The sequence below is a fragment of the Alosa alosa genome, chromosome 10 (assembly GCF_017589495.1).
Source record: "Alosa alosa isolate M-15738 ecotype Scorff River chromosome 10, AALO_Geno_1.1, whole genome shotgun sequence".
NCBI lineage: Eukaryota > Metazoa > Chordata > Actinopteri > Clupeiformes > Clupeidae > Alosa > Alosa alosa.
In genome coordinates, this window is record NC_063198.1 from 353229 (window position 1) to 497407 (window position 144179).

Genomic DNA, 144179 nt, shown 5'->3' on the forward strand with positions numbered 1-144179 from the left:
TCAGTTAATAAATTATATTGGAGTAAAAAACAAAGTACTAATACATAACATTCAGTACATCAATAACAACATTGTAGTTCATTTTGACAAGCTAAATGTCAAAATATCTGTCAAACATCTGATAAACAGTCATCTTGAGCTATTTCCTTCAACTTAAATTATAACGCCAGACAAACGATGTAAATGTCTATGTTAATAGAACAGTTTTGGAAATAAAAACTACCCTTGCATCGCACTGCAATAGTTATACTTTGTTCCCTGAAGTTGGTAGTAGGCATATAAGCAACGGCAGCAGCGGACTGATAATACCTAGGATTCTACTAGGTATTATGGTGGGTTTTCAGGATGTGATCATGGGTTTCATAAGGGTTTATACGATTGCATGGGTTTTCATGTTTTAGAAGAATGTAGTCATGAGTGTCATAAGTCTTAATGCCACTGCATTTGCTGTGAGCAGTGTGAGGTCATTGTATCTTGTGTAGGCCAGACCAAGGAGTGGGGTGAGTGGAAAAGTACTGGGGGTACCAGGATGAGAGGATCTCCTCCTTACATGGTTAAGGGAGAGGGGGCATTATCAAGCTGGTGAGGACTGGACAGGACTGGGATGAGGAGGCCACTGTGCCTTATGAGTTAGGGCCGGTCTAGCTAGGAAGAGAAGATAAGGCGGCCTTATTTCACCAAACTGGAAGGAAACAAGAAAACGTAGGGTTACACTATTTTACTAGCCTGACGAGCCAGACCCACATTAAAATGTAGGGTCTGGGGTCAGGGTTGTGCAGGAGGACCCAAATGCAAGACTCCACCAGGCAGAATTACAGACAAAAACAATTTAATTCTTAACACAAACTTTCAAAGACTTACTTTACATACACCCAGGACTTGGGCTAGACAAGGTGAAACAGAGAGACAATCCAACAAGGAACAGAGAAACAGGAGGGTAGAAATACACATACCAATTAACAGAAAGGCAGAGGACTGGACGAAACCAACGAGACAATAACAGGGAACAGGTGAGGAGGCAGAAATGGAGGGAAAACTAACAAGACAGGAAGCACAGACCAAATAAGGAGATGGGGCGGAGACAAAGACAGGTGACAGGCAGGTAACACAAAGTAGGGTTGAGCGAATGAAGCCACACGAGGCTTTGGAAGGTTCTTCCTGATTGTATCGTAAGTGTTTCGAAGTGTCAAAGCATCGAATACAAAACAGTGACATCTGGTGATTAGCAGACATAACGGCGGCTCTTATTAGCGATTAAACAATCACAGACGAAGCCACATGCCGACCAAATGGCCCTTCTCTGACACTGGTTAAACAGAGCGGAGAGACAACGTGTTCTGTTCCCTTGTGAGTAAAAACTATTAGGCCTACAGTCATTGGAATAAACATTATAGTTTTGATATGCTTCTGATGATTCGAATTGAAAATGTAATGTGCTTGGTTTTAAATAATGCTATGTTTCCGTGAAAATCTCAAAATGGCCTTGGGAGGGTGGTAGCATGTTCGTATACCGCGCGCGCGACCGGGGTTCAAATCCCACCATGTTCATAATTGCCATGCGTTAGCATTATTTGATATTGCATGCTTCTCTATAGTGGTTGTGTTTAACACTTCATTTGATGTTTTGCAAAATAACGTAGGCTAATTGCTGCAGATGACCACAGCAGTGTCAGATAACAGAAAACATATAAAGGGCATTGTGAACAGTGGGGGTTGTGAAAACATGGGGCATTGTGTACAGTGGGGATTGTGAAGTGCTTGTGTAGGGCTACAATTTTAGAAGGGTGCTTGTGCAACAAAACATATGTGTTGACTCCGCAATTGCTCAAAGTGTCGACACTTTAAAGGTTTATCGAACCCGTAACGCTTTAGGGGTTTGATACAAGCACCGGTGCCCCTGTGTCAAATGTCCCATTTAAACTTTTCAGTGACGTCCGTAGCTTCGTTCGTCATCAGTCACGTGACCTTACAACTTTTATACGCGTTCCGATACATTGTGCCAAAGCAGATTGCTTCGCTGAAGTGATACGAGCTTCGGTGCCTCGGTGACTTCCCATCCCTAACACAAAGCACATGGGGAACAGGCAAAAACAAACACAGGACAATACACAAAATGGCCACCAGGGTAATAGGACAGCGCTGAGTCCCATGCGTTTTCCCACTAGCGGAGCTAGTTGACACTAGTCGTGTCACACTGTTGGCCAACAGCAACATCCATCTTCTTTGTTTTCAAGTAGCAGGGAATTCAAGCCAAACCGTTGCAAACCGTTCAATCATTATGTTAAGCCCGCCTAATGACTCTATACACGATTTGATTGGCCTGATAGAAGTTTAATTTTTCGAGCTCACAAGCCAACGGAGAGTTGCTAGACTAGCCCTGGAAGCAAATGTAATTTGCTGACGCTAGGGTGCGTCTAGATTTCTAGGCTACTATTTTACATATGTTACCTATGCATTACATAGATTTGCATATAGTTTTATGCATGATGGGAAGATGGTTTCCACCAATGTAAGCGACCCTGCTTGGTACTGATTGGTGAAGGGTGTTGATGCAGATGGCGTGAGAGGGCTGAGGAGTATAAAATATAGTGTATAGCCCTCTGTAGGGGAGACATTGTCAGGGGCCCCAGCTGATGACATCTCCTCCCTATTGCTTTGATGGTTGGTCTGAACTTTGGTTGGGCTGTACTATCATTGCAATACGGTGAATACGGTCTTCGGAAAATCTTCTATCTACATTATCTCCCTCGGACGCCTTGTTCCAGAGTGCTAAATCACTAAATAGTCAAGTGGTATTTGTTAATTGGTCAATTGGATTTGGAAGTGGCCATTTTCTAGCCTGGAAAATCCAGACGTTGGTAATCTAGAAAGATTAAGGGTCTGGCCACGAACAATGTAATGGCCCAACTCGAGGGGCGGCACCAAGCATGCATTTGAAAATCTGACTGCACGCAATTGGATAACACTAGACCAATGTTTACTCTGAATGATTCCGGACTTCGACACAATTGGATAACACTATGACCAATGTTGCAGCGCTGTCGTCATCAGTTTAGCTCGCCTCTGGCCCGCATATATCAGATACGCCAATTCCATTGGTTCCAAGGGGTAAAAGTAACGTGCATCATTGCTCATTCCATTGTGCTCTCGCGAGAACTCTAGATTTTCAGAGTAAACATTTTCCACGACAGTATCCTGATTGGAGTGCACTTCTCTGTTTACTTTTTGGTGCAGTACTACTAACCGCTGCTAAGAAACTAGTCCCTCAAAATGTTATGCAATCATTGAAATGCAAGGATAGAATAATGTTAGAAATAAAACTATCAACACAGACATTTACATTGACAGTCTGCCGTTATAATTTATTTGTCTGCCGTTATATGTATGTATTTGCCTGGGTGTACTGTGGAGTGGGTAAGACTGTTTTTAGTGGCAGGCTGCGAAGTCTGCAATTAGACGGACTGGATAAATCGTGTTGAAAACGGTCTCCACTGATAAATATCACAAATGCTAACTTGGAAATGAGGTCCTATGTCCAAAATCCTGAACCACCCCTTTAAAAATGTGTTGTTGCCTATAGCAATGCTATAGTAAATCAGCTTTTGCAAGCCAGTGCTACAAGATGATAGCTCACCTCCACCTTGGCAGATAACGCAAAGATCTGCGCATATGCCAGGTTCCTCTTTAAGTGCTGTCTCATCCATTGCAGTGAAATGGAAAATAATGAATCAAGACAGTACTGAGCACAACTAAATACTGATATTCATCCCAGGGGAAAATATTGCTTCTTACAACAGTCTCATCTTTCAGAAACAAAATTTAGAAAATGAACTGCTATCCTAATAAATTGTGTCCTTTAATGTGCTTTGTAAGAAATTATAAGGTGGCTTGTAACTCATACAATTAAATCCCATTTTTTAAGAGATTGACAAATTTGTATTTAATTATATTATTGATATCTACCATCAAAATCTTCCAAAATATTTAGATATTATTTTTTGCCCACCCCTAACTTCAACTGAACAGATAACGACATGCCACATTACTAACATCAAAACTGGAAGACAATGCTAGTCTTCAGGGTCACAGAAATTGCCAGGAGAAAGTGGACAACACCTTGAAAATAGCAAGGGCCACAGTTAGCAGTCATACTGTACTAACTCACAACAGCACAGAAAGCTATAATTTACAGTTGGAAGTAGCACTGCGTGTACTGTGGAAAGGACTGCATGGGCAATATTGAAAGAGATATTGGTCAGGTCATGACTATGCTAGTGGAAGTATTTCACTGTTATGTAAATGCTAAGCACATTTGCCTACAGTAATTGCAATCAGATTCTTTATTATTATATACAAAAGAGGGGTATTAAACTCATTGTGCTGTAGATTGGTACTCCCCATGTCAAAAACAACCAAGTCTATGTTGTGCAACAAAAAAAAATCACTATATTACAGTAATTGAATTGAACATGGCATGTTGATTAGCATGTCTCTCCACCATCTATAACCTTGTATGTCAGGGGATGAAACTGCTAACCTTTAACCCCATGGCCCTGAGTCCCTAAGTTCATCTAACTTGTATAGACAATAAATGTACTAGAGTTAATGAAGATCCATCAGTCTGCTTTGGAGATATGAACCAAATACTGCATGTGAGTTATTTGTGTGACCCCTTGTAACCTTGACCTTTGACCTCAAGACCTAAATTGTCTTGCCAGCTCTTTGACAACGTATAGTGGGTAAGTAGACCAAGTTTGATGAATATCTTTCAATTGGCTTAAGAGATATCAGCTGAACAAACAAACAAAACAAACAAACAAAGTTTGAAGAGAAAATGTTCACTATTTTTTAACAGCATACTTTACCGGGACGACTGAAAAGGAGGATGAATGAAACATTCCCGTTTTCTTCGAGTGCAACAACGATAGACAGACATCATTTGGACAAAACATAGAACATCCCAGCTAACAATTTTTGGTTATTAGAACGTTATTAGAACGTTTTTTCTTGGTAATGGGAACGTTGCTTGAAAGTTGTGAATGTTGTCCTATGGTTTGCCAGGAAAGTTTTTCTGATGGAAATACTACGTTTTTTTTTTGGTTACTTGTTTTGGTTAGCAAAACGTTCTCCTAACGTTTTTCTAACATTCATTTTATGATAACCAAGGGGCAACCTTTAGAGAATGTTACTATTTAGTTGCAGTAATGTTCCCCATACCATGTAAATAACAAACCTCGGGGCAACCTTCAGAGAACGTTACCATTTGGTTGTAGTAACGTTCCCCTAACCACTGAAATGAAATAACCTAGGGGCAACCTTTAAAGAACGTTACTATTTGGTTGCAGTAACATTCCCCTAACCATGTGGATTAAAAAACCTTGAGAAAACCTTAAGACAATGTTACATTTAGGTTGTGAAAACGTTATTGGAACGTTAAAATAACCATCACAGTAGGCTATGCCAAAAAATCTGTTTTTTGATTTATAATAAACATACAAACTCGGGTATCAAATTGTTTTGATTTATTAGATGAGTCCTTGAATGGAAAATGCATTTCTTTATTATGCACTGTATGCACAAACTTTTATTTCATTCCTCAGTTGCATTCAGTCCTCCACTGCGGTCCTCTTTCTGCCGATCTGCAAGATAAATAAAAACAGACCTTATACTTCCATTGTGCCCCCAGAAAGTGCAACCCCCCTGCTGCAGCTAACACCACAAATACAATTAAATTATGTGGAGAACAATGGGTGCAAAATATCAAACAAACAAATAAATTGTATGTAAAAACAATGTGAATAACATTTTTGTCATCTTTTCCTAACAGTGGCCTAACAGCAGCTAATTTAAATATTAGCTTTTTTTTTATCTCAACGTTAAACTCACTTATTTATCTTACAGTTAATGTGTTCTAGGCAATGTAAGGCACAGTAAGTCCATCAAGACATTCCAGCACAGTCTGGTCTCGTGTGCTTGCACTACTCCACTTGTACACTTGCACACTTTGCACACTTTGCAACTTGTTGTTGCTGTCCTGTTGTCCTGAAAACACAACACACTTCTGCTGCTCTTACATAACTTGCACCACTAGGGCTTTGACTCCGAACTTCGTTATTCGAATATAATTCGATTATTTTAAAAATGAAAGATATTCGAACGAATTTTAGGGATCTCTTAATATTCAAACCTGTAGCCTATGGAAATATTTTTTTGTAAATGTATTTGGTTGTAGCCTAAACGTTGTTTTCAATTCAGATTCCGAGGTTTTTTCACGCCTTCTGAAGTGAAATCGCGAGCTCATTAGCAAGGCTATTATTGGCCATCTGGGCTCCTGTAGGTTAGCATCCTGGCTGGTTCGCGCTTAGTGAGCTCAGCTCCCACATAGACATTTTTATTTTAAACTTAACCTTCCTCTTATTTTAATCACCTTAGTTATCAATCAAAGCAAACAGGGAAAAGAAATGGCAACACAATCATTAAAAACACTCAAATAAATAAATGTGCAGATAAGTCTGAATGAAAAGCAGCACTGGTTGAAGCCTGGAAATATTGTAAACAAAGTAACGTTAGCTTAATTTGCTAGTTTATCATAGTCTATGGTTAGACTGTTCAGTTTCCCCGTGTGTGTTTAAGTTTCAATTGAATACTTTTTTCTCCTTGGGACAGGCCCGTTTGAGTCTTGGAAAATACTTTTCCATTTGCATTGGGATTGAGATGATTAGAATTTAGCAGTCAATTTGAATGCAGTAGTTTTTAACAAATTCGTGCAGCGTGCTAATGATGCTAACCGGATTTAATAGCAATTCAGCCAGTCGTCTTGCACGATTAAAGTTTGGATTACATGTGCATGCTGAGGAGGGATGCGCCTGTTGAGAGGGAGAGAGAGAGAGAGAGTGCACGGGGCAAGGAGAGTCTGTGTTGAGGTAACGTTAGGCCTACTTCTACCGCCTACTCTGGTAGAGTTTGACATACTACAATGCAAGATATATTTAGCCTATTTTATTTATGGACAACATAAGGCAGCAGGTGTGTGTTGCTTTTAATTATGAATGTTCTATCGAACGTATTTTTTATTGATATCGATTACATGTGCGATACATATCGCTATCGTTTTATTGCCCAGCCCTATGCTCAATAATAACAATTTTGACACACGCATAAATACTCAGCCTTTCGTGCACGTAGTCTATTGACATTGACTGATACACTGCCCTCTGGTGGACAGAACAAATAGAACTTAAGTTTGATACCAATATCGGTCTTACTGAAGACTTGGTTAAAATATTATTAATACATATTCGAATATATTCGAATTTTAATATTAATAAACAAACGAACTTCGAATATGATTTTTGGGCAAAAGTCAAAGCCCTATGCACCACTATGCCACTTGCTTACTTAGGTCAAACAGAACTACCTCAGCCATTTATTGGCCTGACTTTGCACTACTATATTGACTGTCTATGCACAATTGCACAATTTCAACCCAATTTTGCTGCTCTTATTTACTTTTTATTGTTTACTTGAATGTTATGTTTGTCTGTGGACTTAATTGGTAAAATTATGTCTTGTCTCCACCGTGGGATAGTGAGAAACGTAATTTCGATGTCTTTGTATCTCTTGGCATGTGAAGAAATTGACAATAAAGAAGACTTTGACTTTGACTTTGTGTAGGTATAGCAGGCCCAAAAGGGTTGTTTTTGTCTTCATCACATATACTCACAAATCTTTATTGGAATGAGTTGTGACATTCCCGATGTAGGAGTGGATAGAAAGAGACTGCCATGTTATCTTCCTTGCATTATCCTACTTGGTGTTGGCATATTGTTGTCAAGGGTCTCATTTGAACCTAAACAAAATGACCAATGTACACATACACACAATAAGCATTGTTACCAAACAGCAGGTTGCAGATAACGATTTTATTAGGGGAAATCCGGTGTTAAATGGGTTTTACATATGTTAAGTATGACAATAAGCTAGAGTCATGGACGAGGGGTGACCCTATCCAGACCAGAAGCATTCCAAACTATTCTTCCATAGTTAACCGTCTCTGCTCGATAAGTCTATCAACGGAGGGAGGACTGTGCGCGCAAGCATTCAAAAAGGGCAGTGTGTCGCGCATGGGAAAAGAAGCTGGTTCAAACCATGAATTGTAGTAGTTTTTTTTTTAATGCTCACGCGCAGTCCTCCTTCCGTCAACAACACGAGATTCACGTTTGTCGATAGACTTATCGAGTCTTAAATAGCACTAATAGTCTTATGGAAGAATTGGTAAAAATTGGCTAAGTTTGAATGCTTCGGGTCTGGATAAGGTCACCCCTCGTCCATGACTCCAGCTTATGGTCTTACTTAACTAAAACCCATTTAACACTGGATTTCCCCTTTAAATTGTTACTGAGAATACATGTGATGTTTACCTGGGCCATAGTTCGGTCAGTAGCTTGATGCTCATGATGGGGATGGTAATGAGATAGTGGTGTTGCTGCTGCTGCTGGTAGAGGGATCATTTGACATGTGCAATACCCGTGTGTAGAAGAACCAGACCCGTGTGTAGAAGATCCAGACCGTTTGTTGAAAAATAAAACAAAAGTTTACTAGAAATAATACTTCAGGCAGGTGACATGCATACAGATGTATCGTTAACCGATACATCATGTAATATGGTACCGGGCTTCTTGTAATATGTAACAGTACACAATGGCACACAGTCACACTATATACTGTATCACTGCCATAAAGCACTTTATAATGTTGTACACATTACACAACAAACATTACAATTAATATACACACAAGGAGTAAAATAGTCTGAGCTCTAATTTAAATGCAAAGTGCAAAATCAGTCTGTGGTCAGTCTAGTTGTCCTTCATGAACTAAAAGCATCATGTGATGAGGCAGCTTTTAACTAAACACTGTTGTTTGTGCTTAGGACATTTCTCATGGTATTAAATCTGCAAATAGATTTACCATATTAACCAAACTTTAGGCTGTGTCTAGCATTTAATTTAGGGCTATACCAAAGGTATTCTAGATTGTGAGAGAAACAGAGAGACATGATGATGTTGTAGGTGGCATGTTATAGCCTATTTATAAGTATGTTATGGCATGTGGCAGGTGGCATGTTATAGCCTATTTATATATAAGTATAAGTATATATACTCTTTTGATCCCGTGAGGGAAATTTGGTCTCTGCATTTATCCCAATCTGTGAATTAGTGAAACACACTCAGCACACAGTGAGGTGAAGCACACACTAATCCCGGCGCAGTGAGCTGCCTGCAACAACAGCGGCGCTTGGGGAGCAGTGAGGGGTTAGGTGCCCTTCAGCCTTGCCTACTGGTCGGGGTTCGAACCGGCAACCGGCTGCCCCAATTTGTACTTGTACTAATGTATTTGTACATGATGTAGCCTACACAGGTAACCAAACAGAAATAACAGCATAATTGACATCATCATCATCATCAACTGTTTTTTATTCAGAGAGAAATTGACTGAGCATCAAGCTCCTTTACAGCAATGCCCTGAGTTACAAAACAACAACAATAATCAAAACAACAAAACAAGAACAATAAAAAGATACAAAAAGGCAAATAATAATAATATTAATAATAATAACAATAACAAAAAAAAAAAATAATAATAATAAACAGAAAAAGAAGGGGAATGTATAAATAATAATAATAATGATATAAAAGGTCTAAATATCAGTCAAAGCAAGAACATTGTGCAACAGCCATATCATCAATCATACCCTTGAATTGGTCTAGTGACACAAACCTATCTAATTTCAATAACTCTTGCAATTTGTTCCATTTATTAGATGCAAAAAATGTAAAAGCTAATTTACCAAATTCAGATTTAATTTGAGGAGTTTGAAGATATATAAACCCCTGTGAGCGTGTATTGTGGCAGATTGATTTTATGTTCAGAAGAGAAGTTAGGTAAAAAGGTAACTTTCCCAGTAATGCCTTATAAACAAAAAGGAGGCAGTGCCTTTCCCTCCTATCATAGAGGGAAGGCCATCCTACATTTTGGTATAATTTACAGTGATGAATTTTAAACCTATCTCGTTATAAAACGTAGTGAACTGTGTTAAACTGCATCAAGTGATTTCAAAGTGGAAGGGGCTGCATGCACAATGTCACCATAGTCTAGGACTGACATTATAGTTGCTTGAATAATGGTCATTCTGCTTTCTAAAGAGAAGCAAGACTAATCCTGTAAAGTGCACCTAATTTAATTTTTACCCTTTTTGTGAGATCAAGCAGATGTGTTCTAAATGATAGTTTGTTATCTAGCCAAATGCCCAGATATTTGTATTGAGAAACTTCCTCAATTTGTTCCCCATTTAGGGAACAAATGTTATAGGCATCAAGGTCACACTTTCTCGATCTAGTAAAGATCATATATTTTGTTTTTGCTTCATTTAGAACCAGTTTAGATCTTTCAAGGATTTCTGCACACAATCAAATGCACATTGAAGATATGGCACTGCTTGCTCTACAGATGGTGCATAGGCATAAAGGATTGTGTCATCTGCATAGAAATGCAATTTTCTATTGAAGCACAGATGTCATTGATATACAATGTAAACAACAGTGGTCCCAAAATTGAGCCCTGTGGAACACCATTTTTTAGTCTCAATGGCTCTGAGGTTGATCCTGTCACTTCTACCCACTGTGTTCTATTAGAGAGGTAGTTTTTAAACCATTTAAAGGAAACTTCATCTAGACCAAAAGAGGTTAGTTTTTCAAGAAATAACCTGTGATTAACAGTGTCAAAAGCCTTTGACAAGTCAATAAACAAAGCTGCACAATGTTTCTTACTGTCAACAGTATAAGTATAAGTATAAGTATATATACTCTTTTGATCCCGTGAGGGAAATTTGGTCTCTGCATTTATCCCAATCTGTGAATTAGTGAAACACACAGCACACAGTGTACACACAGTGAGGTGAAGCACACACTAATCCCGGCGCAGTGAGCTGCCTGCAACAACAGCGGCGCTTGGGGAGCAGTGAGGGGTTAGGTGCCCTTCAGCCTTGCCTACTGGTCGGGGTTCGAACCGGCAACCGGCTGCCCCAATTTGTACTTGTACTAATGTATTTGTACATGATGTAGCCTACACAGGTAACCAAACAGAAATAACAGCATAATTGACATCATCATCATCATCAACTGTTTTTTATTCAGAGAGAAATTGACTGAGCATCAAGCTCCTTTACAGCAATGCCCTGAGTTACAAAACAACAACAATAATCAAAACAACAAAACAAGAACAATAAAAGATACAAAAGGCAAATAATAATAATATTAATAATAATAACAATAACAAAAAAATAAAAATAATAATAATAAACAGAAAAGAAGGGGAATGTATAAATAATAATAATAATGATATAAAAGGTCTAAATATCAGTCAAAGCAAGAACATTGTGCAACAGCCATATCATCAATCATACCCTTGAATTGGTCTAGTGACACAAACCTATCTAATTTCAATAACTCTTGCAATTTGTTCCATTTATTAGATGCAAAAAATGTAAAAGCTAATTTACCAAATTCAGATTTAATTTGAGGAGTTTGAAGATATATAAACCCCTGTGAGCGTGTATTGTGGCAGATTGATTTTATGTTCAGAAGAGAAGTTAGGTAAAAAGGTAACTTTCCCAGTAATGCCTTTATAAACAAAAGGAGGCAGTGCCTTTCCCTCCTATCATAGAGGGAAGGCCATCCTACATTTTGGTATAATTTACAGTGATGAATTTTAAACCTATCTCGTTATAAAACGTAGTGAACTGTGTTAAACTGCATCAAGTGATTTCAAAGTGGAAGGGGCTGCATGCACAATGTCACCATAGTCTAGGACTGACATTATAGTTGCTTGAATAATGGTCATTCTGCTTTCTAAAGAGAAGCAAGACTAATCCTGTAAAGTGCACCTAATTTAATTTTTACCCTTTTTGTGAGATCAAGCAGATGTGTTCTAAATGATAGTTTGTTATCTAGCCAAATGCCCAGATATTTGTATTGAGAACTTCCTCAATTTGTTCCCCATTTAGGGGAACAAATGTTATAGGCATCAAGGTCACACTTTCTCGATCTAGTAAAGATCATATATTTTGTTTTTGCTTCATTTAGAACCAGTTTAGATCTTTCAAGGATTTCTGCACACAATCAAATGCACATTGAAGATATGGCACTGCTTGCTCTACAGATGGTGCATAGGCATAAAGGATTGTGTCATCTGCATAGAAATGCAATTTTCTATTGAAGCACAGATGTCATTGATATACAATGTAAACAATAGTGGTCCCAAAATTGAGCCTAGTGGAACACCACTTTTTAGTCTTAATGCCTCTGAGGTTATTCCTGTCACATCTACACACTGTATTCTATCAGAGAGGTAGTTTTAAACCATTTAAAGGAAACTTCATCTAGACCAAAAGAGGTTAGTTTTTCAAGTCAATAAACAAAGCTGCACAATGTTTCTTACTGTCAACAGTATAAGTATAAGTATAAGTATATATACTCTTTTGATCCCGTGAGGGAAATTTGGTCTCTGCATTTATCCCAATCCGTGAATTAGTGAAACACACACAGCACACAGTGTACACACAGTGAGGTGAAGCACACACTAATCCCGGCGCAGTGAGCTGCCTGCATCAACAGCGGCGCTCGGGGAGCAGTGAGGGGTTAGGTGCCTTGCTCAAGGGCACTTCAGCCGTGCCTATTGGTCGGGGTTCGAACCAGCAACCCTCTGGTTACAGGGCCGAAGTGCTAACCAGTAGGCCACGGCTGCCCCAAAGTCACCATCCCAGTCACTGTTCTTGTCACTCTCTTCGTTCCTGTCTCTCCTCCTGCCTGTGTGTCGTCTGTGTCTCCTGTGTTGTCTGTGTCTCCTGTGTCGTCTGTGTCTGAGTCTTCTGTGTTGCCTGTGTCCGAGTCTTCTGTGTTGCCTGTGTCCGAGTCTTCTGTGTTGCCTGTGTCCGAGTCTTCTGTGTTGCCTGTGTCCAAGTCTGTCTCTGTCTGTAAGTTCCCCATGTCTGTCTTGTGCGATTCTCCTGCCCTGCCCAAGCAGTCTGCCCCATGGTCCCCGTCTGTAGTTTGATTTCGCGTGTCAATTCAAAGACCTGTTATTTCCATTTTTGGATTAGACTAGCCAGTCTCTATGCTGTTTTTTATGGACAGCAAGCATCTGCTTTGTCCGTTTTTTTAAATAACATTCAGGGCTCTACAGTGCGCCCATTTCACTCGCATTACGCGAAGTAAAAATGATGCCGCGGCGAAAGTGCAAAAAAATTTAGGGCGACTGGTGCTAATGACTTCTAACCATGTCAATGTTTGTCTACAAAATACACCGCAACATCGAGAAACATTACTGGTGCAAACCATAGAATCACGTCGCGAATGCAGCATAAAAACCTCCCATCACCTCCCTACACCTCCCATCAACGTTAGCAGTTTCGCGTTGTGACTCGCTAGTAGTCGCTTCTATCAAATCCAAGAGCGCGCAGAAAAAGCGGAAAGTTAGACTAGCTAGCCAAGATGCAAAGATTGAAGAAATTAGTTCTTCTATCCACCGAATTAATTGGATATAGGAGGAACAGGATGAGATTCTGAGAATGCAGTGAGAGAAGGAAAGGTAACCTAACATGCCTTTTAGCCCAGTTGACGTATTGGCTGCAATTTGCAAAATATAGCTGTAGCGAACCGGCACAAAAGTAGTGTCACGGTCGGGTCTAGAACCCGGGCTGCCGGAGTGGCAAACTGACTTTTAACCCACTAGGCCACTGAGACTAATGACTCAAGTGCAGAGCAGACAAAGTAAGATTAACTGAGTTTATTTCAGGTTTTAGACACAAAAGCTCAGAAGATCCGAAAAAGTCAAAAACAGTCCAAAAAGTTAAATCCAAAACTTCAATCCAAGGCGTAATCCAGAAAATCAAGAGCCAAGAGCCAAGCCAGGGTTCAGATAACAGAGTTCAGTCCGAGGAAGGAAAGGCAAACAAATCCAATAGGGGAATCCAAAGGAGATACCGTAAACAGTCCGGGTCAACACAGAGGTAAAGAATCCACAGGGCAAAAACGTCCACAAATTTCCACAAAGGCTTAGAGCTTGAGACACACAGGGTAAATCACGAAGACTTAGCAAAGACACAGACAAAGAGCAGGGTTTAAATACACTGACACAATGAGGAAATGAGACATGTGACCAGAGACAATGAGGAACAGGTTAATTGGATAACAAGAGGATTGGGTAACAAGTGACTAGCTAGGGACAGAACAGAAGTTTTTGGCGACATCTAGTGGCCAAAATAGTTAATGCGTGACAGGACCCCCCTCTCTAAGAACGTCTCCTGACGTTCCCTGGACAATCAGGATGTTGGAGATGAAAGTTCTTTTTGAGATCTTTGTCCAGGACATCTCGTGCTGGGACCCAGGAGCGCTCTTCTGGTCCATAGCCCTCCCAGTCCACCAGGTACTGGATCCCGCCACGAACCCAAAGCGGAGTCCAGCAACCGCTTAATAGTGTAAGTGAGCTGACCATCAATGATCCGAGGCGGGGTGGGGCCTTGGGGACAGGGGCAAAGGGGGAAAACAGGACTGGGCGTAACTGGGACACATGGAAAGTGGGATTGATCTTCAGGGACCGGGGCAACTGGAGACGGTAGGTGACTGGGTTAACTCTGTGGGTAACCTTGAAGGGACCGATAAAACGAGGGGCCAGTTTGCGGGATTCCACCCGCAACGGGATGTCTTTATAGGACAGCCAAACCTGCTGTCCAGGTCGGAACTGCAGTGCAGGCCTCCGACGGCGATTGGCCTGACGCTGGTTCCTCTTGGATGTCTGCTGCAGTGACCGTCGAGCTCGCCGCCAGGTCCTCTTGCAACGCCGGACGAAGTGCAAGACAGAGGGAACACTGACCTCCCCCTCTTGTTCAGGGAACAGTGGCGGCTGATACCCAAACTGGGTTTGAAAAGGCGACATCCCTGTGGCTGAAGACTGGAGGGTATTATGAGCGTATTCTGCCCACAACAGTTGAGAGCTCCAGGAAGTGGGGTTGTCGGACACCAGACTTCTCAAAGTAGTCTCCAGCTGCTGGTTGACCCGTTCAGTCTGGCCATTAGACTGAGGATGATACCCAGATGAGAGGCTGGCTGTGGCTCCAATCAGCTTACAAAAGGCCCGCCACACACAGGAGGAGAACTGGGGGCCCCTGTCCGAGACGATGTCCTGGGGGAGGCCAAAAACTCGAAAAACATGGAGAAAAACAAGCTTAGCAGTCTCAAATGCTGTAGGCAGCTTGGGCAAAGGTATGAAACGGCAGGCTTTAGAAAATCTATCAACAATAACCAGAATAACACTGTTACCTTCAGAAACTGGTAAGCCGGTGACAAAGTCCATGGACAGATGAGACCAAGGGCGATGAGGGATGGGGAGGGGATGCAGAAGACCTTGTGGACGTTGATGTTGGTTCTTACTCTGGACGCACACAAAGCAGCTGGCCACAAAGGCCTTGATGTCTTTTAACATATCAGGCCACCAGAAACGTCTCTGGAGAAACTCACAGGTCCTCTGGGACCCAGGATGGGCAGTGAGGTGGGATGAATGGCCCCATTGAAGAACCTGGGACCTTACAATCCGGGGCACATACAGCAGTCCTCTTGGACCAGTTCCAGGATCTGGGTGTTTCAGAAGTGCCTTCTTCACAATTGCCTCAATTCCCCAGCGGATAGGTGCCACTATTCGTTTAGCAGCAATTATGGTTCTCGCCTCATCATCTTCCCGACTTGAGGGAAGGAATTGCCTAGAGAGTGCATCTGGCTTCTTGTTCTTGGTTCCAGGGCGGTATGAGAGCGTGAAATCAAAACGAGTGAAGAACAGTGCCCACCGGGCTTGACGGGGGTTCAGGCGTTTGGCTTGTTGGAGGTATTCCAGGTTCTTGTGGTCAGTCCATACCAAGAATGGATGCTGGGCCCCCTCCAGCCAGTGTCTCCATTCTTCTAGGGCACGCTTAACTGCCAATAGCTCTCTATCTCCAACATCATACCTGGTCTCGGTATTAGTCAAACGGTGGGACATGAAAGCACAAGGATGCAGCTTTCCATCCGATGAGCGTTGAGACAGGACAGCACCTATCCCGACATCTGATGCGTCCACCTCAACAATGAATGGCAATGTTGGATCGGGCAGCGTCAGAATGGGGGCAGAGGAAAAGCTTTGCTTCAGCTTCTTGAATGCCTTATCCGCCTCCTGAGTCCAAACGAAGGGCACATTACTTTTCTTACTCAGCCTGGTAATGGGAGCAGCCACAGAACTGAAATTTCTGACAAATTTGCGATAGAAATTTGCAAACCCCAGAAATATTTGGATCTCCTTGACAGACCTAGGAGTAGCCCAGTTACTCACTGCTCGTGTCTTCTTAGAATCCATTTCAACACTGCCTTCCCTGATGATGAACCCGAGGAAGGAGACCTCAGTGGTGTGGAATTCACACTTCTCTGGTTTAACAAAGAGAGAATTCTTGAGCAACCTCTGGAGAACCTGACGCACATGATGGTGATGCTCGTGTAGGGACTTCGAGAATATTAAAATATCATCCAGGTACACAAACACAAATTGGTTAATCATGTCCCTGAGAACATCATTGATTAGGGCCTGGAAGACTGCAGGGGCGTTGGTTAGCCCAAAGGGCATCACTTGATACTCATAATGACCAGATGGGGTGTTAAACGCAGTCTTCCATTCGTCTCCTTGGCGGATTCTGACAAGATGATACGCGTTGCGGAGATCCAGTTTTGAGAAGATGGTGGCTCCCTGAAGTAGGTCAAAAGCAGTAGACATCAGAGGCAGAGGGTAGCGATTACGAACGGTGATCTTGTTGAGACCCCGGTAGTCAATACATGGGCGTAAACCTCCATCTTTTTTACCCACAAAGAAGAACCCTGCCCCTGCTGGAGAAGTAGAGGGACGAATAAAACCAGAGGCCAGGGCATCCTTGATGTAGTCATCCATTGCCTTACGCTCAGGTAATGAAAGAGAGAAGATACGGCTGCGTGGAGGAGCGGTGCCAGGCAGGAGTTCAATGGCGCAGTCATAAGGCCTATGGAGTGGAAGAGTAGATGCTCTTTTCTTGCTGAACACCTCCTTCAAGTCCAGATACTCAGCGGGACATGGGATAACTCGGAGGGATCTATAGACTCTGGCTGAAAGGAAGGGCTTGCAAAGAGGCATGTAGCGTGACACGTAGGGACCCCATTCAAGGATAACACCTCGACTCCAATCTATGTGAGGATTGTGGGGGTTTAACCAAGGGAAACCTAATACCACTGGGAATTCAGGGAGCTTATTAGATGCAACGCTATCTCTTCTTGGTGATTCTCAATCATGAGAAACACAGAGGATGTAACAGAAGTCACCACCCCTGGACCAAGAGGGTGGCCATCTAAGGCGGTGACAGAGAGAGGGACATCAAGAGGGACTTGAGGAACGTTGAGTCTGTTAACAAGGCTGGCATCAATAAAGTTTCCAGCAGCCCCAGAATCTACCAAGGCATGGCAAGAGTACACTTCTTCTGCCCAAGAGATTTTGATGGGAAGGTAGACACCAGCACCGGGTAATTCGGGAGAAAAGGTGGCTCCCGTCACAGCCCTCCCTCTGCTGGACGGGACAGGTCTTTTCCCAAGAGATCTGGGCAGGAAGCTCTGAAGTGACCAGGCTTGCCACAGTAAATGCAGCATCTCTCCCTTCTGCGCCGATCCTTCTCAGCCTGAGACAAGCGAGCACGTCCAATTTGCATAGGCTCAGGATCATCTGTGGGGATTGCAGACTGTTGCCAGAGAGGAGGTGGCCCCTCGGATGTAACTGGATAACTGGTACGGTTCGGTTACGCCCCGAGCCGATTGTCTAAACGCATTATGTGGGCAATCAGGGACTCAAGGTTGTTGGGACAGTCAATTGACGCCAGGCCATCTTTCAAAGCTTCAGATAGCCCATTCATAAAAGCTGACACAAGTGCTGGCTCATTCCAGCCACTGACAGCTGCTAGGGTTCGAAAAGTGATGGCATAATCAGCTACACTGTTCCTCCCTTGACGGAGATTTAAGAGTTGTCTTGCAGACCCCTGACCTGTGGCAGATTGATCAAAAACACGCAGCATGCCATCAGAGAATGTTTTGAAATTCGAGCACTCAGGGCCTTGTTTCTGCCAGATGGCTGTAGCCCAGGCACAGGCCTTATCAGTCAGGAGAGTAACCACATAAGCAATTTTAGCCCTATCCGTAGGATACATAGAAGGTTGCAATTCAAAAGTCAATTGGCACTGGGTCAGGAACCCCCGGCATTGGCCCAGAGCACCGTCATACCTCCGAGGTGTAGGAAGCCGAGGTTCAGAACCCGGAGGTGGACCTGGAGCAGGAGCAGGTGGGGGAACCAGAGGTTGTGGACCAGCAGGTGGAGCAGTAGGAGGAGCTGATGGTTGTAGTGGAGTCAAGCTCTGAACTGTTTCATAGAGTTGCCTTAGATTTTGGTCATGGCGACTTAAAACATTATGTTGATTTGCCAATGCTTGCCCATGAGTGTCCATTGTTGCACCAAAGCTATTCAAGGCAGCCATTATTTTTTCAAACTCAGTGGGAACAACGTTAAGGGAACTTGATGCTTCTGCTGAGTCAGTCATGGCTAAGTCTTCTGTCACGGTCGGGTCTAGAACCCGGGCTGCCGGAGTGGCAAACTGACTTTTAACCCACTAGGCCACTGAGACTAATGACTCAAGTGCAGAGCAGACAAAGTAAGATTAACTGAGTTTATTTCAGGTTTTAGACACAAAAGCTCAGAAGATCCGAAAAAGTCAAAAACAGTCCAAAAAGTTAAATCCAAAACCTCAATCCAAGGCGTAATCCAGAAAATCAAAGTCCAAGAGCCAAGCCAGGGTTCAGATAACAGAGTTCAGTCCGAGGAAGGAAAGGCAAACAAATCCAATAGGGGAATCCAAAGGAGATACCGTAAACAGTCCGGGTCAACACAGAGGTAAAGAATCCACAGGGCAAAAACGTCCACAAATTTCCACAAAGGCTTAGAGCTTGAGACACACAGGGTAATCACGAAGACTTAGCAAAGACACAGACAAAGAGCAGGGTTTAAATACACTGACACAATGAGGAAATGAGACATGTGACCAGAGACAATGAGGAACAGGTTAATTGGATAACAAGAGGATTGGGTAACAAGTGACTAGCTAGGGACAGAACAGAAGTTTTTGGCGACATCTAGTGGCCAAAATAGTTAATGCGTGACAAGTAGCCTCCCGTAATACTCCCACTTTATTCAAAGGTAGAACGCTACTGACAACTCCAGGCTTCTACGCATGTATGTTTGTTTACACCGAATACAAGCTGAAGTGCAAAACGAAAGTAGGCCTAACGTTTGCCTACTGCCCCCATCAATGCAGATATTTCAAATAAAAACTAAAAGTATAAAACATACATCCTTGATTAGCCTATGTTGGGTTTTGTGGAAGAGAAAATGGACTTAGTAGTAGTAGTCTATTAGGCAGTATGCAGTCAGATAGGTCACCATGGGCATATTTGGATTAGCTATAGATGGATTCACAAATAAATAAATTAGCCTACATTTGGCAGGATACTTGATATAGGGCCTACAGACTAAATGCAAATATGGCAATGCATTATATTATTTTACATTAACAAAATGTAGGAAAATAGAACAGACTGAAAATAAAGTAGGCGCTGATCTTTAAAATCCTGTTTCCTGTAGCCTAAATGTTGTCAGTCATTCTTAATATCATAATTGGTGCACTGGCATGTTTAACTGTTAGCTGCAGTATAATGTTAGATTATGTGTAAGTTAAGTACAGAACTGACTGTGCTCCCAAATTTTTGTCTGTGCTCCTAAATTTTTTAACTTGGGCGCACAAGTGCTCCTGAATTTTTTTTTTAGTGTAGAGCCCTGCTTCCAGTAACTATATGCATGTGACAATAAACTTCCTTGTATCCTTGTATCCTTAAGTTCAAAACAAAGAAAGGCCCAGCAGAGAGAGTAATAGAGGAAGTGTTGCAGTTTGCATATCAAAAATATATATAAAACTAGCAGCCCTGTTTTACACACTTTTTATTAGTGTTTTATATATTCTGTGGAAGAAAGGAAGAGTCAGGCACACTCAATTGTATACAATTCCATGTAGGTTACTGTTTCTATTTAGATTCTGTTCACCTTAAAGGAGAATTCCGGTATGATATTGACCTAAAGTGTGTTGAAACATGATACCGAGTGTGAACGTATGTCTTATAGCCCATCTCAGCTTGTCCCCTGCACTCTAAAATCTGCACACATAATCCACACATGACTGTATATCTATTCAATATAAACTGTATATGTGAAATGATCATTCTTTTTCTATTTATGTCCTCCAGTGTGTATATTATTTATCCTTGACATAATACATACACTACTCTTTTTAACTATTTATTTTAATTTTCAATTTTAACAGTTTTTCTATTGTTTTTAAATTTTTCTATCATTTTTCGTTTTTATTTGCTGGACCTCTCTTCCTGGCTGTTGTAACAAGTAAATTTCCCCGGTGTGGCATTAAATTATGTCTTATCTGGAGATTTTATGCTGCTGACATCAGCATTTGTTGAACCCCCAAAACAACTTCTCCAGCACACTTTTTCTAAAGCTCCCTGTAACAAAAGACCCTCCTGAAAATCAGCTCCTGTCAAGAGCAGTTATGTTAGATATTATGGCTATTCATGTAATTATCTTTATATGATAGTCTTGCCATTTTTCAATTTTGAAACAAAGAAAATGACAAAAACATACTATTTTCACTGAGAACAAATCTATGTGGGAGTAGCACTGAGCTGGGTTCCTCTGAAAAATTACACCTTTTGTTCTGGAAGATGAAAAAACACATTAATCCACCACACTCCACTTATGTGCTTGTGTGTATCAGTTAATATAAATATTCTTGCACAGTACCTCTGTAGTTATGTGAGTGTGTTGTGAAAAGGAAGGTGATCTGATACATGTTGATATTTTTGCTTTCATGAAAAATATTTATTTTAAACCAGAGTGAAATATGACAAATTGTATCAAGTTTGTCTAGGCATCCACTGTTTCTATTGAAAGACAAAAAGTCAAATATACTATCACCCTTAAGACCTCATTTGTAGAGCAACCATTAGAATGATTTAGGTGTATTTAGTCAAAAAATCAAAGTCTTGTGAAATGGAATTTGGTTGACACAACAGTTTTGCTGTTACATATCACTGTATCTATGGATGTTATGGTAGTCTGGCTAATACTCTACTCTGTATCAGAACTTTGACCTGTACATATGTGCCCAACAGGCGAGCCTCCAGCTTGCTGACCAATCACCGCAAGCATCCAGCAAGGGACACGTCATTCACACATGCTGGCGCAATTATTGTATCATCTTTTATGTGGGTCAAAGCTCAACTGCCCGCTCAGACCCCCTTCAATTCACTGAGTCAATGTACTATCAAGTATTTTCATTCTCTAAAGAACAGGGTGCTCAGTAGAATGATTAACTGCATCATCTACGTAGTTTCTCACAGCTTAATTATTTACATTTGTATCAAGCATGGATGTATGTGCATGGGTTTGTGCAAATAAGCAAAAAAGCTGTGTTCTTTCTTCACATATTACCTCATAAATGCACGTCATTTTCTACTCCTCCTCCATTGTCCAAAGTATAAAATCTGTGACTCTGAACATCATGATGACATTCTACAAGCAAACTCCAAGCAACAAAAACACTACCTCAACCTCCAACGACCTCAACCTTCAACACAGGCTCTGACAGTAAGTTTTCTCCCTATCACCGTCAATTCATTTAATTTCTCACAGTTGTGTAATTTGGTACACAATTCACTATGTTTTGATATTGCATACTTGTTTTTTTATTATCACCCTGCTATGTTGAATTGTAATATTAACCTTACCTGCAACTAGAATATAGACTTATGGCGTAGGCTATACTTATATTTCTAGAATATTTTTATATCTTATATCTTCACACCATCATATAGCTTTCTCATGACAACTGCTACAGTTAAATGTTGTTTTCTTGGTAATTGCATTAATATTCATGGTGTCTGGAACTTTAGAAATGAATATCAGTAAGATATTACACAGCCACCAGGGGATAAATAAAAAAGAAATGTCTTAAAATGCCATATTTTTCCTAGCTCCATCTCCCTTTTATCTTCACAGAGGCATTCTTGTCCAGTAATTGGAAGCAGTAAACCAGTAATCCATTAACATGCCACCTCAACTGCAGTCTCAGAGCCAGCCTGGACCTCGCATTGTGCAGGGAGACTTAGGAGCCCTGGCCCCAGCTGTAAGGGAGTTCATTGAGACCAACATCGCACTGTGCCAGCCTGAGTCCTTGCATATTTGTGATGGCACGCTGGAAGAGAACTATGCTATTCTCACCCAGATGGAAGAGCAGGGCATGATCAAAAAGCTTCACAAGTATGATAACTGGTGAGTGGGCATTACTGTGTTAAAATAGCTGTTAGCGTGATGGAATCAGTCTGACTAAAGTCTGAGGATAGTCATCCAAACCTATAGAAATTCAGTCTTAATGCAGCTTAATGCACGTTACATTTTATCACAACTGTATCTGGAACCTTAGCAGTCATTCATAAATGGGGGTTTCTTTAAAATGTTATGCTGGTTATGTTGTCAGCTGGCTCGTGCGAACAGATCCCCGGGATGTAGCACGTGTGGAGAGTAGGACAGTTATCGTCACACAGGAACAACGAAATGCTGTGCCTTGTCCTGTGGGTGGAGGAGTGTCTCAACTTGGTCGGTGGATGAGCCCCGAGGAGTTTGATAAAGCCAGCTCTCAAAGATTTCCTGGCTGCATGAAAGGTATTGTAGGCCTACTCTTCAGCTCATCTTAGAAGTTCACAATAAAAGTGAATAGTAACACTTTAAATATAACCTTTTTGTACCTAAATTTGTACCTTAAAATAATGTTTCCAAAATCGCTTCAGTGGTTCATCAACTCATAACAGGGTGCACGGCACTTCTGCATTCGCTTTGCGACCCTCTATCGGCTATAACCGCACTATGCAAGTTTGCCAGATCGGGTAGCGGATCTGTAGTTCGATGGAATGAGATAAGAAACTACAAATTTGACTTGCTTCTGATGTCGCAATACATCATACTTTCATAAAATCATGCAACATACTCTACCTTGTCTGTGGACATCGTTATTTCCAAAGCCGGTGCTGGATAAACAAATAGCGTGTGTGCGACAGAGGAAAAGTGCTTTGGTGTTGCTTTAAGACAACACTTGAAGAAAACGTGAAAATGTTTTTATCTGTTTGTTTGCTTGTTTGCTTTCTTTTTGGGTGTAGGTCGTACAATGTATGTGATACCATTCAGTATGGGCCCAGTGGGTTCTCCACTCTCAAAGATTGGAGTGGAACTGACAGACTCCCCTTATGTGGTGGCCAGTATGCGTGTGATGACTCGTATGGGGAAGGCTGTCCTGAATGAGCTTGGAAATGGAGAGTTTGTGCAATGCCTTCACTCCGTTGGCTGTCCCCTTCCACTCAAGAGTGAGTGTCTGTCACATCGCAGATTAGTCACTTCATTTTTACTAACTTTACTGACACTGCAATTACTTCATAAAATGTGCTATAAATCTCTTACATCATTGATTATTGACATTAATAATATTGATAATAGTGTTAAGTAAGTGTCCTTAGAATTTATTTTTATGTCTTTCAGAGTCCCTTGTAAATAATTGGCCCTGTAACCCTGACCTGACATTGATAGCTCACATCCCAGATCAAAGACAGATTGTATCATTTGGGAGTGGCTACGGAGGGAACTCACTCCTGGGGAAGAAGTGTTTTGCACTCCGCATTGCCTCACGCATTGCTAAGGAAGAGGGCTGGTTAGCTGAACACATGCTGGTCAGTGTCAACACACGTTAGCATAATGCTCAATACCTAAAGACTCACCAATCCCAAGCCAGACCTTGCGCCAGCCTAACTTATATGTGCATTGTTTATAGATCCTTGGTATCACAAACCCAGCTGGGCAAAAAAAGTACATGGCAGCAGCATTCCCAAGTGCCTGTGGTAAAACTAACTTGGCTATGCTGAATCCCACACTACCTGGTTGGAAGGTGGAGTGTGTGGGGGATGACATTGCCTGGATGAAATTTGATTCAGAAGGTGAGCAGATTGTACTGTATATTCATGTATTATGTGTGCTGTGACTGAAAATTGTTTATTCATGCACTCAAGTAGTCAGAGAATCACTATATTTAATGAATTAACTTGATGTTAAGATGAATGAAATGTGTAGTGCCTAGAAGATAAGCCAAGTAATTACCAGGATACTCACAAGCATTGCATGTGTTTGTTTTCCCTAAAGGAAACCTGCGAGCTATAAATCCAGAGAATGGTTTTTTTGGGGTTGCCCCAGGAACCTCTGGAAAGACCAATCCCAATGCCATGGCTACCATATGTAAGAACACCATTTTCACAAATGTAGCAGAGACAAGTGATGGGGGTGTGTACTGGGAGGGCATGGACCAGGTCCTAGATGAAGGAATATCTGTCACATCCTGGAAAAACAAACCCTGGACAGAGGAGGACAGTGAGTCATCTTTATCTATTTTCTCTCTTACTGGTATTCTCTCACTCTTTTACATAGTACTTTCCAAATGTCTTTCACACTATTTTGTAATGCCCATTTACACCTCCACCTCTACTATTCATTCTTAAAACACCCCCACATTGTCCTTTCTTTCAGTTCTTATTTATATGATTTCTCAGGTACAGTTGAGCCTAGTGCCCATCCAAACTCACGCTTCTGCACACCAGCAAAACAATGCCCTATCATTGACCCATTGTGGGAGTCCCCTGAGGGTGTTCCAATAGAGGCCATCATCTTTGGTGGAAGGAGACCTGAGGGTGAGCTTTTTTTATTGGAGTATTTACATTTGTGTACTTGCCGATACCAATATTTCTACCACAAAATAACTAGCATGAAATTGCAATAAATTTTCTTCTCTGCCCTGATTGTTACAATAAGCCTAAAAGATAAATAATAATGAGTATCAAATAAAATGTATAATAGCAGGCTATTTCAAACAAAAATAAACAAACAATTATGTTTAAAAGAAGCCTCCACACTGGCACTGTGTCCATATCTAAACACATTATTGGACTATTTGCACTCTCTCTCAGTAAAATCTGATAGGGCAACAAAACATGATCCCATGTGACTATGTAGTTCTAGAGACCTTTGTAAAATTGGTGTGCCTCAATTAAGAATTTAGAGCGAGCGGCCACCTAGCGAGAGAGGCAAAGAGAGAAGATGCTTCTGCAGTCTGCTGCCAAAATAGAGTTAGCGAACAAGACTTATGCATTGTCTAAACTATTAGCCATTGAATAAAGCGGTGATTTTTCGCACACACTGTCTTGCATCTGCCTGTTGCTCAAGACTTCAGCTACAGTAGAAGTGAATTGGGCGCTGAGTCTGACTTTGGTCTTGGAGCATATAATGATAACTAACGGGACGATCTGGACTGAAAAGGCAGGGAAGGTAACAGTTCTCAGTATAAATGACCAAAATGTGTGATAGCAAAACACATTTATCTACAGAAACAGAAACCCCATGGAGTTTGTTTTGTATGCTAGGCTACTTATCCCCAACTAGCGCGAAGTACAGAGCTACACTACACCAGCGACGCACAACAACAACTAGGCTACACCAGAGCCCGTCTACGGAGAGCCTCCCCACTCCCTATTAATCCTATACCGAATTTGGCTGCATGCCCAGAGCCGTTTATTGGGCGCTACGAATGTCTATCAAATGCGTCTGTACGTGGCTCATAACGGCTATGGTGTGTCGTCATCGTCTTACTGCCATCCCTCCGTTCTGTGATTGGTCCCCTAACTGAGGCGAAAATTTGCTCCATGGTATCCAGGCTGCCTAGCAGAATTAATTAAATTGCGCACGCAAGGCAAGATTTTCCCAGACCCAGGCTAGTTTTCACCTATTTAACGACTGAAACCCTAATAATCCGGGAGTCATGTCCTTTCGTTTTCTTACAGGTTTACTTACAGGTGCTAATTAATGATGTCATTGACACGTTTGAAAGGCTTTTTAGAACAATTAAGTGACTTTAAAAAATATAATACTAAACCAAGTGTATTTTCTTTGCCTCCCCTTTCGAATACAATATTCAAATTACTTGAAAAAAAATTATATCCCGAGAAAAGTGGATTTTGAGGGGTAAAGCTCCATAGACCTCCATTCATTCTGGACTCGCCTGCGAGCGCCCTCATGTGGAACCACAGAAGGAACTGCAACTAGTTCAGAAACAGAAGTTCTCCCCTTATTAGACATTCTCTGGCTACACTCACGCATAGTTTAGTAGCCTGACGAGCCAGACCCACATCAAGATGTAGGGTCTGGGAACTTACCATTGGCACTGCTCAATCCGAAGGGACATTGACAATAAACGGTTGTCTTTCAAATTTCCTCTGCACGCAATAGGATAGGCTACAACTCATAGTCCCACGCATTTTCCCACCAGCGGAGCTAGTTGGCTTGTTGATCAAACTTTTGCCAATTTAAAAAAAGCAGCAACATCCATCTTCTTTGTTTTCAAGTAGCAGGAAATTCACACGGAACCATCACCGACTCTATACACGATGTGATTAGCCTGATAGAAGTTTAATTGTGTTGTTCTTGTTAATGTCTGTCTGTTCATGCCATCCACCCACTTATAGATGCCTGCTATGCTATCAAATTTGTTATAACTGCACAAATACGTTGAGTATGTTGAGTATGTAAGTGGAGTAGAACTTCCCTGCATTATATCTCTGTTAGTTATTATATTATATTATGTTATTATATTATTTATATATATTTATTGACTATTTAATTATGCCTGTGATTGAATGATGCCGTTCAGTTGGGGGCACCACAAATTATGGTCAAAAGGCGGTGATGAGGGCTGTTTACCTGATAAAGTGAATGCTTAGTAAATTCCATGTGATGTGGTATGGCACAGTGTGCGCTTTCAGTGCATTGACGGAAATCGCTGTTTGTGTTGCCTAACTACATCTACCCCACAGTTTCTAGTCACTCAGTGCCCAACCATTGTTTACTTTTGCAGGTGTACCACTTGTATATGAGGCATTTAACTGGCAGCACGGTGTCTTTGTGGGTACTGCAATGAGATCTGAGGCTACAGCTGCAGCTGAGCACAGAGGTGAGCCATTCTTCTCAACACATCCTAATTTCATACACACTATGTAGATGTGGTGAAAAGATAAATGTTGAAACAAACATACACATATCCTCTCTGATGTAGTTATGCTTACCTATCACCAGGAAAGGTGATCATGCATGACCCCTTTGCCATGCGACCCTTTTTTGGTTACAACTTTGGCGATTACTTGGCCCACTGGCTGAGCATGGCTCAGCACCCAGATGTTAAGCTGCCCAAGATCTTCCATGTGAATTGGTTCAGAAAGAGCCCAAGTGGAGGTTTCCTTTGGCCAGGCTTTGGTGAAAATGTCCGCATACTGGAATGGATGTTCCGCCGGCTCAGTGGAGAATCTGGGGCAATACCTTCTGCTGTAGGCTATCTCCCTGCACCTGGCTCTCTCAACCTATCTGGCTTAAATGAACAATTGGATCTTGATGAGCTGTTCCATCTCTCCAGAGAGTTTTGGGAGAGGGAAGTTCTGGACATCAGATCTTATTTAGACAAAGAGGTGAATGATGACCTACCAAATGAGATAAAGATTGAGCTGGAACAACTGGCAAAAAGGGTACAAAGGTTGTGAGAGTAGTGAAAGAGACATCCTAGTATTGCTAATTCCCGAGTATCTTAAATGCCTTTAGAAATCATTTAATTTAGTATTTTAGTTATTTTTTGGGACCAATTGAGCACTTGATCTGTGAAAGTGTTTGGATTCACCATATGCTAATTTTAAATAAGGCTAATCTTCTAACGTCTCTGTCCATCATGGTATTTGTTAATCTGAGATGTTTATTACATAAAAAGGTTCTCATGAAATGTGAAATTTTATGAAAGATTATTTAATGACATAACTTATTCATACTTTTGCAAGCTTGACATGTTATTTGCATAGTGATTGTATTATTGTTAGTTATAGTTATGTTGTAATACTGTCTAAGGTGCTTTGTATCACTTAACAAGAAAATTCTCATTTTTTGTACATGGTTGTTTCATAACTGTTTTTCAATGTCAGAAAGTGAGAGATCTTAATAAATATGACAATCTCAACTTAGAAGTGTTATTGACATTACTTTCAGTATGTATGTTTCAGAAAAGCCATAATATCAGAATTTTTACTTTGGATGGATGGATGTTCTGTTTGCGACCCTTACGGAAATTAACCGTGGTTTTACTATGACATAATAACCATGGTTTTTCAGTTTCATGTTTTTGTAACCATGACTATAGTTTGACCATGGTTTTTTGTAACCATGATAACCATGGTTTATCACTATAGTTGATAATGCATCATGAAATGCATGAAATATGCAAAGCAAGACAGTCTTTCTTTTCTAACATTATCAATAGAAGTTCAAATAACACTCGTATTCTATTTTCAACTGTTGATAAGTTAACAAATCCCCCCTCACAATTAGCGCCTGAACTTCTCTCAACTCAACATATCTGCTCAATTACAAATTCAACAACCTGAACCTCCAGCAACAAACAGAGGGAAACTAAACTTGATGTCAGAGTTCAGCTTGATAGACTACAAAACACTTGAAAAAACGGTACAGAATCTCAGCCCTTCCACATGTGTCTTAGACACTCTGCCTACCAATTTCTTCAAAACTGTTTTTCACCTCATAGCGGCGGATGTCCTTCAAATTGTAAATGTATCACTGCTGTCTGGCACTTTTCCTAAGTCACTGAAAACAGCTGTTGTAAAGCCACTTCTCAAGAAGAATAATCTGGATGCCTCCATGCTAAACAATTACAGGCCCATATCCAATCTACCTTTTATTGACAAATTTATTGAAAAAGTAGTCTTTAATCAATTAACCACCTTCCTAACATCAAATGGGTATTTTGATTACTTTCAGTCTGGTTTTCGGGCAAATCACAGCACTGAAACAGCTCTCATTAAAGTTTCCAATGACATACGCCTCAACACAGATTCAGGTAAAACATCAGTCCTAGTGCTACTGGACCTTCGTGCAGTATTTGACACTGTTGATCACAATATTTTACTACACAGACTAGAACACTGGGTTGGATTTACAGGCATAGTTATCAGCTGGCTAAAATCATATCTACAAGAAAGGAGCTTCTTTGTTGCCATCGGAAACTGTACCTCAACACCAACGTCCTTGACCTGTGGTGTTCCCCAGGGGTCGATCTTGGGGCCACTATTATTCAACCTCTATATGCTCCTACTTGGACAAATCGTTCAAAAATAATTTGATTTCATATCATAGCTATGCAGATGACACACAAATTTACTTAGCTCTATCACCAAACAACTATGGTCCTCTTGAATCTATGTGTCAGTGTATAGAACAAATCAACATATAGATGTCTCAACATTTTCTTCAGCTGAACAAAGAAAAAACTGAAGTAATTATATTTGGTAAAAATGAGGAAAGACTTAGGGTTGCCACTCTCCTTGACACAAAAGGGTTGAAGGCAAAGGATACTGTTAAAAATCTTGGTGTATTAATTGACAGTGATCTAAATTTCAACAGTCACATGAAAGCGATAACTAAATCAGCTTTTTACCACCTCAAAAATATTGTCAAACTCAGAGGGCTGATGTCAAAACATGACTTAGAAAAACTCATTCATGCATTTATCTCCAGCAGGGTTGATTACTGCAATGGACTGTTCACAGGCCTTCCTAAAAAGACTATTAAACAGCTTCAGGTGATACAAAATGCAGCAGCTAGGACTCACAAACAAAAACTAAAAGAACTGACCACATTACTCCAATTCTTAAGTCCTTGCTCACAGAATTGACTTTAAAGCACTATTGCTTGTTTATAAATCAGTAAATGGAGCAGGACCTAAATACTTGTCAGACATGCTTCAGCTTCTCGTCCTCTCAGGTCCCAGGTGAAAAACCTGCTAGTAAAACCTACAGTTAGAACTAACGCGTGGTGAAGCAGCTTTTAGCTGCTATCTGCTCAGCTGTGGAACCAACTTTTCGGATGACATTAAAAGGCCCCAACTGTAGCCAGTTTAAATCTAGACTTAAGACCAAACTGTTCTCAGGCGCTTTCTGCTAACTGTGCCGAAGTTACAAATTCTGAATCTGCCTCGATAATTATTCTACTTTGTCTTTTATTACTTTTTTACTACTTTTTGCCTTTGTTTTTTTTACTAATTATTCTTTATTTTTAAAATGATTTTACCTTGTGTTTTATGTTTTCTTTTTATTATGATCTTTACCTTTTAACTATTCTTTGACTATATTGCCCTTCTATGCTTTTATTTGTTTTTATTGTTTGGTTTTGTTTATGTAAAGCACATTGAATGACCTCTGTGTATGAAATGTGCTATATAAATAAACTTGACTTGACTTGACTTGACTTCCGCTGCAGATGTCAGTACGGAGACCTCATGGTTTATCACTATTGTTTTATCATGGTTTCACTGCAGTTAACCCTTGTAAGGTGTTCAGGTCTGTGGGACCCGTTTTCAATGTTCATTCAGAAGTTATCAGGAAGGGTTAAGTCAGGGAATAGTCAAAAGGTCAGTCTGGGTCAGTCTTACAGTCCTATCACCAGGGACGGATTAAACAAATATGGTCCCCTGTGCACAATATCAAAAAAGGCCCCCCCTCCCCCTGACGGGCGCGTTTGCGTGTGCAAGTGACGTGCGCGTGCAGCCAGCGCTTCTTTCTTTGCTGTCACTGTGCAGGCTGGTGCACAATTTCACACAAATGTAGTAGGCTACATTATGTCATATATTATAACTCAGGCCCACACAGAAATGAATTCCAGTAGCTGTTTTTATTATTAGGCTGTAATCTCTCTTTGCTGTCCAAACAGTCTGCAACATTTTTCACTTAACGGACCGGACAACAGTTGTCATATTTCTGACGGACCGGTAGCAGGGACATTGATAGTATTTTGTGAGAGGTGGTGCTGATCATATTACGGGGGGTTCGGGGGTGTCTCCCCCGGGAAAATTTTGAAATTCTGGCTGTTAAATATACTCTTTTAACGCAGTTTGGAAGGGGCATACAAACTTTAACAGAGCAAGCAGGGCCCGTTTTCTGTCTGACTCAGGTGACGTGAACATTGGCTACCTGCATGATAAGGTTTTCACTTCACTGCTGCTTGACACTACCTTGCATGGAGACATATTTTACGTTAACAGTGGAGATGTTAGCAAAACTATAGCGTTTGGTAAATGGAGATGCAGATCATCTCCCTAATTAATTTCTTTGCGCAACAGCCCGCATTATGCTCTCACTCCAGCGAGACGAGTGAAATAAGTGTAGGCCTATCTGTCATCGGCATCGCCATAGGCTATTTGCTACGATATAAGCTACTGTTAGGCCTACAACAAGTCGCGATTTATTAGGCTATCCAATCGCTATGCTGTTTTCATGAACATTGCAGGAATCCACTAGCCTGACGAGCCAGACCCACATTAAAATGTAGGGTCTGGACACTCACCGTTCGCAGTGCTCAGTCCGAGGGGCGGGATAATCAGTTGTCTTTCAAATTCCCTCTGCACGCAATAGGACAGCGGCAGCGCTATGAGTCCCATGCGTTTCCCACCAGCGGAGCTAGTTGGCTAGTTCAAACGTTTGCCTACTTAATAAGCTTAACTCGTGCCACACTGTTCGCCAGCAGCAACATCCATCTTATTTGTTTTCAAGTAGCAGGGAATTCAAGCCAAACCGTTGCAAGCCCACCTAACGACTCTATACACGATTTCATTGGCCTGATTAAGTTTCGATTTCTGGAGCTCACAAGCCAATGGAGAGTTGCTAGACTAGCCCTGGCAGCAAATGTAATTTGCGGTCGCTAGGGGCGCGTCTAGATTTCTAGGCTAGGAATCCACTTCATTCACCTACCCACGAGTGGGTCAGTTTCACTTTCGCAAACACGCATACACATTGAATGAGCACTCATAGCCTACCACTTCCACCTAATGTTATGCCTCTATATTTTATGAATTAAGAAGTATTTATTGATCAGGAAAACATTTAGTTTATTTTTCTTTTCGTCCGCTGGGTTCCATAACACCATTCAGTTGTGCCGCAAATTAACAGGCATAATCTAGCCTAAATTCATGGCAATTTTTTTTTTAAATCCGAGGGCCCCCATTGGCTGAGGGCCCCTGTGCACGTGCACACTTGGCACAAGCCATGATCCGTCTCTGCCTACCACAGTGGTGTGAAGGGAAATGAAAAGGTGAAGGGAAGTTCAGATTTGGGGTTCTGGGAGGCTCGCCATCAATTCATCTTTCTTTTATCCACTATAAAAAAAACCTGACCGAAGCCAGCATTCAATGCAGTTCGGGCAATTCAGAAAGTTTGCAGTTCTGTTTGCAGTTTTGTCTTCTGGATGTCTTCAATCCATTCAATTTAGTCCTGTAAATTGTTTTCCCTCCAGTCAGGTTTATGTTCTCGTTCAGGTTTCTTTTCTTCTTTGTTTATAAGTTCTTATCGATAGATTATTCTCATTGGTTTGTGTTAGTTTGTGTTGGTTTGTGTCTTTCGTTTGATTTAATTTAAAGGTTTTTCTGCGGTTGCTGTGGAGACGCAGGGGTAGCGCTCTCATTGACCAGCTGGCTTTTAGAGGTTAACCCTTAATGCACTGGGCTACACTAGTCTCAACTGGACTATTGCAACGCTCTATACGCTGGCATTGACCATTCCCAGCGCCGCCGCCTGCAGTTGGTTCAGAATTCAGCTGCCCGACTCCTCACCTGTACTAAAAAGCGAGAACATATCACCCCGGTCCTCGCTTCGCTCCACTGGCTCCCCATCCACTACCGCATTTATTTTAAACTGCTACTGACTGTCTACAAATCCCTCCATGGTCTGGCCCCCACGGACGTATCTGATCTTCTCCACCACCACATCCCCTCCAGAGCACTACGGTCAGCTGACCAATTGCTGTTGGAAGTGTCCAGTCTAAAACCCAAGGGGGACAGAGCCTTGCCCCGCAAGGGGTGCTGCTAGAAAAATTGGGCCCTCTAGGAGCTCCCTGTCAGTGCTGAGCCCTTATGGTGCGTTCCAGTGCCCATCCAAACCAGTGGGACGTTGGACTTATCCTGCCTCTAACTAAGTGCACTGGAATGAATGTCAAAGTGAAACCTCCTACCGGCGAACTCGGGGGAGCTCGATCTACCCCAACCTTATACATACAGTTAGTTAAGAACAAAACTATTCATACCCCTGGCAAATATTGATTCAATGTTGATTTTCTCTTTATCAATATGTTTGTTCTGACTGAAAATGACACTACCACGTGTCAAAAGGTTGTAAGACAATGTGGTAGAAACATGGGATCAAAACATAAGCCTTTTCATCTTTTTAAATTTTTTTTATGAAAAATGGTGTGTCCAAAATTATTCATACCCTTTTTAAATAATCAATGGAAACATCTTTATTTGCATTCACAGCTCTCAAAATGGTTCTTATAATACCTACCAAGCCTATCCATGTCTCCACAATGATTCTAGACTGCACCTTTTTAACAGCAATCTGGGTTTTGAGTCAAGAGCGATTATTTGCCATCCCTCTGGCCTTGTGCTCACTTTTTTTGATGGATTGAGGTCTGGACTATGGCTGGGCCACTCTAAAATGTTGGTATGGTTCTCGGTTAACCATTTCTTGCCTTGTTTAGCTGTATGTTTTGAATCATTGTGTGGTTTAATGGTCCAATGCTGCTATTAAGTGTTTTGGCTGGGGTGTGTGGAGAATACAGTAGCCTTCACTTTATGTCTATTAATGGACTGTTACACCTACCCTTTACATATGCCAAACCCATTTCTGTTCTTTAAATATCAGAAAGAAAACTTACTGTTGATGGCACTGAACTTGCACATGTTTATGGAACTTTTCTGTGAACTGTGAATTACATTAAGACTCATGCCAAACCAATTCTGCCTGTGCTCTCAAAAACATTTATAGAAATCGGTCAGCTTCAGTCAGTAGGTTGAATTGAAGACCCAGATGCAGAAGTAAAGGTGAATTTTTATTTGTATATCTTAAGCATTACAGGTAATCAGTGAATTGTGAAACTAAAATAACAAAAAATAAAATGTACTAAGCTAGTAGTAGTCAATACATATTAGATCACTTATATATTGATTTTTACAAATATAGATGTGTATTTGTAAATAAATGGCATTTGTAAAACTGAAAATTGCCTTTGCGAAATGTGATTCCGCATTTGTGGATCACCAGCACACGCATACACAGTTTTCCCGTTTACCAACAAAACTAGATGCGCGCGCACCCGTGGGGCAGAAGACGCTTGGTGGCCGTCCACAACGACAACGTTATAAACTTAACCTAAATAGTCGGCTGCTGTAAGCTACAATCTGATTTTATTGTATACCCCTGTCTCAATGATACTAACACCTCATTTCAGACTATATTTCAAAGTTTGCCATTCATTTGCATTATTAATATAACATCGTATTTTGTCATTTTTGGCAAAGACATGCATTCCGTTAGGCATATTGAACATATTTAACATTCTCTAACCATCGTGATTTCGAATTGGTGCCGTTTTCAGCTAGTCTGCAAATCCAGACCCTGATAATCTAGAAAGATTAAGGGTCTGGCAAAGAACAATGTAATGGCCCAACTCGAGGGGCGGCAACAAGCATGCATTTAAAAATCTCACTGCACGCAATTGGATAACACTAGACCATGTTTACTCTGAATTATTTCGGACTTCGACGCAATCGGATAACACTACGAGTGTACTGTCCTCCAATGTTGCAACGCTGTCTTCATCAGTTTAGTTGGTTTCCCGGAATGTTGGGGTAAAAGTAATGTGCATCATTAGGCGTGTTCGACTTGAGGCAGATCTGTGCAGATCTGACTTGATGTGATGCATGCTGGGTTGAACACAATGCATACTGGGATGGACGCAATGCTTGCTGGTTAGAAATTCTGTCCGACTTCTTTCAGCCAGGGAGGGACTTTCCACCGTGACACCATGTCACATGACCTTAAAATATCGCGGGAGTCTTAGCCTGCAGACAGATCTTGCAGTTGCCTTCTACGAGCTGCACGAGCTAAAACACGCCCTCATGACGTCAGTTCAAAGACGTGATAGGGCCATTTGGGAGGAATGTCCTTATGACGATTTTGACGGGAGTCTCATGGTGCTTCCTTATGTTGGAATATGCGAAAATAAACAGAAATCGAAGGGATACCTTCTTATACGTGATTTCGAAAACGAAAACGTTTGGATATTCTGTTATTTTCTGCTGTTGGCCAAATAGATAGACACACATATAGGGGAAACACTTGATATTGAATTTGTGTGCTACAATGCAGGCCTGTTAACTGTATGACAACAGTGGTTTATTTAAACTACATCATAAGAATTTATTTCGTCAGTCATCATGCTCATTTTAATGAGTAAGAATGAAAGTTCTGCTGTATTTATTGCTAACAAAATTCCGCGATATCTCCCGCGATGTCTCCCGCGAGTCACGTCAGGCAGACTGTAGCCTGTCCATCTCCAGTAGGGGTTAAGTCATTGAGAGACCTCAGACCCATTAGACCAGCCTCAGACGAGTCCAGGAAGTGACGTCAATTCCGGAAATAAATACATCATTTACTTTACTCTTTATGGAGAATACAGCTGGAAAAAATGTGTTTTCTTTTACAGTTCATGGAAAAAAGTCACATTAGGTAGAAGCTTTTTATTATTATTCGTAATTCACATTTATTTATTAAATAATCGATCGCGACTGACTGTCCACGAGATCTGCCAGAGTCAGCTGTAACACATTGGGTTAAAAACAAAAAACATTGGGTTAAAAACAACCCAATTTCAACCCAACCACTGGGTAAATAGTGGTCGAGCCCAGCACTGAGTTATATTAGCCCCGAAAATTGGGTTGTTCGGTCAACCCAATGAGTTGGGTTGATAGTCTAACCCAAACATTTATCGTAACAAAACTGTTAGGTTAAACCTACATAATTGTTGGGTAGGCTATCTTATACAACCCAGCATTTATATTATTTTCACTGTCATTTCTGGGTTATGCCAAAGTCCTTTTAGGCAAGTCCCTCCACTCGGCGGCCATATACCAACGTTTTATGGGCACTCATCGGGCACAGTCTTTGGGTCGAACTGCGCGATCGCAAGGCTTCACGACACCAATCTTGCTCCAGCGGCGAGATCACAACACATGATTGGCACGATGTCTTCACAACACACCATATGATTGGCTCAATGTATTCACATGTCGACGTTTTGCCGAGGAAGGGGTGGGATATGTGTAGACAACAGCCATATTGGCGTGACAAACTAGCCCCATGCATTTCTATGGAGTATTTTTTGAGTGCTGTGTCTCCACATTAGAAAGTCTCTGGTTATGCTGACCTAATTTGTGGGTTATTCTAAGTATCTTATTTTCCTCCTTAATCCAATCACTATTAATTGATAATAATTAAAACAAATGTTTGCAAATCATTAATGTTATAATATAATGTTTCAACAATAGCCATGCAATGAAATAAAACAGTTCGACATTTATTTATTTGGCAGTTTATTTTTTGAACAGATAGCTATAAAAAGCTTGTGATACTTCCATGAAGGCAGGCAGATTCCACCGTCCGTTTTGGGGGTCACCCCTGTGAATCAAAGAAAAAAAAAAGAGTGCATTCATGTAGCAACCACACTCAGGGTTAAAGTACTTAATAATAATGTCTTTTATTCGACAACCCAACAGGTATGGGTTCTTCCTAGTCATTAAGTCTCGCGTGATCGCGATATTTCAAGTGTGAACTTAAAACACTACATCTTCCCTCTTTTTAATATTGAAATTTCTGTTAAAGTAAATCCATTAGAAAACAAGCGTATGTGTAAATCATTACATTCAGACAGCATTAAAATGTTCACTATCTAACAGTTACATAACACATCAACCTAGTTCGTCTGAACATCATTTAAAGATCCTTGAATTGAACTTTAAATAACAGAAAATGTCTATTTCAAACATTACTTGGATATAATTTCCCTTTCCCTCTTTTTAAAGAAAAACTTCAGGCAAAGTTAACTGAATAAAGAGTTCATTAAGACATAATATAATCTTTCTGCCAGACTGGAGGGGATTTAACTCTGGTTGAACGTGTTGGTGCAGGAACCATTCCAACAGGTTTTGCGGGTATTGGGCCAGTGTTCATGGGGTCTGGAGAGGGTACACGAGTGGGGGTGGGAGGAGTGACTGGGATGGCGTCTGCAATGGGAAGGACTGGATCCGAAGTGGAATCAGACGCAGTAGGGATGCTGCGGTGGTCAGAATCACATGGCACGGCACCATCAAACTTCTTCACGTGAGCAGCATTTCTCATCCTGGGTGGGCCATTTGGTTGTTGGACTATGACTGCGTTTCCATGCTTTCCAATCACTTCATAAGGTTGAATCTCAAAGTTTGGATCCAATTTGTTAGTCTTGTGCAGATTTTTACAGAACACTGTATCTCCTGTTTCTATCCCTTGATCTTTGGCTCCTCGTCTCTGATTGGCGGCTATGTTACGTTTCAGCTTGTAAAGAGCGTCTTTGTCATGAACTCCTTCAAACTCAGTAGACAATCCAGTGAAGTTAGGTAACTTGTCTCGAAGTTCTCGGTTCATGAGCAGCTTGTGTGGAGTGGTACAGTAGTGGAACAGAAAATTCTTCAATACCGTCTTCCAATCTTTCTTTTCAACTTTGGCTATTTTGACTGAATTGTTCTGTTGAACCGTTCCACTTCTCCGTTTGACTGAGGCCAATAAGGTATTCCTTTCAGCTGCTTAATTCCATGAGTGGTGAGATATTCATGGAACTCTCTTGATGTGAACGGTTGTCCGTTGTCGCTTCTCAAGTACTTTGGATATCCATGGATCTGGAACATCATTTCTAGAGCGCCAATGACATTTTTAGCACTTGTGACTTTCATGTATGCAACTTCAGGCCATCTGGAGAAGTAATCAATTACGGCAAGTAGGTAGTTCCCTTCAGAAATGCTTAGTAGATCGATAGCGAGGTAAATCCAGGGTTGATCCGGCAGTAATGTGCTCTCTAACTCTTCTGGTGGAGCGTTCTTTCCAACTACCTGACATGGATAACACTTCTTTACTCTTTTCTCTATCGTTCTGTCAATCTCGGGCCACCACACCTTGGAACGTAAACGATTTTTAGTGCGGACAATTCCTTGGTGTCCTTCATGTCCTAACTCAAATACCTGTTCTTGCAGCGCTTCAGGAATCACAATCCTACTGCCACGCATGACCATCTGTCCGGCAGTCCAGAGTTCATCCTTGACTGCTTGAAACACAGTAACTTTGAAATGGGTTCAGTCACTGGTGAGTATGGCATGGCGAAGTTTAGAGATTGTTGGGTCATCTTTTGAAGCCTGCTCGACTTCACGAGGAGTCAGTGCATGAGGTACGGAGTCTTTGATGATGCTGTAGATGTAATCTTCAGTTTCTTTTTCCTCCGCTTTATCAGAGTCACCAACGGGCTGACGGCTCAGGGGATCTGCCTTGTTGGTTTTGCCAGGAATATGAATGAGCTGGTAAGTGAACTGCTGCAGATACAACAGCCACCTTTCCACTCTCGCCGATGGAGGGTATGAGTTAGACGATAACACCTTGATTAATGCTTTGTGATCTGTCAGGATTTTGAATTCGCATGAGGTACAGACTGAACTTGCGGCATGCCCAGAATACTCCAAGAGCTTCTCTTTCAAACTGAGAGTAGCGGGACTCAGTGGGTGTGAGTTTCCTACTGGCATAGTACACAGGCTTCCAGACACCATCTAGCTGTTGTTGTTCCAGGATCGCACCTAGACCAACAGGGGAGGCATCACACGTGATTCTGGTTGGTCTGCCAATGGTGTAGTATGCCATGACTGGAGATTTACTTAATGCTTTCTTGAGCAGGTCAAATGCCTGAACGACTATTCAACTGTCGGGAACATCCTCGTCGCCAGCTGTAGCAACCACACTCAGGGTTAAAGTACTTAATAATAATGTCTTTTATTCGACAACCGTACAACAGGTATGGGCTACATACAATGTGTTCTTCCTAGTCATTAATTCTCGCGTGATCGTGATATTTCAAGTGTGAACTTAAAACACTACAATTCATCACTGTTATTTACAGAACTTAGGTTTGGGTTGAGAAAATAACCCAGTATTTTTTAGAGTGAAGGAGCTTGTGACTCACGCATAGGGAATCACGGCAGATATTGTGCGAAATTGTGTTTATGGCTATGGTTTAGGAATTGTTTAGGTGTCCTTCCTATTCATTAACATGAACATGATGACTGACTAAATAAATTACTATGATGTTTAATAAACCATTGTAGGCATACAAGTTATCATTATATCACATCACATCAATTAAGTGTTTTCTGTAGGCTAGGCTACTGTGTGACATGCTTTACACTAGGCTACAGCATATAAATCAACAAGGCTATCAACACGAGTCTGGGGACTGAGGACTGAGGACTGAGTCTGACTTGGTCTGGCTTACTACGTAAATGTGATCTTCAGAGGCTAGCCGGGAGGAGCTACAACAGAGGGCAGCTCATCCCGGACAGAAAGGCTACAGTCTGCCTGACGTGACTCACGGGAGATATCGCGGAATGTTGTCTGCAATAAACACAGCAGAACTTTCATTCTTACTCATTAAAATGAGCATGATGACTGACGAAATAAATTCTTATGATGTAGTTTAAATAAACCACTGTTGTCATACAGTTAACAGGCCTGCATTGTAGCACATAAATTCAATATCAAGTGTTTCCCCTATATGTGTGTCTATCTATTTAGCCAACAGCAGAAAATAACAGAATATCCAAACGTTTTCAGTAGGCTAGCCTACCATTGTTGCAGAAATCACGTATAAGAAGGTATCCCTTCGATTTCTGTTTATTTTTGCATATTCCAACATAAGGAAGCAGCATGAGCCTCCCGTCATAATCGTCATGAGGACATTCCTCCCAAATGGCCCTATCACGCCTTTGAACTGGCGTCATGAGGCGTGTTTCAGCTCGTGCAGCTCGTGGAAGGCAACTGCAAGATCTGTCTGCAGGCTAAGACTCCCGTGATATTTTAAGGCCATGTGACATGGTGTCACGGTGGTAAGTCCCTCCCCGGCTGACAGAAGTCGGACAGAATTTCTAACCAGTAAGCATTGCGCCCATCCCAGTATGCATTGTGTTCAACCCAGCATGCATCACATCAAGTCAGATCTGCATCCGTATTAAGTCCCATTGTACCGAATTTTGGATGCAGTTCCACCAGAGTTCCACTGGGGGCGATCGCCATGAGTGCAGAATGAATGGGAGTCAATGGAGCTAGATAGCTAAATGTGTCTCTTTCACCTGATTGTCGTTGACAAATCTCAGATTTGATTGCAGTTTATATAACTTCAACATGGGTTATAGGTCAAAAGTTGAATGAACGAGTACTTATGTCCTTTTGATTTCTTACAGGTTGGGTCGATGTTGCACACTGGGCTCTCAAGTTTTGAAGTTTGCAAGGAGTGAGACTTTGTTTCTCAGGGGGGAGGGGGCGTGGCATTGGCACAGTGGCACGCCCCCTCCCCCCTGATCGAAGTACATGAAAGTCCTACATCTGCTTGAACTATTCATGGCGCCAAATGAGAAAAAGCACATTTAGCCCCAAAATGGTCTCTTGAACAGTGGTGGGTCTGTCCGTGTGTGTGTGTGTGTGTGTTTATGAGTGATGTTGTGTGTTGTAAGTGTTTGTGGCAGATTTTGATGCCTTGATGACTGATACTGGGGGCTCCCATTTAAAGCACTGTGGTTCAATGTCAGCCATTTTCACAGTCATGAGGCCATCCTTAAAAATATTCTTGTTTGCAGTAACAGCCAAAAAAAAAAAAAAAAAAAATGGGTCGGTAGGTAGGTCAACATTTTCAAAGTAGATTCAAAGTAAAAAAAAAAGTACAATTTTGGTCATGGTGATTACGTAGGTATGAATTTAAACAAATGTGCATATTGTGACGTAACTGACTGGGTCCTCAACCTGTGCCTTCAGGCGCATCACTGCAAACCTCAATCTGATGCAGGTTATGTAGACCAGCCTTTCTCAAACTTCTTTGACCTGAGGCCCAGTCATGGCAGACTTTGGGGTCATAGGGCTCATCTACACGTACCCAACCCCACTCCCTCCAAATCAAATTGTCTATATGCCTATATTGTTATACATGCACTTTCACTTAAATGTTTTGTGTGGTTGCATGATGCTTGCAATGATGCTTGCATAAGAAAAGAAATACTTCTCAAAACAGCAACAATTATATGGGTGCTATTGTTTTGGGATGTTTCCCTCATGCAAGCATCATACATTGGTAAGAAAATGGAGAAAAAAAATACATGTTTTTTAATAAAGTTTAATTTGAATGCCTGAATGTAAGGATTCAGGAAACACAATACCAGCTTTTTTGGCAAGCAGATATTGGTGTAAATCACTGATCTGTTGATCTTTAACAGATAGAAAGAAGGCTACAATAACTTTTGGCCACGTTATATTCAAATTTGACAATACAATACTCAGTGCTATACTTAAGCAATATAGCAAGAGTGAGAGTGGGGTTGGTCATGGATATTCCCACGGGTGTTGTTCGTCAGTAGCTAATGAGGCGGAGGCCGAGTGGCGAGGCAACAAACAGCGTGGGAATATCCATGACCAATCCCGATCACAAAGTGCTATATTGCTTTTATACAACAATTCTACAACAAACTAAATAATCTGAAAACACCCCATTATTGTTTAAAAATGTTAATTTCGACATCGTTCTTACGCATCAAAAAATAGTTCCCTTTTCAATAGACAGCATCTTGGTTGCTAGGTAACCAGCATTCCAGATCCCTCGTTACGGGTCTTAGTGGTTTACATGTCTTCTTGAAAGAAATGTTGAAAGTCGGGCTGAAATCACATTCATATCTAGGTTTGCTGAAGGCATGTTACAAGGACAATGAGCCATGTCATGTAAGGGACATGGTACTGCAAAAAAACGAAAACATTGTCTACATTGCAGAACCACTCAACTTTATTAATTTATGGTGAATAAATGTTATATTACTGTGCACAGCCTGGACGCGGACGATGCTAGCACGTTAGCAGCGGTTAGCTAATTATGCTAACGTTAGTCTCCTCCAAGTGACAATCATATTATACACAATGCTGGCAATGCTAAGAACAATTAGCATCCTTGTTTATCTTACTTACATTGAGTTGACTGTGTGGCTTAATCCACAGATGTGGTGAAGCACTGTTTCGTTATGGTTTGCTAAGGAGTAACCCATTGCTTGAAATAGTGGAGAGCTGGGATGAGAACGTTGTGTCAAATCTTCGCGATTGTATCGGAGTGATTTATTATTAGCTGTGCAAAGTCTGAGTTGAAATGTCCAGGGATATTCCAACTCATGGAACGTCTCTCGGCCAATCAGAAACAAATAAATAGTTCCATAGAACCCAATTGTTGTATAAAGTGTATTAATAATAATAATAATAATAATAATAATAATACATTTTATTTAGAGCGCCTTTCATGTCACCCAAGGTCACTTCACAAATAAACAAAAACAAAAAGGTTGTAAAATTATAGTCATCTCAAAAAAATAAATTAAAAATGTAAAAGTAAAAATAAAAAAGTAAAAATCAGTCAGCTGGGTGAGCGCTGCTGGGTGAGCGCTGGGCGAAGCCGTGCAATGTTCCTTAGATGGAAAAAAGCACTTCGAGACATACTGTTTATGTGCGCACTAAATGAAAGTGTGTTGTCCAGTATGACACCAAGGCTCTTGACCTGGTTGGAGCAAGGGATGGTGCTGCCATCTATACAAAGGGTGAAAGGTTCCATATTAGCAAGAGCTGATTTGGAGCCAACCACTAAGAGCTCAGTCTTACTGCTATTCAGCTTCAGGTAGTTTTGTGTCATCCACAAGTTTATGTCATGCAGGCAGGCAGTAATTGCAGCTGGAGGAAGAGTGGCAGTAGGTTTTGTAGATAAATAGAGCTGGGTGTCGTCAGCATAGCAGTGAAATTGAACACCATGTTGCCTGAGGATAGTGCCAAGTGGGAGGAGGTAGATAATAAACAACAGAGGGCCCAACACAGACCCCTGGGGTACCCCTCTTGTCACAACACTGCTCTCAGACTTGCAACTCTGTATTTGTACAAACTGTGTCCTTCCAGAGAGATAGGAGGTGAACCACTGGTGAACGCTGCCCCGCACTCCGATGTTGGCTAAACGTTCCAGGAGAAGATGGTGGGAGATGGTGTCAAAGGCTGCACTGAGATCAAGGAGAGGAGAGAATCAGAATGGAAATAAGTCTATCATCAGCTGCACAGAGGAGGTCATTAGTAATCTTTAATAATTAGTAAACAATTCCACTGTGCTCTCGCGAGAACTCTGGATTTCCAGGGTAGTTTTCAGCACAAAAACAAGAAATCTAGACGCACCCCTAGCGGCAGCAAATTACATTTACAATTACAATTACATCTTGGTGTGGGTCTGGTTCGCCAGGCTAAGGGGATAGCCCACCTAGGTCCTAAATCTTACAAGTTATGATTTTTGGAACAAGCTTTGTGATGGAAAAGTGGTGTTTCATTCCCATAATCTTTTTCCATGTGGTTTATGGACATTGGCTCCCTTTTGGAACCAGCCTTTTTTTTTTTTTGCAGGATAGTGCACTAAGGTTCCATAGATGGCAGCAATGGATTCCGGCTGCAGGAAAAGTTAGCTGGGTGGGGGTGGAGCTGAGATGGCAGGAAGTGACGCAGGAGTAGGAAGTGAGGTGGAGATGGGGGGAGAGGACCCGGGAGAAACGAACAGAGGAGACTGGTACACAGTTACGCGAAATTTCAAAAGGAAAAAGAAAAGAAGCCGTGATGGTGATAATGATAATCGTTATGAGTCGGATGTGGATAGTAGTTTCAGCGCATCTCAAAGTAGAGGAGATGAGTTTAAGGTAAAGCTCCAGTTTGATTCTCCCGGTTCTGTCAACCCATTGAAGCTGACGAAAGCTTTGCATGATACTGTAGGTACTGTGCATGTTAATCCACTTAGGGATGGTAGTTTGTTGATTACATGTTCTGATGCCAAACAGAGAGAAAGTTTGATTAAAATGACAACTTTGGAAGGGAAGAAAGTCAAGTGTTTTGTTTGGGGTCGAAAGAAAACATTACAAGGGGTTATTACAGGGGTTTCAACAGATGTGCCCATTGAAGAGATCTTGGAAAATGTATCAGGAGCTAAAGTGATAAAAGCTAGACGACTGATGTATAATAATAATGGAACAAAACAGGAGAGCTTATCTATCTGGTTACAATTTCAGGAGGAAGTTTTACCAACAAGAATTAAAGTAGGGTTCATGAGTTTCCAGGTGCGACCGTATGTTCCCCTTCCCCTAAGGTGTTTTAAATGCCAACGATTTGGCCATGTAGCAGCGGTTTGTAGAGGCAAACAACGGTGTGGTAAATGTGGGGGGGAAGATCATGAATATGGCAAATGCAATGAAGGTACAAAAGTCAAATGCTGTAACTGTGGGGGTGAGCATAGTGCTGCATATAAAAGGGTGTGAGGCGCACAAAGAGTGACGAGAAGTACAGAGAGTCAGAGTGGAAGAAAAGCTGACATATGCTGAAGCCATTAAAGAAGTGAATGCAAAGAGGAGTATGGTAGTATCACCAATAGCGAGAACGCTTGAGCAGAGTCAAGACCAGAGATACAACAAAGTCAGAAGAGATTTTGAGAGACCTACAGTAGTCAAGCCTAGTATTGGAGTGGATAGTGTTGTGTTTGTGGCATTCTTGGCAGAGGTAGTCAATTGTTCAGCCCAAACTCAAAGCAGAACAGAGAGGATTAAGATTACCATAAAGGCAGCACAAAAATACCTTAATATGGGGGAAGTAACAGTGGACGTAATAAATGAGACACTTATAGCAGGGACACAGGATATTCAGCCATCATGTGGAGAGTCTTAATGGTTTTAGCAATTCTGCAGTGGAATGCCAGGAGTCTCTGCTCTAATGGGCAGGAATTTAAAAAGTTTATTGAGGAAAGGAGTGAAAAACCTAGTGTTATCTGTGTGCAAGAAACATGGCTTAGGCCTCACTTAGATTTTATACTTCATGGGTATGTGGCTATACGCAGGGACAGGGAAAGTGGCACTGGTGGTGGTGTAGCTATGTTTATTCAACAGGGAATAGGCTATAGAGTTATAAATATCAGCAAAGACTCTAAGGCGATTGTAGTTGAAGTATGGATAGGAAATACAAGCATAAGGATAGTGAACTATTATAATCCATGTGGGAAGCTAAATAAAGAGGCACTTGAAAAGATAATTGGTGAAGAAACACACAAGGCAGTTTGGTGTGGGGATTTTAATGCTCATAGCACACTTTGGGGTGGTGCTCACACTGATAGTAATGGGAGTGTGGTGGAAGAATTTCTAGAGGATCAAGAGCTAATCTGTCTGAATGATGGAAGGGGAACCAGAGTAGATATAGCAAGAGGGTTGGAATCTCCAATTGATCTCACTTTGGTGTCTGAGCAAATAGCTAGAGTCAGTAAGTGGGATGTTATACAAGATAATACAGTAGGGAGCGACCATTACCCAATAATATGTGAAGTAGGAGTGGGTCCAGTTCAGTTGGAGGAAATAGGTTTTCCTAGATGGAAATTAAAAAACGCCAACTGGGCACTTTATAATATGTCAAGTCAAGTCAAGTCAAGTCGGCTTTTATTGTCAATTTCTTTACATGCACTGGTCATACAAAGAATTGAAATTTCGTTTCTTACTTTCCCATGCAGACATAGACATACTTTAAATACAGACATAGACATACTACAGACATAGCCATAGACAATAAACATTAAATTAAAGTGCAAGACTGAAATATAGAACATGTATGTATCAAAATAGAAATATAGGACATATATATAAAAAAAAAATAGAGGTATTGTGTTGTATATTTATATAGTCTTAACAGTTACATGAAGTTTAAACTTGTGCTTGTGTGACCTGTATATTTACATTGATATGCAGTATGCAGTAATTTCAAGTATATCAGGCTTGATGTGAAGCAGCAACACGTTAGGCTGCGCAGTCACAGTGCAGTTTTACAGGGCGGTGTTTGGGGGGGGGGGGGGAATAGGGTAGACAGGATCCTAGTTTCCTAGGTTCCTGGCTGGCTGGTGGGTGGGAGGGGCTGTCAGTGATGGGAGAGTGGGTAGAGTGTTCAGCATCCTGATTGCTTGGTGGATGAAGCTACTTGCCAGTCTGGTGGTGCGGGGGAGCCGGAGGCTCCTGTACCGCTTCCAGAGGGCAGGAGGCTGAACAGTTTGTGTGCAGGGTGGGTTGTATCCTTGACAATCATTAGTGCTTTGCGGGTGAGGCGGGTGGTGTAAATGTCCTGCAGGGAGGGGAGTGGTGCTCCAATGATCCTCTTAGCTGTGTTAACAGTGCGCTGTTGACATGTAGGATGAGGTTAGAAGGAATTAGTCAAAACAGGCATGATAGTATAGATGGTTTTAATGCAGAAGTAGTTGAAGTCATGCACACTACTGCAGAAGAAGTTATAGGTAAAGGAAGTGGATTAAAACAACACAAGGTAGTTCCCTGGTGGTCAGATGAATGCAATAATGCTATTAAGGCAAGAAACAGAGCTTTTAGAAAAGTTAAAAGATAATTTTCCTTTAATGACCTAATAGAATATAAAAAGTCACAAGCAGAAGTTAGACGAGCTATTAGAAAGGCTAAGCGGAGTTACTGGCAGCAGTTCTGCAATAACATTGGGAGAGAAACACATATTAGCCAAATCTGGGGTATGATAAGAAGGATGGGTGGTATTAGGAGGTAGTATACATTACCAGCTATCAAATATAATAATGAAATTATGATAACAAATAAGGATAAGGCGGAGGCTCTGGCAAAAACATTTGTTAAAGTCCATAGCTCTACAAATCTGACACCTGAAGCTAAGAAAGGTAGAGATGTGATAATGAGAGCACACTCTAACATTTTAATGGTAAAGGACAATTTTGATGGAACACTAAATGTTTCCTTTTCTTTTTTTGAACTAAAAAGAGCATTGGCAGGAGTCAGAGCAACGTCACCTGGTAAGGATGAGATATGTTACAAAATGGTTGAAAACTTCTCAAGCGCAATTAGTGATTCTGCAATTATATAATAAGGTGTGGGAGTCAGGGGTATTGCCATCAGCTTGGAAACACGCTGTTGTTATTCCAATTGGGAAACCTGGAAAAGACAAAAGTGAAACAACTAGCTATAGACCTATCGCATTAACATCTAACTTATGTAAAATAATGGAGCGTATGGTCACTGTGAGGGATCGAGCAGTCGACACAGGGAGCCAGGATTGCAAATTGCGCAAAAATGGTTTTATTACCAAAAATCAATAAATTTCTTTTTTAAATACATTTCTGTGCCCAAAATAAGGGTATCCAAACAAAATAAACATTATCGCCCGACGCAAACCTCCGACATGAACACACAGCAAGAACTAACAAAAGGAGACAAAGGGAAACTTAAATACAGACTGGACAGACCATGAATAACTAAAAGGGGAACACCACAAAATCAATTAACTTTCAGACATTACCAAAACATTCAAAAAGATAACCACACATAATGCTAGCAATAAATAAACCACACAAAGACATCTGGGCATAAACACAAAAGAATCCAACCAGAAAGCTCCAGTCAATAAAACTTTAAAAGGCTTCTCCTTCCCCATGGCAAAGTAGTGAAATGGAGGTGGCCATAGATAATTTAAACCAGCGGAACTTGCCGCTCCGTCTTGACAGTCAGGAAGTCCGCCCGGACCAAATACCATGACGCACACAGCTCCCGGAGTCGGCCGCACTCAAAACAGGAACGCCACAAACATGATACATGGTAAATCAACAAAATGCATTAAATAACAAACTTAAGCTAATTAACAACAGAACACAATTGATAAGTTGCGTGCACTCAACCACACAATCACATACTATTGAACTAAGCAATAAAGTCTGTATGTTGTATGAAATCAAAAGTCTATGTGTTGCGTTTTTACTTGGTTGCCACGTAGTGTTGCTAAACGTAGAGGGTGCGTGAATGTAGACATGTAAACATCAAGATGTGTGAGCAAATAATTATGAAAAATCAACAGACGATTTAATGAAAAAGGGAGCGTTAGTGCGTTCGGTGTGTGGCCGCTATGGCGACCATCACAGTCACTGACAGGTTAACTTACATATTAGAGAGCAGGAACTTGCTTATACCTCAGCAGAGTGGTTTCCGTAGAGGGAGGTCGACGATGGATCCTGTGCTATGTTTAGAGGATGAAATTAGGAAGGCTCAGGCTAAAAAGGAACTGGTAGCTGCTGTTGTCTTTGATGTGGAGAAGGCGTATGATATGCTATGGAAAGAGGGTCTTCTTATTAAATTAGAATCCATGGGTATTGGTGGAAGAATGTTCAACTGGATTATGAATTTTTTGAAGGACAGGACTATAGAGGTAAGAGTTGGGCTATCCCACTCCAGGATTTACTCTATAGAAAATGGGGTACCGCAAGGGAGTGTATGCAGTCCTATTTTATTTAATATCATGATTAACAAGGTTTTTTCAGAGGTTGATGCTAGACTTGGGAGGTCTTTATATGCAGATGATGGGGCATTGTGGGTGAGTGGGCGTAATGAAGTATTTGTTGGGAAAAAGCTACAGGCAGCAGTCAGCATTGTTGAGAAGTGGGGAAACAGGTGGGGTTTCCGGTTTTCTGTGGACAAGACACAGGTTATTTGTTTTTCTAAGAAGCGCAATAACCCTTATGGGCAATTAGTTAAGCAGGTTCAAAATATAAGGTTTTTAGGTGTGTGGATGGACCATAAACTAACATTTAGAGATAATATTCAGAAAACTGTCACCAAGTGCAAGAAGGCAGTCAATGTTATAAGATGCTTGGTAGGAAGTGGTTGGGGTGCTAGCATGAACTCTCTTAAACATATTTATACTGCCATAGTCAGATCTACATTGGATTATGCATGTATTGTATTTAGTTCAGCTGCAAAATCCCACTTGCAAAAGCTTGACTTGGTTCAGGCACAAGCCCTTCGTCTGTGTTGTGGTGCAGTCAAGACTTCTTCAATCCCAGCTCTCCAGGTGGAGGGTGGGGAGATGCCTTTATCTATGAGACGTCTACAGCTTGCCATGGTGTATTGGGTGAATCTGCAGGGGCATAAGCAGGATCATCCGACCAAACCTGTGTTGAACTCTAGCTGGGAACATGGAAGGAAACAATTTAGCAGTTTTGGATGGGTGGGAAACAGTCAAGCTGAGAAACTGGGTCTTTTAAAATTAAGTCACAGCTGTACAGTGGCATTACCCGTCATTCCCCCTTGGATATTTCCCTTGCCAGCAGTAGATTTTGAAATAGCAAAGATGTCAAAACACTGCAGGGAATATGGTGGGATGAACGATCTGGTGCAACAATACTTAGGTCTCAAGTATAATAGCAGTATTCAAATATTTACAGATGGTTCAAAAGATCCAGATACAGGAAAGAAAGCAGCAGTGTATATACCACATTTTCAGAAATCAATATTTAAAAGAACATCAGACCATTTAGTGGTTTACACTGTGGAACTTTTAGCTATTTTACTAGCTCTTACGTGGATAGAGGAGGTTGGGTCTAATCAATATATTATCTGCTCAGACTCAATGGCATCTTTAACAAGTATTACAAATTGCAAATCTGTTTGTAGGCCAGACTTGGTTTTTAAGATCTTTCATAGTCTGTAGACTCCAAAGTTGTAATATAACAGTGTGTTTTTTGTGGGTCCCATCTCATGTTGACATAGAAGGCAATGAAGTAGTTGACCGCTTGGCTAAAAGGGCTCTTAAGTCAGAGTTGCAATGGACAGTCCCATTGAGTAAAACAGAAATTAAAAGTGTCATTAAAACAGAGGTCAACAAACTATGGCAAGCACAGTGGGAAAAGGAGACCAAAGGTCGTTTTTTATATAAAGTACAGAAACAAGTAATTACAAGGAGGCAGGGTGGTTGGAAGCGAAGGGGAGAAGCGGTGGTCACAAGACTAAGAATTGGGCATACATATCTCAATCACAATCTCAGTCGTTTAGGGAAACACACAACAGGACTCTGCACTCACTGTGACAAGAACGAGACTGTAGAACATGTATTGCTAGAGTGTGAAGCATACAACACAGAGAGAACCACACTACTAGAAGACATCAAAGGATTAGGGTACACACATTTAACAGTAGAGGGTTTGCTTTCTTTTTCTTCAGTTAAACCATCAGCATGGCCAGCTCTCATGCGGTATTTAAAGGAAACAGGTCTTTTCAATAGAATTTAAGATTACACCCCCATTCTTTTTTTTTTGTTTTTTTTTGTTTTTGTTTTTGTTTGTTTTTTTGTTTACACGAATAAATACAGGCGTCTAACTCCGCATTGAAGCTCCACACCCCAAACAGTTGGTGGCGGTAATGCACCAAGTTGGTATGCCAACCGCCATTAAATTTAAGGAAGAAGAAGAAGAAGAAGAAGAAGAAGATTCCGGCTGCAGTAAAACACCAGAGCCTGTCTACGGAGAGCCTGGCCACTCCGTATTAAGTCCCATTGTACCGAATTTTGGTTGCAGTTCCACCAGATTTCCACTGGGGGCGATTGCCATGAGTGCAGAATGAATGGGAGTCAATGGAGCTAGACGGCTAAATTTGTGTCTTTCACCTGATTGTCGTTGACAAATCTCAGATTTGATTGTAGTTTGTATAACTTCAACATGGGTTATAGGTCAAAAGTTGAATGAACGAGTACTTATGTCCTTTTGATTTCTTACAGTTTGGGTCATTGTTGCCCAAAACACGCTAGCATTGTGCTAATGAGCGACATCATTGACACGTTTGAAAGGCTTTTTAGAACAATTAAGTGACTTTAAAAATATAATACTCCACCAAGTGTATTTTCTTTGCCTCCCCTTTCGAATACAATATTCAAATTACTTGAAAAAAATTATATCCCGAGAAAAGTGGATTTTGAGGGGTACAGCTCCATAGACCTCCATGCATTCTGCACTCGTGGACGAGCGCCCTCATGTGGAACCACAAAAGGAACTGCAACCAGTTCAGAAACCGGAAGTTTTCCGAGAGTGGCAGTTCTCCCCGGTTCTCCCCTTATTAGACATTCTCTGAAAACACCAAACAAGAAGAAGAAGAAAAACGGAACAGAACGGAACTGACGTCTCATAAGACACCGGATGTTTTATTTGGCCTGTTGCAATTGCTACGGGTCACTGCAACAATTTTAGAAATAAGACATCTTCATATGCTGTCTAACATACTTCGTCTTGAAAAAATGGACGGCGGTGGTAATTGCGGGAATATCAGTGGCATTATGAATAATAGACAAAGGACGATGTTAACAAACAAAGGCCGTGTCGACTGCGTCCGCAACCAGAGAAAGGACTCGGAGGTAATTTTAAGTTTGGTTCAACCTAAGCTAGCATGGGGAGCTTTTAGCATAGCGAACGTATGATGGCATAGTTTACGCTAGTAACGTTATAAAGGACTATCCTGTCTATATTCCTTTGATAGCAAGTATTCCTCGATTATGTTAATGTACATTGTGGGGATAATCTCAGTCTATTTTATAAGGTGGATAACTAACGCCAGATTGATACCAATTTAGGGATGATCTCGTTAACGTTAGTGTCAACATTACTTAACTTGCATCCGTTAACCTCTTCTCACTGAAGAAGGTGCGTTAAAGGGTGTGAACATGGTCATCACATGAGAACTTTGATTAACGTTAACTTAAATGTTACGATGTCTGAACCTAATTACGATAACGTTATAAAGAAAATAATATCGGAAAGTTTGATTTTTAAACAGTGATGAACGTTACGTGACTTACTGGCGAATTCAGTGACATTAACTCGGGTTCTCAAACTTTACAAACTCTCCTAGCCATGCCCCCAAGCGCACCTGCTGGAACCCTATTGTTTTTGCTTTGATTATTATTAGGGGTTTGCACGGCGTGTCATCAGATTTGGACGTTGCCATATTGGAGATACTCGCCTCATTAGAAAGCATTAGGCACTGAAGCAAATCCCTAACATCGTCAAGGAAAATGGTTAGTTGTTGCCGTGTTTTAGGTTGTACCAATAGGTCAGACTGAGAAAAACATCTGGTGTAGGTATCGACTTCCAAAAGGTATTAAAAAACCAGGGAGAAAGGAGAATAATGCCAGAAGTTATCAGAGGAAGGGGGGCGCTTGTGGTTGAACTTGGTACTTCGTCTCCCTCACCCAACTCGTATGGATCTGCGCTGCCAATAAACTGTAATTTATCGAAACATCGCACATTTTCTTGTGGTCCAAGTCCTGTCCTATATGCCTTTGCATCTTAGACGCATTTTGATGAGCTTTTCTGTTGTTTAGACACGGCTACAATCACGTAAGATATCCAAAGTGCATAATCAGAGAAGGTTGATAAAGTGAGACAATTCATAAGAGGGTAAATTCTGGCACGTGGGATTCGAAGCTGTCACGCCCATTTAGGAGTCTAGCGGGAGGTCCACTGCCCTACAAAGCCAAAAGGCAGTAACTGCATTTTTGGTCGAAAATGAGTTAATGTCATTTTTGGGATATTAAAGACTTCCTTTATCATGTGGATAAATATCTATACTCAATTTGACTTTTTTTTTTTTTAAATAGAGGGTTGTGTTCACCGTAACTCCCAAAACCATACAAGCAACCATGGCAGAGAGCTACAACTGTAGTTACTGTTCTTTGGCTTTGTTCTTTGACATACAAGTACAGTTATCATACTCTGCCTTTGGTAGCAAATATTGATTATATGTCAGTTACTGCCTTTTGCCTTTGTAGGGCAGTCCAGTGTCTATGTATTCCTATGGGAGAAACGAAAATTTTCACGGAATATGACCAATCCCTTAGCCCTACATTCAGCGATGTAAGTTTTGAACCCATTTTCTAGAAGCCACGTATCTCCCTAACATTCCGACATTGAAATTGTATTTTCCAACGAAACAAATAAAGACAAAAATAGCTTTGTTCGTGATCTGTCACTGTATTCTCAAAGCTCTGGTGCACAGCCACCTGTTCTCAGAGGCTCTAAACTCAGAGATGGTTGATAAACTAACCTAACATATTTTTTGCTAGAACTAGTAGACTACCACAAAGTTGCTGAACATATGTTACTTCAGGTTTGTTTGCAACAATATATAAGTTTAACCAAAGTTCTTAGCTGCTAGCTAGCTAGCGAACATTCCCATTCACTTTCCATTTACTGTGCTAACGTTAGCTAGCTAGCTAGCTCGGTTAACGGGGCAAAATTAAAATATTCATTCCGTGTCCGAAAGAGTGTTTCATTGGCATCACACACAAACAATGACTGTAGTATACAACATTATATGTATATATTATTATTGCTTATTCAGAGAAAAGTTTGTTTTGACACGCCTATTTAGGAGTCTGGAACTAGTGCCATTTCGTTCCATTGGTGAATCGTCTTATGATTCATCTTAGTTAACTATAGAATCTTTGGCATAATACTCCATTGTACTTCATTCACCCGAGTATCGCCAATATGGCTGCGCGTGCTGGGTTACCATGGTTACCGGCCAGAACGTGACATCCGTGCAAACCCCTAATTAGGGGTCCAAGTAGAAGAGTGTAGTGAGTTTTTGTTTTAGGCAAGCAAAACTGACGACAACCACAATGTAATTTATTTGTCACATCACCCTCACAGATAGCCCTGCTGTGCATTACTTCCCAAAATAACCCAAATAATAGATCTGCAAGATCTGTCACAAGAAATGTCAAACAAGTTGATTAAAGCGTACTACTCGACGTTCCCGATCGGTAGCGCGACAATGTGACGTCAAAATGACGTGTATCTCTCTGGCGCGCCATGATTTTGGCCGGGTAGCGCACGGTAGCGCACCCAAAGATTGTTAAGGCGGAGCAAGATACTTGGTCGTAGTTCATGTCTATGGGCGCAAAATGGGGATCGAATCCTGTCGTATTGATGAGTGTACGTTGCAACCAAAAAAATGCAGCAGCAGCAGCATAAATAACTGGTGCACACCTGATATAAGGTCGATTTTCTCCAGACTGCAATGCTCTAAAAATTTACCTGAAAGGTTCAGAAGTGTTTGAGGATCATGAAAACGTGCCCAAAATTCACATTCCTAACTCTATAAAACCAAGATCTTGGCATATAGTGAAATTCTGAGCTATGGCCATAGACTTCAATGGAGGAGTTGCTGCCTCTGCTCTGCATAAAGGGGGATTTTGACCCCCCCCCTCGTGCGATCCGGGTTCCCGGAAGTGGCTCCTGATGAAATATCTTGCTCCGCCTTAACAATCTTTGGCGCACCACTCTATTTTTTTCAGCTGAGCGCGACAAACCGTAAACCGGAAGATGGACTAGTTCGAGTTTGAGAGTTGCAGTTCGGAGGACCGTTTTGTTACAGGCGTGAATTTTTAATAGTTTGCTGGATAAGTTAACAAAGTTACCAGCGAGAGTCGCAACACATGGAATTAAGAGGAAAGAATACAAAAGATTTATTTTCAACGAACGGATATCTACTAAGACCTGAACAAAATCTGGGCAGCCGTGGCATACTGGTTAGCGTTTTGGACTTGTAACCGGAGGGTTGCCGGTTCGAACCCCAACCAGTAGGAACGGCTGAAGTGCCCTTGAGCAAGGCACCTAACCCTTCACTGCTCCCCGAGCGCCGCTGTTGTAGCAGGTAGCTCACTGCGCTGGGATTAGTGTGTGCTTCACCTCACTGTGTGTTCACTGTGTGCTGAGTGTGTTTCACTAATTCACTGATTGGGATAAATGCAGAGACCAAATTTCCCTCAAGGGATCAAAAGAGTATACTTATAAATACTTATACTTTCCACTTAGGAAATAGGAAATTACACAAACTTAGCTAGCTGCTATCTAGCTAGCCAGCTTACTAAAATTTTTAATTATTAAAATTTCCCTCGGGATGACTAAAGTATATCTATATATCCATCTATCTATCTATCTGCACACACCTTGGAAACTAGATGGTAATGATGGTAGTTGTGAATAGCAGTAACCAAAGTCTGAAGTACCATCACGGAGGCTAGCTAGTGTTTTTTACTGCCATTGACGCCAATGCTTCTGACAGCTTCGTCTACTGTGTATCGTAGGTAGCAATAGCCTTTTCACAACAGCGACACCTCTGTTCAGGAGAATATTGCAACTAGTGTCACGACCAGCACGCGTGAGTATAAATGGTTACGGCGCTCCTGTGACGTCACATTGTCGCGCTACAGGTCGGGAACGGCGAGTGTGTAGAAGCCTTAAGCCCACTCCTCCCTCAGCTGGTCTTTCAGCTCTAACCTAATGTTACTTCTTAGGCCTACTCATTTTGATGGCTCTCTATCTCCTTAAAGAGCATCTTGCAGGTTGGAAACTCCTGTAAAGCATAGTGTAGATAAACGATAAAGGAACTAGATTCTCAGACAGAAAAAAATGACAACTACGCCAGAAACAACATATTGTGAGAAAATTAATTCCGCCTCTATAAACCACTGGCCGGAAGTGAGGTAACAGAGGGTAAACAGGTCAAGGTTAATGAATGGTGTATGTGACACAGACTCAGAGGAGATTCTAAACAATGAAAACACCTGTGTGACGGGCCACAGTCCTATAACTATGAGCCACCCATGCGAGATAGGGGCCAGGTAGAAAAAAGGGGAAGGAGCGACGGGCGGAGAAGAGAGGTAGTGTTTTGGCTGCTTTAGCAATCATACTTTCGACGTTGCTGTTGAATATCAATCAATATTTGACGACAATTGGGCAGCATGGCAAATAACAACAAACTATTTGACGGCCCATATTTCTTCTGTCGCGACCTTCTGGCAGAAACGTTTCAAAGTTATTTATGACCAGAGCTATGTAGGCTACAGCTTCAGAAAAGATGTTGGTAATGAAGAAGAAGGAAGGCTACAGTTTTGGGGGGAGTAAGAAAGAAACGCATGTAAGACAGGGTAGTAAAGAGGCCCCCCTCCGAAAAAAAAGGTTACAAGGCTAGTATGAAAAAACTGGGGGTTGGGTGTCACTCCCGGGATGTTTTTTTTAATTTTTTATTCTAGTTCTAGCTAATCACACCATTTAGCCTAACGTGACTTGAGAGGGACATGATTCAGGAACTAAAGACAGGCCCATCTTCTGTCTGACTCACGTCACGTTAACCCATGCATTAAACCACATGTCACTTGAACATACCGGTAGTTTACGACAATAGAGAAACGCTTAGCTTACTTCGTTTATAAGAGAAATTAAGTTTTGTGCCAACATGTTTAGAAACACAATCCACAACACTGCCTTTATTTGGTGCAAATCTCCTTTACTTTATAGTCCGCAATTCACATTTAGCCTACTAGGCCATCACCGCAAGTGCATACAGAATGTTTTTGGCCAGGTTTTGCCATTTACCTTCGTTACTACCAGTCGTTGCATTTTTACTGCGTCGATTCGTGATTGAGTGCGCATCTAATGTAACACTGGTGTCTTTGCGGAGACATCACTCTCCAGTTTCATTTTTGCTGTTGTTGCGAGCGAGCTAATAGGCTACGATATGGGAAATACTTTCAATATGATCAGCTTCAGAAATGAATGGGTTTTCCTTAGCCTGTGCTACACCTTTCTACCAAGTTGTGTAAAAATTGTAGTTTTTGAGATGTTGACAAACATGCGTAGCACATGGAAGCTCTTGATGCCGCATGCCACTAACGTCTATAAAAAACAATATATTTATGGAATAAAACTAGACAGGTTCCTCGGATTAGAATTGGTGTTTATTGTTAAACTGCAATTTTCAGCAGCCAGTGGAGGGCGTTTAGCCTACTATGCTTCCGGACAATATTTTGCGTCTCCCCTAATTCTGAAGCAGTGGCACCGCTAAATGAAGAGGAAACACTGAGAAGAAAGTTAATAAGTTAATGTTTTAAATAGGCTACATCAATACAATATATAATACAATATATCCCTCACCATATGCTATAGACCTTTTATTTATTTTCTTATTTCATCACACGCCAAAACACACACACACAGACACGCACATATATCTGACTTTCTCCAACTTTTGCACATCTCCATAGAACTTTTTATTTATTATTTTTGATTTCTCCTCCATCTACCCATGTCCTTGATTGCCTAGCCTTTCTGCCACCCCACCCACCCCGCCCCCATCCCCAACACACACACAAAAAACACACACACACTTACATCATCACTGTCATCACCTCACAAACGTACAGCACACTGCTTGCTACAGTAAGCCTCCTCTACTTGCTGCACACTGCCCCCCCCCCTACATACACAGCACATTGTCTTCAGGATCTTCTCCAACACACATCCACTACATACTTACAGCACACTGCCCCCACCTACCCACACACACACACACACACACACACACACACACACACACACAGTCACTGCTACACTCCCCTCCCGCTCACACACACATCTTCATCACTCACATACATCATACAGTACTCTGCTTGCAATAGTAAGTCCCTTCACCATACTTGCAGTACACTGCCCCCCCCCTCCCCTACCTACACAGCACATTATTTCATCAGGAAGCTTCTCCAACACACATCCCCAACATACTTACAGCACACTGTCCACCCCCCCCCAATACACAGCACATTGTCTCATGAGGAAGCTTCTCCAACACACATATTGCACACTGCCCTCTCCCCACATACACAGCACACTATCCCATCTCCCCTGTCATCCCCCCAACACACACACCAAGGCCCCTGGCAGTTGGGTTAGCCCCTTGAGCCGTGGATCTGCCCAAGGTTTCTTCCTTGGTAAGGGAGTTTTTCCCTTGCCCCTGTTGCTCTTGGGTGCTCCTTGTTGGTGCCCCCCCCCCCCAATTCCAATCCTCCCCCACCTTTCTTATGCAGCCCTTGCCACTTAATCTACTAAACCCCTGTTCTACTGCACTTTTTACCCCGACTTTGCACAAATAGGCTGACACCAGACATAATTTCACTGCATTTCTTACTTCCAGTAACTATATGCATGTGACGATAAACTTCTTTGTATCCTTGTAAGTGAAACTGGACGGGCCATAATAGCCTCTGACTAGAATAAGGCTACTTATTGTTAAATTGCAATGTGAGTGGCAGCCAGCAGGGGAGGATACTTCGGCAGGATTATTTAAAAAAGCAACTGCAACTACATTGTGCGTCTGCCCTGATTCTGAAACCGTGGGGGTATTAATTAAACCGTGGCGGGCCGCCATGCTGAAATAAACGTAGAGGAAACACTGAAGAAGAAGGTAGGCTACACTTTTGGGGCTAGGAAGAATGGAATGCATGTAAGACAGCATAGTCGCATACATAGTGGCAGTAGCCTATAGTTTAGGCAGCTGCTGCCACATTAACTGCTGCAAGTGTCAAACAATAGGCCATACTAACGATCTAGCAAATAACTGCAAGCCTAATAATAATTACAGGCACTTGCGGTCATTCCGCGGCCGGTAAAAATATACTCACATTCTAACAAGCATTTACATAATAAAATACCACTGGCAATGTCAACGCAAATATTTAACAAACACAATGTAACAAAAAAATATTTTTCTCTGTGGCACTAATATTCTGTCATTGTATATATAGCCTTGTAGTCTATGGGAAACTGTAAATTATCTAATGATTGCAAAATCATCTAAAAATCATCATTTATCCAAAATTATTGAAATTAATTATCACAAACGTTTAAATAATGACAGTGGGTCTAGTTAAATGTGATAACAATGTGTAGTGGGGCGTGGAATAAGTTAACTATTGGTTTCCGTTTGTGGTGACTGCTGACTGAGATAAGGAATGAGATTAAATAGATCCTGGAATTTAGCCTGGTCTGGAGCAGGCTAGCTCCACAGAATAAATCTCCATGGTAACTTATACCACAGCATATCCTACTGCCCCCTATCCCGCTTTTGTGCAACTTGATAAATTGAGCCAGGATAACCAAGATATCCTGGCTGAATCCCTTATCCTACTTTTGTGCAACGGGCTCCTACTGTGGAATGAACTCCCTACTGATATTAAATATGCCCCAACTGCCACCATTTTTAAGTCACGCCTCAAGACTAAATTATTCACTGTTGCCTTCTCCTAAACTGATCTTCAGTTACAGAAAAAATAACAAACACAGACAAAATAAGTCACAGACAGAGCGTTTACCATTGTAAGGCAAGGCAAGATTTATTTATATAGCACATTTTCGTACCAGGGCAATTCAAAGTGCTTCACAGGCAAAAATAGGAAGGTGCATTTATACTCTAAAAATGTACAAAAAAAAAAAAAGTACAAAAATAGAGTTTTAAATGTGTATGTCAATAAAAGCTAAGGCCTGACAAACATGTTTAATAATTAGACCATAAAATCCATAAAAAACATATCCCTAAAACCAGAAAAGTGTTTGCATAGACGAGGGAGGGGAGAGCTCTAAGGAATGTTGGGATGGAAAGACCTAGGCATAGGCGAGGGAGAAGAGGTGCGTCTTTAGCCTACTTTTAAAACAGCTTGTTGTTGGAGCAGTTTTTGTGTTCTATTGTGATGGTATTGCTCCACAGTCACTAGTACAGGACCCTCCAGAATTATTGGCACCTGTGCTAAAGTTGACTAAAGTTTTGACTAAAAAGTTGACAATAAAAAGATTTATTGTAATCTCACAATGAAAAAAATAGGAAACATCCAACCTTGAAGGGAAGCAAAATTATTTTGAGAAAAAGGAAAATCTCATAAAAAAATACATTTTTACAATGAAAACACGTTGCTCACAATTCTTGGCACCCCTGAAAAATCTTATATACAAAACAGAAGCATTTTTTTCTGTCTAATCTCAACTTATTTAAGTAAATCAGAGTGTCTGTGAACTTTCAGAAGTAGTTTATGACTTTCTTTTTCAATAAAGAAATAAAGTCACACAGGCTAAATCCTCTAGTCATTTTTCAACATCGGAAAGACAAGAGAATATAGTATAAATATACTCTTTTGATCCCGTGAGGGAAATTTGGTCTCTGCATTTATCCCAATCCGTGAATTAGTGAAACACACTCAGCACACAGTGAACACACAGTGAGGTGAAGCACACACTAATCCGGGCGCAGTGAGCTGCCTGCAACAACAGCGGCGGGGAGCAGTGAGGGGTTAGGTGCCTTGCTCAAGGGCACTTCAGCCGTGCCTACTGGTCGGGGTTCGAACCGGCAACCCTCCGGTTACAAGTCCGAAGCGCTAACCAGTAGGCCACGGCTGCCCCCTCTAAATACACTAAAATATACTAAAAACACTCAATTTAAATAAAAAGAAAGTTTGTTGACATTTGTAAGTCAGAGAATGTCTATGAAAACTAGGTACTTTGTTGAAGTATCCCTTTATTTACAGTTAAAAAACAATGATTAATGATCTTGCCCCCACGTACAGTATGGAGGATGGTAAGATAGGCAAAAAATTCCATAGGAACCACTGTTGGAGAGTTACAGACAAAGGTATCATCTTGGAGTCACCAAGTCCCCCAAAAAAAACTTCGAAAGTGACCTCACTGCTAATAGATTATTTAGAGGGCATGCCAGGTAAAAGCCTGTCCAGTCATTTAATTACCAATGTTAACAGCAGGAGTGACTGAATGGTACAGTGACTTTGTCTGGAAGTGTGGTCTATTGTCAAACGAAATGAAAATTGCGCTCTTTGGCTAGAAACACTTTAGCTGTGTTTGGCGTACATAGAAGAATGGCTGTACTGAAAAGAACCCCATGCCTAATGATAATTATGGTGTAGGGGCTGTGCTATTGTGGGGCTGTTTTTATTCCCAAAGGCCTTGGGAACCTAATTAAGGTGCATCATGATCATGAACACCAAAAAAACCTGAACATTTTCAAAGGAAATCTGTCAATCTCTGCCAAGACACTAAAACTTAGTCATGATTGGATCATTCATCAGGTCAATGAACCAAAACAAACGCCCATGGATTTTTTCCATTGTGAGATTACAATAAATCACCAACAGATTCTTTTTTATACCGGTTTTAGTTAACTTGCCAAGAGGTGCCAATAATTCTGGAGAGTACTGTATATAGCTGCGACATGACTGCACACTTCTCCTAAGGGTCATTCCATGCCAAATGTACGAATCTCCCCACTCGACAGTCACAGATTTGGCTGAAAAAAATCAAGGATGTTCACACACTTCTTAATAGTTATAGTCCCAAATATTAGCTCTCTACTCCCAACAGTTTTGTCACAAAAACATGTTTTAGCAACTACCCCCTCCACACACACCATGCATTTTCAGATGCTTTTTAAGCAGCGTTTTTTGAAGAGCCATTTTCAAATTGCTATAACTAGAAAAGTGTTTTAAGCTAGCTCATTTAAACTTTCTAGGCTTAAAATATGCTACAATGACTTGTGGAATATGGATTTCCAAGGGTGTGGCTTGGGTATATCATAGTATTTGTGGTGCTTGAATTTGCTTGATAATTTTACTCAACTAAAGCTTAATGTTAAAGCTAGAACCATGATATTGAATACAGACCTTCCAATGTATGCTCTCTATATTGTGTAAAAAAACTGTCCCTATGTAATCTGAGTACCCAGTCATGCTGAACGAACTTCTGGGCCAAAACCTTCACAACCGGAAAACAGCTACTTTCAGACCACTGATCTCACTTCCGTTGTGTTCATGGGCAAAAGTCCATACTGAAACCAGTGCGAAATAGCTGCCGATACCAACGTAATTGAAGCATGTTTAGAGTCGATTTTTGAAGACATTGAAGTTCGTAACAACAGCTTTAAACGTCTGCAGAAGTTATGTCTCATTTGCCTAAACAAAGGCTAACCAGAGATGGCTACAAAGGCAAACTAAACACCATCGTTTTGGTTGTTAGTTCGCTGTCGCGGTATTTTCATGAAACACCCAGTACATGTGCATACTCACAAGGTCTGCCACCTCTCCGCGATTGGCTATTGAAAAAAGCTCTGTTCGAAATCAGAGACATTCCCCCCGCCCTACTTTTCCCTGAATCCAGTCGTATTCCTCTAGACTAGTCCCTATGTGGTGAACGGTATGGAAGGTATTAAAGCTTGAAAACTCATTTTGTGGCATTTTTGGCATGCTAAAGCAAAAAAAGCATCTACCAACATCTAACATTTTTTTTGAAAATTATTTTTTGGAAAGATTAGATATTTGTTCTTAACATATCAAAAAATTGTGATGGTGTTCTGCCTCATTTTTTGAAAATGTGGTATTTTTGTACCCAGCATTCAATGGCCTATGGAAGCATATTCAAATGCAAAAAAGTCTTAATAGATGACTTAATAATATTGTGGAGGTAGTAAATTCATCTCTATAATTCCTGCATATACCCTGCACACAAACAACAGCATAGCTGATAGGCACAGGGAGCACATTTGAAAAATACTGCGATAATACCAATGACTGACATAATCACGCAGACTGGCACAAATATTTTCTAGAGGAAATGCTGCTAAGTAACATTATTTCGCTACTTATCATTAATAGCCTTAGCAAGTGACATATATTGATTGTTCACATTACCTTTGGTGCACTTTCTTGAAAAAGAAGACCTTGATATAAAATTGTGCTAAGAAGTTGTCAAATTATAGTTCAGATAAGTCATTTTTTAACCATGTACTAAAGAATATCCATGGATATGATAATGTTTTTCATCAGGGCTTCTCGGAGTCTCCGGATCTGGAATTTGAATATGCGGACACAGACAAGTGGGCATCTGAACTTTCCGGTGAGTTTTTTTTTATTGTGTGTGGGTGTTGAATGCCTTCAGTTCATATTTGGTAAACTCATGATTGAACTGATTAGTAATAATTTCACCTTTCATTATGCTTATCTAAGTATGCTAATTTCTTTCAGAGATATATAGTTATACAGAGGGACCCGAGTTTATATTGAACAGAAAATGCTTTGAAGAAGACTTCAGAACTCATGGTAAAAATCTTTATGATAAATAGATAACATGTTATTGAATGTCTGTTTTAGAACACAGACCTTTGTGGAACATGGTAACCATGATTTTGTTCTGTCATCGTTTATTTTTGTTTTACGAATGTGATTCTTAATGTTTGTGTCACCCTATATCTGTCAGTAACAGATAAGTGCTGGACAGAGTTAGACTCTGCTCATCACCGAGCACATGCCATGCGCCTATTGGATGGACTAGAGGTCACAGCCCGTGAGAAAAGACTGAAAATTGCCAGAGCGATACTCTACATCGCACAGGGTATGTGCATATAGACACACACAGACAGACACACACACACAGACACTCCGCAGGCATGCAAACTACTCACCTTTCGGCGAAATTCGCCGTTTGGAATCCAAAATGACTGACTTACGTGGTTTGTGCAGAACCGATGAGAAAATATTTAGGGGGTCAGCGTGAGCTGAGTTTACTATTGTGCAGACATAAACACATCTTGGTGTTGCCAGAGATAAATTTCAGCAACGAATGTTAGGCTATGTGCGTTTACTAAACATCAGTGGAAGCTTGTTGCTGCAGAGGCAAGCGTGAACAGAGCGCTTCGGCGCAGGTATAGCCTCCTTTTGTGGCGCAGATAGGCCTAGATCGTCTGAAATGTCAGCTGGAATGTGAGCACGGCGAGGAGAGGTGCCTAGAGATGTCACAGGTGGGCTAGTTGAAACTTTCAACTTCTGTTAGCAAAAGACGTTGAGATTAGCGGTTTTGTTTTAATGTTGTTAAAGTTAGCGATATGAGACAGAAATATAGACACAACGAGTTAATTTGATGAATAGGTTACGTGCTGTACTTGGTCTAGATCGGCAAAAGGTGAAGCAAATACACAGACCTTATCAGTATAGCAAAGGCTAATGTGAATGACCTAAAGACTTAAATGTCTCCTAAACTGGGCTGTGCAAAACGTTTAACTCTTTAATTATTCACATTAGCCTTTGCTATACTGATCTTGCTCAGAGACATGTCTTTAAGAAACGTTCAGTGACCTGATCTGAAGTAGCCTGTGCCTATAGGGTAATAGTGTAAACACTATTCACACAACACAACTTTATTGGTTGGCAGTGGTGGAATGTAACGAAGTACAAATACTTCGTTACTGTACTTAAGTAAATTTTCCACGTATTTGTACTTTACTTAAGTAAAATTTATAGTGCATACTTTTGACTTTTACTTCGTTACATTTTACAGCAATTATCTGTGCTTTTACTCCGCAACACCATCGTTCCTTTTTACAATACATTTTATGATCAGTTTTTTTTTTTCTCTCTGACAAACACGTTTGTTTTACCAGGGGGCAGGGTTGCTACCAAAGATTCTGGAGCGCTACGTGCATTCTTAGAAACATAAGCTTCTAGTCTAGACCAGGCAAAGCGTGAGCTTGTAGCCATCTGCATTGGTAGGCTATATTCACCAGACCCATGGCTACACTGTACATGCAACTGTGTTCTGTGCCTTTCTCTGTCTGTTATCTGCAGCGTTAGGGCCTCCTCTCCGATGAGATTGCTATCCATGCGGATCAGCGAAGTTACAGGCTATGCCCATGCTTCTGTCACCGTCTGATCATTTGCGGCACAAATGAATGGTAGACTATTAATGAACCGGTGGCGAAAAAAAAGCGTAACATTTTCCAGATTAGGAAATATTCCTTAATTGTGTGTGATCAAATAAAGATGCATAGCCTACAATTGGGGGTAGTAATGTGGCGTTCATTCAATGTCTATCGTCTGAACCTAATCATAAAGACTCCTTTCTCAGCAACTTTTCTGTTCAATCAGCATAATTGGGATTACGATCCACCCGGCGTTTCCCTTGTCTACCCGTTAAACTTCAGGCTCGTGTTTTGCTGACTGATATTACTCAGCAGATCACCCTAGTTAGATAACCAGAATTACAATCTCTAGAATTGTAGGTCAGAATGTAAACTGGGCCACAGATGGTAAGCACAATTGCATTAGCTTAAAACTATCTAGTAAAGTATAACCTAAAACTAGCTTAATTAAAATGCCACAGCCCATACTGATTTTTTCGTTTTAGAATATAGTATATAAATCATTATGCAAATACTTAAAGTACATTTAAAAGCAGGTACTTTTTACTTTTACTTAAGTAGGGTTGTCATTGTGGTACTTTTACTTTTACTAAAGTAAATATTTCTCTGTGTATTTGTACTTTTACTTAAGTACTGAGTTTCAGTACTTCCTCCACCACTGTTGGTTGGTTAAACAAACCAACTAGCACAATGCCACAATCTGTAAGTAACCTAGGCTGCAGGATAACACTTGTTATGAAACCGTGTGCCCTCCACAACACACCCACTCCCCTCTCCCCCAACATTATAAATCAATTGCACCATATTGCTATTTAGCATAGTAATGTTATACACCATTTGAAAGCTTGGACACTGGGAATCCATATATGACAACCTTTTTCATGTACAATCTGTATAGTGCTTTACATTGTCAGATTAATCTTACTATGTCTCAATTAAATTGTATCAAATTGCCCTCCTCCCCCTCCGGTGCTTCCCTACCTTCTAGCTGCAGTGTGTATCCTTATCAATAAGATGGATGCAGCAAATTGGGTATTGAAATAGTCACAGGAATCCATATTTTTATCCATTGTTTTATCCAATATTTGTTGTGCAGATGTATAATCCATCTTATCCACACCCACTGAACCAACAAAGAAAATGCCAAGACATTTCTGTAATTATTCCATAGTGTAGTCATTCCATCAGAACCTCTGACAAACAATCCAAATAGTCCAGAAACCACACAGTAAGGCTTTTATTGTCAGTATGCATTTTGGGTAACCAAAAGTCCTATGGGGAGTTTCCATTGGGCATTTTACAAAACGCATGGGCATACCTTAGCAAATAATGGTCTAAATGACTCATTTTTCATTTTATTTTGATCTACTTTTGCACACGGCTTCACAAGACCTGGTCTAGACACAAAAATGCCCATTCCATAGGAAGTTAAAACATTTCAAATCGATTTTACAAATTAGTCTAGTCTACCCTATTTTATATAATGTTTGTCTAAAATAGTGTGTGTCTCAAGCAAGTTTCACCTAGTTTGGTTCAACAAATATTCAAACTTATCATCTTTATTCTAATACTATGCCTACTATGTCTTCATGTCCAATAGGCCTGAAATCTTCAGAAATGTCTGAACTTCAGGCACAGAGAAAAAAAAGAAAGAAAAGAAAACTCATGTAGATTGCTTAGGAGGAGAGGAGGGCCATGCTGAAGCATGCTGCCAAACAGTGCAACGGGCCCCTCACACTTAAGGAGAAATAGGAGAAGACGACACTTCTTTTTTATATTCACTTATTTTTTATCATGCATATGATATTTTTGGCCACAACAAATTTTTTAGTGATTTTATAGTTTGTTTTCTTTGTAAATCTCTGGTTTTGGGCCATTTCATACTCCGTGGAAGCTATGCACTATTGTCACTTCGCGTGCCCTTCTCACCAGAGACAGACACGCACAGAGACAGACACGCACAGAGACAGACACGCACAGAGACAGACACGCACAGAGACAGACACGCACAGAGACAGACACGCACAGAGACAGACACGCACAGAGACAGACACGCACAGAGACAGACACGCACAGAGGTTTTGGACATAGTACAACTGACAGGAATAAGAAATGTCAGTGATATTTAGATATCCTCCTTAAGGCGAGACACGGCAGGTGAAAAAATCGTTTTTTCAAGCACTGGCCAATTTTGAGATTTTGGGCTAGTTTGCTACCTTAGCATATATTTTTTCACATTACTACAACAAAAAACTTTGATTTACACATTTAGGTGCTTATTTCATTACACTGTTTTTACTCGCGCCTGTATATTTCTCCTAAATTTACCAAATGTTAGCATTCTAACCTTGCATTCACTACCGCGACCGTGATCCGAATCATAGCATGTGTAGTACCGTTGTAAAGCTCTGTTTCTCCTGCATGACGATATGTGATCCAAATATGGACACTTTCTTTGTATCTGCAACCAATCGCAGAAGTTCAAAGGCGAGTCTAGGCTGAGAACAGAATTTTATTGGCTGTTTCAAGGCTGTTTTCTCAAAATGAGTTTCCTCTCTCACTCTGAGCATGAAATCTCCACTTCAGAAGCACTTACATACATCACATTTTCTAATCTTAAGCCTAACTATATTTAGGAGATTTTTATAGAGGGGTTTGTTGATGTATCATTCCTAGCCTGATTTATATGACATTTTATGCCTAAAAACATGGCAAAACCTGATTTGTTTTTTTTGAGGCTATTGACCGCATATTCTGATTTACAGGATAACAAATGTAGATATCCATAAATCCCTCTGTAATGTTTTTCCATCTAATATGTGAACACAATGAAAAAATCATTTTGAACTTGGCTGTATCTAATGCTCAGGTTTCGTGTTTTAAAATGTATGCAAATTAGCGCATATTTAATTAGATAATGCCTAATTTGTAAACATTAAATTACAGAAAACTTGTAATAAATTTTTTCTTATGTTATTGTAAGTAATCAACTGGGGAAGTTTCATAGTGATATCTGCTAGTTAACATTTTTAACCTATTCACCTCTAGTGTCTCGCCTTAAGTGCCAGAACACACCAAGCCATTTAAGTATTAGCGGCAATGCCTCTTGAGTTGCAAGTTGATCTGCAGACTACTGCCCACAGCTACCCGACAATATGCATTATGCAGATACACAGAATCTGTCTATAAATTGCAGGAACGTGTTTTTTTTTTAAAAAATGTTTATTAAGCTTGTGGTGTTATGATTTGGCTTTTCATTTCTCTGTGCAGATGTGTGGAAATGCAAAGCTTAATGCAGTCAAGTAAGAATGTGTGTCCTAGTCTGGGGGTGGAGAAGTTGCATTTAAAGGTGCTCTAAGAGATGCTAGGTAATGTCACTTCTGTTGACGTTCAAACAAAACAGAGAGCTAGCTCGCTACTCCCTCCCCCTCCTTCCCATGTAATTTAAACTCTCCTAAACGCGCATCTCATGGTCCAGGCTGGAGCAGGTTATTTTTTTTACTGTTTTTGGAGCCTGGGTTGCCCACAGAGACCACTTTTTTTTTTTTTGGTGTATTCAGGGCACAGGCAGCTAGCGGATGGTGGGTGATGTTTGCTGTATGTGACAAAAATGCTTTAGCTTAGAAACCGTGTGAAATTGCTTGGAGCACCTTTTAAGAGCAACAACTCAAGGATGAAGTTATTTATTACTTTTGTGGTCATCAATGCTTTCCTTGCTTTTTATTTGCTCAGGCACTTTTGCAGAGTGCTCATCTGAAGCAGAAGTGCAACACTGGATGCGTTACAATGCATTCCTCTTGCTGGAGGTGGGCACGTTCTCGGCCCTGGTGGAGCTGCTGAACATGGAGATTGAGTAAGGAGAGGGTCTTGGTTAAGACAGTGCTGTAAATGATTTTCTGATGTAAAAATATTTTTTTATAAAGAATTTCGATGAATTGATTGAATGTTTTTCCTTGTATGAACACTATGAATCTTACTCATTGTTATCACTCCCTTGACAGTAACAGTGCTGCATGCAGCAGTGCAGTGAGAAAACCAGCAATCTCTCTGGCAGACAGCACAGACCTCAGGTGTGTGTGTGTGTGTACATAGTCAAACGTTTGGACACCTAGTTATTCATTCTTACTGTTTTTATATAGTTGATCAAAACTGAAAACTATGAAATAACACTCATGGTTTCATGTAGTAAACAGAAACATGTAAACAAAGCTTAATGTACATTTTTAGGCTCTTCAAAATAGTCAACATTTGATGTGATGACATAATTTCACACATCACACTCTCTCAACCATACTATATTAACTTAGACACTGGAAATGGTTTTCCAACAGTCTTGAACGAGTTTCTAAACATGTTGAGCACTTGTTGGCTGCCTTTCGTTCAGTTATATTAATCAAGAAGCATTCCAGGGCCCGTATTCACAGATTTTTTGTGATAAAAGAAGTACCTAAGTCTGGGAGAACTGGGAGTGAGTTAGGAGTCCTTTCGACTACTTCTAAGACCAATGCACAAAAGATCGGAACGCAAACGCTCTTGAATGTTTTGATTATGGGCTACAATACCCATTTTAAACACTAGTGGCCGTTCTTACATATTGCACCTTTAAAGGAGCCACAGCACTTTTATGACGAAACACCATGCTATATAAATGTTATTCTGTTTACTCTCAGTTTGCTGTTACTGTACATGGAGGACAGGCCAATTATGAGTTATGTCAACATCAACATCATTTGTTGGCTTTGAAACATTTTCAGCATATTTCAACAATTCCGCGATAATACCGATACTGTAATCGTGATGTTAAAGTCTGTAGTAGACAGTCTTCAGATATATGGAGACAGTTTAGTACTTTGGCCACAGTCTTGAAGTGGGTAAAATTTGTATCATTTGCAACAAGTAATGTCAACTATTTAACTAGTTACACTGATGATGCAGAGTTCGCTAGCGAGCAAGCTAATCAAGCTAATATGGACTGTTTTGATGTGTATGAACAGGGAGGGGAGCATCTAGATGATCTACGCCAGTGTTTCCCAAACTTTTTTCTGGGGACCCACTTTTTAAAAAGGACACAAACTAGATCCTAATAGAAAGCTGTTAGCTTTCCTGGATAAATGGCATAAGTTAGGCCTTACACAACATAAATTGTCACTATGACCAATGATCTACTGTACCAATTCGAAATCACAATGGTTAGAGAATGTTCAATCTGTTCAATATCCCTAACGGAATGCATGTCTTGGCCAAAAACGCCAAAAGACGATGTTATATTAATATTGCAAATGAACGACAAACTCTGAAATTAGATGTTATTATTACTATTATTATTATTATTACAGCAGCAAAACTATTAGGTTAAGTTTATAACGTTGTGGCCGGCCACCAAGCGTCTTCTGCCCCACAGCTGCGCGCGCATCTAGTTTTGTTGGTAAATAGGAAACCCGTGTATAAGTGTAGCTTAGCTAAACTGTGCATGGTAACATACTGATTGTAAATGTGTTAGCTGTAAATCAGGGCAACTGCAGCTTGCCGGTGAAACTTAAACTGGTATCCTACTTTTTGTTGTTCTACAGGATCCTACTCAACATCATGTATCTCATGGTGGAAACCATCCACCAGGAGGACCCAATGGACAGTCCAGAGTGGAAAGCTGCTAGAGAGACTTTTAAAACTGAACTAGGTAGGGGCTGTTTTGCATGTGCTAAATCCTGTTAAAATTCGGCAACCTTAGATTAAATGGTTGATTGCCAATGAAAGTAATCAGAAGGCTTTGCATGTGTGCACTCCCATGTTATAGGCTCAACTCTCTACAACAATGAACCAATGTCAGTAGTGCTCTTTGGCATGGTGACTAAGTTTTGCAGTGGTCATGCTCCACACTTCCCAATGAAGAAGGTGTTACTGCTGCTGTGGAAGAGCATACTGGTAAGTTACCTGCTCCCTTTCTTACATTGACATGTTTTCATACATGCCATATTTCTATTATCAGAATAATTACAATATTCTGATTCCATATGAGTCATGTAAACACCTTATTCCAGTTGCCATAAGCCGATTAAGATCATATTACGATTACAAAAAACTAGGGCTGTCAATCGATTAAATTTTTTTATCTAATTAATTACATACTCTGTGATTAATTAATCAAAATGAATCGCATATATAATTTAAGTATTTTAAATATTTAAATTCAAATGAATCATTGAATAATCAGCATTAGTGACATTAAAGTTCAAAAACTCTTTTATTATTATTTTCACTGTTCAAATAATGGCCATAATAATCTATGATATGACCTAATATTCTGAGAAAATAAATTAAAAAGGTCTTTGGGAAGAAGTGTTTTTTTCACATACAAGGCATTTCAGGCCACAGATATATCCTAGGGGACACAATGAAAATAAATTAACACTCCCCTCAATGTCAACACTTATTTCTTTGCATTGATGTGCGACTATAGAGTTGATGAACTCCGGTGATATGCAAATTCCTTGCTGCAGACATGGCAAAGGACTTTATTTTCAACACTTTATTTTTACCAACACCATCAGGCCATTTTTTAAAAGTAAATGTTCCAATCAATGATCCAGGCAGCACGTTTTCTTCTCTCTCCTTCATTTTACAGTCTAATTTTTACTGACTAGAACGGCTCGGGGTCAAAGGTCATACGGAATCAATTAATCTGCACTAATTTTTTTTAATCAGTTATTTTTTCTCAAATTAATTAATCGAAATTAATCAGTTATTTTGACAGCCCTACAAAAAACCCAAAGAAGACCCCTGGCATATCCAGAATATTGTAAATGGCCCCTTTCAGAATATTGCATTATACTAGCTCGGATACGGATACCTTATCTTGGCTGAATTACTGAAGCTAAGCAGGTGTGGGCCTGGTTAGTACTTGGATGGGAGACCTCCTTGGAAAACTAGGTTGCTGCTGGAAGTGGTGTTGGTGGGTGGTCAGTAGTTGGCACTCTTCCCTCTGACCAAAAAGATCGATCCCAATGCCCCAGTGCAGTGACGGGGACACTGTACTGTAGGAGATTCCGTCCTTCCGATGAGACGTTGAGATGAAAACCCAAGTCCTGAATCACTGTGGTCATTAAAGATCCCATGGCACTTATCGCAAAGAGTAGGTGGTTTCCCGGTGTCCTGGCTAAATTTCCAACCTAGCTCATTCCAGTGTAATTGGCTCATTCACTCCCTTTGTTGCTCAAACATAGCCAAAAGTGTGGCTAAAAGTTTGTACTTATGGAGTGAAGGTGAGATCCATTTATATTATATATAAATAATATTTATATTATATTTAGTATTCAAATCTGAAAGTTTGAATGTCATGGAATTCATTGATGGGTGAAAGCAATATTCGTTAAAAGGCTGAGCGACAAACTCAAAGAAGCAGCTTTTGCGCGCACTGCTGACATGCTGAAACCCTTCAAAGCAGCTTAGGGACCGTTCGTTATTTATAAACGGGGTCACCGGAGGGATTTTGAGTGCTTCAATCAAAAGTTGCATGACCCTCCCCTGCCTGCAAAAAAAAGTTCAACGACCCTCCAGCAGTGTTTTCAAAAAAGACATGACCCTCCCCGGCCAATTGTCGATACCTTCCGCCCACGTTATAAAGCGCTATGAAAACACATCGACGTAAGCTATCTAAGAGAGTGAGTTCTAAACTCACCCTCTGCTTTCTGATCTTACACATCACACTTCACCAAGATGGTGGCCATTTCAGTAGATTTATTCACTAACATTGTTGTGGAAACACAATAAGCATGGAAACTAAATGCACACTTCCTGCAACTGCATTAGCCTAGGCTACTTGAAATAAGTTACTCCTCTAGTAAGTATTCACATGAAATAAAACAATGAAACATTGAGACCATTCAACAAAGCACACTGGGTAATAACAAATTCAACACATGAACTTGTTGCTATGGACTCGTCTCTAGACTTCCTCGGTCATTGCAAAGCTGCCGAAGCTGAACATTATCCAAAACTCAATTTCTCAGACGAGCGTCGATTTGGGAGCATGCTACACTCCTTCCTTCTCAAATGACTTGAAAAGGCCGTTTGCACAATTTCACAAATAATCACAGGGATCGAAAAAATACCTAACATGACAACTTTTTTCGGGTTTAGGCCTATCATTTTAACTTTTTCCCGCTGTCTTGCCGTTTTAATAGTTTCCGAGAATATCCCATATTACTGTAATACTCTCATAACATTAGCATTCTGGCCTGTCTCTGTGTTGTCCTGTTGTTACCCCTTGCCCTTCCAGAGAAACTGATGTATTCAAATCACCATTTTGCTTGCTTGAATGCGAACTCAGAGTGATGTTAACCTACAGTAGGCCTATTTAAGTTAACGGCGTGGTTGTCGTGGAGCGCGACGATTCATTGTCGCTTGCAGTGTTCGGGCCGTAGGCTATGTCTACGTCGCACCTGCCAGGCTAAGGGCCAAAGAAATCCCCTGTATATTCACTCCAAGTTGGCCTACCATAACGTACCAACTCTACACTGTAGACCATAAACTGGCTATTTATATGACCAATGTATTTGTTCAACTTTATGAAGCAGAATTACGCACTGCTACTTGGAACGTAACACATTTTTGTTGGAGAGAGAATGACAGCGATAAACAAATTGCACTTGTTGCTGGTTACCAATAAATAGGACCTACTATTTTTTGCAAACAACAAAAACAGAAAGGATGGAGCTCAGCAAAGCTAGAGATGGGCAGGAACAAGGTCAATTGGTAGAAATGCTAGTCAAAACGTTAGGAGCTGGATGTGTGGATGAATGAAGCACAAGTATGCTTAATAAGCATGCACACTGTTTAAAGTTAGGCTAGGCTACACGGTAAACTACAGGTAAACCAAAGTTAAATTTAGCTTTTTTAGGGCTGGATAAAGTTGACCAAATGGATATAGGCTGTTAGGCGTGAATAAAGTAGGCTACTTTGTTGCTCCAACCTTCCAACGTTAATGGGGAGGGATGTTGACATTTTCCAGATTTTTTGTGGAGAAACCCGGGAAATCTCCCTTATTTTCATTGTTCAATGTTGATAGAGCTATGGAATGAAAGGGAACGTTATATGGCGACAGAAATCAACAATCAAAAAAGCCCCTTTGATTTTTTGCTGTTTTCATTAATACAAAAGATGGGTGACCCCCCTAGACAAAAAAAAGTTAGGTGACCCTCCCCTCAACAAAGAATAAAAAGACATGACCCTCCCCTATTTTCCTCCGGTGGCCCAGTTTATAAATAACGAACGGTCCCTTAAGGCTTAAAAGCAAAATAGCTACTCTTATCTGGCCAAATTCACCCATTTGGCTGTCATGGAGGATCAAATAAGTCAAGCTAAGCAGCCGTAGGAATGGTTCTTAATGCTCTTGACATTTTTCACACACAGGCCTACAGTATGTACCCCAAATTATGTCATAATATTCCAACATTATATGTTATTAATGGCTAGATCTAGGAGCACTTAGGACAACTGGAAAAAAGAACAGTAAAACAATAATATAACAATAACAATTTATTGGCACAAAATGCACCTTTCATTAATTTTTATCCACAAATTGGTGTTTTCATTTAAAATCTTAACCATTTCCACAACTGATATAAGCAAAAGTATACTATGAACAGAAAATTTGACCACATCACAACGTGAAAAGGGTTTAGTGAACACATAATGTTAACAGACATGTGAAGGTAAAAATTACGTACAACAGAAATTTGTCTTAGAAAGAGCTTAAATGACTGACCCCATTTGGAATAGGGTATACCTTTGCTATACTTCATACCAAGCAACAACATGCCCAGAATCAATTTGAACATCAGAAGCAAAAATGCAATTAAAATAGCATAATTATGCACCTGTGAAAACATGCACAGTGATACCCTAAGTTTATCCAAAAAAGTGTTTAGGAAAAACAGTGTCAGGATTTTACCATTTTAGAGGTAACATCTTAATTATTTGTGAGTTTAGACTAAGAAATACTAAAATGTCCTCTCCAACTCAAATGTTTGACAGTCCACCAGTCACAGTTCAATCAAGACATATCCAAAAATGTTTTACAGTTGTCCAACATCAGAAGCTTTCAATGAGAGGCAAGCCATCATTTAAGTGTCATGGCTATTCAGTTTACACAATAATATTTTTAGGAATTGGTGTATTTGCAACAAAAACCTTAATTATGCATATTATATCCCATATATACATACAAATCACTAATGTTTTGCCGTATAGACTGTGTACTACCCATCAGTAGGATTTATAATGCTTCAGATGGGATATTTACTTGTGCTGTCAGTTAAATGCGCTATTAACAGCATTAACGCAAACCCATTTTAACGGCGTCAACTTTTTTATTGCGAGATTAACGTTGTTTTTGGCCTAGAAAACTTTGGAGTTTTTTTGACATGCTGTTGCAACAACTAGTAACGTTAGAAAAACTCACCACACCGGATCTAGCTAGACACACACTTGTTTGGTGTTGCGAGCTGGCCAAAGGGTAGTAGCCTAGGCTAACGCATTTATCGTGTGCCGCCAAAGTCTTATTTTACACCGTCCCTTGTTCTGTTAGGCCTATCAACAATCCTCTTTGGCCCTTTGATGCACCGTTTCTTGTCCTCAAGCTGCCACAGACACTTCCTAGCAAAGATTCTAAGAACTTAGTAGGCTTCTGCCTAGTCCTCTTACTGTAGGCATGGAGATAATAAACACCACCGCTGAACTCCCGGTCTGTAGACACCGATGCCGACATGAGTGTGTTGCAATCTCCTTACGACATTCAATCATCATTGGATTAATTTTTCTCAATACAACTCCGCACACCAGCATCGCACTTTGCCTCCGTGTAAATCACAATTTAATTATATTTGGTTGACGCCGCTCCAATAAAATCCATTGTTCATCCAGTGTTTGCCAGTGAAAATGCTGGCGCTGATGCATGTGGCAAGTGACAGTGCACCATATAAAATAGCAGTGCACTCATGTCGGCGCTGGTGTTGGCTATGTCGACATGGAATTAAAATATCACCGAAGCACTTCAAGTTTAAGCTTTAATCTAGCCTACAAGCTAAACATTGTTTACACTCACACTGTTACACGTCAACTGAACATAGGCTATGACTAGGCTATTTCTGTTTGTTATGCACTTCATTGAAATGTGCTCTAGGCCTAGGCTACATTTCTCAATATGAAGTTCCTTATTTTCAACTGAACTCAAAGATAATGAATATAGGCTATTTCGAGTATTTTCTGTTTATTATGCCCTTTATAATGTGTGTACATTTTGTGCATGTACTTCTGCTGTAGCATTTATAGCATCTGCTGGAGCTGTTTTTATCAGCTATATTTCTGAATAATAGCATTGCACTGCACAGCACAGCATTGTGTTGTTCAGGTCTGCTGCACGTCTTTTGAAATAATCAAATAGACTTACGTCTTAAAGTTAAGTTAATAAAGTAACTTGCTTTGCTTTCATTTGAATCCTAATCAAGATACACTGGTAATAACTGCTTTATATTGTCAATATGGACTTCTGGAAATTTTAATCATGTGATAAAATATGCGATTAATCACGATTAACTATAGAAATACAGTGATTTAATCGCGATTAAACAACCCTAATACTTACCCATGTAGACAGATGATCTAATACTTTGATTTTTCATACGTGTTTCCCAATATCATCCCTTGGGTTATCCATGCGCTGATGTCTTGAAACAACTTTTCTATCCTTCTACAGACCTATATTGACCGTGTCGTCTGAAATGTCAGCAAACAAAGACATTTTTGTAATTGTAATGTAGATGTAGTTTTGACCCTTTTGAAACAAAGCGCACACCCTGATTGTAAAATTACCCCTAAGGGAAGTCTTTTTAGTTCAGTGGTCCCCAAACTTTTTCTTCAGAGGACCAGCTCACTATGCCTGGCTCTAAGAGCGGGCCAGTGACTCGGAGTATATCAGTAACCATAAATAGTTTAGTGCTGTGAACAGCAGTCTACCTTAGTTGAATATTCCATTACATTTAATCATAGGCTATTGCAATGTAATACCATTGTTAGCTGTGTTTATATTGCCATCATGCCTTATCAGTGTAAAATGTAGCTCAAATTAAATAATACTAATAAAAAGACTTTTGCATTCCCAAAAGTATTAGCAGGGAGTCCCAAAAGTATATTTTATTAAAAATGTGTGGACTCTGTGTCTTTGCATACACAGCTCAAGTTGTGAATATCCTACAAATAATTTAAAGTTTTCAAACTATGAGAATTTTATGAAGTGCTGAAGTGGTCTGAAATGACCACCATTCTAACTTTCACTCACCTTATGATAACTTTGTGAACTCTTTGTATGAACATTTGAACGAGTGAATAAAAAATAAAAATAATTATCCCAGAAAGTCCCAGAAATATGACTTGAATAGAAGTTAGTTAGTTATTAACAATTAATGGATAAACTTTTAGAATACTTTGAGCACTCATTCAGTCAGCATAGGCTTCTTACATTGTTTGCAGGTAGTCCGGTACATTTCATTCTGTTTTCGATGGCAAACGCGAAACAACGCCAAAACAACCACCAGTGGACAAAAAGAGTATGACGTGTACTGTTAAGACTCGCCATAGAGAATGAATGGGGGAAATTACGGAGGTTATAGTTTGACGATGTCGTACTCCCATGCGGGCCGGATGCTATATACCACGGACATGTTTTGGGGGGTAACCCAAAATCAGGTGGTGGGCCGTATCTGGCCCACGGGCTGTAGTTTGGGGACAACTGTTTTAGTTAAATGTTAATGTGGGTGGGAGCAAATAGACCTAGTTTGCTTGTTTTATTGGTGAAAATGGTCGTCTTTATCAGTATTCCAATTTTTGGAATGATAAACCACAACTTTATCATTTAAAGCAAATTATTTTGAGGGCTCCTTCGGGTCACTGATCTCAAAAGTGTGGGTTGTGCAGGTTCTATGGCTAACACCAGAGTGACATAGCGTTCAGTATGGGAAACCCCTATTAAAAATACTCAAGAAAAATATGATTACCGAAGTCCTTGCATTCATTATGAATTTTCTGTTTGTATGTTGGGACACGGAAATGATGTTAAAGCCATGGTGCCGTTCGAAATATGTTTGTGTCATTGTTAGCAGGGTTTTTTACATGGATGTGTATGTATGAGCATGTATTTTACATGGATGAGTAGGGGTGGCACGGTTCACAAAACCCACGGTTCAGTTCGTATCACGGTTTTAGGGTCACGGTTCCGTTCTGTACGGTATAGCCTAATTATCCACCATTTAGGCTACAGTAGGGGTGGCACGGTTCACAAAACCCACAGTTTGGTTCGTATCACGGTTTTAGAGTCACGCTCCGGTTCTGTACGGTAGAGCCTAATTATCCACAATTTAGGCTACAGTATTAGTATAGTTATATCATGTAATCATGCAAAAAACTGAACGAATTTGACTTGACTTTAAGCACAATATTAAGACCACTTCTGAGGAAAGGTGTGATTTTGATACAGCAAGAGTGAAGACATTGATGATTTTCAAATTGCTCTGTCATTTATTTGGCAAAAAAGTAGAATGTGTTATTGTCATCTACAGGAACGTTTGTGCCTTTTCAGCACACAAACATTGACTGAAATATTACGGAATATTTTATTTCTACCCAATGCAAGATAGTTTGCAGGCTACCACATAGCATTGACAAGCCCTGTAAATGTGCACTTTCTCTCCTGTCTCTGCCAAATTTGAGCGATCCTCTAGAATGCTCCACTGAAACAGAACGTTAGATCTTTCATGTGAGGAGGACCCAACATGCATTGTAATTATATTTTATTTTCAAGGGCTTTTGAGATCTGGGGTTAATACCTTACAGTAAAATTAATTATTATTAGCCTACTACACGTCTCCCCTGTACACATGAGAGTTCATCAGAGCCGTGCCATTGGAGGAGGGGACGATCAAATAGCCTCCTACTCCCTTTAATTATTGCAAGTAGGGTTTTTGTGAGGGCTATGCTACTTTGTTGATAAAGTTATTTATGACTGGAGCTATGTGCAGCTTCAGAAAAGATGTCGGGAATGAAGAAGGTAGGATACACTTTTGGGACGAGGAAGAAACACATGTAAGACTGCATAGTAGTGACATAGTGGCAGTAGGCTAGGCTATAGCTGAGGTAGTGATAAGGTTAATATGGGAACATTCACGGAAGGAACATTTAGAACTTTGACAAAGTCGTTATTAATGAGAATATACTGTGTGACGTATAAATGGGAATATGAATGGAATATTCTGTTAACAAGTCATGTAAACACCACAATATTGTCTTATTCCGAATAAGGTATACTCGGAATATCCATGTGTGTCCATGTAAACGTGTAGCTGTTTGTTAGCTGTATAGGAGAGCAATCAGAGGAAGATGTCTTTACATTCATTTCCTCAGTCCAGTGTTTTTTTTGAGATCAGTGGGCATTAGGGTCGGTCACCGAAACAACACAGATCTCGGTGTCTCATTTCGGCCATTTTTTTTGTTTTAATATGAGAATTTCACTGCATGCTATGCGCCATCTCTAACGCTCTGATAGCACCACTTCCTTTACAGCTAACATAAACACTTCAAGGTGTATTTCTTAAAGCAGATGGGTGAACCATATAGTATACCGTATTACAAAAAATGTATTTCTTGAGTATAATTCCATCAATGTGATATACATACCATTGTAATCAGAAGGATCAGTTCCATGAAATGATGTAAAATACATATGGTAATGTTGATATAGTAATGAACAGTCTTTGAAAATCCTCTCCAAATGTCAAAATTTGTCAATTTCATTTCATTCACATAAAAATTAATTTTCATCATATATCTCGACAAGATAGAGAAGAATATAGAGTGTATGACATGTTCAGCAAGTTGTGGATTATTTAACAAAAGACTGAATTGGAATATCCTTAATATAACCTTTCAAAAGTTATGATAAATTTAGTGATCAGTGTAAAAAAATGCAAGAAACAGGATTTAGAATGGTGACAGAATTCACATTTTGTTTTTCTCACCAACAACATAAAAGTATGCATAAAAACTAATAAAATATTTTTGTTCAATTCTATTATTGATTGTTTACACTCTCTAAAAGGCCTTATCTTGGAGGCCATGTTTGGACATTCATATCTTAAAGGATAATTCCGGTATTTAGCACTTTGAGTCCCTTTTCTGGTTTGTTTTGGATGAACTAGAGTGGTGGACACCGAAATTTTGACGATTGGTCCTGTCTTTGACTTTCATTTTGAATCGCCTTTACTGCTTCAGAGTGGCTGCCTACAGGCATGCACAAACATGTCCTTAAAACAACCCTTAACGTTCGTTTTCAAAACTGTGCAACTCACAGAGTGGTTGTCCCATTACTCCCCAATACATGATTTCAGTTGCTCAACAGTGTGGGGTATTCTTAGTCATGTTTTTCATTCCATTATGCACCTAATTTGACAAATCTGGACTCAGACAGGCCATTTTAGCACATGGACTCTTGGATAAGGATAAATACTATTTAGAATTCATTTTGCCATCGTTTTCCTGAAATATTCAAGGTCTTCCCTGGAATAGCTATTGCCTGGATGGCAGTATATGTTGCTCAAAACCTGTATACATCTTTCAAAATTGATTGTGCTTTGCCAAATGTGCAAGATGCCCATGCTGTAGGCACTAATGCTCCTCCACACTGTCATAGATGTTGGGTTTGGAACTGAGCACTAAATCAAGTTGGATAGGTTGGATACTTGGATAGGCCCTCTCCTCTTTAGCCCAGATGAGTCCACGATTTCCAAAAATAATGGCAAATTTTGACTGGTCTACCCACAGAACCTTTTTCCATGTTGGTGTGGAAACAGGTCTGGTGTTGATGCAGTGCCATCTGAGGTCCAAAAGACCACAACCATCCAATGTGTTTTTCAGCTCCTTCCCTTGTTTGCAAAGATTTCTCTGAATGTTTTAATAATATTATGTCCAGGGGCCCATTGCACAAAACTAGGATAAGGGATTAAGCGGGGATATTTTGGTTATCCTGGCTCAATTTATCCGTGATGCGGTTGCACAAAAGCGGGATAGGGGGCAGCAGGATATGTTATGGTATAAGTCACCATTGCGATTTATTCTGTAGAGCTAGCCTGCTCCAGACCAGGCTAAGTTCCAGGATCTATTTAATCTCATCCCTTATCTCAGTCAGCAGTCACCACAAACGGAAACCAATAGTTATTCCACTGCCCACTGCACATTATCACATATAACTAGACCCACTATCATTATTTAAACGTTTGTGATCATTAATTAACTTTTACGTATTCGCCATCCCCGACCTGTCATGCGACAATGTGATGTCACGGGAGCGCCGTAACCATTTTGCGCGTGGTGGTCACGACACTAGTTGATATATTCTCCTAAACAGAGGTGTTGCTGTTTGTTGCTGTTGTGAAAAGGCTACCTACTTTACACCGTAGAAGAAGCAATGAAGCCGCTCTAGTTGCCATGGTGAATCTGTGATCGGTGGCGGGGTCTATTTGAGGGAGCGTGAGTGTCAGTCAGTCGTAACAGTGTGCATAATCTTTGCAGTCAACCTTACAGTGTATCTCTGTAAACATTGTTGCAATGCCTCTGCCTCGTTTTAACAGTTAGGACAATGCTGAAGAGAAAGTAATCATTCTCAAAATAAAAGCACGAACAAAAGCACAAACTTTTAGAAATATCCTAAAAGTTTTCCATTGACGTAGCAGTAGCACATTTTAAAAGTGGGCCTATAGGCTACACAATCTATATACATTAATTATATTCTATAGTGACACCTTATGACCGTCCCTGGTATTAACTAGGGGGCAGAAAAAGACACTCACTCGGTTGATAAAACTTGATATAGTCAGTCATCCGCTTCAAAGTCACGCTACCGTAAGGCTAATAATAGCTGTGTCCTCACACTATCGCACGTGACTACTTAAAAAGGTGATTTTCTCCTCTTCTGGCGTATCGTGACAGGAGAACCATGCCAACTTTATATGCGGTTATTTTAGCGATACTTTTTGCAATACCTTCGATATACATATCGTTGGAAAGCTTAGTCAATGGCCGTTCATGTGAGCACATTAACTTAATTTTGTAAATTTTCCCAAACGACTGGTTTCGCCTTGTAGGGTCACATATGAGTCAATATCACTATGAAGTGCCTTTGGTGTCCTCATCAGACTCACTCAGTCATCATGAAAATGTAGCAGAATAATGAAAGTGTGAGGTCTTATTATAAGTGGCCAAACACTTGCACACATATCAGTACAATGATAAGTCTCTTAATTTGTTTCCTTCATTTTATACAATTTCTTTTCATTGGATGTACGTGATTTTGGCATATCCCACACACTGCTCGGCTAACTACAGTGTGTGTAATAAGTGGTTAAATGATACTAAATCAAAAAAAATGTTTACATGGTTTTATTGTCCACAATAAGTTATTTGATAAAACAAGGAATTTTGTATCATGTATATTGTATTTTCATAATCATATTGAACATTTTGCATGTGTCCCTGAAATTGCGGTCCACCCTGTCATTATGGGGTAACTGTCCCTTTTAAGAAACCCACTGATGTTTTTAGTGACATCACTACGAGCATTTTTTTCTTTCTTCAATGGAGGCTGAAGCAGTGGCGAGTTGCAGAGTAAGTATTTACACTTATGTTCAATAATTTTCATCATATTATGTGTGTAGTTGGATGTTGTCAAGCTTAACATGTCCACTCTGTCATAGTGAAATATCAATTGATAGAAAAACCTATCAGAACTTCTGAAATATATGTGTAAAACAGTACATAGTCAGCTTGCTGACTGTAGCATGTTGCTAAGTGAAGGTCCACCATGTGCTCATTAAATGCTAACATTAGCCAAAAATGTCCACCCTGTCATTGTCCACCCTGTCAGCAAGCCTTCCATGACGGGGTGGACATGGTTCATGACAGGAAGGACATGTGCATAGTTTAGGCCACATGCTGATAATGTTACACATATTACAACAGCTATTACACACATTTTATAACCGTACATGCTATACATAGTAAAATTGGACAATTTGGACAATTTTTTTGGCGATATCGGTATCAGCACGCCTAGTTTGATAAGGCAAGCCTAGTTTACAGGGACTGCCAATTAAAATGTGTAAGGGAACGTTTTGAATCGTCTTTTTCAAGGAATGAGATCAAAAGGAGCTGAGATAGCAAGGAGATATCGGGAACGTAGTGATGCTGACCCAGACAGAAGAAGAAAGTACCTTGAGAAAGAAAGGGTCAAATGGAAAAAAGACAGAGACTGGAAAGAAGAAGGGTGTCAATGAGCTCAGTGAGCGAGAGAAGAGGGCAAAAAGAAAGAAATGGAGAGAGGCAAAAAGTCAAGCCAGAGCCAGAATCAGGGCCAGTGCTTTGCTACAGTCAGAGACACCACCCAACTCCCCTGCTGAAACTCCTGAAAATCGGCGTGAGCCAGGGCCCTCCAGGTTAGATCATTGGAGATTTAGCTGATGAGACTTATTAGAAAGTTTAGATTTATTTGAAGGACAATTATCAACTGTTTATGTCCCCATAAAATGACATATGAAGGGTTCAGATGCAAAAGCCTCTAAATGCCACCTATGTCAAAAATGAGATGAAGATGGTGAATGGATGCTCTCCACACATAGTATACGTTAACCTTCTAACACTGTTCCGGTCAAAAATGACCGATTTTAACCATTCCCTGTACCATAAATATGGCATTTTTCATCAGACTGCCTCAAGATCTTATGATATCCTTCACAAAAGGCTTTTGAACACAAAACACACAGAATTTATTTTGACTACTTTCTTTGAATTTTGAGTGATTTATTCAACGTAGAAACACTTTTTTTTTTTTTTTTTTTTTACGGTCAAAAAAAAAAGATAGCGATTTTCATCCAGGAGATAAGACATCTCCTTACACACACTCCTACAACTTACCACCAATGTTCACACACACACACACACACACACACACACACACACACACACACACACACACATACACATACACATACACATACAGTACACACATGTACACCCACTCACACACATACACACACACACACTCAGTACATGTTGTCAGTTCATGTTGTCATGTTGCCACATGTACGTGTGAACCACCAATGTTCGCACACATAGGCATTCACACACATACAGAAACACACCCACAAACAGACACACACACACACACACATTTACACCCACTCCAAAACTTCAAAACCCACTAAATACCACTCTTTCCTGGTCTGACATATTGATTTATAGGCAAAAACCTATAGGAGCCTGATTTTAAATGCTCATTTAAAAGAAAAGTGGTCAGATGGATTTAGAGGGTTTTTGCATCTGAACTCTTCATATTGATAACTAACTTGCTAAAATCATATAAAAAAATCCTTACAAATATTTTGTGTTTCAGGCAACGGCGTCAAGGGGAAAGCATTCGAAGGAGTGCGAAGAGAAAACTGAAAAAAAAAACAGATTGAAATATTAGAGGCACAGCTCAAAAAAGAGAAAAGTAAAACTGAGAAATATCAGAAGAGGTACCATCGGGCCAAGAAAGAAAGTCCGTCCAAATCACCACGTACAAAAATCTATGCTTTGTTGGCACGTCAAAAAGTGAATTCACCCATCAAAAGAGCTCTTCTTTTCCATACATCCCTGATTGAAAATATTAGAAGAAAATATGAACATGCAAAAACAAACAGAGAGAAGCAGCTGATAGCAAAAGCGGTCAGTGGAAACATTCTAAAGAAGTATAAGCTCCAAAAGCATGCCCAGACTGCGTTTGGCTACTCTAAGAAGATGGCAAAGTATCCTGTGGATCTGATCTACTGTGGGAGGAGGTGCTTCAGTCGAAATGACATTAGGAAGAAGGTTACATCATTTTTTCTTCGAGATGATGTTAGTCGAATGACAACTGTGACAATCTGTGCTTATGGTGAGTGCAGTGAATGCCTCTTAACTTGTCACCCGATGCTGAAAACCCCTGGGGAAGAGAACTTTAGTTTATTTCAGTGGATGACAGAGAAGATCAAGAAGGGTGAGAAGGTGTCAACAATAACAGTGAAAAGGGAGATAACAAAAACAGAGCATGAGCTTAACACAGATTTCCAGGAGAGGCTTGTCCATTTTAGGAGCCATGTCTTCAACATTAAATGACAATTTGATGCCTACAGGGAGCTCAGGAGGAGTCTGAAGCCCAATGAGTCCCTCTTGCATATAGATTTTAGCTTAAAAATTACTCATGTAAGTACAGCTTAAGAAAAACAATCTGTGCATTTTGGAGGCTCACACAAGCAGGCCAGTCTGCACACTGGAGTGCTCTACACCACTGGTGAACAAGCGCCACACACCTTCTGCTCCATATCACCCTCCAGAAGACATGACCCTGTGGCCATCTGGGCCCACCTTGATCCAGTTCTGAAGGTAGTGAGAGAACGACACCCTCAAGTCAGCACACTTCATTTTTTCAGCGATGGGCCTGCAACACAGTATCGGCAAAAGGGAAATTTCTTCTACCTTTCAACGGAACCCTACAAGTATGGCTTCAAAGAAATAACATGGAATTTCTTTGAGGCTAATCATGGGAAGGGGGCACCAGACGGTGTAGGTGGGGCACTCAAGAGGTCAGCAGACCGGATTGTAGCCCATGGAGGAGACATTCCTGATGCCCAGAGCTTGTATGACGAGCTGAAAAGCCTGCACACATCTGTCGAGCTGTTCTTCATCCCAGAGAGGGATATTGAATCAAAGCCTGAGATACCTGCACTAGCTGCCGTAAAAGGCACTATGACAATCCACCAAGCTATCAGTCTGACACCCGGCCAAATGAAATACAGAGACATTTCATGTCTATGTAAAAGGGAGAAAGGTGTTTTGGACTGCCCCTGCTTTAATCTTCAAGAGGTTACTCTAGCTAATGTTCCTGTTTCATCTGACAAGTCCCCAGCATGTGGAAAGACACCAGATAATCCTAGGAGGCCAGAAATGATTGAGGTAAAGCACATTGGAGAGTGGTGCGTTGTTAATTATGACAATGAAGCATACCCAGGTATCATCATGGATGCAGAAGGGCATAGTGTGAAAGTTAAGTGTATGCAACGCCATGGCATAAACCAGTTCAAATGGCCAGGTCTTCGGGACGACATCTGTTGGTACCATGACTGGCAGGTACTTTGCCTAATACCAGAACCACAGGCTCTGAACAAGCTCTTTACAGATTAAAAGCGCCTGCGTGGAAGTATGTGGAACAGCAACTGCAGAACTGAGCGAGCCATGTCTCTTCAGAAAGGGAGAGACTGTTTGGAGATGCGTCCAAGTGATCTTTCTGTAATATTCTGTTTTTTCAAATCAACTGTTCTCCACTTAAAAAATGTTTTCTTCTTGTTCTACAGTTGAATGTTTGACTTTCACTGTGCAGAGTTTAATGCTAGAAGGCCACATTAATGTCTCATTTTGGGCATCTTTATTCAGTGGCTGCATGCAGGTAGAGTGGATCAAAACTAGTCTGTTCAACTGGTAATTTCCCCCTACATGGGAAAAGGCATTTTTTTACACAATTTTCTTGCATTGTTCCTTGCATTTATGGGGCCATTCAATGACATTCCACAACATGTCCACCCTGTCATGCCCAGGGTCCACCCTGTCATGTCTCTGTCCACCCTGTTATTTTCATGTTCTATGAAAATAAACAAATTATTTCCACAAGTTAGCAAAATCTTTTGTGTGATTCCTTTATAAGCAAATGAGGGCCAAATAGTATTGTTTGAAAATTTGACCAGATATCTTTGTTGTTAGATTTTATTTAGAAAAGAAAGTGCAACTCTCGCAGATTTTATAGAGAAACAAATAGTTTGCCATAATTTCATTATTATCCAAATACTTTTCCCATTAACTAAAATGTATTGTTGAGAAAGGGACTAAATAGTTTTCTGAAAATGTACATTTTATAATCACTATGTAATTACAATGTATTTACTCTGTTTTGAAATTGTCCATGACAGGGTGGACATATTTTGCTGTTTGCATGTAAATTGTCTGCTTGCAGTTAATTTATAAAAAGTGTGGGAGCTTGACCAATATGTATTTCTAACAGCATAACATATACTTAATACAATGAATATGAAGTTCAATGGAAAATCTCAGCTTTTTTTGGGGGGGATGGGGAAGTCTCAAAGGCACCTTATGGTGATATTGACTCTTTTGATCCCGTGAGGGGAAATTTGGTCTCTGCATTTATCCCAATCCGTGAATTAGTGAAACACTCAGCACACAGTGAACACACAGTGAGGTGAAGCACACACTAATCCCAGCGCAGTGAGCTGCCTGCAACAACAGCGGCGCTCAGGGAGCAGTGAGGGGTTAGGTGGCTTGCTCAAGGTTACGGTTAAGTCCGAGGCGCTAACCAGTAGGCCGCGGCTGCCCAATTGTCCCAATTTCATTGTGGTTTGTTTGCTCTCTCTCTCTAGTTCACACTGGGTGGTTTTGAGCAGCTGCTGAGCATTAAGGTGCTTAAACGGGAGGAGCTTGGCCTACCCCCCCTACCAGAGGATAGCATCCGTGTGGTCAGGAGCATGAGGGCTGCCTCACCCCCTGCCTCCACCTCTGATCTTCTTGAACAGCAGCAAAAACGTGCTCGTCGAGAACATAAGGTACACTTACACACATTCACACCCTCACACACATTCACACCAACATGTTTCCCATACCATTGGAATAAAGTGCTCCACAGAAGCTCCGACATGAATAATTCCTGAATGGGTTTGTTCAGAGCTGAAAAAGCAACTGTATTTTACAGAGGACAGAACAAAATAACAAAATATTAACTTTCAGTGTATCTCTCTCACCTAGCTTTTCAAATTCAAAGACGGATTTATGTTATTTGTGTATTGACATTTAAATTCAAAAGGTTGATGAGAAAGTCCATATTCCTTTTTTTCAATCATAAGGTAAATGAGGGTCAGAATAGCCAAAGGTTGTGGATCAGTCTAGTTCTATTTGAAATGAATCACGCCATAAGGCTGCCTTTATTTTGCGCTGTGGATGTGTCTTAAGTGCGAATGGGAGAATGCACAGAACTCAAAAGTGCTTAATTGAAAGCACATAAAAAAGGATTTGCATGTGAATAGGAGAGTTTGGCCCAGGGTTTTTCTTGTTAAAAGGGTGATTTACATGGCCATCTTTGCCTTAGCGCTTGCCCTAGTCTGAGGTGTACAAGCTTTGAGTTCTGTATAGAGCCTTGAGACAGTTTTATTCAGGGTTCCTACGCAGTATGGAAAACCTGGAAAAGTATGGAATTTGACTTTAGTAATTTCCAGGTCTGGATAAGTATGGAAAAAAGAAACAGGGGTATGGAGAAAAATTTGTGTTTCCAGACTATTACATCTACAGTACTAATCACTTCACTCATGGTCATATCGAACCATTCCTATTGAGTAGGAACTAAGTATTGTGTAGCTTAACTGTCAGTCCACATCAAGATACAATTGAATGGGGGTCCTCAGAAAAAAATCTCTCCCACAAGGGGACTCTGGTACTAAAACCAAATCGAAAACCCCTGTTCTATGCACGTGCCCTATACCATTGTGCACTGGTATGTTTGTGTAGCTTTGCTATTTTCAGCTAAAAAACTGGGAGACTTTTTTGATTTTGTAAAAGTTATCAAGACCTGGATACTGCATTATCTGATAAACTGTTATTGCAAACAAATAATACTGTTTACGGTGAGGCCTCTGCCAGCAGTGTGCTAGTCTCCAACATATGTAGGCTATGCTGTATCTACAAAGAACTAAAAATGTGAGTGCACCTTCCAACACAGCTCTTCCCCAATTAAAAGTATCCAACAATGGGCAAGTGTTTTCTGAGGGCTAACAAGTTAATAATAAACATTATTCTACAGCTCTTCAAATGCTAATAGAACGCTCCATTGACAATGTCTAGAATATGGTGAGAAAAATCTACCGAGAAGTTTGAAAATTTGAGTATGGAAAAAGTATGGAATTTTGAAATGGGAAATGTGTAGGAACCCTGTTTATTGGAGCCCCAGTCCAGTTTTAGAAAGTAAAAGTCCTACCACATATCTGTGCCAACCATTCACCTAAACCAGCTGATTCTAAATAGCACAACTCTCAGCAAGGTACATGGTTGGACTTTTACTTTCTGAAGCTGGACTTTTCCACCTCTGCTATATGAAGAAATACAATTGAAAAGATGAACTGTTACAATGCTTTCTTCCCCTCAGGCACTCATCAAGCAAGACAACCTTGATGCCTTTAATGAAAAGGACCCCTACAAAACAGATGATAACCGTGAGGATGAGGATGATAATGACGACAGTGAGAATGCCCTGGAGCCTGAGAGCTTTCCACTGGAGCGGGATGAAGTCATGCCCCTACCCCCACCACAGCCACCTTGTGAAAGATTATCCTTCCCCAAGGGTCTACCCTGGGCCCCTAAAGTCAGGTATGGGAGGAGATGATCTTCCATGAATGTCGACGAAACCTTTTGGTTTATAGTGTCTGTGTAGGGAAATGAGTGAGCAGGAGCTCAAAAACCTGCGTATCTGAATTTATATTAATCCTTATAGTATAATGTGTAATACTAGGGCTGTAACAATGCACAAATCACAACCAAAATAACTATACAAGCATCTACCTTCTGAGACATGTCAGAAAATGGTACCTGTTTCTACTGAGACAGCTTGGAACATGCCTGAAAATCACAAAAATCTGTATCTTTAATCTATATGATTGTATATGGGTTATTTCTTTTCATCTTGAATAAAACACACAAGAATGACAGGGGTGAATACAAGTCAGATACTGCCATTGTCTTTTCAATATTACTGTTAATGTTATCTGCCTCTTGCACTGCAGAATGAGTATTTCATTGTAATCTCGCACACTGGGCTCACACATGTTACAGTGCCACCATCAAGAACCTAGAAAGAAGTGCTTCCAATGTGTAAAACTCATGAAATTTAGCAAACACATCAGATGTGCGCATTTGACACACACATCACATATTGGTTCATTATTGGATGACTAAATGTCATGGGGTTGTGGAACTGAAGGTGCCCTGCCCCATCATCACCGCCCGTGGTAGTGTCCAAGTGTTTTCCCACAGCATCTTCATTTTTCAACAGGGAAAAAGATATAGAGACTTTTCTGGAATCGAGCAGAAGTAAATTTATCGGATATACTCTTGGAAAGTAAGTATGGAACCCATTCTTCACCTTTTGTCTTATCTTTTAGCCCTGAGCTAACATTTTATTTGTGTTTTATATATTTTTTTAGTGACATAGATACTGTAGTTGGTTTGCCAAGGCCCATCCATGAAAGCATCAAAACGTTGAAACAGGTAGTTATATCATGTCTGAATTGAATTTCATTGAATAATGGCAATAGTTTTCCAACACGCTTATTCACAGGACATTTTGACTGTTGAAATGTTGACTCACTGAATTCTGATCCCCCAATGTATTTCAAGTCAAGTCAAGTCAACTTTATTTCTATAGCACATTTAAAAACAACTGAGTTGAACCAAAGTGCTTACAAACAAACATAAAACAATGACAATGGTACAACAACAATATAACATGGGGGGAAAATAAATAAATAATTGAAATAATAAACAAACTGGTCAAAAATAAAATAAAGAATAAAGAGTGTGTGTGTGGGGGGGGGGGTGTATTAAGGTAGATTAAAAGCTTGGGAGAAATTGAAAGTCTTTAAGTTAGACTTAAAGCAGTCAATGGTTGGAGAGGACTTAATATGTACAGGTAGACTATTCCAGAGTTGGGGGGCAACAACAGAGAAGGCTCTATCACCCTTAGTCTTAAGGCGTGTTTTGGGGATATAGAGAAGATTCTGAGATGAAGACCTAAGTGATCTTGGAGTGCTGTAAGGAATTAGTAGTTCACCTATGTAACTAGGTGCCAAACCACTGAGTGCTTTGAAGACAAAAAGTAAAATTTTAAACTTAACTCTGTGCTCCACAGGTAACCAGTGCAGCTTAGCCAACACAGGAGTTATATGCTCACGTTTCTTAGAGCCACTTAATAATCTAGCTGCTGCATTTTGAACTAGCTGAAGTCTGAGAGTGGAGTGGGTCAGGCCTGCATATAATGAATTACAATAATCTAGTCTAGATGTTATGAAAGCATGTATCCGAGTTTCAAGATCGGAGAAGGACAAAAAGGGCTTCAGTTTTGCAATGGTTCTTAACTGGAAAAAGCTGCCTTTGACCACACTATTTATTTGCTTATTAAAATTTAAAGAGGAGTCAAAGAAAACCCCAAGATTCTTTACTTCACTGTGGCAGTTTGCAGAGAGAGGTCCTAGTGCATTTTTCAAGATAGAAACATCACTTGGAGGGCCAAAAATAAGTCAGTTTTATTTTCGTTCAGTTGAAGAAAATTTCTTGCCATCCAGCATTTGATGTCACTGAGACAGTTAAAAATATTCTCCAAAGAACAAATGCCATTAGTGTTAACAGGCAGGTAAAACTGAGTGTCATGTGCATAGCAGTGATACTGAATGTTATACTTTTTAAAAATTGAGCCAAGGAAATAAATATTTAACCCAGTGTTTCCTCCTGTCCGAACCCCCCGCCCCCACCGTCCCCCCGTCCCACGGAACTGACAACTGACACTTCGCTGCAACACAAACAGTTATATGTATTCACCTCTATTCACACACAATGAGGCATTATTTTCAGTTGTGATTGAGCTGTATATTTGAAGAATCTACAACAGGTCTGCACAATGAATTTTGAAAGGCAATTGCGACTATTGTGCGTCTGCCCCATTTCTGATACCGTGGGGGAAGAAAATTAAACCGTGGGGGGCCGCCACTATTAAATCAACATAGAGGAAACACTGTAACCTGTATGAAAATGTAAAGTTTGAGTTAAATGCTTTACCTGTTTTGCATCCACAGCATAAGTATGTCTCCATAGCAGAGATTCAGATGGCCAAAGAAGAGGAGTATCAGAAGACACCACTGTCTGGGGTATTTGAGTGAAATGGAAATGTGATTGCTCTGCTTTCAATATGCACTGCAAAAAATAAAATCTAACCAAGTGTTATTAATCTTATATTAAGATCAAACAATCTATTTGGGATTGTTTTTAGTATGAAGAGACTTACCTAGCACTTTCTCGAAAGATCATTTTGACTTAATTTAGGAAGACTGACTGACTGATTTTAAGGAGTCTTATCAAGACAAATTTGCTTGTTTTCAGGATAAGACGTTTTAAAAGGAGTCAAACTCTTCTTAAATTAAGTCAAAGGATTTTACGAGAAAGAGCTAGGTAAGTCTCTTTATACTGAAAACAATATTAACTAGAATTTGATCTTAATATAAAATTAATAACACTTGGTTAGATTTTATTAGATAAGCAGTTTTTGCAGTGTCCCAATGCCACTTGTAGTAAAACTTTAGTAATTGACAACGACTGTTTTAAGATGGACGATAGGGCTGTAACAATACATTAACCACGACCGAAATCATGATACAAACATACACGATCGCATGTCGCAGTTTGAGAAGACAGAATCATAACACACACTGCTGTCCAACCCCAGCAGCTGCGATCCTTAGACACAGCCCTCCACTACACAAGCAGGTAATTCGGCTAAAAATGAATGGCAGTAGTCCAGTTTGGAAAGAACCATGGCCTGCACAAGAAGTTGTGTGGCATAGTGTACCAGATAGATAGATAGATAGAAGGGCTGTCAAACGATAAAAAATAACTAATTCATCTCATATTGTATAATTAATTAATCTAGATTAATCGCAATTAAAAAGTATATTTTCTCTTTAAAGTCTAAAGCTTCTTAAAGGGCATATTAAATACAACATAAATCACTAAATTGAGCAACCACAAAGGTAAAAGCAAAACACTTTTATATTACTTAAATGATAATAATGACAGTATTTTGTTTTCAAATATTAATAATTGCTTGGCCTCCTTTTCTTAAGAAATACTACCAATTTGATGCTGTTTAACTCATTTATAAATGGGACACTGTCACTTTTAAGCACATTGTGTCCACACATTCTCACAATGAACTTTTTTTTACCAGCTCCATTCAAATATAGCCTATGGCTAGTCCACAAACTCTAGCATTGCTTGTGCAACATGTAGCACAATAACAATGATAAGTATGATATTAAGGTGGTATAAACAGCTTTCATTCATGAGCCTGGTAGTCACCTAGCTAGCTGATTGGAATGCATTTGAATCGGCATTACATGTGCTTCATGTGAACAAATTATTGAAGAATTCAAGACAGCTCTTCCATTTCCATTTGCCAAATTGCAATGAGTCAAAGTGCCCTGGCTCTCACAGTTTATAACTGGTCAGTAGTGGGAACCGGATAACTCCGCAATCTTTGATCTCATCTTGGTTGCCTTCATTATTTCCTTTTATAAGTTTCTTATATTAAAAACGAGATATCAATTATCAACACTGACAAGCCAGATGGAACCTGCCTCATGTGCGCTCAGACGCGTTCCCAATTAAATGGAGAAGCATAACATTGGCTCATAATGGAGAGGATTATCTTTATTTAACATGCTATTGGTGTGAAAAGCAGTTTGCAGTTAAGTTACTATTTATTAGTTAAATGTTGGTCCCGCCTCTGTCGCTTGGTGCCCTACGCACAGTGCGTGATGCGTGTGGTATTACTGGCAGCATTGATCACTTTTAACATCAGGCAACTTTTTAAACTGAACCTTTTCGCCTACAAGCTCCTCACGGTTCCTCTCCATCTTCAGTTAACTCATAGACAGTAAAATAAACTCTCAGGCTTGCGGCTTCTGTTACGTGACATCAGCCCCCCACAAAGGAAGTATGTAAACAAAATGCGTTAATTGAGTTAATATTTTGTAACCATTATGTATTTCACAAATAATCGCAGCGATTAACACATTCATTTTGACAGCCCTAATAGATAGATATACTTTATTGCCACACCATATTGTTGGTGGTAAATGTTGTTACAAAAAGAGGTAGCTCAATCCAAGCCACATCAACTCACAAGAAAACTTCATAAATACAATCAACAGTAACCAAGCAGACACAATGATCTGCAAGCAGCACAAAAACACTTTTTAGAAAAGGGCCAAGTGTCTGTTACAAGTCTGTTATCACAAATATTAAATATGAAACAAAACTTGCTGCAAACAGGGAAACAATTCCTGCATAGGCTACTTACCACAGCTTTGTGTATGGTGCTAGATAACATTATGGGCTTCTGGCTAACATTTTCAGTAGTCCAGAAATAGTAATATTTTCAGTAGTTCAACTGACACTGGCAACATTGAGTTGAGAAGAGGTTTGTGAGCGGAACACCTGTCCACAAGTTTGTGCTGTCCAGCTCTATTCTTCCTATAGTGCAGACGCAATAGCTAACTTACACTGAAAGAGGTACTATATAGCCTTCAGCAGAGAGGGGCCCTATGAATGGGGTACTGAGATGGTTGCATAAACAACACCACAAACAGTCAATGGTGTCCCTGCTGATTCTTTCCTGACTGGAACGGCTACTGCAGATATGAATCGCGACTATGGCAACCCAAATAAAATGTCCTGGGTTGTATCCCAGTCTTTGGGAACCAGTGTGATAAAGAATGTCTGTACCAGAAAAACAGAAGATTAATTCGGCCACTGGAGGTATCTATATAACGCTTGACACATGGTGGTGGTGGTGTACACTGTACTAGTACTTTTTTTTTTTTTTATTATTGTCAATGAATGTAAAAATGCCAATTGAGATGTAGTGGTTGAGGTATAAACCAGTCATGGCAGGAAAGTTCAGAGCGGCGCTTGTCTTTTAACTGGAGTTTAAACGGCAAACCGGTAGGAAAAACTATATTGTCAAGACATTAGGCAATTAGGCTACATTACCCCGGAATACAAAAATAAACTTTGGAAAGACAAAGTTTTCATAGAGAGCCTCAATGACCGAATCGGTGGATTTACCTGTTGTCAGTTGAGTTCATTCATTGTAGCTCTACAAACATAGGCTAGGCTATTTTAGCCTAAATCAGCCATGAATTTGACAGAAGATGTTAGGAAGTTTGAATATTTGCACTGAAAGCACTTGCTGTAGTAGCCTAGAAGCTATGAAGCTATCTCCCTCGCAGGCCCTTCACGCAGCGTTATTGCTTTTCTCTGTCTGCGAAGATACACTTGATCTGTCAAGATACATTTGAGTCGGATTTTGTGACTCACGTGTATATTTATCTAAAATAATTTATTCTTCATACATTAGTATGTTTTGGTTGTGGGTTAAGTGGTGGGGGGAGGATCCACAGATATCAGGCTGCGAATGGATGGCATGCTACTGATCAGATTGCCGTTTTTCCTGCCAGTGGGTCAAAATTCTGTTGTGTGTTTGTGTCTGTTTTAGTGACATAACCGCTACATCTCTATTGTAATATTTTGAACAACTAGAATAAATAAGCACAAACAAGGACATGTCACAATACAACTCTACGCAGAGGAGAATGAACAGGGCACTAGCATTTTCAAATACGCACATGTACTCCTTATTAATGGAAAATCCATCGCAAAACTAATTCTTGTTATTGACCATGTTCTTCATGTTTATATGCATCCATTTTTTCCAATAGGGTGAGGAGGAGGTTGACATGTGTGCCACGGAGTTGCTGTACCAAGGAATTCTTCCCAGTCTGCCTCAGTATATGGTAAAAGCTTATACTTGCACTGAGTTATGGACTCAAACCAACCTTAGTGTTGGTTTTTAAATAGCATATATCTTCAGCCAGTAGATCGGCCAATTAGTCAGGTCACCCATGTTATGCTACCCATCAGAAGGCTGAAAAGATTTGGAAAAATGTTTTGTAAGACTACAGTCTCACACCACCTTATATCTAAAGACAAGTCACAGATTATCTTTTGCACCGACTAGGAATCTTGCAGGGTCACTATTTACAAGACTGCTACTAGATTCCTTGAAATCTAGTGCACGTTGGGAAATAATTTAAACATGAACTGAACAAGGCTTGTACAGTGGGTCCCCGTTCCTTCAGGAATCACGCACCCCATTTTCTCAGCAGAAATGGCACAAACTGCAGTTGACAAAAACAACCACAAGGTGTCACTTTGGAGTTCTGCCACTACTATTTTTGATACGACTTGACTTGCTGCTTCCATGATGCATTTTCCAAGTCAGTAGAACAATCAGAGAAAGCTGAGCCATTACCAAACATATATGATAATACAATAGCGTGAGTTTATATATCTTATACCCTATTTCTCACGGTTACTTATAGATTTGATAGTGTAGCGATAAGTGCATGAGACTTTCAGCGGGGGCACGGGAACTTAAATTGATCATGGTAGTTTAAGCTTACACTTGACAAAACATTCTAATATGAAAATGTAGATGCAATTGTTGTAAGATGGTGCAGCTCCTTTAAGAAAGGACCGTGTGCAGGGATGGAGAGAGAGAAAGTTTAGGGATATGTGTTAGAACTTAGATCGTGTGGAAAGTGCTGTTGAGACTGGAGCGAGTCATGTTCAAAATAATGCAAAAATAAATCTGCAGATAAAACCAATTATCCTCATTCATTGCAACCGCAGCATGCCTGCTTACCCGGCGTTCAAACGAAAAATATATCAAAGCACCTTTTGCGTTTGAATGTAGCACTAATTTAAACAGCTTGACAAATGATTTAGCTAATTGATTATAGCCTGTACAGCAATTGTTGAACATTTACCTGTACAAGTACATTGTTAGCCTACAGACCAATTTCCATAGTGCACATCTTATCAACAGTTTGAATGTCGTGTGTTTCTGCATTGACAAATACCGTTCAGCACAATGATTCATGTCCAATTAATTTCCCCTGTTAAAGTGTTCGCCTTTGTTACACTATTTGGTTTCATGATGTAGCCTATGATAGACACCATATGGCCAAATACTCAGCTAATGTTATAGGCTATACAATTCCCCCTCTTAAAGACAAGCTGGTGTAGCTTATTAGACTAGGCTACTATTAAAATGCACCGACGGTAGCCTTGGCTATGTGTAAAGTAAGCTATCGCATGATTTCATGCACGTAAGTTCATGCATCTGTCAAGTTCGCACAGGGCCTCGCACCCCCTTCCTGTAGCCTACCATTATGACTTTGCCGTTTTGGGACATTAAGCTTTTTCACGTTAAGCCCCCCTCCCCCACCCCCTTCTTTCACAAGCAGTGGGGGAGCGCGGGGCACAAAGTAACACTTTTTGGTAGACAAAGGAGGGTTCTCCGCGCTTCTGTCGTTTGGCCACAATCTGGTGCAACCAGGCCAGGCCAGGACAGCAGGGGTGTCAAACTCATTTTCATAGAGCGCCACATCATTGAATTTATAGGTTACTGAGGGCCACATAATCGGTGAACATGTGCATGGTGCAACCATGAAATCGGTATTGCAGTATGGCTTATTCAAAATTGGTGTGTAATGGTCCTAACCACTTTAAAACAGTGTGGCTGAAATAAAAAACAAACAGCCTACAACAGTAACATTTTCAATTGCAACTTCTAGGCCTACAGTATTAGTTAACAACTGATCAATATGCATTCATGGACTGACATTGATGAGAATAAACTGCAGTCAATAATGTGCATAACAATGTCCATAACACATATCACCACTAAAATTAACTGTGGCTAAGAAAGGTACTGTGTGTGTGTGTGTGTGAGTGTGAGAGAGAGAGAGAGAGAGAGAGCGAGCTATGGTACGTACACCCACCCACCCCTACCCCCGCAAAAACAAATTCACGCGTGTACAATATTTGTCCGTTTCCCGGTTTTAGGTCCGTGCATTGCAAAAAAAGTAGCCTACATAGCATAACAATATCCACATGCAATAATACAACAACGTCTACGATGACCTATTAATTTGGACAAATTGATACAGCCCTATAGCTAAAGTTACCTTTTAGTTTTGTTCTAGCGTACTGTGACGTCTGGCTTTAAACAGCTGTAATCTAACGTTCTGACAAGCACACCAATTGCCTACCTTGTTCTTGCCCATCTGGAATAACTCATCTAGCTTTGCTGTCTCCATCCTTTCTGTTTTCGTTGTTTAAACTTGTGATATCCATAACTAGTGAATTAGCCCAACATGTGTGCTGATAACCATATATAGATAGCCTAGTAAAAGAAAACAACAAGTAGCCTAGTTGTGCCTGCGTGCGTATTCTGTCTTTAAAGTTTAATAATGTTCTGCACCTTTTACTAAAGAATAAAGAAAATTAAGATGACATCTGAGCTGCACCGGCGTGTCTCCTTCTCTCTAACACTTTTTGGCTTTGGCTAAATATTTCTAAAATCATTTGAGTTTCACTAGTCACATGTTTTAACAAGCAACACTTCTTATTGAACTAATAACAGACGTGTGTCGAAAATTGACTTTATTTTCCATACGGAGAAATAACATATGCAGAGTCTACCAAGGTCAATCTTGCCAAAAAAGCCCTCAAACCTGAAAACACATGAGGCAAAAGTGCAAAACATCACAAAACTAACTAAACTAACACACGCATATTTTTGTATTGCAATCATCGTAGCCTACAGTTGTAACAGCGCGTAACAGTCGTTTTACTCCCCGTATCCGAGGTGTTCTATAGGGTTGAGGTCAGGACTCTGCAGGCCAGTCAAGTTCATCTTAAATCTTGTACTTCCCAGAAGGGTTGAAGCTGCTTTAGCTGCAAGGGGTGGACCAATGTCATATTAAACCCTATGGACTAAGAATGGGATGTCACTTAAGTTCATATGCGAGTCAAGGCTTTTATACAACATTTGTCATTGAACTCTTTGAGAGCTCTTAGGAAATTTGAGTTGAAAATTACCTGCTCTGCATTATGTGATTTTATCCTGCACTCTTCAATCTTTGAAGTTTTCTTGAATTACTAATGAGGTCACTATTCAATGTATGGTGTTTATTCTGTGATGTCCCACAGATTGCTCTGCTGAAAATTTTGCTTGCAGCAGCTCCCACTTCTAAAGCTAAAACAGACTCCATTAACATCCTGGCAGATGTGCTACCGGAGGAGATGCCGTGAGTGACTTTTTGACCAGAATGTACACAGTTTGGTTACGTATTGAATGCCTCAGCTACTTCTCGTATTCAAAAAAATTGTGAAAAACATCAGAATATGGACTAGTTTCAAAAGCAAATTTGGTCAGCTTTGGTCTATAGCTGTTGTCACAGTTTTGAACAATCACTTTTTTTCACCATCTTGCTTAGACCCCGTGTTTTATGTATGGGTTAGGGACGTCACTTTTCAACCAATATTCCAACATTTGTTCCAACATTAATGGGTACTTTATGGTTCGAATATGAAGTGCCAGTGTAGTGCACAGTTTCTTATAATTGTATTTCTTGCCGTCTGATCCAACAGTGGGTGCTCTGAAAGTTTTGTATACCCTCTTGACCCATCAGTAAATTAAGCTATTGATATGTTTTTATAGGAAAATAGAAGATAACGCCAAGCAGAGGATCCCTGTGGATTTTGTGTTCTGCACTGTAGATGGTCAAAGATTTGTCAACTTTATAAAATTATTACACCTCTATGACGACTTATCTTTGAGTTCGACTGTTGACTTAGCACCCTAATGCTGAAAGCTTCAGCTGTAAACTAATTGCATGACTTTTGAAATTGGTTCAAACTTGCTTCTTGAGAAAAGTGACAGCCCTAGTATGGGTCACCACCATCTGTCCCATTTACACTTAAGGGATTTTCTCCTGCTTTGCACAAAATTTGATATACCATCATCTTTTCACTGCAAAAGACTGCTTATCTAACCAAGTGTTCTTATATATTTGTAGTATAAAGAGACTTATCTAGCTCTTTTCATAAGATCATTTAGACTTAGTTTAATAAGAGTTTGACTTATTTTAAGACGTCTTGTCAAGACAATTTGCCTTACTGGCTTAATGCATAATAAGTAGTGCTGTCAGTCAAACGTGTTATTAGCGGCGTTAACGCAAACGCATTTTAACGGCGCACATTTTTTAATCGCGAGATTAACAGTGTTTTTTGGCTTAGCAAACTTTGTAGTTTTTTTTCACATGCTGTTACAACAACTAGTAACGTTAGAAAAACTACAACACCACACCGGATTTAGCTAGACCGTAAACAAAACAAGGGGCATGCCGCACACACACTTGTTTGGGCTTGCGAGCCGGCCAAAGGGTAGTAGGCTAACGCATTTATTGCGTGCCGCCAAAGATTTTTTATTTTAGGTTACACAGTCACTTGTTTTGTTAGGCCTATCAACAATCCTCTTTGGCTGCTACTATTTTGACCCTTTGATGCACCGTTTCTTGTCCTCGAACACTTCCTAGCAAAGATTCTAAGAACTTTGCTTGCTAGTAGGCTTCTGCCCAAAGATTCTAGAGCGTAGCTCTAGATTCTCATGAGGAAGCTTCTCCGACACACATTGCACACTGCCCTCTCCCTACATACACAGCACACTATCCCATCTCCCTTGTCGTCCCCCCAACACACACACCAAGACCCCTGGCAGTTGGGTTAGCCCCGTGAGCCGTGGATCTGCCCAAGGTTTCTTCCTTGGTAAGGGAGTTTTTCCTTGCCCCTGTTGTTCTTGGGTGCTCCTTGTTGGTGCCCCCCCCAAATCTCAATCCTCCCCCACCTTTCTTATGCAGCCCTTGCCACTTAATCTACTAAACCCCTCTTCTACTGCACTTAAATGCACAAATAGGCTGACACCAGACATAATTTCACTGCATTTCTTACTTCCAGTAACTATATGCAAGTTACGATAAACTTCCTTGTATCCTTTTATGGCATTGAAGTCTTGAGTTACTGAATTGGCTGGTACCATAAAGCCTATTAGACTCCGCTATTTTTTGACATAATGGCAGCGTTTAATATCTCTATGACTCCAATGGGAAAGACGGCTAGTAGTCACACATTACTTCTAGTTATTAATTCACAGGACATTCAATCCTTTATAAACAGTTATGAAAAAATATGTATATGTAACTGACTCATGTCGAACCTATGTACATTACCAACCTAATTCGTTTCTAATACCCCAATGTTGAGGACAAATTTAGCCCGTAGCTAACACTAATATCCAATGTAAAGCTTTAGCTTGCTAGCTAGCTAACTGTGGAACTATAACATAACAATTATCTACCTAGTTGTAGGAAATACGGTCATATTTCAAGTGATAGAATTAAGGGTTGACTTATGTTTAGTTGACATTATGACATAAAGTTAAGCTTGCCGAACTTAGTTATACAGTCAGCCATTTTGGTGAAGATCAGATAAAATGTGTGACCTGTGAAAATGTTTTCATGTTTCTGGCAAAACCCAAGATGTCGGCTAGATCCATTACGGTTTCGTCGCAAGTTTAGGAACGCCAACAGTAATAAGACCTTACTAGTGCGTTTTAATTCCAAATTGATGTCAGCAACATGATTCAAAAAGTTGGGAAGGGGGCAGCAAAAGCTGAAAAAAGTTGTGTAATGATGAGATGCCTGCAGGAGCCTTTCATTTAATATTCAACTAATCAGGGTAATTGGCAACATGGTTGGGTAAAAAAAAAGAATCTCTGAGGTAAAAATGGGAAGATATTTGCATGTGCTGATATGTAATATCATAACTGATTACTGAAAGTGTTACAGGATAACTGGTTATGAATAGTGTATTCAGTATGTGTTTGTCTGATAATATTTGTCTTTTGTGTCTGCAGAACCACAGTCCTACAAAGCATGAAGCTTGGGGTTGATGTGAATCGGCACAAGGAGATCATTGTGAAAGCCATCTCTGCCATCCTTCTGCTACTTCTCAAACACTTCAAACTGAACCATGTGTATCAGGTAACTAGATGAATAAGCTTAGTCAACCACTTCAAATTATGTTACAAAGGTGCATTTTTTGCAGCTATTACTATTGTGTTTTAAAGGATTAGCTTATTGTGCCTAAAGGTGGCAAAGGTGGTTAAAAAAGATGAATGGTCATTCTTGCAGTTATCAAGTAGGCAGGCAAACTTGTAGAAGTAAAACTTGTCACTTCAGAATTAATCTGACATTTTCTATTTGCATTTCAATCGCTAAGCTTGAAACTGAATGTAATATTTTAAAATGGAATTCTTTTGAATTCATTTGCTCTGATACGTAAATGATCCTCGTAAAAAATCCCAATGCCTAGGCACTAAAGCCCATTTAAAATAATTTGATGGCTCTCCTGGCTGTCAACCTATTTTCTTGCCTACCTGGATGCTCTCTACTTATGCACTGGCCCGAGCCCTCAGATACACAATGCAGTACTAACAAGCCAGTTTGACATGGTTCATATATTTCTTTTTAATTAAAAGTTCAAATTCATGTTGGATGTGGTTTATTTTGTTATCTTTAGTGTCCATTAGAGTAGTCTATTATAGAAATAGTGATTCCTGGGAAAAAAGGTTGACGACATAATGTTTAATTCCTCCTCCCTCATGGACCTGATGAATGAAACGGGCATAGGGGACAAAATATGCATAGGCAACAGTTTAAGCTCAACATACATAGTTTAACCTATGTAAACTTCCTACAGCTTTGATTTCAGCTTTGAGCCTACAACATCCTAAATCAGGGGCGGTTTTTCATAGGGCAGTAGGCTATGGGCAGCCGCCGAGAATGGCACGAGCGCTCGCAAAAGAAGCAACAAAAAAAGTCGAGTTTTTTTTTTTTTTAGCTTTCATTTGCACTAATCAGTTTTCTATCGCTCATCAAATCAATCATATGTCACTGTGTGGGGAGGCACCCTATATTTGCACGCGCCTGTGCTTATTGCTGAAAAGCTAGTCCTCACACATACAGAAGATGAGAAGGGGAAGGAGGTGGGGTGGCCGGGGATCACTTTCTCTCTGGAGCTGGGGAGCTAAATGTCGGATATGCTAGCCTCTGCTGTCAGTTCTGCGGGGCATCTGACATGGAAATATGTAAAATGTGTGTGCAAACAGGCAATAATGATGTGCTGTCAAGTGTCAACCTACTTTCTTGCCTACCTGCATGCTCTCTACTCATGCACTCATTAGAAGAGAGTGGCCCGAGCCTTCATATACACAATGCAGTACTAGTGAGCCAGTTAAATGAGTCACCCTGTTATAAAAATAGATGAGGTAGAGCAGTTTGTTTTTTTGGCCAGTGATGTCACTCAGCCCCCCATACCTGTCTAAATCTCCCCACAAAAGTCTCAATTGTTTGTACTATGTTTTTGCTAATTTGTGCTGTTAAAAGCAAGGATTAAAGTTCTCCGTCGTACGACGGATTTCCGTCAATTTGATTTTAGAAATGTCATATTTGAGATCGATGCAGATCCGTTAAAAAAGAAAAAAAATAGGAGGGGGGTGGGCTATATCACCTTTCTTTTCCTTTTTTTAAGGCAACTACAAATATTAGGTCCGATCACGGCCGGATTATGAACTTTCGGGCCCCTGGGCCCAGATGTATTAAGGGCTCCCCACTTATTGTCGTATATGTGGGAGGGGGGGTTTTGGGGGTCCTCCCCCAGAATTTTTTATATTTTTTTGATGTGATTTCCAAAATGCACCTGTATGGTGCATTTTGGGGATGGCCAATACTAAATTTAATCAGATTCATAGCCTTCATCCTGATTTGTTGATATTGAGGCAATGATTCCATGCAAAGGCTTGGGCTTCAGGGCCCCCTGACCCCTTGGGCCCCTGTGCCTGGGCCCGGTAGGCCCGTGCAGTAATCCATCCCTGGGTCCGATGAATGAATGTGTGTGATGGTAAATGTTTAAAGACCTAATAGTGTTCTTGAGAACTTTCTGTGTCTCAATCAGTGACCGCTCAAGAAGATATCGCCAGCCATGAGTTTAAGCTTTGTTTATGTTGTAGCTACACGCTTGTCTCATTGGCCTGGGGCGTTTGCTTAAAAAAAAAAAGAACACGTCTGGAGGACTAACGGTCTAAAAGTTGGATTATAGTGATAGTAATTACTATCGCGAACTCTTGTCAGGGGAGGTCATTCATTTTGGGTGTCACCTATGACTTGAACAGATAGCCTGCTATGCCACCCGATGTACTATTATTGTTACAGTTTTTAATCATGCAACTAACATTATGTAGCGACGCAATATAAAACGTAGCCTATGCAATTTATTATCCCATCTGTTATAACATGTACAACAATGTTTTTCACAATTTGCGATGGAAGGTTTTGACTGAGCGTGTTCACATAAAATAATAGTAATATTGTCATCATCGTGAACTGTTGAGTAAGGGGGTCAGTCGTGTTTGTGACGCACATACAGTACAGCCTTGTAGCCTATTTTGCTTAACGACAGGTTGTGAGTGTATGTTGACAAAAAATAACCATGCAATTAAAATAGTCAACTTAAAACTTAGCTATTATTAATTTATAGCACAAAACCATAACTAGTAGGCCTACCAGAACCTCGCATATTAGCGTCATGATTTGTGTGCGTCTATTTGGCAAGGCCACTAGCTGTCATAGATGCGTTGTTGCTAAAGGAAGGCAGGTGTCAAAAGTTAAAAAAATAATGGAGATGGGCGGCTGTTGGAAACGGGGGAGAACTAAGCCATGGTGTAAAGAAATTAAAGTGCCAGGGGTTTGCTTTTGCGCGGTTTGCTGCAAGAAAATTTTTTATGGATGCAATAGGAAAACGTTTTAGCATGCCAACAATCAGAAGACCGCCATAAGGTTAACTTTCGTGCACTTCAGGACATCTTCCCTACCTGGTGCAACTATAGCCACCACGACAGAGGTAGGCTACGTTTATCTTACGTTTACGACCATTTTTGCGCTCAGAAAGTAGGCTACGCAACACGACCCCTCACCATATCGCAACCAATTGTCAACCTTATACAATCTGTTGCTGAAGACAAGCGCCCTCTCCAGATTGTCGTTATCAAATGCGCAGACCTCCTGCATGAGCACACACAGTATTGCTGCTCATTGGAAAACTGAGTTGTCTGTAAAACTCAAAATTACCATGTTTTCATTAAATGCGGATGAGGCAACAAATGGAAATATGAACAATATCTAGAATCTTCTGATTCGTTACTTTGATGAGGAAATGGGAAGTCTTGCAAACTTGATTTTATAGATTTTACTTGGTGTTGAATTGCATATTAACAAGAAAAAAAAATTCCCCTTTAAACACTTTTGGCCTGAATTAATTAAATAAGAGTGTAAGTTAAAGCCTTTCTACAATATTGCTGCAGTAGAAAAGAACAGCAATGTCTAATCAGCAATGGTCAGGGATGGTACTGAAATATTATTTTGTTCATCAGGAAAACTCGATCTCAATCAAGAACACTCAATTCGCCTTATTCACATGGCGGCCATTGGCGGCTAGAACGAGGCTACAGGGTACATGTTCTATGCATTCACCTGTAGGTGGCATTAATTATATAGTAAGTGTACCCTGTAGCCTCGTTTTGGTTTAAACAATGGCCGTCGTGTGAATAAGGCGAATACTCCCTTTACTTTGCTGTTTACATCTTTTTGTACATTAAGGCTCGTATGACTTATGGCCTAAAAAAAGTTCAGTCAAACAATTTTTTTTCCACTTTAATCCCTGTAAAAGACATTTCTTAATATAAAAATAATGTGGTAATCGTTATGGCTCAAACCAGCACAAAAGAATAGCAATGCTATAAATATGTTTTGGATGACATGGGGAGCCACCTTAACGGAGGTAGGTACTGCGCGGCACTACAGACAATGTTGGGGTAACTTTGCTAATTATACTTACTTGCAAAATAGGCGGGTCAATATATGAAGAAGAAAAAACACCTAACCTCAAACAAATTGATACAAAAGTATCAAGTGATTATGATACCTTTAGATACACTTAATAACATATTAAAAATCTAGTAAAATCTGACCTCAGTAAAGGGGTCATTTTCAAGATGGCGTCCAAGATGGCCACCAGAAGCTAATTTTGGCTATATCTGACGCATTATTCAGCCTAGGAAAGTGTTTGTCGTGTTTTATCAGATTAAGAGGTCACTGATGACTCTTCATCTCCTTTTTTTAAGTGTTCATGGTTCATTGGTTCATTGGTACATGGTTAATTTTTTAGTGGGTCATGGTTCATTAAAGTCATAAAACAGCCACTTACTCGCAAACTCTACTCTACATATTATAAAAGCATATACCCTGTACATGAAATATAACATTAATCAACAAAATAACATTTCCATCTTCCTCCACACCAAGCATAATACATACTCTATTCTGTATAGGCAAATATAGTGTAAAGCAGATACATTTTGGCGTACAGTCCAGGGAAAACAAATCAAACACTCTAAACTACATATTTTCTGAAAGCATATAACCTGCAGATGAGGTATAACACCAGTTAAGACATGTCCCATCTTCGTCCATGCCATGAACAATGCATTGCCCTCTGTTCTGTATAGGCGAATCTAGTGTAAAGGGGATACATTTTAGCCTATATTGTCCAGGCAAAACAGATTAAACACCCCAAACCATATATTTTCTAAAAGCATATAACCTCTAGATGAGATATAACACCAGTTAAGACATGTCTTATCTTCCTCCATGCCATGGAGATGGTTAATAATCCTGTATTGCATTTGCTCTGTATTAAAACACATTGATTTTAATTTATGGCTGAAAAAGGTAGAGCATTGAAACGTTTTCAATTTTAACATTTAAAATCATATTCTTGTTTAATTTGACCATCATTTGATATCAATTTCACCCCTGTAGGCTGAATAGTAATTGAGATATAGCCATTCTAACCTGTTGACAGCCATTTTGGCTGCCATTTTGAAAATGACCCCTTTCCCAAGGTCAGATTTTACTAGTTTTTTAGTATGTTATTTAGCATGTCCAACAGTACCAGAATCCATAACAATTTTTTTGATGTTGAACCCTATATTGACCCGCTTAAAATACAGTGTTGTATCTTTGACAAATATTCTCAATCTGAACTGTTATTCACCTGTGTGACACTTTTTTTATTGTGTGCCCCCCAGTTTGAGTACATGGCTCAGCATTTGGTCTTTGCCAACTGTATTCCTCTAATCCTGAAGTTCTTCAATCAGAACATCATGTCTTACATCACTGCCAAGAACAGGTTGGGTCATTGGTCTTAGCTAAAAATAACTTCTATAGCTTAAATGGTCTCATAGCCTGAGATGTCAACTGAATAAAGACCTTTTACATTGCCTGTGTTATTAAATCTGACTACCACCGCCATCTGTCTTTCAGTATATCAGTGTTAGACTTCCCCTACTGTGTGGTGCATGAACTTCCAGAGCTCACTGCTGAAAGTTTAGTAAGTTGCTTGTTTTGTTATTATCACAAACCCTGTCCCTTAGTCTGTCACTCCCTTGCACTTTCTCATAAATGTACAAACACATTTCCTGTCAATGTCTTTGACATCACACATAAACACATACACACACACACACACACACACACACACACCATTCATACATATTCAAGATTACTGGCATGCACAGACTTCTTGAAGGGCAGGGGTGAAATAAACAAAAAGGGCACCTATGTCACGACATGGGGCCCCAACCTCACACAAAAAGCTATGATGTATCAAGTATGAGCCACTGTGTCCCTGGACACATAAATGAAGAGGGCCCTCCTCAGAAAGTTTGTAATTCAACTAAGCTATGTAAAATAATAAATGTAAAATGTGACCCTGCAAGGCGAAACCAGTCGTTTTGCGCACGGTGCTATTTAAAAAAAAATCCATGATGAACAAACGCCGAATTAAAATGTCGAATTTCACGTTTTCGCATAATTCGACAGTATACAGTCTACACTTTCATATTGTGAACAAATTTGACGGATAAACATACGTTTTGACTGTTAAACCCTTACTTAATTTAGGTGAAGATTCAACACATTAGCAGTCATTCCCTTTGTCCACGCCACTATAAGGTTTTACGGTAGGGTATGGTAGAGCTAATTTACTCATTAGGCTACTCATTACTTGTTACTCAATGTGTCAGCTCTATCGTTCTTGGCAGATGTAACAAATATGAATATGAATATGAAAGACTTGCCTTTCAGGGCACGAACGGTCAAAAGCACGAACTTTTAGAAATATCCTGGCGTCATTTTAGGGACCAGGAGAAGTTTTCCATTGAAGTAGGCTAGCGCATTTTAAAAGTAGGCTAGGCTACACAATCTGTGTGCACACAGAACTTCCTCTCCCCTTACTTCCCCCGAAATAAATTAAGTATATTCTATAGTGACACCTTATGACAGTCCCAGGTATTAACTAGGGCAGGGGTTTTCAACCAGTGGTCCATGAGGACATTGCTGGTGGTCCCTGACCATGGATTCAGTAATATAGTTGCAATGTGGGAATCAGCATTTTTATTCAGTGGTGGTCCTGGTGTTAATTAGTCAGAATGATGGATCCCTGGTTCCCAATCAGTTAAAAAACCCTGAACTAGGGGGCAGAAAAGGACTCGTTGCACGGTTGAAACTGCATAGTCAGTCATCCGCTTCAAAGTCACACTACCGTAAGGCTAATAATAGCTGTGCCCTCACACTATCGCACGTGACAATTTACTTAAAAAGGTGATTTTCTCCTCTTCTGGCGTATCGTGACAGGAGAACCATGCCAACTTTGGATGCGGTTATCTTAGCGATACTTTTTGCAATACCCTCGATATACATATCGTTGGAAAGCTTAGTTTATGGCCGTTTGTGTGAGTGCAATAACTTAATTTAGTAAATTTTACCAAAGCGACTGGTTTTGCCTTGCAGCGTCACAAATAATCCCTTAAATGATGACTTCTGGTGGGTTTTGTTGGAAGAAATAGACAGATTGAAATGTACAAATATGACATAGCCAACATATTTAAGGCATCTTGTTGTGAGAGGCCTCATTCAGATATCAGATACCCCCACCCCCCCCAATGCATGCCAGTGTTAAAGATGCATTTAAACTAAGACATAATATCAAGTATTAGTGTTTTCATTCTACCATTACAGGAAGCTGGAGAAAACAATCAATTCTGCTGGAGGAACCTGTTCTCCTGTATCAACCTGTTGAGGATTCTCAACAAGCTCACAAAGTGGAAGCACTCCAGGACCATGGTATAAGAGCCACTTTACATTGTAGTCATTAGTGGTGGACTGTTGGTTTTGTGTCAGGGCCCTCAATAACGATAGCCCTTTTCAAGTCAAACGCAAGCTTTATACTCCCAGCAGTTCGTTTGCTTTGCCAATGCTATTTTTAGCTTCTAGACTCCGGCCAGCTTTGGTAAAAGGGAGTTTGTATGGAGATGGAGCGAATATGGGAGTCTGCAAGCTCTTATTATGGGTTCATATCAATTGTATTTTTGTCTATCCTCCCTTCCTTCCTTCCCTCCTCTTTTCCTAACCCCTCCTAATTAATTTTGTGAAGGAAACGAGAAAGGAACGATAGGAAGATGGAGGAATGAAGGAGAGACAGATATGAGAAATGAGACGTCCTGCTCATTCATGCATTATTTTCAAGAGATGTCTCTTACTGATGATGCGGCGCATCACCTCTTAAGATATAATTGACAGACACGCAAATTGCAGAGAATATGAATTCACACCAAAGCCTAAAAATGTCATATGAACATGGGCTCTTCTCACTTATTGATCCTGATAATGAGGTAATGTTTGATAGTTCTCGAGACATGAATGAATACTTGGTATACAATGCGTGAACAAAACAGGCATGAACTCTTTTTTTATTTTATTTTTTTTAAAGAGTTCATGAACATTATCATGAACTACCATTTAGTTTGCAAATGCAAAATTAGATTTCACAAAGGCAATTTTCAGTTTTACAAATGCCATTTCATTTACAAATACACATCTACATTGTGAAAACCAATTTACAAGTTACAAATATGTTTTTTTTTACGTGTGGATTTTTGTGTGACTTTCATGCGAAGAACGTCTCAAAAACATGTAACTTTGGAAAGCGAAGAATGCGTGTGCTGGTGATTCACAAATGCAGAATCACATTTCACAAATGAAATTTTCAGTTTTACAAATGGCATTTTATTTACAAATGTACATCTATATTTGTAAAAATCAATATACGAGTTACAAATATGATTTTTTTTTTTTTTTTTTTTTTTTTTTTTTTTTTTTTTTTTTTTTTTATCTGTAGATATCAAAACACATGCAAATCAAGAAATATTTGTGGATCCCCCTCTGCGCATATACAAATATTATTGAGACAAATTTAGCTCCATATATTAAACCAATATTAAACCTATTAAAACAACCAAAATATTAAGAAGAGCTATTTTCTTTCATTGAGTTAAATCGAAACAATGAATACATAGAATCCCGGCCATAATTTGAAGATTTACGGTACTCACGTTTGTGAGATACTGTGTGTGTATATAAAAAATATGTGGAATAGTGTAGTCTGAGTGGTTACTTGCTCACTGATAAATTAAGATTACCGTTTATCTCTAAATGTGCACTATTTTCTCTGAGCAGTTCTATGAGGTGAAATTGAACTATAGTGGTATCATTATAGTTGGGCAATAAATTTGGGTTTTTGGACAAGTAATAAAATCAATCCTTGATTTATGAATTGTTATGCTTGTTTCAGATGCTGGTGGTGTTTAAGTCTGCTCCCATTTTGAAGAGGGCTCTGAAAGTGAAGCAGGCCATGATGCAGCTGTATGTCCTCAAGCTTCTTAAAGTGCAAACTAAATACTTGGGTCGCCAGTGGAGGAAAAGCAACATGAAGACAATGTCAGCCATCTACCAGAAAGTTCGGCACAGGCTCAACGATGACTGGGCGTATGGCAACGGTGAGTTCTGTAAACTCATATGATTAAATGATCACCCCCCTTGTTCAATTGGGTTTTAGGTATATGCATCCTGATAAAGTTACCTTGGCCTAGTGCTGGGCGGTATGACCAAAAATGTATATCACAGTATTTTTTTCAAAATTCTTACGGTTTCTACGGAGCCCGGGAGAGCTCACTTTAAGTGATATTTTTTCTGGTCGTGATAATTTGTGAGCACGTTTTCCTTTAATTAAGCCCTCGAATTAATAAAACGTGAGCACGTTTTCCTTTAATTGAGCCCTCGAATTAATACAACGTGACCCCCGTTGTGGTAGGCCTAAATTGAGCTCTCGAAATATGTATTTTGTGCTCACATTTAGTAGCCTAATTCCCGACATTTTCTCACCGCTCGCTGTGGTGGCAACTTCGTGTTACTTTGACATGGACTAGGCCTACAGCTGTCTGTAACAGTTCATATTGGTAATGTGATGATAACCGTAAGCAGCTAATTAAAGACTTTAGGTGGTCATGTTTTATAGCGGACTTCTACTCTTTGTAGCAGGGGCACTGTGGTGTCAACCGCCAGCTATGGAGACCCATAATGGGGAAATTCTACTAGGCTGCAAAGGCTACCAAGGGCTCTGTTGTAGCCTAATGACCGGGTTTCCACTATCTCCTGGATTGTTGACTTAACTGTGAGGTCTAGAAGTCAATCGAAGCACATCACAGCGACAAGCTCCCAGACAATTACAACACGTAGACCAACTGTTGGTACAAATAGGCTACTGCGTATTAGTAGTATAGCCTAATACCCACTTCGGCAAACATTCAGCTGGACGATGTTGGCAAGGGGCCTGTACAAACACACACAATCATCTGCTCTCCCACCTACAGCCTACCTAACGGGACTATATCCAGGTGCACTGCAATCAATGAGATTCCCCACGCCACTACAAGTTTACACACCTCCCGACGCCATTCCCCGGGGATACCCCTTTACACCACACTATGTTTTTGTGCACACAATTTAATTTCTTCGAGCCCACGTTTTAATTATTCGTGGGTGCGTTTTAGTAGATCGAGATCTTGAATATACTATAACGTGCTCATGTTTACATGTGTCAAGACAATATTGAGTGCACGTTTTACAAATTGTGGCCACGTTTAAGTAGATCGTGCACACAATGTTCTATAACCATGTTCACAAATTGTGCTCTCGTTTTAATAAATCGTGCCCTCGTTTTAGTAAATCGTGCGCTCGTTTTAGTAAATAGTGCACTCGTTTAATAAATTGTGCATTTAGTAAACCGAGCGCACAATTTAGTAAAACGGGCGTACGATTTAGTAAAACGAGTGCACAATATAGTTAAACGAGGGCACAATTTAGTTAAACAAGAGCACAATTTAGTAAAACGAGCGCACATTCTCTCAATATGCAAAACATTTTGCGATGACCCCTCTAGGGCTCCGTAGGTTTCACTGTATATGACGGTATTTTTTTTCATGCATAATCAGATGTTCAGAGCATTTTCTACAGGTTGAGAGAGGAATTGCTGCAGTACATTGAAGGATGGTCTATTTTACTGTCATGATGTAGAATAACTCCACACTAGTGGTAATGCAGTTTTGCTGTTTACATGCTGTTTACAAAGAGCCACTCATAATTCTAATGAAGAATCTAATCAGAATGCAAAGACAATTGCAGTCAAAATATAGAACTTTTACTGTGCAAATTTGACAATCATCTTGTATAAAACCAATACAAAAAGTAGTGCAACTACTACTTTTAATTGTATACTTTTTTGAAAAGTATACAATTTAAAATAAAACCTCTCTGCTAATATGCTTACTCTGTCAAATAGGACTATCAGAAACATGCCTTATTGTTATTGTGTGGTTTACATGACGTTAGTGGTAGGCTAACGTTAACTTGATGTGGATGTCTTGTTAGCCTGCCATGAGCTTCGGTTCGGTTTGCTAGGCAAAACATTAACAAAAAAGTTTGTTTTGGTGCACTGATGACAGTCAGGATCATTTCTAACTAGCCGGCTAGTATTGCTAGGTTCATGTCTATAACATGCTTTACTTGCTACCTGGATAATTTCAGCGAATTCTTAAGGTGAGATGAATGATAAGATCATTAAACTTCACTGTGTTCAGTGGGTTGCTAACTAACGACATAACCTACTAGCCAGCTAGTTACAGCTGTTGAACAATCTCAATAGAATTTTCGTGACGGTAAATCCCTTTCAATGCAGTATCCCTTAACGTTTTTCCTTAACTAAAGAAACAATTTAAGGTATTCTGTGCAACACCCTTAAATAAACCCCTTACCTAAGGAGAAATTAAACCTTCAGGGGAAAAACTTAAGGTGTTTTGTGTTTACCCTCACCATGCCTCGCAGTCGCACCATGCGTGCGTGTGAAAACATTTCCCAAAAGGGCCTGTCCCAAGGAGAACAAGTATTACCTTGAAACTTAAACACACATGGGGAAACTGAACAGTCCAATCAGTAGACTGATAGGCTAAGCTAGCCAACTATGCTACTTTGTTAATAATAACCAGACAGCTTCAACCAGACAGCTGAATTAAAGAGTTGTAATAAAAAATAGTAGGCCTAGGCTATAGGCTAATCTGCATAAAGTGTGCTGTCATAAATATCAGTCATTCAGAAAAATATTTTTATATCAGGATATAAATAATAAATATATTAATATATTATATTGTAATCCTCTGGTGTTCTAATCTAAGGGAGGCTATTAAAATGTTATTTAATAAAATGTCTAGCCCCCCCCCCCCCCCCCCAAAAAAAAGGAAAGAAAAAAAAATCGAGATTCGTATCGAACCGTGGGTCAAAAATCGTGATACACCAACCTTACGATTCGGTTTGTATCGTTACAGCCCTACTACCTTGGCCTTTGGAATTAAAATAGCCCCACATCACATATCCTTCACCTTACTTAGAGATTGGCATTGGGTACTTTCTAGAAGATCATCTCTCAATGCAAATTAAACCAGCTATTAGTCTAACTGAAATAAATCCATGCCAATCTCTAGGTATGGAGAAGTGTATGTGATGTGGAGCTACTTTCATTCCAAAGGCCAAGGAAACTTTATCAGGATGCATAGTGTCCTGGATTTATGAAATAACTGGGCTTTAAAGCAACACCAAAGAACTTTCCCTCTGTCGCACGCACGCTATTTTTTTATCCAGCACCGGCTTTGCAAATAACGATGTCCACAGACAAGGTAGAATATGTTGCATGACTTATAAAAAGTACCATGTATTGCGACATCAGATGCAAGTCAAATTTGTAGCTTCTTATGTCTCATTCCATCGAACTACAGATCCGCTACCCGATCTGCCAAACTTACATAGTGCGGTTATAGCCGATAGAGGGCCACTAAGCGAATGCAGAATTGCCGTTCACCCTGTTATGAGTTGATTAACCACTGAAACGATTTTGGTAACATTATTTTAAGGTACAAAAAACTCTTTGGTGTTGCTTTAAAAATAAAAATCTTCCTGCCTCAAATGGGAATTTAACATAGGGGTGCCCCTTGTATTTTAAGGAAGAAAATGTATTTATTTATGATACATTATTCATTCATACGGAACCCCTAAGGGGACATGAGCAAAATAAAATCTGAAGTTTAGTTTCATGTGCTCACGTGAAACTTTCATGTGAAAAGGTTTTGCGTGCGCCCACAAAACTTTCATGTGCTTAGAAAGTAGTAATTAAAAAGGTGTATATAGGGGGGGGGGGGGGGGTAATGGTGTGTGTGGGTGTTTGTGGGGTTGATGGTATGGCAGGGCTCTTCAATTGGCAGCCCTCGGGCTAAGTCCGCGAGGTCATTTGTACTGGCCCTTTAAAAAAACATGTAATCTCTAGCAAGCGCATGAACTGTTCTCCTTGACACTACGTTGGAGTTTATGAACTACTAATACTTAACAGGTTGCACCACATAAATAGTTTCTGTCAACAATATTGCAAAAACCATGGGCACAATTTCTGCAAAACTTGGTGGAAAGGTGGAGCAGATCCGACTCCAAGGGAATTTCAAAGTATTTCTTTATAGTAGCCTGGCTTTTTTTCGCAACGATAGCGAAACAAAAACTCGGGAGAGTCTCTCTGTCCATTTAGTGAATTGTGAATTTGTGGCTATTGGCCAATATAGGCTATTGCCGATGTTATTCATTTCTTCACGTCTTACAACATAAATAAATGCAATAATAGTCAAAAATAATAAAAGTCAGAAATGAGCCTGTCTAAAGGCCTCTTGGAAATCATGTGGCATGTTACATTAAATGCGCACTCAATTGTGATTCGAAGCAAAAAGTATCACTGATACTGATAAATTCCATTATAGCATATTTAGCACTGTTATCACAGATTTCATTAGCCATATTAGCCACCAACAACCGGCTAATGATGTCGTTATGCATGTACAAAACACAACATTTGAACACCCATATTGCTGCTGTTGTACTTCATTGTATCTACAGCTGTTAATGTGATTAGCCTACTCATATTTCAAGCTGCATTTCTCCGGCCCCTCAATTGTGATACTGGCCCCCATTACAAACTAATTGAATAGCCCTGTGGTATGGTGTGTGTGTGTGTGTGTGTGTGTGTGTGTGTGTGTGTGTGTGGGGGGTTGTTGGTGTGTTTGCTAACTTAAAAGCATTTCGTTTTCACATATTTGTTTGTCACATGTAATGCACAATCTAAATATGGCAGAAGCGATGCACCCACTCCTAACGATTTAAGCGATGTGTGGAATATTTTGGGATTTCCATCAGAAAACGGAAAAATAACAAGTAGCCTAACAATGTTGTAATCTGCAGAATATATAGGCTAAGGCCCAAATGAAATATCACTCGACAAAGAGCAGCCTGAGCGCACAACTGATAACGCTACACCCTGACAAGCTAGGTAGGTAAACAATCCAAGGGCGAGGAACTGCACCTAAAACAGGCAAGAATTGGCCTACAGAATTTGTGCGTCCCTCCTCTATGTCCGGTGCTTTTGTCACTTCTCTGATAGTCATGATGGTTCATGGAATCGCAGGCTGATAGAAAAAAAGAAAGCAAACTTTTCCCCAATCAGGAAATACTAATTATAGGCAAAATTTGAGCATTAAATATTTGAATATAAATCGATTATTAAAAATAATAATGAATGAATTTCGAATGAGATTATGGAGGAAGATTGACAACCCTAGTGTGTGTCTGTGTGGGGAGGGGATATGTTGTGTGTTTGGGTGGGGGGGTGATGAAATGGTGTGTGTGTGTGTATTGGGGGGCTGTGAGTATGGTGTGTGTTTGGGTGGTATGGTGTAATTGTGTGTGTGTGTGGGGGGGGGTGTAGTGTACATGGGGTGTGTGGAAGAGAGTTCCACACCCCAAAGTTCTAGCGGTCATTATTTCCGAGGAAAGGACCTCTGAAAAAACTAATGACCGCTGGCAACAGAGTTTGTGCTTCTAATTCAGGTAGTTCATATCACTACGCAAGGACTGGAACTTCATTCAAAAGTGAAAGCTTAGGCTTTCGGTAAGGTAAAAGCAACGACCGAAATGCAGTGTTGAAACACGTGTATGAAACATGTTAAATATGCAAACACTGATCCGGTACAAACACTGACCCCCCCCCCAAAACAAATTAACTCCCGTTTTTGGAAAGCTAAATGTTGACAGGTATGTGTGTGTTTAAGTTTCAAAGGGATGCTTTTTCTCCTTGGGACAGGCCCTTTTCGGTCTGTTTCCATTCCATTGGGATTAAGACGATAAGAACTTAGTAGTCAACTTGAATGCAACAGCTTTGAACAAATTTGTGCAGCGTGCTAATAATGCTGATCGGATTTAATAGCAATTTAGCAACAACAGTCCTTGCGATTATGAAGGTTTGGATTAAATGTGTGTGCTGAGGAGGTTTTTTTTTTTTTTTTATTACATCCTTAGTAATAGATTAATATCCCTTTCCTTGACAGCAGACCTGGATGCACGGCCATGGGACTTTCAAGCAGAGGAGTGTGCACTGCGTGCTAATATTGAACGATTTAACAGCCGCCGCTATGACAAGAACCAGGCCAACCCTGACTACTTGCCTGTGGACAACTGTCTACAAAGTGTGCTTGGACAGCGTGTGGACTTGCCAGAGGATTTTCAGATGAACTATGACCTCTGGCTTGAGCGAGAGGTGTTTTCTAAGCCTATTTCCTGGGAAGAGCTCCTTCAGTGAAGATGGGGCTGTGGGTGAGCGTCCTAAATACTCACAGTAGACTGAAAATGGAAACAATAGCAACAATTTGAAAATCAGTCTAAAAGCCAGCATGACTTGGCTACTTAAAAAAAAAAAAAAAAAAAAAAAAAAAAAAAAAAACTTGTTTGGGCATTTTAATTTAACATTGCTGTGTAACCGTATTGCTAACAGTAGTGTTTGTCAAATTATCTATTCTGATAATTAATCATTTTACTTGTCTTATTTTTAAGGGGCACACTACACTGTGTGCTCTGGTACATTCCCAAATACTGGTGAAGTGTGGGTGTGGTCTAGGATAAAGATCCTGGAACACAACCCACCATACTGGACCATGCCCACTAGTAGTTTTGTAGGAGCAATCTTTCTTCTGATAGTCTCTTATCCTTCCAACTTCGCTTGTATCCTGGTCTAAAACGGCCTTTCTGTACTGTGTGCTTTTGTACTGGTTATGTGGAGGTGCTGCTGAAGACGAATTTACATGGACCTTTGTCATATACACACATATAGTGTCCTAACTTCCTGAAGATGGGGACTCATGTGTAACAAGTTTTGTTTTAGGTTGTTTTTGCGTGCTTGCTTTATTGGGACAGGCTTTTGGTGTGTATTCCTGAATATATGTCCCTGGGTCTGGGTATTTGTCTGGTATTCTAAGTTGAAATGGTTTGAGAAAGATAGTTTGGGGTTAGATTACTACCTCAGAACTGTTGAACTGTTTTTTTTTTTTTTGTTGTTTTTTAACGCTAGTTTATAAAGAGGGTATACAGGTGAAAAGGGTATACAGGTGTCTCCTATTATTTGACAAGAACCCCAAAAAGTAAAGATAAAAATAGAAAAAACCTTAAACAAAAGGGATTTAGTATCCTCTTCCCTCACATCTGTGATTATATCATACATTGTATTGTAACCTGTTTTTATACATCTGGCCCGATTTTTAAAGGAATCTTTAAAAATATATGTTACTAAAGAAATCAGTATTCTAATTGCTATTTATCATGGTTTGTGTCTTACCTCCATTGTTTCTCTTATAGTATAAACACCAAATAAACAAATGTTCTTGAACTAAATGCTGTACCATAAATAATGTCTCATTGTATTGAGCAGAAGAAATACTGAATTTTATTTCTTAGAAAAGCATTCCTGGCAAATATTTTGTGGTGATATTGCCACCTTACAGTAAGTTGTTTTTACTAAAACCTTCAGTGGTTACATCTCACATCAGTTGCAGACGCACGTCTTGTAGAAGTTAATGTGGGACTCCTCTCCTTATGAAAGCTGTGATGGCCATGCCCAATTGCGCTGGTCTCATTTAGACGTCAAAATAGGCCTATTTTGTACACAAAGCAGGCAAGAAAAAGAAAAAAAGTGTGTGTGTGTGTGTATATAAATATATGAATGTGTGTGTGTGTGTGTGTGTGTGTGTGTGTGGTTTTTTTTTTTTTTTTTTTTTTTTTTTTTTTTTTTTTTATTATATGAAGGGGGTACATTTGCAATGTGATTTGACGCTACACTGTCACAAACTCACCTCATCCACAAGAGGGTATTGCTCCTGGGTTACTGGCTGGCTGGATGGCTTTATAGCCTTGAAGCAGAATTGATGGTGGAGAACTCCAGGTCAATTGGCGGTGGTCTTGGGGATACTATAAGGTGAACACCTGTGTTAATTTTGTTTTAACCAGTATAAGTTTTTTTTTTATTATTATTATTTGTTCGCCACTACATCATCTTTGATCTCCATATCTTTGCTGTCAAGAAATGTTCCTCCACAGCTTCCATGTCAAACCTGGGACTAAACAGAGACCATGTATTTGGTCCGCACCATTGGACACAATGACTTTTTCACCATTGTCCAAAGTCAGTGCAGAGTTTTACACAGTGTACACAAAATTACACTGCAGACACGCAGACATGTTGACCGCACTGCCAGGTGTGATATTAGTCATATTTATAAAGAAATCAGGCAATATTCACAGGGAGAAGATGCCGCATTTACCTGTCTGAAAGAGAGGTGAAAAATTGCTGCCCCAGTGCGTGTGTTTACATAGAAGCTTAATGTGACGTGCAGTTTTTTTTACAGTATAACTTAATGTGACGTGACGTGTTTTTCGAAATGCAAACGACACCATGGAGTTGCATTGACATTTGGCAACAGACTGACTGCTATGGAGAGGTGTTGGTGTAGCTGAGGATTTTACACCTAATTTTGTCCCCACCACATTTTACACCTGAAAATGAAATGTGGTGTTGAAGCCTCTTAGATGTGTTAGTGTAGAGTTCTACCAGAAACGTACATTTTCTGTCCTGGAATAGATTCAATGAATGAATGTTAACTGACTAGGTCATTGATTTCTGCCAGTGATTCTGTAAAAGTATATGTAATTCATTAGGCTCTCAGATGTTTTTTTTTCTTTATTAAAAACACTTGAAAATTACAAATTCTGATAAATGAGCTGCCCTCAACCAAACCTGAGGTACGTCTTGCACAGTTTTGTTGTGATAAAGACTGATGTTAAAAAAAAAAAAAAAAAAATACAAATGTAAATTGTTATCGTTCACATCAATATATTAAAAACATGAAATTAAACATAAATTCTTGAAATAAATGGGAATTAACAACTGTAAAGTTTTTGTCACGTTTACATAAAACGCTACATAAAAAATGTGCAGTGCGCTTTTAAAGTTACGACCTAAAGGCTGTGACGACATTTGACCAAGGTGAAGCTAAAATTGATCAAGGGTAAGTAAAATGATTGGATTTGAAACTTTTTTTCAGGGTCTTAACGGTCCCGTCACACTAAAATATCCTAGAAAATAATGGAATTGTTGTATATCTAAAAACTATGTCTGAAAAGGTCATGAGTTCACTAAAATCCCTGCTAAAATGAGTTCACTAAAATCCCTGCTTACAAGCGAATAGTTTTGATTGAGATTTTGACACATGAAGTCATAAAATCTACAGACATTGTCCCCCTATCCCACCCCATCTAATTCATTGGTGGGAGTATGGAAGTGCGGTTTAAGATTTAAATGAATTTGTGCGTAGTACCAGTGTCATTCATTTCTTTCACATGTTTTACATCATAAATAAATGCATTTTTAGACCTATTTATTTTAGACCTATAAATCAATTCTCTAACGTTTCCAACCCCAAAACATTCTGCAATGCATGAAGGCCCTCCTGACCTCGTTTTGTACCACCCTCACCATCTAGGTGGTTTGATAGATATGTACACTGCCTACTAGCTTTCTAGTAGTAGTAGCATGCATGGTAGTGCACTGACACTGAATTCTGCAATATAGTAATACGTTATTATTATTATTATTGCAATCCTTCTGTAGGCTATATGGAATGAGTTCAATGGGATGCAATGTGAATCAATACAAGGATACAAGGAAGTTTATTGTCACATGCATATAGTTACTGGAAGTAAGAAATGCAGTGAAATTATGTCTGGTGTCAGCCTATTTGTGCATTTATGGGGGGGAATGCTAAATAGCCTATTTTCAAAGTGGGATTGTCTGCTCATTTTTGCACACACATTTTTGTCCTCATCCAGCAACTGAACACAGTTGTATTGCATTTTAAGCACCATCAATTTGGGAAAAGCCTGTGCTGTGACTGACCTACTGAAATACGTTCTAATGCGCATCCAAGGGTTTGGGGATAATGTCGCGCACTCTGCAGAAGGTTGTGGTGCTCAACCTGTTGTTACTCTTCAGCTAAATAGGGTGTTCCAGAGAGAAGTTGTATGTTCTGTTGCAGACAAATAAATCCATAAAACCGTGGACGTCAATTCCGATGTAAACATACTGTGCAAATAACTTAAAAATCCTCCCGCTCCAGTGAAATCGCTTCACGCTCGTGAGGGAGAAATAATCTACAAGCCGAATTGTCACCTTAAACAGAAAACTTAAATCCCAAAGAACTAAGAGCAACGGCAATATATTTCACTCATAGAACATTTATTTTAAAAGATGCAACACCGATAATTGCAACACAACATCAATACACATAAGCCTAAAACTAAAGGGATCAGTGGAATTAATTGCCTAAAGAATACAGGCTTAGCATCCCAGTTTTACTTTGGCCTTCTACTTGATATGAAGCATATTCAAATTGCTCACATTTTTCTTTGCTCTCCATAGCACACACTCATGTTTTTCACGAAATGTGTCTTCTTAGATTCCAAAATGAATCTTTACTCACTGAAACAGTGTCACCACATGGTTGTTCTTGCTCTACATTGTTAGTATCTAGTTGTTTTGTAGGAATAGTACACTTGTATGACTTATCAGTTACAATGGCCAATCTTTGAAATGTAACGGTCTCGGTTTTATTAGGAAGACATGAATTCTGAGTGGATTTGGACATGCTTCAGACTTGTGGTGTGAGCGGTATCGGAGCAAATTGGAGCGGAACAGAGCGGCCGCTCCGACCTCTAAATTAAAAAGCGTTCCACGCTCCAACAAAATTCCATCTGCTCTGCTCCTCGCACGTTCGCTTGCGCTCCGCTCACTAACTCTGAGGCCTACACAAGTTCTAGCCTATTCCGTCGCCACATTTGTAATATTGCTATAATGCCATTTACCATTTTCAGTCAATACTTTTTGCCTGCATCAAATCGCACATTCGCATTTAGTGCGCATCTAGGCTTAACATGATTTCTAAGCAGTGTTGGGAGTAACGCGTTGCAAGGTAACGTGTTACTGTAATTCCACTACTTTTAGTGGTAACGAGCATGTAACGAAGTATTTTTGTAAATCAAGTACCGCAATTACAATTACTGAAATTTAAATGAGTTTGTTACTTGCGTTACTCTGCTGATCTTGAATGAACAACTGCAGACAAGATTACAGATGCACATTGCTGCTTCTGATCTAATGTCTCCCGACATCAGCTGTGTTTCCCCTCATGTTTCGATTGGGCATTTTTTACAGTTAATAGCAGCCTCCTCACATTCCTCCTTATTTCGGATTTAAAACACGCCAGAGTGCATTAGGCTACAATTTAAATTGACATCTTAAACGCCTTTTCCCTTTTGTTTCCATCTCGTATAAGCTCCACTACAGTAAAAGCATTGTTGTTTATCTCTGCTCTTTTTCGCAAAAAATAGATCCTATTGCGCAAAAGCCTTTTTATATAAATTTCACATTCTTACAACATAGCCACAACACAACACCAATAGGCCTACATAAATAGCATTGTCACAGGCAAGTGTTTAATGGTCAAAGTGGAGGCAAGGAAACTCCCCGACATGTAGTGGAGCTTATCACCCGGTTGCCACTATAGTTAATGCACCAGAGGCGCAAGGCCCTATTGTTTTTAGAAGAGTCATTATATTTTGTCTCCATTCTGCCGTACTTTGCCTTATTTGAGGTGGTTCTCATGGGTGAAAACTCAAGAAATTTGACATGCCCAAAAAGTGTCATATAATTCACTCGCGGGCAAAGGCAAACAACTTTTAAATATTGCATTAGCTACACCCAACAGGAAGTGAGATATTTAGGATTTTGTGCATTGTGACACCTGATAAATTTTGACGCACTTCTCCTAGACGATTAATCTGATCCATGTCAAAGTTGGTATACATGATGTTGAGATGTTGGTGATTCTAAATTGAGAAGCTTTTTTGATCTGTTGTAATGTGCTGAAATAGGATATGATAAATTTGCATACCTCACCACATAAACAGGAAATAAGTGATACATTGGCTACATTTGCCATGCATTGTTTGACATGGCTCAAACCTCATGATGATATTCACATGCCCACAATGCATATTTGGCATAGCGCCACCATCTGGCAACAGATAGAATGGCTTTTACAGTTGTGATACATGATCAGAGATGGCAAAAGTACTCACTTCCCGTACTCAAGTAGAAGTACAAATACTTGTGTTAAAAAATACTCTGGTAAAAGTAGAAGTACTGATTTAACTTCTTTACTCAAGTAAAAGTAACAAAGTACAGGCTTGGAAATTTACTTAAAGTATAAAAGTAAAAGTAGTCTTGTGAATGACAACATTTTTTTATGCAACGGTACCTGGACCACACAAATGTTACCAGAGTGCAAGAGTGCCAGTCTCTCTTTTTAAATCTTCCCATAACCTGTTGGGCCATTCCCCCCCCCCCCCCCCCCCCCCCAACATTGCACTGCCTACTTCAGAGGGTGTTCTTTTGGCCATCAAATGCTGGACATCTTTAGAAAGCTAAGATCCTGTAGTTTCTTAGGAAGCGCTGGCACAGAGTTACAGAGCCTAGAATATTGTTTTTTCTTTCTGCCGGATAACAAGCATCTCTGAATTGACCACATTTCAGCCCTCTAGGTCACTTGATAAGATTTTAGAAACACAACTGAGCCCTAGCACCAGGTCTTGCGAAGCTGTGTGTAAAAGTAGATCAATGTAGAATGAAAAATAAGTACTTTAGATCATTATTTGCCAAGGTATGCGCATGCGTTTTGCAATGCCCTATGGAAACTCCCCATAGGACTTTTGGTTACCCAAAATGCATACTGACAATAAAAGTATGCATTTCTGAGGTTTCTTGTAGACTGTTTGGATTGTAGCCTATGCCAGGTTCTGATATAGAATGACTACACAAAATGGAATAATTACACCAAAGTCTTTATTTTTGCATTTTCTTTGTTGGCTTCACTGGTATATAAGATGGACTATACATCTGTACAACTAATATTGGATAAAACAACATGAATATTTAATTCCTATGGATTTCTGTGAATATTTCAAGACCAGGAATGTAGTGGTAAAATCAGAGGTGGGTAAACTATGAATTCTGTGATCATGGTAAGGTGGACTGCGTCATGCGGTATCAGATTTTTAGAAAAGGCATTCAGAACATGTTCTCAGCATTCACGCCTCTCTTCGAGAGTGAAGTATCTAGACTCCTGACATGCAGCCGTCCTACCACATGCTCGCTGGACCCTATACCTATGAGCCTACTTCAGTCCATCAGCCCGACCATCGCTCCAGCTATCACACATGTGATCAATGCCTCGCTAACCTCCAGCACATTTCCAACAGCCTTCAAAATGGCCCGGTAACACCGTTATTTAAGAAAGCTTCTCTCAACCCTGCTCAAGTCGAGAACTACCGCCCTGTCTCACTCCTGCCTTTCCTATCCAAAGGCATTGAACGAAAGCAGTCTCCAAACAGGTCTCTGACTTCCTTTCACAGAACAACCTTCTGGATCCAAATCAGTCTGGGTTCAAAAGCCGCCACTCTACCCCAAACGCCCTGCTGTCTGTAACAGAAGCCTTAAAGAAGCCAGGGCGCACCGCCGGGTCATCAGTACTCATCCTGCTTGACTTATCGGTTGCCTTTGACACGGTTAATCACCGATCCTTCTCTCTATACTCGCTAACATGGGAATCTCTGGTTCTGCTCTCTCCTGGTTTGAATCCTACCTCACAGGACGTTTAGCATTATCATGGCTTGGTCAGCTATCTGCACCTCACCATCTCACCACAGGGGTCCCCCCAGGGCTCAGTGCTGGGCCCCCTTCTCTTTGCTATCTACACCACCTCCTTGGGACAGATTATCCGTCAAGCATGGCTTCTCATACCACTGCTAGACGCACACACAGCTCTATCTGTCCTTTCCACCTGATGACCCCTTGGTTTCAGCACGGATCTCGGATTGCCTCTCAGACATAGCTACATGGATGAAGGCACACCACCTCCAGCTGAACCTCTCAAAGACTGAACTGCTGGTCCTCCCAGCTAAACCTACCATACACCACGACATCAACATCAAATTTGACTCCCTGTCTGTTTCACCTACCAGGACTGCAAGAAATCTAGGAGTTGTTCTCGACAACCAACTAAACTTCTCAGATCATGTTGCCTCAGTCGCCCGGTCATGCCAAGCCGCACTCTACAACATAATGGAAAATCAGGACTTACTTGACTCAAGATGCTACCCAACTTCTGGTTCAGGCAATAGTCATCTCAACGCACTCGACTACTGCAATGCCCTCCTGACAGGTCTCCCAGCCTGCGCAGTGAAACCACTTCAGATGATCCAGAACGCGGCGGCGCGCCTGGTCTACAACCAACCCAAAAGGGCACATGTTACCCCGCTGCTCATCCAGCTACACTGGCTACCTATGGCGGCCCGCATCAAATTCAAGGCTCTAATGCTTGCCTACAAAGTAGTCTCCGGTTCTGCTCCCACCTACTTGAATGCCCTCATACAGACATACGCTACCTCCAGACTGGCTAAGGCTCCTCAGATCTAACGACGCCTAGCTCTACCACCGACACGCCAAGCCAATCCAAAATTTTCTCATCTGTTGTTCCTCGTTGGTGGAACACACTGCCAGTTCCTACAAGGGCAGGGACATCCTTCTCCATTTTCAAAAAACTCCTGAAGACCCAGCTCTTTAGAGAACATCTCCTCTCATAGCAACACTTACAACAAGTCTTACTGATCCTAGTACTCACCAGCCGTCTTAAACTGACAAGTAACCGTTAAAAACAGCACTCACTGATGCACTTATTCTTACTGTACTCTAATGTTTTTAAATTGTCCTAAAATTGTTGAGAATTGCTCTAAAACTTAAACTGTTTACCATATTGTTAGTCGCTTTGGCTAAAAAAGCGTCAGCCAAATGTAATGTAATGTAAAATGTTTGATGATGGTGGAGGTTATTGTCCAATGTTTATAATAGAGGGAGAGCAGCTTCACAGAAGAGAACTTCTGACGGCAAATTTGAGGAAAAGTTGGTAAACCACCCTTCTTACCTAATTTGAGGGTGCTGATTCTGAATAGTTTGTTTACCAAGCTCAATTCTGAATTCTAAGCCGCATAATCAGCATTTTAACATAAAATAGCCATTTGTTTTGCTTATTTTACCCTAAATTGGGTTGATTTCAAAAGTAATCACTAAAACCAAATAAAAGTGTTCTCTAATGTTTGAGCATTAAAGAAGCCATATAGTTTATTAACGTATTTAATGGGAACATGATTACAGTTAACATGTAATAAACTTGGAAATTCTAATCAAAACACAGCCATATTTTTATTGCTAACATAGTGAGTCACTCGTGGTGTTTAATGCATTTCATCACAATAACAAATTGCACAGATAACCTTCAACTCAGAATATATCCTACAGTACATATGAACTTAGATAGAGGGAATAAGCCTAATGCAGAACTGCATCTACCGTCAGCAACAACCGACAAGTAAAAAACATTTTACTTCTAGTAACACTGGATTTGGTATGTGTGCTTGCCTCCATACTAGAGCTTGATAATGTGCTATTCTAATATGCCATTGAGCAGCATCACTTGTTGGTGGTAGAGCCTCCGATCCTCGACATCTAGAAAACAGAGTGGCTCTGGCATAGTGTTGTCACAATACCAAAATTATGACTTTAATACAATACCTTCCATAAATATCTTGATACTCGATACTGAAGCGATATCCAAATCCTAAAATATCTGGAAAAGAAAGGATGCAGGCCTCCTCCAAGTGTATTGAGTCATTTGTGTTGAATTTGGTGCACTTTTGGTCAATTATGGGTTTCAAACTTTTAAATTTCCTACATAATTATTATTTTTGTAGTCAGTAAAATAGTAGTTTGTGTGTGATTAAGTCCTTTATTGTTTGTTATAGCTCATTTATGTTGTGTGATGTTTTGGCAATAAATTACCTTTAAATAGCCAAAGTAGATCAAGGTCAGTGTTCAAATTACTGCATGCAAATCACTTAATGCTATGGAGAAGAGCTTAATCTTTAAGCCATCTGATGTAGGCTACCCTAGGCATTCCTGTGTTTATGGGATTTCTTTGACAGTTGCAAAGGGAAAAAAGTGAAGATAGTCTTCTTTGCTCCCAGTGTAATTTAATAAGTACATTTCAACCACTCTTTGGGTCTTAATCAGATAGGCCTACACCATTATTACATTACATTTGGCTGACACATTTTTAATCAAAGCGACTAACAACATGGTAACAGTTAAGTTTTAAAGCAATTCTCTCAACAATTTTAGGACAATTTAAGAACGGTAGAGTACAGTAAGAATAAATGCATCAGTGAGTGCTGTTTTTAAACAGTTGAGTGTCAGTTCAAGACGGGTGGTAAGTGCTAGGATCAGCAAGACTTGTTGTAAGTGGTGCTATGAGAGGATATGTTCTCTAAAGAGCTGGGTCTTCAGGAGTTTTTTGAAAATGGAGAGGGATGACCCTGCCCTTGTAGGAACTGGCAGTGTGTTCCACCAACGAGGAACAAAAGTTTGGATTGGCCTGAGCGTATTTGTTGCAATATCTGTGTGCATTCCTACATTAGGTCTATTTCTTTAGTCAACATAATTTGCTACCACATAACAAATACCAAATAACAATACAAAAGTTTCTTACAAACTTTCCTGCATACTTCTTAAATGTGCTGCAGTCAGATAGGTGCCCTAAATACATAACTAGATCTTGAGCATCTATTACCAGTGTTGAATGAGCAGTTTTTGCAGTGATCACTACTGGACATTCCACATTGCTAGACAGCACTTGAGTGAGGATGACTTATTTCCACTTCACAAATAACCATCGTTATCTGCAATAGCTACAGTACAGGGACATTAATCAGTTCATTGCTTCCCTTTCAGCATCATATGCAGTAATGATGCACTGGAGAATGTTTCTTTTTGTTGCACTATAAAGGATATCTTGTCTAAATGTTTTGCAAATAATGCAATCTCCATAGCACTCTTCAGCAACCCTCAAACATGCACACTCTTCCATTTTTTTGTATGGCTGGGATTTGAATGATTGGAAAGAGCACCAGTGAGATGTTTTAACTAGGCAAGCACAGTCGCCTTTACAGTAAAAAAAAAATACAGTGTAAATCCTCTGTAAAGACTGAAAACTGTTCATAATAACCCTAGTGACAAAGTACTTTCTACAGAAAAATGAGCAGTCACCTACTATTGTATCAATTTATTATCAAGGAATCTATTTTGCTTCTAAACGTCATATTGAATTTTAGCTATTATTTCAATTTATATTTTAATTTTATCTTATTTTCATTTGCTACTTGAGGGTCATTGGGGTAATTCCTGTCCTGTCCTACAACATATCTGATACATAAATAGTATATTAATGCCTTATTTTTTCCAATTCCTATGATATCTGATGGCAAAACCAAAAAGTATGTGAATTATGCTAATTAGCAAGCTTAAAACTCAAAATTGAGCTTGGTAAACAACATATTTGAATTCAGCACCCTCAAATTGTGTGAAATAGCCCCTTTACCGACTTTTCCTCAAATTTGCCAACAGGACTTTTTCTGAACGTTTGTTATCTATCTGCTCTCCCTCTATAACAATACAAGTGGCATTAGGCTAAGTGGTTCAGAGTGTTGATAAGTGTACATATTGTTATTGTGGATAATACAGTGAGATTTTTAAATGTTAACAGTTGTATTGGTGAATAAACTCTTTTGAGAGGTGGATTAAACTCTAATAAGAGATGGATAAACTAGCTTCTATTTCTGAAATGTCAGAAGTGGAAACTGCGTTTACTTGCGTCCACTACATCCCTGTTCAAGACCTAATACTGCATCTACCTATTGCTAAGGATATAGGCTACACTGCAGCTAAAAGTTAGGGAAGCATCAAAGGCGAGGAGAGGAGAGCATTTTTGACTAAATTTAATTGAGACATACTACGTGCTAACGTTAACGTTACTGCCATCAAGCTGTAATGATTTGCCGCGAATGAATGCCGCCCAAATCTGTCGAGTCATCTTGTAGTGGTGCGTCTAGTGCAACGTATAGAGCTGCACAGTCCCGCCCACAGCCAAAATGTGGTTAGGTGCCGGATGTAAGATTCCCATTCATTTGTCCCATTGACGTTTGGAAAAATCCGTATCTAAAGAGTTTTACAGCATGTCTTAGGCTAACCAGCTACGGCATAACTCATAAGCAAACAACATATCATTTCGAGTGAAAAAACGAAGAGAAAATCCAAAAAAAGTCAAAGGTACAAGACTGTGTCATATTTTCATTTCCTAGCGAAGGAACTACTCATCCCATAAACCACCGCGCCTCACTGAATAATATAGGCAAAATCGGCACGATTTATTTTGCCATTTAAACCATTTCCAACCGGCAACAGCACGCGAACCCTTTCCTCCAAACAGTGATTTTTATATAGTGAATGTGCAGTTAATAGCAGTTATTTCAGGAGTAATCGTGTAAATAATAGTGTTTTGATATTGAATTTTATATTTATCATCCTGTATTTCTATATCGTGTGTGTGTGTGTGTGTGTGAACGCGGTTAACGTTAACGTTAGCAACATGGTGTGCCGTACCTGACTGTCATGCTGTCATCACTGCTCAGTCGGGCTGATGCATGGACCAGTGCATGGTCTGCTCTTGGACCACCATATTCAGTTTATTAATTTGCCGTGAATTATTAAACAAAATGTTCATTAAATGCACGAAGAAGTATTCCTAGGTTAATGATTGATATGAATCATACAGTATGAAGGCTACAGTAGCCTAGCTACCTAGCTATGTTAACTAGCAGCATTAACGTTACCAACCTCCTGCTTAACTCACCACAACTTTGTAGGTCTTGTCCCTCATGCTGGCCTTTACAAAACCCACAAGCTGACTCTCGGACACACAACAGTCAATAATGTGACCCGATTTAAAGTGGCTTTCACCCCTTTGGACACTGACTAAAACATAATATATTTCATGTTGCAGCATGTAGGCTAATGTTAGCTGCATTATGTAATGACATACAATCTCGGAAATGCTAAAGCTACCAGCTACCTGAAAAGTTTGAGTGTTTGAACTAACATTTACAGTGGTCTATTTGATAGTGTACTGGCCCTGACTAAGTTCGTTTGATGTATAAACCACAATCCTTGTTGATACAAGTACCAATATTCGTCAAGAAAGTTTTTAATCATATTAAGATTTTCGCCATAGGCAGTAAAATACTCCGCCATCTTTTTCGCTGAGAGAGTTTCAAACTATGACCATAACGGCCTTTCCACCAATCAGAGGCATCACTGTGGGATTGTTCAGGATTGTGGGTAATGAAGTACTTATCCAAGAGATCGCGAATAAAAGGCGTTTATCTCAAAACAAGGTTAGTGCCCCATGAACTCTTGGCGTTTATATGAGCATATACAATCGCTTAGTACAGCCGTAGCTGGTTTTAAGTCTACCACGTGCAGTTACGTTTTTATGGCTTATAGCGCAATTGTCAATGGAGAAATTGCATTGAATTTTTACTTCCGGCATCGGCTGTGGGCGGGACTAGAGCTGCACAGTCCCGCCCACAGCCGATGCCGGATGTAAAAATTTCTTTCTTGACGAATATTGGTACTTGTATCAACAAGGATTGGGGTTTATACATCACACGAACTTAGTCAGGGCCAATACACTATCAAATAGACCACTGTAAATGTTAGTTTAAACACTGAAACTTTTCAGGTAGCCCACAGGCTAACCTTTAGCATTTCCGACATTGTCTGTCATTACATAATGCAGCTAACATTAGCCTACATGCTGCAACACAGGTATGAAATATATTATGTTTTAGTGAGTGTCCAAAGGGGTGAAAGCCACTTTAAATCGGGTCACATTATTGACCCGTTTGTGGGTTTTGTAAGGGCCAGCATGAGGGACAAGACCTACAAAGTTGTGGTGAGTTAAGCAGGGAGGTTGGTAACGTTAATGCTGCTAGCAGTGCTAGTTAACATTAGCTAGGCTACTGTAGCCTTCATACTGTATGATTCATATCAATCATTAATCTAGGAATACTTCTTCGTGCATTTAATGGACATTTTGTGTAATAAAACTGAATATGGTGGTCCAAGAGCAGACCATGCACCAGTCCATGCATCAGCCCGACTGAGCAGTGATGACAGCATAGGATGATTCAGGTAATGTTACGAAGCACTGCCGTTAACGTTAACCGCTTTCACACACACACGATATAAAATACACAATGATAAATATAAAATTCAATATCAAAACACTATTATTTACACGATTACTCCTGAAATAACTGCACATTCACTATATAAAAATCACTGTTTGGAGGAAAGGGTTCGAGTGCTGTCGCCGGTTGGAAATGGTTTAAATGGCAAAATAAATTGTGCCGATTTTGCCTATATTATTCAGTGAGGAGCGGTGGTTTATGGGATGAGTAGTTCCTTCGCTCGGCTTTGGATGTTCTCTTCGTTTTTTCACTCGAAATGATATGTTGTATGCTTATGAGTTATGCCGTAGCTGGTTAGCCTAAGACATGCTGTAAAACTCTTTAGATACGTATTTTTCCAAACGTCAATGGGACAAATGAATGGGAATCTTACATCCGGCACCTAACCGCATTTTGGCTGTGGGCAGGACTGTGCAGCTCTATTCCCATCCACTATTGATGACGCGAAAAATAATAACGGTAGGCTAACTCCACTGAAATTATTTTAAACTAAAGTAACGAGCCAGTTTTCTAAAATGTAAGGAGTAGAAAGTACCGATATTTGTGTGAAAATATAAGAAGTAAAAGTAAAAAGTCGCCTCAAAAATAAATAGTAAAGTAAAAATATCTAAAAAATCTACTTGAGTACAGTAAGTATTTGTAGCCTACTTCGTTACTTCCCATCTCTGTACATGATCAATTTTGACACTTCTCCTATAGGTGGTTCATCAGAACCATATCAAAAGAGGACATTATGTCACATATTGTTGATGTTAAATAGAGAAGGGATTGTTGATATGTTGAAATGTGTCGAAATGGTGATGCAATTAGTTTAAATATTTTGCTGAATAAACACAAAATATCTAATAAAGTCACAAAGCCCCCACCCCTAATGGCGACAAATCATGAAATTTGGCAACCATCCCTCACAGTCTCTACTCTGAGAGAGAGATTTGACCCCAAGCAGGGGCTCGAACTGGGGGTAAAACCACAACTGATTATAGGGGCCCAAGGGGAGAGAGGGCCCTTGAAAAGTCCGGAATATATTTTATTTTACTTGGATATTTTCATTTCCTAATTAAATTTCATAATACATGTCAGATGAAATGTAAAGTTAGTGTATTTGCTGAATAACTTGATTGATTGACTGACTACATTTTGTACACAAAAAGACTAAGGTGTCAGCCACACCTTGCTATTGTGCCAAATGGTTTAGTCCATCTGCAGCATTTTGTTTAAATGTTGAGCATCTGGTGGAGCAAAAACTTCTGGTGAAGAAATGTCTTTCTCAAAGAAAGCCAATTAGGCTATCAAAAAGAAAGGAAAGACAGGAAAAGGAGAGAAAACAAAAAGAGGGGAAACAATTGGTAAACTGACTTCTTTTCAAAGAAAGGTGAGCACAAACTAGAAAAAACGAAATCCATGGTGCTAAATTGCATGAATATCTCCTCAACCATTAGTGCAAAAATGAACAGAGACATTGAAAGAGCTGAACACACTTTCAAATGATAATTTGGTTATACATGTAATCTGAGGTAAAGGCTAAATAAATAAACAACACTAACACACCATTATAATATCCTAATTTAAAACATGTTTAATTTGAAATGATAGGCTATAATGTCTATAGGCCTAGCAATAATAGGCTAATCAGTGTCATAGGTAGCTTGGTAGCTCATTGGTAGCTACATATCATGTCAACATCATAGCCTAGTTATGTCAGATGTAGTAGAAGCAGATCTTAACGTTGTGAAACACATGACTCTCAGTTTCAGAAACTGTCACACCAGGGAATAGAGTAGCAATAGTCCCCTCATCCTCCTCTTTGGATTTGAGACAAATTAAAATTAAATTGAATTAAAGCAAACCATATTTCCCTGCCTGTCTTACAAATAATGTTCTCTCAAGTAAAAATCATTTAGGCCTAAGTAAAGTGACTGTAGACCAGAGTATGAGAAAGTTTGAAATGATGACTACATATGGCATTAATATTAGGCTACCTTCAGTGGCATATTTAGTTAGGGAAACCTCCAATGTCATGTATAGGCGATCTGTTCCTTTTGTATTTTTAATTCTGCAAATAAAACATGAACGAGTCAAGTTTGGTTATCTTTTATTATGCAGTAAGCAGTTTGTTCATGTAGGGATTAGAAAAGTAAACTGGTATTTTAAGCTGTTTTATAGCCTGCATTGGGCTGTAAATACAATAAACATATTGTAATATAATTTAGCTTAAACTTAGTAACCATAGTAAAGTAGGCTAGATCATGTTGGGAAAGGAGGTTTGAAATGTGTGTAGACAAATTATCAGGCTTCTCTAATTACCCTATTAAGATCTAGGCCTACAGATTATTAATATTATTTATTTATTTTTTTATTTTTTTTGGGGGTGAGGAACATGGGGGCCCATCAGGACTGCCTATGTAGGGGCCCAGGATCTTGTGCTAAGCCCCTGACCCCAAGTGTGGTCCAGGGACTTACTGTATGCCCGGTGGGTTGGCTGAAATGAGTTTTAAGGATAACTTGTCAATTGTTGTACTGCATATCACAAAACCATCTCAACCATCATCCTACTACGGTTGCTAGTTATAAGCATAAGCATTGATATGGAACAGTGATTAAACTTTTTTTTAACAGATGTACTTCATAGGTGTCCCATTATTCAGAATTAATAGCCACCCACCAGCCAATCAGAAAAGGGTATTTCTTCTCTCTAGGTGATAAAATAAGAATAATACACTTTTTAAGTGAAAATGTACGTTTCTGGTACAGTGTCCCTTAAATTGTGTATTTATCTGCATAAGTTTAGCCTATGTTTCATGAATAATCAACTGCGTGTTGTCTTGGGCTACACTGACATCAGTAAGTCAGTAAAATATGTATTGAAAATGTCTTGAATTATGTTTTTTATTATTATTATTATTATTATTATTATTAAAAGTTTTGCTAGGCCTACACTACCAGTCAAAAGTTTGGAGACACTTTGAAATTTCCATTCCACTCCATTATAGACAGAACACCAGCTGAGATCATTTGCATTGTTTTATTATTATTAATTGCAAAAGGGTTCTCCAAACGTTTTTTTTTTCAGTTAGACTTTTAAAATGACATCAGATTAGTTAACAGAATGTGCCTTTGCAACATTGGATGAATGGTTGCTGATAATGGGCAATGTAGATTGCATTAAAGATCAGACGTTTCATTCTACAGCAGTCGAGAACCCCTCTGCAATTAAGCACATAATGTAATCTGAAAACTGTTGCCAAAGGACAAAAATGAGGACAAAAATAATGCAAATGATCTCAGCTGGTATTCTGTCTATAATAGAGTGGAATGGAAATTTCTAAGTGTCTCCAAACTTTTGACTGCAGTGTAGGCTATATCTGAATCTTGGCCTTGTATTCAGTTACATTAACTGGCTAGAATGTATGTTTAAGTCCATAAAATAACTTTATGGCTTGGTCCCATAAAGGTTGCTCTAATGTCATAATACGTTCTGCCAAACTACAAGCAAAGATTGTTAACTATCTTTGCTACAGGGATCGTATTAATGCTCCTCTATCATTCACTGGACGTCCCGAACGTTCCTTCCCTGAAAGTCTCCCTGTCTTTAAAGAACTCCACACCGTCCGAACATTCTGGGAACGTTACAAGCCCTTAACACCAGCGGGTATAGCCTTAGCCTCCTCCATGAATAAACTTCCTGTTCTCAACATTCATTTATGCAAACGCCTGCTTAGCCTTATCTTCCTCTTAATATTTTTTTTTACCATTAGAGAATCATGTTAGCTGAGTTTAATTGTACATATCCACGAGACCACATTCATTTCAAATACGCATGGTTGTTTGTTGTGGAAAACAGTCAAGATTATTTTCTTCAATATTTTTTCCTATGAAGCACATATACGTAGCCTACGCGCTTCCATGCCTAACCATTGCCTACGCAAAAGTTACGATGGTGTGGGAAACTAAACTAGCGACCAGGCAACCATTTTGTCTTTCAGAAGAGGATATCGCGTCCGGTTGTGGATTTCCGATTCGTGTGTTACGTAGGCAGTTCCCCGTATTGAATGGCGTATCATATCACCAATGGACAGCTTCGTCAGAGTTTCAGCCACTGCTCACACTGCAAACGCGGGCGGGGCTGAGAATAGTTTCAAAATGGCGTGCAGCTAGAAAGGCAGTAATGAAGCGATAAACAGTCGTTGCTCGTCAATTCAGTACGTAAACATAAATATAGCAGAGAGCACCATCATCACTGCAATATATTTTAAGTGGTATACAAAATGAAAGGTAAAGAACGTTCTCCAGTCAAAAAGCGGTCGCGTCTTCTGGATGAATCTCGAGACAGAGGAAGCCACCCATCATGTAAGAAAATGGGAACGCTTTCGGTGTCTGGCAGCAACAACGGTAATAATTCGATGAAAGGGAGTAGTTCTACAAGAAGGACTTTACTCGGCGACAAACGTGAAAGCCGGGAGATAGATGGGCACGTTTCAAGTCGTACTGGAACTAACCACAGCTATGCTAATATTACTGCGGCTGTTAGTAGCAGCAAGAACCACAGCGGCCTCGCTTTAGATGCCACTACACGGATCAACTCTCGCGGAGAGACCAGGGCTCTCCCGAGTAATGAAAGTGAGTACAAGACTTTGAAAATAAGCGACCTCGGTTCCCAGTTGAGTGACGAAGAAATAGAAGACGGCTTATTTCTCGAATTTAAAAAATTTGGTGACGTGAGCATTAAAATAAGTCGAGTAAACGACGAGCGTGTGGCGTTTGTCAATTTCAGAAGGCCCGATGACGCTAAGGCAGCAAAACACGCCCGCGGCAAATTGGTTCTGCATGACAGGCCACTGAAGATCGAAGCTGTATACATGAACAGACGACGGAGCCGATCGCCTATAGATAAAGACACATATTCAGCAGCTGCTGGCCATAGACATTTGCATACGCAGAGACCTCTGTCACCCACAGGACTGGGGTATAGAGACTACAGGCTACAGCAGCTTGCCCTGGGTCGTCTCCCACCTCCACCACCCCCACCTCTTCCCAGAGACTTAGAAAGGGAAAGGGAGTTTTCTTTATATGATGCCAGGACTAGACCTCCTTTTATCCCAGAGGTTGCTGCTTTTCGAGAGGAGGACATAGTTTCCCCAGAGGACGACCAGAGGGCCAACAGGACATTGTTTCTTGGTAACCTTGATATAACAGTGACTGAGAGTGACCTGAGACGGGCTTTTGACAGGTTTGGGGTTATCACTGAGGTGGACATCAAGCGCCCAACACGTGGACAGAGCAGTACTTATGGATTTCTCAAATTTGAGAACCTTGACATGGCTCACCGTGCCAAAATTAGTATGTCTGCCAAGGTGGTGGGCAGGAACCCTATTAAGATTGGCTATGGCAAGGCCACTCCTACTACCAGACTCTGGGTTGGGGGTTTAGGCCCTTGGGTACCCCTGGCTGCTCTGGCCAGGGAGTTTGACCGCTTTGGTACCATCAGGACCATAGATTATAGGAAAGGTGATGCTTGGGCCTATATTCAGTATGAGAGCCTGGACGCTGCCCAGGCTGCCTGTTCTCATATGCGTGGCTTCCCTCTTGGGGGCCCTGACCGTCGTCTAAGGGTGGACTTTGCTGATACAGAACATCGCTACCAGCAGCAGTATCTACAGCCACTGCCACTTCCACCACATTATGACCTGGTGGCAGAATCTTTTGTGCACCGTGCTGGTCCTGATGCTCTCCGGGTGAGGGAGAGGACTCCACCGCCTGCACTTCGTTTCCGTGAGACTCCATTGTACCCCGCTGCTGCTGAGTGGCCAGGGCCAGCAGTGCGTGACCGCGCTCGGGGTGCACCTTTTGAACCACTGGAGCACTTGGAACGGGAGCGGCGTTCTCGAGATGCATGGTCACTGGAGCGGGAGCTGCAAAACCGGGACCAGGCCAGGAAGCGGCGTCTTCTTGAGGATGGCCGTCATTTGGACCGTTCACCTGACAGCAGCGAGCGCCTCCGAGGTCGTCGTCATGGTGTGTCTGTGGAGCGCAGCCCAGGTGGCAGCAGTGGCAGGGATGGTGGACGCTACAGCGATTCAGAGAGGCTGTCACGCTCAGACCGGCCTTCTCCTGCAGGACGTGACAGGCGTGGAAGTTTGGAATGTGCGCATAGTGAGAAACGACTGCGGACACTAAGCCCTGTTGACACGTCTGCTACCGAAAGGGAGCGCAAGCGCAAAGCTAGTGACTCTACCAAGAGCCCCGGCAAACGAGAGGAGCGTACAGAGCACCCCTCTTCCACTTCCTCCTCTTCCTCCAGGGCCACAGCCCAGTCCAAGCAAGGATCTGGTGGCCACAAACTGTCACTAGCGTGGCAGGGCATGCTGCAGCTCAAGAACAGTAGCTTCCCCACAAGTATGCACCTTTTGGAGGGTGACCTGGGCGTCTCTAGCAGGCTGCTAGTGGATGGCAGTACTGGTGGTCAGGTGTGCCAGCTGAAGATCACTCAGCGCCTTCGTCTGGACCAGCCCAAACTGGATGAGGTGGCACGACGCATAAAGGTGGCAGGACCCAGTGGATATTCAGTACTACTTGCTGTGCCTGGAAGCTCAGAGGAGGGCCCCTGTGACACAGGCAGCTCAACAGAACGGCCATTGAAGAACCTGGTGTCCTACCTTAAGCAGAAACAGGCTGCTGGGGTCATCAGCCTCCCTGTTGGGGGCAGCAGAGACAAGGACAACGCAGGAGTTCTGCACGCCTTTCCCCCTTGTGAGTTCTCCCAGCAGTTTCTTGACACCGCAGCTAAAGCCCTCGCCAAAACCGATGAAGATTATCTGGTAATGATCATAGTCCGAGGAGCATCATAAAAAGTAACATTCAAGGAAAGTAAATGACCTGTAAATGGCCTGTAATGTATAGAGTGCCGCTGTGTTATAGAATATAGTCTTGAAAGTCAAAGGTTATTTTGCAGTGTCTGTCACTGGAGAAAAAACAACAACATTGTAACATTGTGTTTTCAGCAGTCTAATGCCTCAGAAATTATTCTGGTTGTCAATATGCATGGTAGTCTAAATTTTTGTAAGATTCACTCTTAAAGCAAATGGAATTGAAAGAATTGTAATAGTTTGATGATGATGGTACTTCAGAATAATGTGATACATCGTTTTCCCTGACACAGTGTAACACTATATGGCTATTACACAGTTAAGTTTAGATTTACCCTCAGACTAAACATCATTGTTGTCTACATCAGTCAATGCACACTCTACTAATTGATCTACCTGATATGCTCATAGTAATTGTTGACTGAAATGTGATTTCTGCTTTTACTGAGTTCTGTTGTCTTGTTTTGAAATACATTTTTTTTTTTTTTTTGTTTCTGATTATTGCAGTCATTTGCAGACAGAATGTATGTTACCACATCATCACATTCAGAACCTGACATAGGTATAGATTACAGAGGACAGAAAGAGGGGGAAAAAGCTCAGTGGTTTATTGTTTTATAATACATTCTTAATTTTAAAACAATTTAATGAGATGGCATATGTAATTGACCCTCAGTCTTCAATCTTTGCAAATAGACATGTGACAGGGACTGGTATATTTATGAAAATGTTGGTTCATTAGTTTGTTTAAATTAAAAGAGTTTTATTTTTCAACACAAGGCCCTCTTTGACATCAGATATTGAATGGGAATTTATTATTGCGCTCTGGTCAGGATTGAAAATGGCCTTTGTGTAATTAGTGAGAGAGAGAGAGAGATATCTTAGAATACATCAGAAGCTTCCTTCAACTAACATGTTCAAAAAGATTGTCACTCCAGATGGTAGAAATAAAGTGGTGTTTATGACTAGGTTTTACTGGGTAAAGTAATTCAATTTGTAAAGATAAGATTAGATAATTGTAAATGGGTTACTTGGAAGAAAGTTGCCTGTGTAAGAAGAAATGGCATTGGTTTTCTGAAGATGCTGTCTTTTCCCAAGTAGCTTCTTTGTAATGTGTTTCTGTTGTATTTCTTTTAAATGTCTGCTTGATACTTTTAAACAAATATTTCATCAAATAGGATCATGTGAAATTGACTAATATTTCAAGACAAAGTCAAAGCGGGGAGCACCAGTTTACATTACCATTTACAGATATACAGTCTTTTAGGCCTATTAAAGAAGGTCCCTTGATTTTATCAGATTCTCCTTTTGAAATGGAGAGTGAACAAATGATATACATGTGCTCTAGTTCAACTTTGATTACACTGGGGTCTTAATTGGGTTCATTTCAGTCTTTATTAAAGGTAAAAGACTTGGCCACCTATTTTTTTTTCCAATGCAGTCATTTCCTAGTTATGTAAACAGCTGTCATATGTCTGTTTTTGCTGATCTTTTGTTTCTTAAAAAAGTGTACTTGTATGGACAGTTAATATCTCTTCTGAGTGTATTGAAAAACCCTCAGCCATGGACACTCGTGTGCATAAAAGATAAAAAAAAAAATCCATGATTCAGATGATGAGCATTGCTTTGTGCATCTAACTGAACGGACTGCTCTTTAAGTTGTGTAATTGCTTTGTTATGACCTTGCCCATATTTTAAATGGAAGTTTGCATTGTGCTCTTTACTGTACAGCTGATATCTGGAGAAAAGTGGAAACCATCTTTGCACATGCAACTAAAGAAGTAGCTGTTCACAACAATCACACACAAAGAAAAACCGTGCATCTGGCACTTGCTTGATTTTGTCTCAGTGTCAATAAATTGTTTCTCTTTCGATGGAAAATCCGTTTGTTTCTGCCTTGGAAGTGAGTTGAAGACGGCCGTTTTGACCTTTTCTGTTTTGTTTTGCCAAGGCCCCTCATTTCTGTCGTGAGACAGAAAGGATATATACTCATACAGCACAGACAGAAAAGGAGAGGGGGGAAAACACCCCAAACTTATATGTTTTGACCCTTGTTGCATGACATTGCTGCTCTACTTGTTGCTTCTTCCAGGAAGAGGGAAGTCACTGTCTTCCTGTGGAGGGGTAGCAGGCTGTTCTGTTTGACCTGCACATTATGAAGGCATTGTGAGTTGTGAGTTGAACATGTTTGGCCCAGATGCATACAGTCAACATTGCAGATGTGTTGACTGCCCTCAGGTTTGTCTCCGGCTCTGGCCCAAGTCGTCGGAGTTCAGGATCTCCCTGGTGGCGCTTTGTTAACACAGCTACATTTCAGATCATTGTCCACTGCCCCCTCCGACACTGTCACAAAGCAACCTTCAGTGCCTTCACAGAACAAGAGAGTGACCTTTCAAGGTTACTCATTTCTGCACTCAGAAAACAAGGATCAGCTGTGATTTGTCAATTCATGAATTTATTAGCAGATTGGCTCATTGCATTGCAGCCTGGAGGAAGTTTTGTTAGGAAGGCTGAGCATAAAAGGAAAGGGGCATTTTTTCAGCCGATGCAGAGATTCCCACTGTTAATGATGTACATTAATTGTGGAAACTTCCAGTAGTATTTTGTACTCAGAACATCAACAGAGATACTGCATTTGAAGGAGCCACACCAGCCTTTTGCAGCGTTCATATTTAAAAACGCATACACTGTGATTTCAGGAGAAGCAGGAACCTCAGCATTTGGGTCAGTCATGTTCAGGAGCCTATAGAAAATGTCCTTCACCTGAGCTTACTGGTTTCTCTTCCTGGATGCCCCCACTGACTCAAATCCAGTTGTCGTGAGTGTTTTGATCTCAAGCTTAATCTTGACCTCCAAACAAGAGGATGCTGATTGCTTCTATAACAGAACCAGTGATCCCCTTGATGCAGGTAAAGTGATCAATCTACATTGTTCTGCTGGCTTAGCAGAGGATGTGTGTAAATGTATGGAAAACACCCTAGCTCAAAACGCATTTATATTTTCAGGTAGAGGTGGTACTGTTAGCATGAAAAGTGAATGTAGATGTGCAGAGGACCACACACTGAACACATTTGTAATTTAGTTGTAATCTAGTAGGTTCCTTGCCAATTGACAAATTGTGACATGAATGCTTCTTTTAGTGTTCATAGTCTTTTTAATATTCATACTATTTTTGCAGAATAGACAGTCCACATGGATTGACTGCTATGTTATATTTTGAAAGCAGAAAGAGCTATCAACCCATTACCCTAAGATGATTGTATCTGTCTTTCTGGTTTGTACAGCTTGAAGGCAGTCTCAGAAACATGCACCTCTACTGAAATCAGTATCTAAAAATGTGAAAAGGTAAGACCGGAATGATACCTAGACATGCAGACAGTTTCACAGGGGTGTAAAAAACTAGTAGTAGTAGAGGTTATATATTAATTGATTGTCTATTTGTGCATATGATTATGCCTCAACACATGTGGTCATACTTCAATGTCCCTGGGCTACTTGTTTATCATAGGTAAGCATATGCATTCACAAACATTTGTGTTTTTTTAAAGCAGAAAATTACGTTAATTTGCTACAGTGTCAATGTTCTTGATTCTACACATGGATTTTAAGATTGGATGAGTCACTGCTCCTGCACACAATAGTTCCCTTTGATGTTTTTTTTCCTTTTTGAATTGTAACTACTAGTTATGAGCAGATAATTATGTAGACCAATACAACTTTTGGAGCACCTGCATAGGGCCCCACTCAACACATTTGCACACCGCAACCTTTTAACAGTTAATCCATAAAAACCTATGAACGGACCACATGACCAGACTCTAATATCCCTTCAACAAATATGAAACTACTTAAAGAACTACAACTATGGTGACTTATGGAATACTATATTGTGACATATGCTTGTGGCATAAAGACCTTTCAATTAAAATTATGTTTGAAAACATCAGTTTAGCAATATATTGGCAGTGACTTCATGTGCTTGATTGATGACTTAACATCAGTATACTGTACCAAATAATTTATTAAATGCCAAAAAGAATTACAACATTTTAAACAAATGTATGAAAAAAAGTACTAACGTTATTTTACTATTTTTCATTAAGGGCTTCTTACATGACAGCAAGCTGCCGAGACACAGTATGGTGTGTAATTCTGAGGAGCAGAATAAAACCAATAAAGTAGCCATGATTTCAATTACCAGTGCCCTCTAAGATTGTATTCTAGGAATAGCTGCCAGGTAACAGCTAGGAATAGGTAACAGGCACAGTGCAACTGGAAAGTATTCAGACCCTTTCAAGTTTTCTACATTTTGTTATGTTTCAGGCTCATCTTTATAGATTCAGTTCATTTTTTTCTCTCATCAATCTACACACAATACTCCAACACTCCACACAAAATCAGGTGTTTGGAGTGTTTTGTAAATTTATAAAAATAAAAGTCTGAAATATTCAATTTACATAAGTATTCAGACCCTTTGTTATGACACTTGCAATTGAGCTCTGGTGCATCCTACTTCTATCAATGGTCTTTGAGATGCTTCTACAACTTGATTAGAGTCCACCTGTGCCTAAATTAATTAGTTGCCCATTATTAGGAGAGGTAGACATCTCTATATACGGTCTCACAGTTGATGGTGTATGGACACCTGATTTTTTGCAGAGTGTTGTGTGTAGATTGATGAGAAAAAAAACGAATTGAATCCATTTCAAGATGAGTCTGAAATATAACAAAATGTGGAAAACTTGAATGGGTCTGAATACTTTCCGGTTGCACTGTAGCTGTTTAACGATGTGATGCGTCTCTCACCATGCATTTTATTTTGGAAACCATGACCATAACCAAAATGGGCCAGTATAAATCAAATCCATTTTGTGTGTCCGACATATTAACATTCCATGACTTGGCACGTACTCCTTGAATTTGATATGATAGCACATTCAAATATGAACTAATTTAATGGTGAATAGCGCTGTATTGTACAATTAAAACAATGAATTACTCATTGTTTGTGTAATGATAAGAGATGAATCTAAGAATCCAAAATAAACAACATATAGCTGAAACTAGAATTGCACTCAATAGAGTGCATATACCATAAAACCTTGATTAATAGTATCAATCGCCAAATACTATCAAATTGATTGTTTAAAAAAGTATGAATATTTGCCGCCTTGTGTGAAAATTAGGCTGCAATAACATTAAACTATTCATCAACAACTCATTCATTTGATCTAGCTCTGAAAGCCAGTGTTATCTAGCCGAATCTCATGCGCACAGAGAGAGGGAGAGAGACCTATATTAAAATACTGCTAAACCGCCTCTGAAAATGAAACTTTCTAAAAGCTCCGGCCAGAGTGGAGATTTTGAAAAACTTTGTTTGCACATTTGCATGTAAACTGAGAAAAACTGAGTTTAGGCAGCCGACGTCACAGTATGCCCCAGAACTTGCACCTGCGCCAAAAGTGCTGTTTACATTTTGTTCAGGAGAGACAGAGGAAGTGATTTGTTGCTGTTGTTGCTATTTTTGGGATTCTGATTGGCAAACGTGGGCTTGAGCTTCTCGTTACACTGCCACCTACAGGTTTGGCATGCTCTACACGGGTTAGTGTAAACGAAAACATTTCTGAAAACTGACAGGTGTGCAAGATGTTATTTTTGAAAACGAAGAGGGTGAAATGTCCGTTTATGAAAATAGCCAGCCATGTGTAAACGTAGCCTATGAATCTCGGATCTGTAACTGATCCCTCGCCAAAGAGTGAATGCATTTTTTCATTTTCAAATAAAAGTCTTGTTCTGTTTAGACTGAAAATTATAGTATGTGAAGTATAGTAAGTAGTAAGTGAAAGTATAAACATTTAGTCGTGCAATGAGTTGGACCTGCCCTAAAATGTCATCCTGAACCCATGTAACGGTATCCAGCTGGTACGTAGCTGTGCAGTATGTACATTGTGTTAATATCCCTCCCGACGCCTTAAGGGATGTACTAGTGAGGGTGCTAGCAGCCTGGGCTTGTTAACTTGATTGCTAGCGCGCTCGACTCATGATCCGAGGTGCTGTGTGTTTGCGGCTGTGTGTAGCGCGGCTGCCAGACCAGTTACTATGTTTAAGTCCCTTGCTTAACGTCACTAGGGATGTCACGAGTCTCCAAACCCTCGACAAGTCCCGATTCGATTTGTTTTTCAATTATATTACTATAAATGCATTTCTTAAGTTTTTTACTTTTTT

The 144179-nt window shown here is 40.1% G+C and overlaps 3 protein-coding genes across 6 annotated transcripts in view; all 3 read left to right on the plus strand.

The window, feature by feature from the left end:
- The first annotated feature begins 21752 nt into the window (after positions 1–21752).
- Positions 21753–28349, plus strand: pck1 (phosphoenolpyruvate carboxykinase 1 (soluble)). Its single transcript, XM_048255929.1, has 10 exons — positions 21753–21852; positions 22264–22536; positions 22742–22926; positions 23418–23621; positions 23794–23981; positions 24083–24245; positions 24448–24672; positions 24852–24989; positions 27206–27301; positions 27424–28349. The coding sequence occupies exons 2-10, from the start codon at positions 22313–22315 to the stop codon at positions 27879–27881; spliced, it is 1881 nt and encodes a 626-aa protein (XP_048111886.1). The 5' UTR covers positions 21753–21852; positions 22264–22312; the 3' UTR covers positions 27882–28349.
- A 23144-nt stretch (positions 28350–51493) lies between these two features.
- LOC125301692 (striatin-interacting protein 1 homolog) lies at positions 51494–118176 on the plus strand. 3 transcript variants are annotated; one of them, XM_048254383.1, is made up of 21 exons: positions 51494–51785; positions 63090–63159; positions 63288–63362; positions 63526–63654; positions 68690–68810; positions 68959–69027; positions 70528–70634; positions 70752–70879; positions 87499–87681; positions 89271–89491; positions 90174–90239; positions 90325–90388; positions 91969–92040; positions 95671–95745; positions 99011–99108; positions 101775–101901; positions 107064–107164; positions 107299–107365; positions 109054–109158; positions 110666–110870; positions 116841–118176. In XM_048254383.1, exons 1-21 carry the CDS (start codon positions 51639–51641, stop codon positions 117089–117091), a joined length of 2481 nt encoding a protein of 826 aa, XP_048110340.1. In that variant the 5' UTR covers positions 51494–51638; the 3' UTR covers positions 117092–118176. The 3 variants fall into 3 exon arrangements, with proteins under 3 accessions (XP_048110340.1, XP_048110337.1, XP_048110338.1); XM_048254380.1 differs by having other exon boundaries at positions 51495–51785; positions 63520–63654; XM_048254381.1 differs by having other exon boundaries at positions 51500–51785; positions 63520–63654; positions 116844–118176.
- A 17029-nt stretch (positions 118177–135205) lies between these two features.
- rbm15 (RNA binding motif protein 15) overlaps positions 135206–144179 on the plus strand; it is a 19519-nt gene continuing 10545 nt past the window's right edge. For both annotated transcript variants that reach the window (XM_048254377.1, XM_048254378.1), the window contains exons 1-2: positions 135206–140863; positions 141239–141299. In XM_048254377.1, the coding sequence (XP_048110334.1) occupies positions 135357–137936 (2580 nt within the window). In that variant the 5' untranslated portion in view covers positions 135206–135356 and the 3' untranslated portion in view covers positions 137937–140863; positions 141239–141299. The remainder of the gene's footprint in view (positions 140864–141238; positions 141300–144179) is intronic.

Excerpts from the sequence above, each read along its gene's own strand:
- pck1 (XM_048255929.1), top strand. The coding sequence starts at position 22,313 with ATGCCACCTCAACTGCAGTCTCAGAGCCAGCCTGGACCTCGCATTGTG. Across the intron at positions 22,537-22,741 it reads CTTCACAAGTATGATAACTG|CTGGCTCGTGCGAACAGATC; the intron begins GTGAGTGGGCAT and ends TTATGTTGTCAG. Across the intron at positions 22,927-23,417 it reads ATTTCCTGGCTGCATGAAAG|GTCGTACAATGTATGTGATA; the intron begins GTATTGTAGGCC and ends TTTTGGGTGTAG.
- LOC125301692 (XM_048254380.1), top strand. The coding sequence starts at position 51,639 with ATGCTGTCTAACATACTTCGTCTTGAAAAAATGGACGGCGGTGGTAAT. Across the intron at positions 51,786-63,089 it reads ACCAGAGAAAGGACTCGGAG|GGCTTCTCGGAGTCTCCGGA; the intron begins GTAATTTTAAGT and ends GTTTTTCATCAG. Across the intron at positions 63,655-68,689 it reads GATACTCTACATCGCACAGG|GCACTTTTGCAGAGTGCTCA; the intron begins GTATGTGCATAT and ends TTATTTGCTCAG.